This window comes from Schistocerca serialis, chromosome 5 (assembly GCF_023864345.2).
Source record: "Schistocerca serialis cubense isolate TAMUIC-IGC-003099 chromosome 5, iqSchSeri2.2, whole genome shotgun sequence".
NCBI classification, from domain to species: Eukaryota; Metazoa; Arthropoda; class Insecta; order Orthoptera; family Acrididae; genus Schistocerca; species Schistocerca serialis.
The window spans coordinates 237188343-237332521 of record NC_064642.1 but is presented as its reverse complement, the minus strand read 5'-3'; the positions used below and the strand labels follow the sequence as shown (position 1 = coordinate 237332521).

General features: G+C 43.2%; 1 protein-coding gene and 1 pseudogene across 1 annotated transcript; one reads left to right on the top strand and one right to left on the bottom strand.

The window, feature by feature from the left end:
- The first annotated feature begins 23417 nt into the window (after positions 1-23417).
- LOC126481667 (uncharacterized) lies at positions 23418-143897 on the top strand. Its single transcript, XM_050105596.1, has 8 exons — positions 23418-23712; positions 50770-50884; positions 88341-88508; positions 124682-124756; positions 134819-135023; positions 136702-136898; positions 143154-143323; positions 143557-143897. Exons 1-8 carry the CDS (start codon positions 23650-23652, stop codon positions 143824-143826), a joined length of 1263 nt encoding a protein of 420 aa, XP_049961553.1. The 5' UTR covers positions 23418-23649; the 3' UTR covers positions 143827-143897.
- LOC126482956 (5S ribosomal RNA) lies at positions 114809-114925 on the bottom strand (annotated as a pseudogene).
- Positions 143898-144179: the final 282 nt, after the last annotated feature.

Below are 144179 nucleotides of genomic sequence, written 5' to 3'. Positions count from 1 at the left end.
GAACACTGTCACAAAAACGTTGACCAGTGGGTGTTCAGAGACTTGTGATAGTGTCAGAACACAGAGACTGGACCGACGAGGATGAGAGTAGACACAGTCTGAGTACTGACTCTGGACGTGCCCACATATGGCGGGCGGTGGCAACACGTAATGCTCCCAACATCGCCCTTGAGGAGTACATTTATGACAATGTTCGTTCGAACCACAGCATTGGATGACAGTGAATGAACCATGGACGATGAGAAAACTGAAAAAGAGCAGAAGCGAATCGTTTGAGATTTACTGACGTAGACGGATGTTGAAAACTGAATGGACTGATAAGGAATGAGGAGGTCTGTCCAGGTTAAGCTAGGAAAGGAACATACGGGAAACACTGTCAAGAAGAACAGACAGGATGATAGAACGTGAAATAACTTCCCTGGTACTAGAAGAAGACAGAGATTGGGATACATTCAGCAAATATTTGGGCGCAAGTGTTACTCTAAGGTGAAGAGGTTTGCATAGGAGAGAAATTCATAGCGAGCCGCATCAAACCAGTCAGGAGATTGATGATTTTTTTTTTAAACTGAAATTTTATGACTCGCACCATTACGTCACGGATGACGCGTCCTGGATACGTGTGGGACCTGAGCTGCAGAGCCCATGCGCCGACAGCCCTGCGTATTTCGCGACCCTATCCTGACCCCGGGGAGCTGCAAATTTCACTTACGGGGCAGCGAGGGGGGCGGCTGCGCGACTTGTCAACAACATTCTCGCGCTGGGAGGAGGCACAGACTGGCGCAGGTCGTGTCGTGTACTGACCATTATTCTTCATTATCTGGTGCTCTACTTAGTGTTCTGTGTATGCCCTGAGTACTGCGCACGTAAGTTTTGCTGCTTTGGGATGAAAATTTCATCATTATATTGTATTTATTTAGTTTGCGAAGTACACCGTTACGACAGCTATAATTTGATACATCACTTACAAGACTTTTTTGTGTTGTATGGTACATACATTATTATACATACACATGTTGGGAAAGATGTACAATATTTTATTAAATGATAATAATTAAATGCATTCACATAACTCTTCCAAATACTAAAAGAGAAAGGTATACAACTGCAAACACTTGCAATCATCAACAGACACTGACAGGCAGAAAGTCCTAGATTAAATTTGTGAGAGAAATTACAGATCCTTTCGAAATCAACACTGGAGTAAGAGAAGGATATGAGCTGCCTCCATTAATTCTCAACTGTGATCCTGAGAAAGTGAAGCAAGGATGACGCAAACAGAAATCAGTAGTCAACGTAGATCATCCAGTCACTTTGCGCAGTGTCAAGTTACCTACAGATGGCCCTGCATTTGCAGATCATTTAGCAGTCTCAACTCGAAACATTTCATCTGCACAAAATCAGATTGGATTCTTGAGAGAAACTACAGAAAAAGTCGGTCTCCAGATATCTTTTGAAAAGACCGAATATATGACCTGCAACAAACAAGTATCCAAATTCATGGAAGCGAAATGTGGCAAAATTAAGAGAGTTCACAATTTAATTACCTTGGTGAAACCATTCAGGAAAATGGAATTGAAAACAGAGAGACACGTAAAACTAAAGACATTACAATAAAGTAATTAAAGCAGAATGGCTCAATGCATTAGAACGGCTAATATTTAACAGGAAAGCAGATATTGAAAACATCGAGAGTAAGGAACATAAAATCATAAGAAAAATACCAGATCCAAAACTTGTAGAAGAACAATTTACCCACTCATAGATGAATAGGAAATCAAACAATACACAAATATCCATAGTTATAATTAAAAACATCTGGTTAAGATGTTATGCACGTACTAAAAGAATGAACCTAAACAGACGTACAAAACAAATAGTTTACGTCTTTGACAATAGGAGCCGGCCGCTGTGGCCGAGCGGTTCTAGGCGCTTCAGTCCGGAACCGCGCTGCTGCTACGGTTGCAGGTTCGAATCCTGCCTCGGGCATGGATGTGTGTGATCCTTAGGTTTAAATAGTTCTAAGTCTAAGGGGACTGATGACCTCCGATGTCAAGTCCCATAGCGCCTAGAGACATTGAACCATTTTTTGACAATAGCAGTAAAGCCGAAACCGTTACGACGAAATGGATGAGTGCAGAGAAATGGACAACCAAAACCGTCCTGAAACTGTCAGGAATCAAGACGCCCAAAACCACGAAATTTTAATGTTCAAATTCACAAGTAGCAAGCCGACCACAGTAAAAACAAAACAACAAGAGTGGAGTATCATGGTCTGAAGACGGAAAGGAAGTCCTCAGGAAGAGAATAAAAGAAATATGGGCACGAAGGAAGGCAAATTCCCACCTCTAAATACTTTGTAGAACCCTAAAGAGCGTATTCACAAATAAATAAATATACACACAATAAAACCACAATGTTTTGATATCTTGATGCCTGAGGCTTTAAAATAGTTTCTTATGACGCACTAGATACATAGATTGTCTGTATAAGGTGCATTAAAAAATTAAATAAATAAATAAAAAAATGAAAACCGCTGATCGGAGCGTAATGACACTGGCTACCGAAGAAGGCTCTTATAAGAGCGCTGATATCCCATACTCACCACTAACTTCTAACTGTTGTTATTTATAGATCCCCAGACTCCGATTTCACAACATTTTTGCTAAAGCTAGAGGAGGTTCTTGGTTCACTTTATAGGAAATACAAAAAGTTAGTTATATGTGGTGACTTCAATATTAATTGTATAAGTGATTGTGCAAGGAAAAGGTTGCTGGTAGACCTCCTTAATTCATATAATCTTATGCAAACCGTGTTCTTTCCAACGAGAGTGCAAGGGAACGGTAGAACAACCACAGACAACATTTTTGTTCATTCCTTATTATTAGAAGGGCATTCTGTTAGCAAAAAGGTGAATGGCCTTTCAGATCATGATGCACAAATTTTAACTCTAAAAGATTTTTGTGCTGTAACACATGTTAAATATAATTATCAACTTTTTAGGAAAGCTGATCCAGTTGCTGTAAAGACCTTTGTAAACCTTATCAAGGAACAAGAGTGGCAAGATGTTTATAGTGCTGATACAGTAGACGATAAATATAACGCTTTCCTCAAGACTTTTCTCGTGCTCTTTGAAAGTTGCTTTCCGTTAGAACGTTAAAACAGGATACTAGCACAAACAGGCAGCCTGGGTGGCTGACTAGGGAGATAAGAATATCTTGTAGAACAAAGTGGCAATTATATCAAAACGTTAGAAACAGTCACAATCTAAATGCAGCAGCCCATTACAAACAGTATTGTAAGGTGCTTAAAAAAGTTATTAGGAAGGCAAAAAGTATGTGGTATGCAGATAGAATAGCTAAGTCTCAGGATAAAATTAAAACCATATGGTCAGTCGTAAGGGAAGTGGCCGGTCAACAGAGACAGGTCGAGGATATAGAATCAGTGCGTAGTGGGAATGTTCGTGTTACTGATAAGTCGCTTATATGTACAGTATTTAATAATCACTTTCGTAATACAGCAGGTGAACTAATAGAAACCTAGTCCCAATAGGGAATCATATAGCGCTCGTAGAAAAAAGTGTTCCGAGACAGTTACCTGAAATGCTCCTCCATGATACTGACAAGAGGGAGATTGAGTTAATAATTAAATCACTAAAGACCAAGAACTCTTGTGGATATGACGGGGTATCTAGCAGAATACTGAAGTATTGTTCTATGTATGTTAGCCCAGTGCTTAGCCATATCTGTAACTTTTCCTTTAGGAGTGGTCGATTTTCTGACCGATTAAAGTACTCCATAGTGAAGCCACTTCATAAAAAGGGAGACAGGGATAATGTTGACAATTATAGACCTATTTCTATGCCATCGGTGTTTGCTAAAGTTATTGTATATATTGTATATATTGTATATACAAGGTTACTGGAACATTTAAATTCACATAATTTGCTGTCAAATGTACAGTTTGGTTTTAGAAATGGTTTAACAACTGAAAATGCTATATTCTCTTTTCTCTGTGAGGTTTTGGACGGATTAAATAAAAGGTTGCGAACGCTAGGTGTTTTCTTTGATTTAACGAAGGCTTTTGACTGTGTTGACCACAAAATATTACTGCAGAAGTCGGACCATTATCGAGTAAGGGGAGTGGCTTACAATTGGTTCGTCTCTTACTTTAAGAACAGAAAGCAGAAGGTAATTCTCCGCAATATTGAGAGTGGTAGTGATGTTCAGTCCCAATGGGGCACTGTTAAGTGGGGCGTTCCCCAAGGGTCGGTGCTGGGGCCACTGCTGTTTCTTATTTATATAAATGATATGCCTTCTAGTATTACAGGTGATTTAAAAATATTTCTGTTTGCTGATGACACCAGCTTGGTAGTGAAGGATCTTGTGTGTAATATTGAAACAGTATCAAATAATGTAGTTCATGAAATAAGTTCGTGGCTTGTGGAAAATAATTTGATGCTAAATCACAGTAAGACTCGGTTTTTACAGTTTCTAACTCACAATTCAACAAGAACCGATATTTTGATCAGACAGAATGGGCATATTATAAGCGAGACGGAACAGTTCAAGTTCCTAGGTGTTCGGATAGATAGTAAGCTGTTGTGGAAAACCCATGTTCAGGATCTTGTTCAGAAACTAAATGCTGCTTTATTTACCATTAGAACAGAATCTGAAATAAGTGACAGTTCAACACGAAAAGTAGTCTACTTCGCATATTTTGATACGCTTATGTCATATGGTATTATTTTTTGGGGTAGTTCTTCTTATTCAAAAAGGGTATTTTTGGCTCAAAAACGGTCAGTTCGAGCTATGTGTGGTGTAAGTTCGAGAACCTCTTGTCGACCCCTATTCAATAGTCTGGGGATTCTGACATTGCCCTCACAGTATATATTTTCTTTAATGTCGGTTGTTGTTAGCAATATTAGCTTATTCCCAAGAGTTAGCAGCTTTCACTCAGGTAATACTAGGCAGAAATCAAATCTGCATGTGGAATGCACTTCCTTGACTCTTGTGCAGAAAGGAGTGTAGTATTTTGCTGTATCCATTTTCAATAAGCTACCACAAGAACTCAAAAATCTTAGCAGTAGCCCAAACACTTTTAAGTCTAAACTGAAGAGTTTCCTCATGGCTCACTCCTTCTATTCGGTCGAGGAGCTCCTGGAAGAACTGAAAAATTAAGCCAATTCCAGTGTTACATTGTTGATTTTCTTTATTTAAACTTACGAATTGTCGCCTGAATATGTTTCTTATGTTTCATGTTATCTGTTTCTACTATCGTGTTATAATTTCATGTATTGACTCGTTCCAAGATCATGGAGACTTCTGCTTAATTTGGTCCCACGGAACAATAAATAAATAAAGTAGGGATATGGACGCACATTAACGTGACGATGGAGCGAGCACGTGCACGCGTTGACCGTCCATTGCACTCAGTCGTGCTGAAGACAGTGAACTGGAAGATTAAAAAGAAGAGTACATGATTGAGTGCGCTTCCCTACTGCTGAAGGAGTGTAAGCAACGGAAATTCATCAAAGAATGGCACAAATATACGGAGAGCACTGCAATACGTTGCAAGGATGAAGACCGATCACAAGCGATTCTAGGAAGGACGGATTTTGTTGGCCAGAGGTGCACTATCTGGAACGCCACATCACGTTACCGATACAATTGTCCAGCAGGTGGATGTCTTCATTGAAGACCGGCGAATTATGGAGTCCGGAACCACGCTGCTGCTACGGTCGCAGGTTCGAATCCTGCCTTGGGCATGGATGTGTGTGATGTCCTTACGTTAGTTAGGTATAGGTAGTTCTAAGTCTAGTGGACTGATGACCTCTGATCTTGAGTCCCATAGTGCTTAGAGCCATTTGAACCATTTTAATTGCGTAAGCTTTGTCTATGCAAATTTAGACATTGGTACAGCAGTAACTTTGAATTAATTCGAGCCATCGTTTCTAGCTGCTGCAATGTCACAATCGTCAGTGCACAAGCCGGTCATTTCAGCCGGTAAATCCAGCATCGCCGTCAACAAGTGTAAGCACAGCTGGTCATTTCAGTTAGGAAGTCCAGCGTCATCAGCAAGAAGTGTAAGATGTAATGGGAGACACACAGCATAAACACGTGATGAAAGGAAAGGTACTTTCAACCTTTGTTTTCTTCTGGGACATACTAAAGCAGTCTGCCTTTAAGCATAATAAACGTCGTAGTTCAACTCTTGAGAGCACTCTAACGAATATTTTCAATCCACGTCACGTTTTATCCCGTCACGGCGATATTTTTTCCTTGTTGGGGAAAAGATCCGTCTCTGTGCTGTTCAGTTTCGATTTCCGGTGGAGAATAAAAGCAGAGCATCAGGAATTTTAGCTATCGGATTCTCACAGCTGTATACCTGGCTCTTATCTATATGATTCTTCGTCTTTTTTATCGGCGTAATGTCGCGCACACCTGCCACTCGTAACTCCTGAGACGCTACAGAGATAAAGGACAAGTCCAAACCAGATTTGGAAGAAACTGCCGAATTGAGCACCGAGCGACAGTAAAACCTCGCAAATAGTTCTGAATGAAGATGATTAGCATATAATACTTTACCGAAGTAGCGGGGTGAATAATATCTTGGTTTAGTCAGTTCATAAATGTAGACTATATCTTGAGAGACATCTTTAAATAATGATCTGTTTGTGCAGTGTAAAGTGCAGAATGTTAAGTTGAGGGCCAGGGAGACGTTCGAGGGGCAACTGGAGTTCGACTGTCGGTGTTTATGTTACCTGGCTGTCGTATTGCGATGGTTTTCCACGCCCCTCTACGTAGACAGTGATAATGCGATAACATGCGGAAGAAAGCTTAGATGGTGCGCAAACAGTTGGTGAACATAGACACTTCCCCAGTCTCCATCTTAGGGCAAACAACCATGTGGTGACTAGGGTAGTGTAAACACCTCATCATCTTCATCATCATCATCAGACATCTAACATCCACTGCTAGGTTAACGACCCTCTCCAGACGCCTACTGCATTACAGTCCTCAGTTATATGCAGCCTGTAGGTTTTATAACATCACTTGCCCACCTCAAAACAGGTTATATTCTTGGCCTGTTCTTATCTCCTAGAAGCAAGCAAAGTACTTTCTCGTTCAGTCTACCAACCTTCTCTCTGGTGCAAGTCCAACCTGCCTGCATTTTGTTTCCGTTACGGTCATAATTTCATCTTCCATTACACTGTATTCCCTGGCCCATTTGTTTGTTTTCCTGTCTCGTCTAATAATTGCCAACTGGCATCTCGTCTTTATTCACAGAATTTTTAAATAGTTTTCGCTTTCAAAGCCCGTGTCTCACCGCTGTAAGTCAAAACTAATACAGAAAACTGACTGTAAGCTCTTTGTTCACACCCACTGAAAGTTTTATCATCAGCGCTCCAAGTCGTTTTTATTCTTGAAAGCCCACGTCCCACCGCTATAAAGCAAAACTACTAATAAACACTGATTGTAAGTTTTTTTTTTTCAGACCCACTGAGAGTTTCGCTTTCCGACAACGCTTCAAAGCGTTTTTATTCTTCTGTTTATTTCTTTTGCTGTTGATGCAGATGCCGTGTTGAACTGCCTTGAATACAAAAATTCATAACTGGTTCTACTAATGCATTGTTAATCTGTAGTGTTTTATTTTCGACAGGTTTTTACAGTGTCATTTTAATTTATTTTTCAGGTCTACTTCAAATTTGTTCTCAAATTTTTCCACTTTGTTTTGGAGTTTTTCTGCTTTAAAAATAAACAGTACCATCACTGTCACAAGCGAAACGAATATGATTCATGTATATTCGATTAACACGTGTTCATTTCCTGTTTAACAACTGAAACTTCATATATGACCACTGGAAATAGTTTTTGTGATCCGTAAGATAGTTAATAACAAATCCAACCGGACTGGGATATTACCGATGAATGGGGGACCCAGACGACGAGAGTAATATCAGAGGAAAGGAAAAAGAAGAAAAGAGGAAAGGAGAAGCGGGGAAGGACAATAACATGGCTTTTCGACACAAACAAAACTGACTGGTCCTACGACAGGTTTCAGGTATTTGTACGTTTTACGTTCCAGCTTCCGCAGCCCAGGCAGCTAACATAGTCTAGTGATGCGACAGTCTACTAGGTGGCTGTAGGCTCGAACTCAAGTGGCGGGGGAAATCACCATCACCAGAGTGGTTGGAGAGGTAGTGTCGTACAGTTCCTGATCACCAGACCTGCGTCGGGTTCCAAGTCTCTCCGCAGTGTCTCTTGCAGTGAGGGCATCTGACACTGGATAGAGATCCGTCCGTCGTATGAAGATGTTAAGATCTGCAGATCCCTTGGTGCTGTTTGAGACCTAAACTTTGTGTCACTAACCGATTCCACCACCTGGCTTCATTTTATTCCACAATAATTCCTAACAACAGAAACACAACACAGAAGCAGTCAGTCATTCACACGTGACAGACACACAAATGACAGATAAAAACTCAGAGAACACTGACAGCGAACCACTTCCACGAGTACTTTGCAAAGTTGCCACTTTGTCCGTAATTCCCGCTCCCTGAATACGTGACTGACTGAGTAGGAAACGGCTAAATACAGGAGGAGCGTGGAATGACGTCTACCTTTTGTGTCCGACTATTACACAAATTTGCGCTGAACCCCAATAATTTTTAACAGTCAAGACATAAAGAGGAGTGCATTGCATAGTTTAATATCGCACACGATACCGATTTATTAAAGTCACCAGTTTTGTATCCTATGGGCACGAAGTCTGAGTTTGTGGCAGATGTATTTTCCGTTCTGAGCAGCCATGCCACAGTTAACAGCAGATACCTTACGCTGGGGTTTTCGTGTCTAATCAGTTCATCAGCAATGTGGACGACAAATCATAAATTGAAACGGAATCCAAAATTTCCAAGCGCCAGGAAATTACATCCAAATAAAAACCGAGCGATGTGGCGCAGTGGTTAGCACACTGGACTCGCATTCGGGAGGACGACGGTTCAATCCCACGTCCGGCCATCCTGATTTAGGTTTTCCGTGATTTCCCTAAATTGCTCCAGGCAAATGCCGGGATGGTTCCTTTGAAAGGGCACAGCTGACTTCCTTCCCATCCTTCCCTAATCCGATGAGACCGATGACCTCGCTGTTTGGTCACTTCCCCACAAACAACCAAACCAAACCAAATAAAAAACCCAAAAATGCGGTATGTGTTAGCAATGTATCACACTCATACAGATTCTCGTTGGTGACAGATGAAGGTTGCATACACAGCACCACCTGTCGGCGTGTACTTCTTCTTTCCTTTCTTGATCATTTCATCGTGTGCAGAGAGTTCACGCACTTCCATGAGTACTAAACGCTTCCATCAGAGATAGTAACGTTTATGGTTCGCCAGGTGAAAATTAGCTTCGTAATCCACATGACAGGGAGATGAACCGCGGGCTCGCAGGAAATGTTGCCGCCAATACTACAGTCTTGCAAACACGCCACCATGGTCCACTGTTGCTTCTCGTTGCTAGCACTTCTCACTCTGACCCCTATAGTGCCTATCTATATATCAGACGAAATTCACTTTGTAACCTTATAACCTGCCCGGATCCCCCTTGCGTGTTAATGCGCCGCTTCCGAGATTCGGGGAGCAGAGCCAGGCCCGAATCGCATCGGCCGTGCGGATTGAAGACGTCGACTGGTGAGCCGGCCAGCTTGGATGTGGTTCTTAGGTGTTTTCCGCATGCAAGTAAACGAATGTAGGACTGGTACCCACGTCCCGCTTCAGATATGCGCGACGCAAACATTTAGAAGACGTTCTCACGTTTGACCATGAGGCGAACAGATGGTGTACACAGATTCCGTCCCGTAGGGAGTCGTGGCATCACGAAAGGCATTTAGCCACTGTTACTAACATTGCCAAAATCAATATAACAATACCGATTCCATGAGCGAAATGAGAAAAGCCAAAGAAGTAACCCTTCCCAGTTTGATACCTTTGTTAAATCACGAAACCCAACAGCCAATAATAATGCACTCTTCCCACTGATTGCAGCGCAAAGTACGAGGCGCGTTCATTAAGTAATGCAACACTTTTTTTTAAAGCGGATTCCAATACACCATATTATTCACCACTCTTCTGGCTACAAAATTCTATTTTTCAACATAACCTCCGTTCAGTACGACGGCCTTACGCCACTATAATGGGAGGGCCTGTAGCCCGCGCTGTACCACTCTACTGGTCGACGTCGGAGTCAAAGTCTTGCTCCATCAATAACCTCCCCATTATGCACTTACTGTTTCCCGCGGAGTGCATCCTTCATTGGGCTAAATAGATGGAAGTCGGAAGGTGCGAGATTCGGACTGTAGAGTGGCTCCCAGCGAACGCACACCCTTGAGTATCCCAACTGATGGACGAGTGTGTCAACACTACCAACAGAAAGGTCCAGTTGAGCAGCGAGGTGTTTGATTGTGATCCGTCGATCACCTCCAAAGAGTGTGTCAGCACGTTCCACCATTGCAGGAGTCCCAGTTGTGTGCGGCCTGTCGGCGCGCGGTAGATCGGACAGGTTTTGCGCGACCTTGTTGCGATGATGACAAACAGCTCGCATGAACGACTCACCCTGCTTTTGTCCACTGCCAGGTCTCTGTAAACATTTTGAAAGCACCTATGAATATCTGCGATCCTCTGATTTTCCCTCAAAAGAAACTCAATGACAGCTCTCTACTTGGAACGAACCTCCGTTACAGACGTAATTTGATGGCTACACATAGCGCCGCCACCAATCGGAACGTCATGAAATTATATGGGCTGAAGCAGTTTTTCGATCGAAATTGGCACAGAAAAAAAAAAGTATCTCATTGCTTATTGACCGCCCCTCATACATTGATGAGACAAAATATTATGACACAACTCCTTAATAGTATGTTGGTCCAGCCTTGTAACGCTATGCAGCAGCGATTCCCCACGACATGGATTCGACAAATCGGAAAGCTTCCGGAGGTACGTGACACCAGATTTTTACGCTATGGTCACAAAATTCCTGTAAATTACGGTGTGGTGGTTCGTGGACGCAGAGCTGCCTCCCGACAGCATCCCATATATGTTCCATCGGATTCAGATCAGGTGAAGTTGCTGGCAAAGACGTCAACTTGAGTTCACTATCAGGCTCCTCAAACGACTGTAGCACGATTATGGCCTTGTGGCAAGGACTGTTTCATGCTGGAAGATGCCATTGTTGAATAACAAGCATGAAGCGACGCAGCACGTCCTCAGTATTGTTCGCGTTGTCCACAGCTGCATACTTCCAGCCGTACGCCTGGATGACGACGTATTAGGACACGACCATCGACCTGATATAACAAGAAACGTTTAGCGTCCGACTGGATGACACGATGTCATTGATCTACGGTTCAATTTCGATGTTCCCATGCTCATTTCATTCGCAATTGGCGATGTCGTTCAGTCAACTTGGAAATACGTAGGGGTCGTCTACGATGGAAGCTCATGTTCCACAATATGCTCACAGTAGTACGCCCTGACACACTCATGCCAGCACCAGCACTGTACTCCATCGTCAGATCTGCAGCAGATCGCCGCCTATTTCACTCTATTTTGCTTTACGCAGGGGCGAAGGCTCCGACCCCATGTTCTGTGATAAGGCGTGCACGTCCAACATCTTATCGCCTACCCATGGTGTCAGTGTCCTGCAACCGCTTCCCATATACACCGTCCAGTCACGTTCATGTGACCAACGCCTATGTTCGACGTCAACGTGCAATAACCACACGTAGACGTCAGGTGGCAGCACTAGCAGAGGAAGGTATATGAAGCCTATCGGGGAACATAGATAACAGTGCAGTCGTTGTTGTAATGCGGAACGGAGCGATTTATTTGACGACAAAAAGAGCATGAGCATTGGCTTTCAGGCCAAGGGTGGAAGCATTTCCGAAAAGGCCAATTTTGTAAACTCAATCGAGAATCTGTGGGACCTCCTCGTTCGAGTGTACACGTCATGGATCCTCAACCTAGAAACCTAGTGCAGCTGGCCATGGCTCTGGATTTGGTATGACGCCACATCCTTTTCAGTACCTTCCAAAACCTCATTGCCTCTCTTCCTGCATGCCTTGCTGCAGTCGGCGGTGCAAAACGTCGTTATTCAGGCTTCTGAATGGCGGTCACATTACTGTGACTGCACAGTGAATGTTCACGACAGTAACACGCACACAGCCGACGAGTTTCGCCCTTTCCGAGAGGCTCGGTCCTATGCATTAGGCCATAACAACGTGCACTATGTCAAAGTTGCCTAAGCGAATGAATTTCCCCCTTTTCGGACCATATCGTTGCTAGAATGATTCCCTATTCGTCTCTGCTCCACTTATACAGGATACCACAGAAATGTTGTGACAAACTGCGAGGAGTTGTAGATGGTGTCTCAAGGAACAAATCAAGGATAGGGGCCCATCTACATCTACATCTACATCTACATTGATACTCCGCAAGCCACCCAACGGTGTGTGGCGGAGGGCACTTTACGTGCCACTGTCATTACCTCCCTTTCCTGTTCCAGTCGCGTATGGTTCGCGGGAAGAACGACTGTCTGAAAGCCTCCGTGCGCGCTCTAATCTCTCTAATTTTACATTCGTGATCTCCTCGGGAGGTATAAGTAGGGGGAAGCAATATATTCGATACCTCATCCAGAAACGCACCCACTCGAAACCTGGCGAGCAAGCTACACCGCGATGCAGAGCGCCTCTCTTGCAGAGTCTGCCACTTGAGTTTATTAAACATCTCCGTAACGCTATCACGGTTACCAAATAACCCGGTGACGAAACGCGCCGCTCTTCTTTGGATCTTTTCTATCTCCTCCGTCAACCCGACCTGGTACGGATCCCACACTGATGAGCAATACTCAAGTATAGGTCGAACGAGTGTTTTGTAAGCCACCTCCTTTGTTGATGGACTACATTTTCTAAGGACTCTCCCAATGAATCTCAACCTGGTACCCGCCTTACCAACAATTAATTTTATATGATCATTCCACTTCAAATCGTTCCGCACGCATACTCCCAGATATTTTACAGAAGTAACTGCTACCAGTGTTTGTTCCGCTATCATATAACCATACAATAAAGGATCCTTCTTTCCATCTCTGGAAATATCCAGTGACGCTACAGAGCATCTAAGTTATAGATGTCGGCGCCTGCAACTAGGCCACTCCAGCGGCAGCAAAAGTGACTCTGCACGCTGCAGGCCATCGGCAGAACGTCTCGCAATTTCGGTTGCTATTCAATGATCGCGATGGACTGCCATGTGCGCCAGCGGTGTAGATGGAGCAAGCTACTGCTTAGACAAGCATTGTATGCTATGAACGCGATGCTCTATTGCCTTGGAGGATGATGGGTTCGGACAGGCGTTTCCATCTACAGTTTATTTTTATACTGTGTTCCGAAAATCATTGGGTTTTTAGAGGGTTCCAGGAGAAAAATTAACTGTGGATGGAAATCCGTATCCGAAACCGAGACAAACAGAGCATCGCATTCATAGGAGACAAGGCCTTTCTAAGCAGCAGCTGGCGACCGTGGCAGTCAGTTCCGATTACTGAATAACAAATATCATTACGAGACGTTAAGCCTATTGTCAGCCTGCGTAAAAGGTCACATACAGTATGCTGATGAAGTGGTAGCCTACTGGCAGGCACCAGCGCCTGTGACTTTGACTCCCTGCTTTTATTTTCTTTATTGTCATTTCACTCCCCAAAAAGGGGCAGGCTGGCAGTGGCACAATACAGCACTCTTCGGCCAAGAGAGTTACAGTGAAAACATAGGCTAATGAGAAAATAACACATAACGTAGAATGGTATAAAATGGTGAATTAACAAGAACAAACAGAGATGAGTAGAAACGGTAGATTTAAAAACAGCATAGACTAGAGCCATACACACATGCGGAAAATGAACATTGTGAGTCGACACAAAAACAAAGAAACACCACAGTGGGAACACAAATGAATGACGCTGGTGACCTTGCTTGTGCTGGTGGGACGAAGCACTGCACATGGCACTGGAGTAACACTGACACCACAATGAAAACGTTAAAAATCACTGCACTGAGGGGTACCTACCACTGGGTGAAGGGAGGAGGGGGGGGGAGAAAAGGGGGGAGAGACGGTAGGGGGAAACTGGAGAGTGGTAGGACGGGGGCAGTGGAGGGGAGAAGGAAAGGAGCTGGAAGACTGCAGGGTGGAGGGTGAAATGGGAAAAGAAGGTGGTCGGAAGGGGAAAAGGAGGAAGAAGGGAATGGGGAGAGGGAGGGAGAAAGGGAGTCCTGAGAAGAGGGGGAGAGAAGGATTAGATCTGGTAGGAGGGGTAGATGGAAGGCACAAGGACATCATCTGGGAGGGGGAGTTGGCGGAAGCCACCTTGGACGAGGGTATGAAGTGTGTGGAGATCGAGACCAGGCAGGACACTGTGGTACAGGCGCAGCAGCGGACTGGGGTGGGAGAGGATGGGGGAAACCAACAGATGGGTGGGATCCAGATTTTGGAAGACATATAGGATCTTTATTCATTCTAGGAACAGGAGGAGATGGGGGAAATGAATCAGATCATAAAGGATCCACGTGGGTGATGGGAGACGGATGCGATGACCGAGGCAGAGTGCATGGCGCTCAAGGATTTGGAGGTATTTGTAGTAGGTGGGGGGGGGCGGAGATCCAAGTTGGGTGGGCATAACATAGGATGGGGCGAATGAGGGATTTATGGGTATGTAGGATTGTGGAAGGGTCTAATCCCCACGTTCGACCAGAGAGGAATTTGAGAAGACGGAGATGGTTACGTGCCTTGGCTTGGACTGTGAGGAGATGAGGGTCCAGGAAAGGTGGCGGTCGATGGTGATGCCAAGGTACTTGACGGTGGGAGTGAGGGCAATGGGGCGGCCATAGATAGTAAGGTAGAAATCTAGGAGATGGAAGGATGGGGTGGTGCAGCCTACGATGATTGCCTGGGTCTTGGAGGGATTGATCTATTGATCTTAAGGATCCATTGGTTGCACCATGCGGTGAACTGGTCGAGGTGGGACTAGAAGAGACGCTGGGAACGTTGGAAGGAGGGGACAAGAGCAAGGGAGGCGGTGTCATCGGCATATTGCAGGAGATGGACAGGTGATGGGCTGCGGCATGTCCGTCGTGTATAAGAGGTAGAGAAGACTCCCTGTAGTGTTTTGGATGTTTCCGGACACAGTTTCCTATCCTCGATTTGTTCCTCAAGACACTCTCTACAACCCCTCGAAGTTTGTCGTAATATTTCTGGGACACGCTGTGTACAGAGATTAAACTTTCGCTACTTGAATCGGTGTAGAAGGAAACCTATTTACCGAATGAGTACCCTACATTATAGGAATGATGTTCAGGCTGTGCGCTACAGGATTTGTGTTGTTAGCAGTGTTAGTGTCATGACTTGCCGTAAGGTGCCGCTACTGGTACGGAGACGTAGGGCTGAAGCACAAGCATGATGGTGCACTACAGTTGTAGTCAGCGTGGGTCTGTAGAAGGTGAGCAGGGCTTTGCTAGTAAACTTGTTTTATCGTTAACAACAAGTGCTGCTGCTCTTCGTGATATTGACGCATTAAAGGAATCTGAGAGATTCTCGTTCCGCACCGGAGTTTGAGGAACATGCTTCGGAATTTCGAAATAAGTGGCGATTTGAGGATTGTTCCTGGGAGAGGCCGACGGCCAATTGCGCCATAAATTGTTGAAGAAGTTGCTGTTGCCACGGCTGAGAATGCTGGACGCAATGTGCGATCTGCAAGCAGTGCACGAGCTGTGTCACGACAGCTGAATATTCCACGGGCCACCGTTCGAAAAGTGCTGAGAACAGTTATTGTAAAGTGGTATCCGCACGAACTGCAAATTACTCACCAACTTCTGTCACGTGACGCAGACGTTCGAATAGACTTCGCTCTTTCGTTTCTTGCAAGTGCTGAACGAAGTTGATGACATGTGGTCTCTGAACATTTAATCGAGCGATGAAGCACACTCTACGCTCACTTGGGCAATGAACACTCACAATTGTCGCCTTTTGTGATAGTCACCGCCAACGAACGTTCATGAAATCTCACTGCACAGTGAACGCATCACTGTGTGGTGTGCTTTCACGGCACAGCCCATGATTGTTCCATTTTTCTTTGAGGAACTCAGATCCCAACCAAGGACATGCAGCGTGAACGGCAGACGTTAGTGTGATCTGCTTCGCCAACAAGTTATCCCTACTCTACGGGAGAGAAGTGTAACCTCCCAACAGATAAATAATATTTATAATAACCTCCCAACAGTAAAAAATATAATTATTTAACATTCACATTTAGCGTAACCTAACAACAGAAGAAATAGGTATAACATTCACATTTAGTGTAACCTCCCTAACAGAAAAATTCCGTAATCTCCCGATAGTAAAATGTGACTAATCTCTCAATAAAATTGTGGCTCATATATAACCTTTCAATAATTGACTGTGAATTTAAACTGGTAAATTTTGGACGTCAGCAGTGCTGCGTCATGGCCCTGAAAGATCATACTGAATAAATTAAAAATTCTTACCTCAATCAAGTCGCCGGATAACGCATATACATCTGCTCCTATAAGAAATTTTTCTGGCACAGCCCAGTGCAATGCTGGCCGATAGATTTGCCAGGTATAAAAGGAAACAACTTATTTTCCTTTACAATAATCGGGATTATCATGGATTGGAGAAATTAGTCAATTCTTTAAACTGAGATGAATGACTGTCAAAAGTTAATTTTTATATAAAGGATTATTATTAAGAGATTTTTTGAAAAACATTTACATGGGACTTGATATTACAATAGTACATATGCGCGAGGCTGCTTTTACCTTATACTATAACGCTCAGGCACCGCCATCGCTCCACAAGTCCGGCCCAGCCAACTCCATACACCAGACTGCTAGCTACTACTTACTGCCACACAGATCCTACTACATAGAACACTGCTCTCTGGTCTGAGATTCTCTTATAGCTTACATATCGCAGGCAGCGCGTGAGTAATCCATCGAAATTACATCAGCTCGAGTGCGCTAGCGACAAATTCCTTAGTCATGGACCTCTTACAGAGGTGCTTTGGACTCAGCTGTTTTGATGCACGATGAAGTTCCACTTCACATCGTGAGGTCATGCTTTTGGAGAAAATCAAATCACTGGCAGAAGTTCCAAAAGGCGTGTCCGTCAAGATCACCGGGTTTGAACCTGTGAGATATCTGGGTTTAGGGTCACATGAAGTGCGAGGTTTCCCCAAAGGGACCCTAACACACGTTGGAAGTTGACGATAAGCATAGCATGAAGGTAGTCAACATCACACGTGAGCTACTTCGGTAGTAGCAGAGTAATCTCTAGTACGATTCCTAGTTGTCGTAGATGCAGATGGTCGTCACACTGAGCAACATTTCGTAACCTGGAATGTACACATGGTACGCAGTTAACAAATGTCACCTTCACATAATGAAACTAAATGTGTTTCTTTCAATAGTTTATTCGTTATTTCTCTACACCATGTCCTTATAAATGTTTCCACAAAGTTATTGCCCTATGATCACTAGTTATTAATAGGGGCCCTCTCAAGTACCGAAAGTTTAATTATAAGCACTCTGTACCACCCTTACGTGTCACGTGCTGGCAAGTCCACCAGACACTAGTCATGTTTCTGCTCATCACTATATTTCTCAGTCTTTTGTGCTGGATTAAATTTATGTTCCTGGTGCCCAATACGTTTGCACTATCGTACTAAATTTGTACTGTCTCCGTTGGTATGTTTATATTATTCAAATGGTTCAAATGGCTCTGAGCACAATGGGACTTAATTTCTGAGGTCATCAGTCCCCTAGAACTTAGAACTACTTAAACCTAACTAACCTAAGGACATCACACACATCCATGCCCGAGGCAGGATTTGAACCTGCGGTCGTAGCAGTCGCGGGGTTCCAGACTGAAGCGCCTAGAACCGCTCGGTCACACCGGCCGGCGTTTATATTATTACACCATCTGTTCACGGACTTCTCCAATATCAAGAAAGATCATTGTGTGACGTGTCGTCGACCATGAGATCACTGGAGGCGAAAAAACAAGCTCGTATTGGAAAAAGAAATCAGTCGTACCCTGTGAAAGGAATTTGCTTTAGTGATTTTAAGTAAATAAAAAAACCTTAAAGTGGATGGCCAGATGGGAATTTGAACCGCTGGCATCCAGAATCGTACAGTCCGTTCTTAACGTTCACTAATGAATGTAAGATTACAGCGCTCGATTCACGTCTGCAAGTAGGAACGAGTACGATGATTCCGAGGTTACACATAATGGAATCTCTTTCCTCGGACTTCACTGTTCATCTTGTTATAGGAACCAATAAGCAGGGAAGACGTAACATTAAAAGGGTTCTTGTCGTGTTCCACAATGTGTTAATGTCTGGATATGACATGATATCGAGCACGTGTAGTTGATTGCGGATTGTAGCAGATACGATGTTTTTGAGATGAGCGCCAACATACATAAGTCAAGACAACAAAAGAAGTGTAGAAGTAAGGACAAAGTTGGAAATACGCAGAGTAAGAGACGACATCTAAGGCTACATAACAGATGAATAAATCACTAAAATCGTATGCAGCGCCTTTGTATTCTCAAAATATTGAATCTGCATGAGCCATGGACAGCAAATATCTTTCGGAAGCTACGGGAGAGATGAGCAGACCAACATCATCAGTAAGCAGTGCAAGACATAACATTGGAAACAGCCTGAATACATGATGAAAGAAACACAATACATAATTCCAGATCGCCTTCTGTAAACAGTGGAAATTTTAACTTAATGTGCTTTGGTGATTAAACAGGCACGAGCGAGGCTGCAAAAGTCGGGAGTTCTGTCCTATAGTTTTTCGTGTCACTTGTCGCTTCTTTGCCCTATTTCAGTGATTTTTAATTGTGAAGATCATCAATTTTCGCTGCTGTTCCGAATACCAACTAAACCGCGGGTATGTCTACAACTGGCTGAGCCAGACAGGTCAAAAGTCGGAAGAAGGCCAGAGCATGCCACTTCCGATGCCAAATTAATCGCTGTGTTGTTGAAACCAACCTTCGAGTTGATGACAGTTTTAACGAAAATCTAATTCCAGATAAGCTGGTTTGACAGTTCAATTTCGACCACCCCAACTTGTAATACACACCGGTGTCGTATAAAATTGTTATACTTTAAATCTCGATCTGAATTATAATCTATAGATAGTCTGCAGCGCAGGGATGATTTGTGGAACCCTACGACCTGGCATTATATCGCGCGCAGACGTGTCATATTATGTTGTGGTTCAAATGGCTCTGAGCACTATGGGACTTAACTTCTGAGGTCATCAGTCCCCTAGAGCTTAGAACTACTTAAACCTAACTAACCTAAGGACATCACACACATCCAGGACCGAGGCAGGATTCGAACCTGCGACCGTAGCAGTCGCGCCTAGAACCGCTCGACCACCCCGGCCAGCTATGTTGTAGTGATTGTTGGCATCAGGCGCACCTTGGACGACCTACCCACTGAGGATGTGCGAAGCTCTTGAAAGAAGACAAAAAGCGCAGCGCTCTGGCCCCCTGACGTACTGGAAGCACCTGTGTCACAGACCCGTAACCACAGTACACTATTCATCTCTGTAGTAGAAGTTGCTACGCGAGGAACCGTCTAGAGCAGGGCCGCACAAACACGGAAAACCGCACGCGTGCAAAGCGAGGTGAAGCGAGTGCCTGCACAGTGCATCGGTTCAACTCGGCATACTTAGCCTCAAATCGGCTTGCTAGGTGAGGCCGACGCTGTGCGCTGCCGAATGCGCTGCCAGACGCCTTAGTCAACATTGGAATACGTAAGCGCAAGACAATTACCGGAAAAATGGAACCATCTGCTCCAAAAAAAGGGAAAATTGCCGAAAGTCAATTTAAACCGGAATGGGAACTCTCCTACTTTTTTGTGCATTGAGACGATAAAGCCAAATGTCTAATCTGCGGTACACTAATTACTTGTGTCAGAATATCGTCTATTGAAAGGCACTACAGCAAATTGCATTCAGAAAAGTATAGTGATATAACAGGGGATGCCAGAGAGGAAGAATTACGGAAATTGCAAACTCTTGCAGAAGAGAATTCTGTATCTACAAACGAGGTTTGTTGCAAGTACTTTAGCATGTATATTTTGGTTAAAGGTCATGCGAAACGAAATAACATTTGTTTAGTTCCTTAGTTTTCGTTTTCACATAAATTATTTCTAACATATCTTTTTTTCTCTACTTTAGGGTGAAGAAGATGAGGGGTGTTGCGAAAGAACTCTCTGAGCTCGTTACAAAGTTGCTCTACGTTTAGCAAGAGCTGGGAGGCCATTTATGGACGGGCCATTAATAAAAAACATTATGTTGGACGTAGTAGAGACAATGAATCCCACATTAGCTCCCGCTTACAGCAGAATACCACTTTCCAGAACGACAATACATCGGAGAATCAACGACATTGCTGAGAATTTGCATGAACAACTGGCAGCCAAAATTGAAAACTTGCTAGCGTAGTCCATCGCACTTGATGAGTCCACGGATATTAACGACACGGCTCAGTTAGTAATATTTTTGCGTGGCGTGGACGACGACCTACATGTAACGGAAGAGCTCCTGGATATGATTTCGTTGAAGGACACTGTTACAGGGGCGGATATTTTAGCAACTGTTGAAATGGCAGCTGAAGGAATAGGACTCCCTTGGGAAAAGCTGTTTTCCGTAACCACAGACGGGGCACCAGCAATATGCGGTAAAGCAAAACGGTTTATCGGCCAACTGTGGAAAAAACTTAACATGCCGAATTTACCTTCCGTTCTTTGTTTTGCACACCAAGAGGCTCTTTGTGCGAAAGTTATCGGTCTTCAAGATGTGATGAAGGTAGTGGTGCGTATCGTGAACTACATTCGTTCTCATGGACTCACTCATCGTCAATTCAAAGAATTTTTGATTTCCTTTGAAGAGGAGTATCCAGATATTCCCTACCACGCTGAGGTGCGCTGGCTGAGCAAAGGGAAAGTGATTTCCCGAATTTTTCGACTACGCCACACTGTGGATCAGTTTTTGGAGAGCGAAGGACGTCCGGAGCCACTTTTTCATGACCCTGAATGGGTAGCTGATTTAGGATTTTTAGCAGACATTATGGCTCTCCTAAATGATTTAAGTCTGAAACTCCAAAAGGAAAACAATCTCATCAACGATATGATCAGCAAAATAAACGCTTTCCAGTATAAACTGAAGCTCCTCAAAATCAACCTTTCAGAGAAATACGCAACACTTTCCTGAACTAGGTAAGCGAGATATAAATTGTACCTTTATTAAAACAGCCTGATTTTTATAACCGCTCTAATCAAAACGGTACTATGTTTTTGTTTGACAGCATCTGTGCAGGAAGGAGCGCGCTTTGAAAAATACGTCGAGGTGCTACAATCCCTTGAAAATGCGTTTAACGACCCATTCCAGGTAATATACCGGTATATGATATACAGCTAAATAAAGGAGATTGCGTTACATATGCAAGTGTAACATTACATTAAAACCAAAAGTACACATTACATGTTTATTAAAATCTACCGCATTTTAGTACTTCGAAACAACGGCTTACATTATTGCAGCCAATGCTCGATGTTTTTGTGAAACCTTTTTCGATGGATATTGAAAGTGCGTCTTCAGATTTACACTTCGAACTAACTGATTTACAAAGCGATGTTCACCGAAAGCATGTGTTTTACAATAAGCCGGCCGAAGTGGCCGCGCGGTTCTGGCGCTGCAGTCTGGAACCGCGAGACCGCTACGGTCGCAGGTTCGAATCCTGCCTCGGGCATGGATGTGTGTGATGTCTTTAGGTTAGTTAGGTTTAACTAGTTCTAAGTTCTAGGGGACTAATGACCTCAGCAGTTGAGTCCCATAGTGCTCAGAGCCATTTGAACCATTTTTTGTTTTACAATACAAAAGGTTTGCTCCAAATCTACCAGAATTTTCCGAAGGAATAATTTCCCAAGTTATACAGAGAAGCAGCGAAGATTATTTATATGTTTGGTTCCACTTGTGTATGCGAAAGGTTTCTCTCTGTTTTGTTTTGTACAAAAACTAGATTGCGTGAGAGTATTTCTAATTGTAATTTAAAAAATTCTCTCAGAATTGCTGTCAGGCCAATCTCTTGTTCCAGATCTTAGTAGCATAATGGCAAATAAAATAAAGAGCACATAGGAAGATACATTTGTGTTGAAACCAAATTTAAAATTGTTACCATTACAGTTATTATATAAATCTCTTTTGTACCGGTATACCAAACTAAGCTCTCCACCTAGTGTACATTAGTATTTGGCAATGACGAAGACAACAGGGTAAAAGCTTTGAAACAGGTCGAGACAGGCGGCGCGAGCGACACAAGCTAAGGAAGTGAGAGGCAGCGCTGTTGCGCAAAGCCGAGGAGTGGGGCGTCTGCACCGTCGACAACATAGCGCAGCCGTCTTCTGCACTCTGCACTGTGCGATGCACCGGTGCATGCACCTTGTGCGGCCCTGGTCTAGAGGCTCCATTGCAGGGAATTCTCAAAAGGTGTTTCGTGGCCACGGTCGGTTGTGCTAAATTAAAACCAGCAGAAACAGTTAGTATCATCTTAAACCACAAAATAATCGTAACAGGGTGCTGCGGTATTCATATGAAGCTTAATCACATCCTAATTATGTCAAATGTATAATTAACAATCATCACTGACTCTGAGTGGCAACTTCACGGGAAATGCACATGTATGCCCTAAACCTTCTTCTGCTTACTATGACTCCGTTATGTAAATTCTTTAATCTTAAAATCTTTGGTCAAAAATGTAACTTCTTTGCTACACAACCACAAAATTGTACGACTGATGTACAGTGAGACAAATACGCGGTTTCTCGTGTCAGAAGGCAGCACACGTACTGTTCTTCTTGCACTCCAAGTACCCTTTATTCTTTTTTAAAGTATCAGGTACGTTAATATGTAGACGCTGTGGCTAATTCAGTTAATTATTAACAGCACAAACTGCAACCTAGCCTCTCGGCAACACCACATGCTATAGCAAGAAATCACCGATCTTTGCCATTGATAGTGACTGGTGATGACGGTCTGACCTTCGAAACGCTTTGTGAACGACGTAAATTCCTTGTAATGAACGCTGAATTATACATTTTTCATAGCATCGTGCTATACGAAGTTGACAGAATGAGTCCGGAAACAGCCCGCAAGCAACCGAGGAGTGTCCTCTTGTTTCGTGTGTGCCCAGGTGTACACCAGATACGGCGAGACTGAGTTATTAGCGGGTTGTTTATCTGGGAGCGCACAGGAAGCTAGCTGCCTGGTATTGCACAGCTGAGGCCACGCCGCCACACGTAGGCAGAGGCCAGCATACGCGCCCGTCCGGCCACGTGTGCTAACTTATCTGGCGCGCGACACCAGCTGGCCCCGCGATAAGCTTTGCGCTGAATGAGCGCAAGGAAAGGAGAAAAGTAATCGTCTGTACTATCTGGGCGCGCGAGACAGCCGCAGAGTTGCGGCACATTCGCTGCTGGCAAGGTCGCCGCGACAGCGCTACTGCTGCAAGATGGCCGCCGCTAAGCATCTGCCCGGCTTCGGCCAGGAACTGGTCGACCTCCAGTATGAAGACGTGAGTTTTCTTTTCTTCTTTTAAACCCCTGAATATGTGTGTGCATGTGTGTCCATCAAGTGAGACAACTTGAAGACGACTGAGTAATAAGTGACTATTTAGGCATTATGTTCTCCGCAAACCACCGCTGTGTGGTGAAGGCTTTATTATATGCCCCCCTCCCTAGCTGTTCTTTTCACTGATGGTACGCGGGAAGAATGTGCCCCAATCACTATGATTGTAGCGTCCTGATCATTAAGCGATATGTACGCTGAAGGAAATAGCATGCTTCTTAACTCGCTTTGGGAAACACAATGACGCTCTCATGCTGAATAAACAAAGAAGTGACGAATCGTGCAGCTCTTCTTTGAATCTTCTCTATCTCTTCCGTTAATTCACTCTGGCAAACGTCCAATACCTATAACTAATTCTACACAGTCGGAAAAAACGTAACATCCTCAACGATAAGGTCATTTTATTGACAAGTTAGGTCACAGGTAATTCTCCTTGTAGGTGTACACGATAATAAATTGAGACCAAATGAAACACACCTGTCACAGTAAAGGGTGCCAAAATAGTCGCATCAATACACAGCCCCTCCCCCCCCCCCCCCGCCCCCCCTCTGGTGGCAATGCAGGGGTCTGCTCTAGCATGCAAATAATCATAAAGCTGCCGGATTGCATCCTGCAATAGAATGTCCCAAGCATCTTCCACCTTTTGTTCCAATTCGGTAATGGTTCCTGAAGGCCTCGAAGAACAAGTAAGCTCCCACATTATCATGTCGCATGTTTGTTTAATTTGGAGAGATCCAGTGATCGCCCTGGCCAGGGCACATGTTCTGCACCACGAAGAACACACTTCTATGCAGCAGCCGTATGTGGACGTGCATTGTCCTGCTGAAAAAGCACATCATCTTCCAGAAACGGCATTAGCGCTGGGATAACAGGATGCACAATGTACTGGGCACTGGTTGCTTTACCCTGTAGAAACATCAAATGTGACCCGAGTTGTAACCGATGGGTCTCCTCACTATAAAGCCAGAATTTCGCATGTGTGTCGTGGGCGAAAGCAGTGTGGAAAAGGCAGCTCACCAGTCTGCACCATCCACGTGTACATCTATCACTCGCTTACACACAGAACCCATTCTCATCGTTGAAGACAACACAGCGCCTTTCGACTCTCCAGTCAGTTCTTTCACGACACCAGAGCAGCTATACTTGGTAGTGTCGTGGTGCCAGTGGTAGCCTGGCCAGAATGTACGCGTGATCTTATTCCTGGTGCAAGGAGACGGCTGCCATTGGTCCCTGATGACACAGCAGGTGCAACATGTATACGGATTTCATCTCTGGATGATGTTCGATCAGCCGCCGCTGCTCGCACAATGTATCGGTCTCATCGTGCGTCTGCTGTACTACGCAGACATTCAGAAGCTAGACTATGTGGGAATGTGCCACACATACCACTGTTGAAAGCAGCGACATTAACACCTATACATTGTGCCCAACATGTACAGGAGTCCATCGATACATCCATCCAGCTTTTCGAGTGTTCACAATGCGACCCCGTTCAAATGGCTGAAGCCGTTCAACAGGAATATGTAGTCCTCGGTGGGGCATGATTTTACCCAAGAAGGAATACTGTAAACATTTTTCACCTCTTAATTTAGCAAAATACTGTCTCCAGAGTCAAAACAGAGGGTGCACAGACAGGCCTTCTGGGAGCCATCAGAACGCCCATGAGTGTGACAAATCCAACCCGTCAGCAGGAACACATTATCTACCTTGATAATGTTCCATTTTTCCGGTAGTGTATAATCAGATAGGCACCTTAAGGTGTGTGGTGTAGGATACTTTGTTCACCGTTGTCATATCCCCCATTTCCGTTTCCAACCGCGAATGGTCTGTGGGAAGAACGATTAAGCCTCTCTGATTTTATCTTCATGATTTTTTCACGAGATATACGTAGGAGGAAGCAATATACCGGTTGAGTCTCCTGGGAAAGTACGCATTCGGAATTTTAACGGTAAACGACACTGCTATTCACAACGTCTCTCTTTTAGCGCATACCACTGGAGTTGGATGAGAATCTTCGTTACCCTTTTGTCCCAATTAAACGTGCTGCTCTTCTTTGTATCTTCACTTTTCTTTTACCAATCTTATCAGGTAGGGATCCCATACTGACGAGCAATATTCAAGTATTGGTCGAACAAGTGTGTTGTAAGCTACCTCCTTTGTCAGTGGACTGAGAAGGATCCTTTATTGGATGATTATATGATAGCAGAACAAACACTGGTAGTAGTTACTTCTGTAAAATATCTGGGAGCATGCGTACGGAACGATTTGAAGTGGAATGATCATATAAAATGAATTGTGGGTAAGGCGGGTGCCAGGTTGAGATTCATTGGGAGAGTCCTTAGAAAATGTAGTGCATCAACAAAGGAGGTGGCTTACAAAACACTCGTTCGACCTATACTTGAGTATTGCTCATCAGTGTGGGATCCGTACCAGGTCGGGTTGACAGAAGAGATAAAGAAGATCCAAAGAAGAGCGGCGCGTTTCGTCACATGGTTATTTGATAAGCGTGACAGCGTTACGGAGATGTTTAGCAAACTCAAGTGGAAGACTCTGCAAGAGAGGCGCTCAACATCGCGGTGTAGCTTGCTGTCCAGATTTCGAGAGGGTGCGTTTCTGGATGAGGTATCGAATATATTGCTTCCCCCTACTTATACCTCCCGAGGAGATCATGAGTGTAAAATTAGAGGGACTCGAGCGCGCACGGAGGCTTTCCGGCAGTCGTTCTTCCCGCAAACCATACGCGACTGGAACAGGAAAGGTAGATAATGACAGTGGCACGTAAAGTGCCCTCCGCCACACACCGTTGAGTGGCTTGCGGAGTATAAATGTAGATGTAGATGAATTAGAACAATGAGTCTCAGTCTATCATCTGCCTTACCAGCAGTTACTTTACACGGAACTCTTCGCGGGCTGTTATATGCAGAGAAGTCGCAAAGCCAGAAAACTGTAGCAAAATGCAAGAACATCCGAAGAGGATTGAAGCTTGATTCAGGAATTGGCAGTTGACCCTCAACATAAACAATATAACGTATTGCTAAAATGAGTTAGAAGACACCATTCGACTGTAAATGACTCGGTATCCATACTCCGGGGTTGTCGCTGTTTCCAGTGATTGTTCTGTAATCGTGTCATAATATGATAATTAAATGATGAACCCACGTTTCATCGCCTGTGATGATGTTCGACAACAAACTGTCACGCTCAGCCTCGTAACGCGCAAGCAGTTTCGCATAGTTGGTCCTTAGTTGTTCTTTATGGTCTACTGATAAGCAGGAGGCAAGGGACCCAGCATGCACACACGTTCGAGTACCCCAACTGGTGGAAAAGTATGCCAGCACCATCAACCCAGGGGTCCAGTTAAGCAGAAAGGAGTTTGATTGTGATCCGTCGATCATCTCGAATGAGAGTGTCCGCACGTTTCAACATTGCAGGATCACCACTGTGTGCAGCTGGCCAACACACGGGAGATCGGACAGGTTTGCGCGATCTTGTTGCGATGATGACAGACGCCTCGCCCAACGACTCACCGTGGTTTTGTTCACTGTCAGGTCCCCGTAGACATACTGCAAGTGCCTATGAATATCTGTAATGCCCCAGTTTTCTGCCAAAGGAAACTCCATGACAGCTCTCTGCTTAGAACGCAGCAGGTTTAGTGCCACCAACTATCGAAACATTAGGAAACTATAGAGGCTAAGCGGGAATATATCTCGACGTCTCACAACAGATTCTACGTTTTTTCAACCGAAACTGGCCGAGAAAAAAAGGTGTCGTATTGCTTATTGAACGCCCCTTGTACAAAAGAGTTATTCGCTCTCCCAGAAGCAAAATATATGTTCCGTAACTGTACAACAAAATAACGTCAGCGAGATACCCTGATGAGCCAGAACATTGTGACCAGCTGGCTAACAGCGCGTTGGTTCGCCTTTGAAACTCAATACAGAGATGAATTCTTTTGACAAGTCAGTGATAGGGTTCCATATGTATGTGGCACCTGACTTCTATGCACTGTTTACGCATTTCCTGTAAATTGCGAAAGTTATCCTGCTGGAAGACGCCATCACCGTCGGGGAAGAAATCAAGCATGAAGGATGCAGGTAGTCCTACCTAGTCCACGGCCATCATCGTACCTTCCATTATTGCCACAGGTCTCGTGGAAACCCAGGTACATGCCCCCATTCAGCCGGCTCTTGCCTGCGTTCGTAGAGCGGTGAATGTATCGAGCAACCGTTTGCGTGGATGACGGGTTATCTAGACACGACCATCGACCTGGTCCAACAAAAAACGTATCACCCGACCAGGCGACATGTTTCCATCGAACCGCTGTCCAATCTCGATGTCCCGTGTCCACTGCTATCGTAAGTGATGATATCGTTGAGACAGCATGGGAATACGCAGAGTAACGGAAGGTTTCAAATGATTGGAAAAGAGCACAGGAAGTCTCAGTCTTCAAGAAGGGCCGTCGAGCAGATGCGCAAAACTATAGGCCTATATCTCTGACATCGATCTGTTGTAGGATTTTAGAACATGTTTTTTGCTCGCGTATCATGTCGTTTCTGGAAACCCAGAATCTACTCTGTAGGAATCAACATGGATTCCGGAAACAGCGATCGTGTGAGACCCAACTCGCTTTATTTGTTCATGAGACCCAGAAAATATTAGACACAGGCTCCTAGGTAGATGCTATTTTCCTTGACTTCCGGAAGGCGTTCGATATAGTTCCGCACTGTCGCCTGATAAACAAAGTAAGAGCCTACGGAATATCAGACCAGCTGTGTGGCCGGATTGAAGAGTTTTTAGCAAACAGAACACAGCATGTTGTTCTCAATGGAGAGACGTCTACAGACGTTAAAGTAACCTCTGGCGTGCCACAGGGGAGTGTTATGGGACCATTGCTTTTCACAATATATATAAATGACCTAGTAGATAGTGTCGGAAGTTCCATGCGGCTTTTCGCGGATGATGCTGTAGTATACAGAGAAGTTGCAGCATTAGAAAATTGCAGCGAAATGCAGGAAGATCTGCAGCGGATAGGCACTTGGTGCAGGGAGTGGCAACTTACCCTTAACATAGACAAATGTAATGTATTGCGAATACATAGAAAGAAGGATCGTTTATTGGATGATTATATGATATCGGAACAAACACTGGTAGCAGTTACTTCTGTAAAATATCTGGGAGTATCCGTGCGGAACGATTTGAAGTGGAATAATCATATAAAATTAATTGTTGGTAGGGCGAGAGTAATTGGGAGAGTCCTTAGAAAATGTAGTCCATCAACAAAGGAGGTGGCTTACAAAACACTCGTTCGACCTACACTTGAGTATTGCTCATTAGTATGGGATCTGTACCAGGTCGGGTTGACAGAAGAGATAGAGAAGATCCAAAGAAGAGCGGCGCATTTCGTCACAGGATTATTAGGTAAGCGTGATAGCGTTACGGAGATGTTTAGCAAACTCAAGTGGCAGACTCTGCGAGAGAGGCGCTCTGCATCGCGGTGTAGCTTGCTGTCCAGATTTCGAGAGGGTGCGTTTCTGGATGAGGTATCGAATATATTGCTTCCCCCTACTTATATCTTCCGAGAAGATCACGAATGTAAAATTAGAGGGATTCGAGCGCGCACGGAGGCTTTCCGGCAGTCGTTCTTCCCGCGAATCATACGCGACTGGAACAGGAAAGGGAGGTAATGACATTGGCACGTAAAGTGCCCTCCGCCACACCATTGGGTGGCTTGCGGAGTATAAATGTAGATGTAGATGTAGATGTAGGTCATCTACAGCCGAGCCCCATGTTCAACAATGTGCGCAAAACGGCGTGCTCCGAAGCACTTGGGCCTGCACTAGCGTTCTATGTCGTCACATCTGCCACAGATCACCTCCTCTGCTGCTTCGCAGAGCGGGGAAGCCTCCAACCACCACGGTCTGTGATGACACGTGAACGTCAAACACCTTGTCGCCTATTCGCAGTTTCCCCGTTCTTCAATCACTTTTCTTATGAGCTCGCGACACAAGCACGCTAAAAGCCGCCCAGTTACGGCATTTTCGAAAGGTTCGTTCCCAGTGTCCCGGCCATATCAGTCTGTCGTGTGAGTGAAATCTGTAGATGCCAACGCACACTGATCGATACTCCAGCGCCGATAGTTTTCACCCTCTGTTACACAAGAAAGCGGTCCTGAACGCGCAAGTACGAAGAGTAAAGATTATTTTTTACGACTACCATCTACAATTTGAATTGTAGAGTTTGAGACACGTGTTCAGAGAGAATGGTTGTAGCAAAGGAGACATTAAAAACGCTTTCAGGTGCCACAGACGCCTTGTGAATCGGCATACTGTGGGGCTGTGGGGCGATAAGCAGTAGGTTAGGGCGTGTGCTGCATATACATGGACTGAGAGGACTGTTTCGACCGCCCCCAAGATACGAGATTTGCTTTCCGTGTGTCCGGTGTCTATGGTGTCCATTGCGAATACTGCAGCGTCTGTATAGATCATACTATTCGCACAGTTGCAGAACATTTTATCTAGCACAAGTGACATTGTAGACAAGCAGAACCTGACAAATCGCCGATAGCTGAGCACTGCCTGAAAATATTTCGTGTATTTAATTTATTCGAATTGACGAAGATTGAAAACCGAGGAGATTCTGTTCGGACAAATTACCGCTAAAAATCTGAGGACACAATTCTGCTATTCGTCAACGTCGCTTATACCAGTGGATTTCCAAATCCACGGCGCTTATCGTTGCTAGAATGATACACCATTCGCTTCTGCTTCTGTTCCTTAGTGCGTCATGTGTCCGAAACAATACCAGGCGGCATTTAACCTCGCGATACGTAGAATTTATAAACTATGAGCTCTGTTTCGAACATTATGTCCTGATTCGCGGTATCATGCACGTACCATTGGGTCATTACCACTCGTGGCTTGAAACATCTGATGTTGAATCTCCCAGTCTGATATTCATAGCCGGCCGCTGTGGCCGAGCGGTTCTAGGCGCCTCAGTCCGGAACTGCGCTGCTGCTACGGTCGCAGGTTCGAATCCTGCCTCGGGCATGGATGTGTGTGATGTCCTTAGGTTAGTTAGGTTGAAGTAGTTCTAAGTCTAGGCGACTGATGACCTCAGATGTTAAGTCCCATAGTGCTTAGAGCCGTTTTTTGATATTCATATATCTCTTACGCATGTCTTGCAATCGATTTTAGCTAATTTAGCACACAGTTCCAATTTATTAGTGGTGTGTCACATTAGATATATTAAGCTGTTCTCTGTTCTGAAACTAACTAAATCGTTTTGCAATAAATCTGCTACTATCTTGGCATCAGCTGTGTTAGGTAAAGATGTAGTATCTGTTAGTGACACATGAAAATTTGTGCCGTGCCAGAACTCGAACCCCGATTTCCTGCTTATCGCGAGCTGTCATCTGTAATTAAAAAACTGAGTGGAAGGATCAACAAACGAACTTTAACGGATGTCATGTGACGTCCCCGCAACGACCAAACACAACGATCTGCAACAAAGAAAAACGAAAGAAAAAAAAACACTTCGACTTTATGTACTCGCCTTCTGGTCCGATTCAAACTTCCTTATATCACACTATGTACATCCCTATATCATAGTCCCCTACATTCAGGACGGACGGCTGTCTATCATCATTCATGTCTGTTCACCCAGACATGTAAATAAATACACTCCTGGAAATGGAAAAAAGAACACATTGACACCGGTGTGTCAGACCCACCATACTTGCTCCGGACACTGCGAGAGGGCTGTACAAGCAATGATCACACGCACGGCACAGCGGACACACCAGGAACCGCGGTGTTGGCCGTCGAATGGCGCTAGCTGCGCAGCATTTGTGCACCGCCGCCGTCAGTGTCAGCCAGTTTGCCGTGGCATACGGAGCTCCATCGCAGTCTTTAACACTGGTAGCATGCCGCGACAGCGTGGACGTGAACCGTATGTGCAGTTGACGGACTTTGAGCGAGGGTGTATAGTGGGCATGCGGGAGGCCGGGTGGACGTACCGCCGAATTGCTCAACACGTGGGGCGTGAGGTCTCCACAGTACATCGATGTTGTCGCCAGTGGTCGGCGGAAGGTGCACGTGCCCGTCGACCTGGGACCGGACCGCAGCGACGCACGGATGCACGCCAAGACCGTAGGATCCTACGCAGTGCCGTAGGGGACCGCACCGCCACTTCCCAGCAAATTAGGGACACTGTTGCTCCTGGGGTATCGGCGAGGACCATTCGCAACCGTCTCCATGAAGCTGGGCTACGGTCCCGCACACCGTTAGGCCGTCTTCCGCTCACGCCCCAACATCGTGCAGCCCGCCTCCAGTGGTGTCGCGACAGGCGTGAATGGAGGGACGAATGGAGACGTGTCGTCTTCAGCGATGAGAGTCGCTTCTGCCTTGGTGCCAATGATGGTCGTATGCGTGTTTGGCGCCGTGCAGGTGAGCGCCACAATCAGGACTGCATACGACCGAGGCACACAGGGCCAACACCCGGCATCATGGTGTGGGGAGCGATCTCCTACACTGGCCGTACACCACTGGTGATCGTCGAGGGGACACTGAATAGTGCACGGTACATCCAAACCGTCATCGAACCCATCGTTCTACCATTCCTAGACCGGCAAGGGAACTTGCTGTTCCAACAGGACAATGCACGTCCGCATGTATCCCGTGCCACCCAACGTGCTCTAGAAGGTGTAAGTCAACTACCCTGGCCAGCAAGATCTCCGGATCTGTCCCCCATTGAGCATGTTTGGGACTGGATGAAGCGTCGTCTCACGCGGTCTGCACGTCCAGCACGAACGCAGGTCCAACTGAGGCGCCAGGTGGAAATGGCATGGCAAGCCGTTCCACAGGACTACATCCAGCATCTCTACGATCGTCTCCATGGGAGAATAGCAGCCTGCATTGCTGCGAAAGGTGGATATACACTGTACTAGTGCCGACATTGTGCATGCTCTGTTGCCTGTGTCTATGTGCCTGTGGTTCTGTCAGTGTGATCATGTGATGTATCTGACCCCAGGAATGTGTCAATAAAGTTTCCCCTTCCTGGGACAATGAATTCAAGGTGTTCTTATTTCAATTTCCAGGAGTGTAATTATACTGTCCTTTAAATAGCTTTTTATAACCTTTCTGGAGAACCGCTCACGCAGCGACAGCTTCGAATCACGTGAGGCTACAAAGGTAGGCAACGAATTTTTCTTTCAGCATCTCGGCTTTCGTCTATAAACACGATATTGTTACAGGAGGAGGCTAATGAAACAAACTGAGTATTCATGTAAGTGAAGGCCGTTTATAGAAGCGTACCTGATGGCAAACGTTCAGTGACACCTGTATTAGCTTTGATCTGAAATTTTTATGTGCTACACTGTTTCTGCTCTTATATTTGGTGCGGGATTCTCATTAAACGTAATGTGGACATAGTAAACAAATAACCCGTTCAGTAAACCCTTTGATGTGTACACAAGGCAGCTTCCATTAAAATGCATGTTCCCAATCAGCAAGTAATTTCTAAATTGCAAAATTTGCTAATATGTAACTTTTGTCACTCGCTCCGTTATTTTATGGATGGTTTACATTCACATTCTATGCACTTTTAATCACTTAAGTTAACTCTGTGATGCACCATATTAATGGTCACTTCTCTGACGTTTTCAATCAGTCACGATGCAGCAAATGCGAGCAGAGCACAACACCAGTAGAGACTGCCCACTGCAGTGGACTGCGTGCATTTACAACCTCATGACTGATTGAAAACCTCAGAGAAGCGACCATTAACAGCTGTCCGCTGTAGTGGGTGCTACGCGCCACGGGGCTAATTCTATGCGCAAGGTATATTAATTTAAACTTGAACTAATTTTCTTAAGCCCTCGAATAGGAAGCCTCTTCTTTAAATTTTTCACACACACACACACACACACACACACACACACACAAAACGCCGAAATAATTGGCCGACGGAAATCAAACCAAGGCTGAAGTCATGGCACAAAATGCAAAGAGCCACTTTTTCAGTTTTTGGTAAGAACTCAGAACAGGGGGACTATCACTCATATTTTACGCAGACTATGCTAGAATTGTTATGGACCTGTTAGAAGAAGACAGCATTTTTCAGCAAATACAATATGCATCTTTTCTGTATATAAAATAAATCGGAAAAAAACTATACAGGTAGACCAACAGGTCAAAACAGTAAGATGGTTCAAATGGATATTGGTTGCAGCGGCTACTGCAGATGAGGAGTCTTGTACAAAACGGACTAGAGAGAAGAGCTGCGTGAAAGCAGTCTTCAGACTGAAGACTACACCAAAGTCTTCTTAAATAATCGCAATGGCTAAACTCAGCGCTGTCTAGAGCATTGTTTGGCTTCACAAAGCATACGCGCAGTGTCGTCTGCAAGGTGCTATGCACGGAATGAACAAGTTGAATTTGTTATGGTTCTCACCTAGTTTCCTAGTTTAGAGTAGGACTTGGAAAGATGGTTTCAAACTTGCGGCAGTGGCATATTCGCTGAGACAGTGGAAGAAATGAGTCATCTGAAAGCATTGCAAGTTGCCAACTTCGGTGGAACTCTGGCCCTATTTTTTTTTTCTAAATATAATTTTTGAGTAAAACATGAGAAACGTTTTCCCAAATATCTGAATTTCTCTGAGAGTGTTTTGTTTCCTGCCACTATCCGTGGCTGATACTGAATAGTAGCATAAAACACTGGCAAGAATAAAGACAGTCCTACTATGATGCAAAATAAATTATTAGATTTACTAGTGCTCCCTATAATGTTTACTTTAGCTCATCACTTAAATTTTAGTAATACGTCTAGTTATTTCCAGAATATTGATATTTCATTGTTTCTGCACACCTACATCAGTATTCTGAAAACTAGTGCGAAGTATTTCACAAAGCGAAGAGTACATTCCTAATGTGACAGTCTGCATTATTTTAATTACATACAGAGGTTCGAAATAATAATATAATGACCATCATCATCATCATCATCATTTAAGACTGATTATGCCTTTCAGCGTTTAGTCTGGAGCATAGCTCCCCTTATAAAATTCCTCCATAACATTGGTGCCTCTTCTGATGTTAAACCTATTACTTCAAAATCATTCTTAACCGAATCCAGGTACTTTCTCCTTGGTCTGCCCCGACTCCTCCTACCCTCTACTGCTGAACCCATGAGTCTCTTGGGTAACCTTGCTTCTCCCATGCGTGTAACATGACCCCACCATCTAAGCCTGTTCGCCCTGACTGCTACATCTGTAGAGTTCATTCCCAGTTTTTCTTTGATTTCCTCATTGTGGACACCCTCCTGCCATTGTTCCCATCTACTAGTACCTGCAATCATCCTAGCTACTTTCATATCCGTAACCTCAACCTTATTGATAAGGTAACCTGAATCCACCCAGCTTTCGCTCCCATACAACAAAGTTGGTCGAAAGATTGAACGGTGCACAGATAACTTAGTCTTGGTACTGACTTCCTTCTTGCAGAAGAGAGTAGATCGTAGCTGAGCGCTCACTGCATTAGCCTTGCTACACCTCGCTTCCAGTTCTTTCACTATGTTGCCATCCTGTGAGAATATGCATCCTAAGTACTTGAAACCGTCCACCTGTTCTAACTTTGTTCCTCCTATTTGGCACTCAATCCGTTTATATTTCTTTCCCACTGACATTACTTTCGTTTTGGAGATGCTAATCTTCATACCATAGTCCTTACATTTCTGATCTAGCTCTGAAATATTACTCTGCAAACTTTCAATCGAATCTGCCATCACAACTAAGTCATCCGCATATGCAAGACTGCTTATTTTGTGTTCACATATCTTAATCTCACCCAGCCAGTCTATTGTTTTCAACATATGATCCATAAATAATATGAACAACAGTGGAGACAGGTTGCAGCCTTGCCTTACCCCTGAAACTACTCTGAACCATGAACTCAGTTTACCGTCAACTCTAACTGCTGCCTGACTATCCATGTAAAGACCTTTAATTGCTTGCAAAAATTTGCCTCCTATTCCATAATCTCGTAGAACAGACAATAACTTCCTCCTAGGAACCCGGCCATATGCCTTTTCTAGATCTATAAAGCATAGATACAATTCCCTGTTCCACTCATAACACTTCTCCATTATTTGTCGTAAGCTAAAGATCTGGTCCTGACAACCTCTAAGAGGCTTAAACACACACTGATTTTCATCCAATTGCTTCTCAACTAATACTCGCACTTTCCTTTCAACAATACCTGAGAAGATTTTACCCACAACGCTGATTAAAGAGATACCTCTGTAGTTGTTGCAATCTTTTCTGTTTCCATGTTTAAAGATTGGTGTGATTACTGCTTTTGTCCAGTCTGATGGAACCTGTCCAGACTCCCAGGCCATTTCAATTATCATGTGTAGCCATTTAATGGTAAGACAGAAATTTCGAATCCAGATTTTAAAATGCAAAACCTTTTTCAAGAGCACAGGTGGACTCCGAGTGTAATTTATTGATTATGAAGTGCAAATTAAAACTGAAGAAATTTCAGGAAATTAAAAAATTAAGGAGATGAAACATGAATAAATTGAAAGAACCATCGAATGTTAAGGTCTTCAGGGGAAGTATTAAGCAACGGTTGACTGAAACAGGGGATAGGATTACAACAGGAGACAAATAGGCTCCTCTAAGAGATGAAATAGTGTAGGGAGCAGAGGACCGAAGAGGCGAAAAGGATCTGTAAAAATTCATGGATAACACGTGAGATATTTAATTTAATTGACGAAATGAGAAAATGTAAAAGTACACACACAGAGCAGGAGAACGAGGATACATATATCTAAAAATTATGTTAACAGAAAGTAAAAAATGACTAAGCAAGTACGGTTGGAAAACAAATGCGAGGCTGTAGAATCAAGCATTATTAGGAGAAAGATAGATGCCATGCGTAGAAAACTTGGAGAGACATTTGGAGAAAACAGGAGCATCTTCATGAATATAAACAGTTCAGCTTTGCTCCCTCAGCAAAGAAGGGAAAACTGGGAGCTCAAATGAATATGTAAAAAAAACTATATAAAGGAATATGAGCTTGAAAACAACATTAAGAAAGGGAAGAGAAAGTAAATGAAGATGCAATTGGACAAGTGATGTTGCGAGAAGAAATTGATGGAGCATTGAATGACCTAAATCGAAACAAGACCTCTGCAGTAGACGACATTTCCTCACAATTATTCATATTCTTGGGAGAGACACCCGTGGCGAAGCTATTCCACCACCTCGTGTGCAAGATATACTCTAAGATTAAAAAAACGCACCAGGAGGGGACGAAAACTGGAAGATGTGGTGTACATATACAGAAAAAGTAATGATCACATTTTCGGAAAAATTGGATAACTTATTCAAGAGAAAGACCTTCATAAATTGCTCAAGTCTGTAACGTGTTGCTACACCTCTGGCCCTTATGCAAGCAATTATTCGCCTTGGCATTGATTGATGCAGTTGTTGAAATGTCCTCTTGGGGGATATCGTGGCAAATTCCGTCCAGCTGAAGCATTTTCATTTAAATTCTTGTTTTATACACAAGAATTTAAATGCAAAAGATTTGTTACTGACAAATCCGAAAATGGTCTTTCAAAAAAGTTCAAATGTACAATTTAGATAGTAAGCAAAATACGACATTTACCATGAATAATTACGTGACAATAGTAAAATTTCAGTAATGAATTAATCTACTGGCCATTATTTATTGTCCACTCTGTTGTAAATACACGTTCTATAACGAGGTAATCTGTAAGTTGGCTCATATCATCAGAAACAACCATATCATTCAGAGTTGATAACAGTCTTTCAAAAGTCACAGAACTTCGCAACAAAGTCGCTTTTTAAAAAGAAATTCATTTAAGAACAAAAAATTCTAGTGCCATATGGCAAATTGATGTACCGATATATATCTATCAGCAAAAAATAGAAATGCCCGTTAGAACCAAGACCAAATACCAAAAACACCGGTCATTTAGAACTAAAATAGCGGCATCGGTTTTAACCGGTAGGTTTTTTTTTTTATCCCCCACGGCATCTTCGTTGAGTGTATGCTTAGCCCAGCTCGGAATCGAAGTGTATGAAGTTACGGTAACCTGTGTGACCCGCAGTACGCGCGGCTGCCCTCTCTCTACCCTTTCCGGCAGTAGCACAAAATGCCAGAGTGCACGGTAAACTAGAAATGTTTCCGGCTTCCCAGAGGAGTTTTTAAACCCAACGCAGCCAGCGCTTGTAAGTGGCCCGCCTACAGATGTGTAGGTTGCGTAGAATTTACTCTGGGGTTTTGTTAAAAACTCTTTCGAATAGCAGCGCGGAATGTTGGGCATTGTCGGGACAACCAAAAATGGAAATGGAAAATGTTCCAAGTACTAAATCTAACATTTGTCAGGAGAATGAGAGAACAACGAAACTTTGCTTGCACGTAACTGATTCGTATCCAAATCATTGAGAAGATATTCTGATTCCATAGAACTATGCTGATCGCCGCAAAAATAAAAAGACAAATGCATTTAAATAACAAAAACGGACGTACGTATGTTTCACATCTCCTCCTAAACCAGTGGCCCGATGTCAACACACTTTCTTACACATATCATTTACCGACTGCAAAGAATCACTGTGGCGGTACTAACCATCCATCTACAAAGTGTGTGGGGCTGAGGGTGAAAAAGCAATGTTGCCCACGATGCACGAATACCCATACTTCAATTATCCAGTATTTGAGAGTGAGAGCACTTACAGACTTGCAACAACTGTAATCATAATTTTCAACCTTTGTGAAATTTTTTTCTCGCTGACGACCCCTCAAATTGATGAAAGGAAAAAAGTTTCTCGCTTACTACATTTTCGCCGTTCGTGCAGGAAAATTGCCTCATGAAGCGCTACACTTTAATTTATTACTTCTTTACTACTAACTGTGTTCGTGACACTGACACAATTTGTAAGCAGTATTCACATCTACCACTGAATGTCCGAGAAAAATTGCATCATTGAACAGCATTTAGTTCAGGAGATACGACATTATAAACACTGAATGCGTGAAAAACCACCGCATCATGCAAGACGTCGAAATTCATTACTTCGTTGCTACTAACTCTAATTGCTACACTTTTCACAGACAGTATCCATATTTGCCGCTGAATGTACCTACAAAAATATATCACTATACGACGCGGTTCAGAAGATATGACGTCATAAACACTGAAATGCGTCAGAAACTGCCGTTTCAAATTATTACTTCTTTACTACTAACTCTTTTCACAACACATTTCGCAGACGGTAGGCAAATACACTATTGGCCATTAAAATTGCTACACCACGAAGATGACGTGCTACAGACGCGACATTTAACCAACAGGAAGAAGATGCTGTGATAGGCAAATTATTAGCTTTTCAGAGCATTCACACAAGGTTGGCGCCGGTGGCTACACCTACAACGTGCTGACATGAGGAAAGTTTCCAACCGATTTCTCATACACAAACAGCGATTGACCAGCGTTGCCTGGTGAAACGTTCTTGTGATGCCTCGAATAAGGAGGAGAAATGCGTATCATCACGTTTCCGACTTTGATAAAGGTCGGTTATAGCCTATCGCGATTGCGGTTTATTTTATCGCGACATTGCTGCTGGCGTTGGTCGAGATCCGATGACTGTTAGCAGGATATGGAATCGGTGGGTTCAGGTGGGTGATACGGAACGCCGTGCTGGATCCCAACGGCCTCGTATCACTAGCAGTCGAGATGACAGGCATCTTATCCCCATGGCTGTAATGGATCGTGCATCCACGTCTCGATCCCTGAGTCAACGGATGGGGACGTTTGCAAGACAACCACCTGCACGAACAGTTCAACGACGTTTGCAGCGGCATGGACTATCAGCTCGGAGACCATGGCTGCGGTTACCCTTGACGCTACATCACAGACAGGAGCGTCTGCGATGGTGTACTCAACGACGAACCTGGATGCACGAATGGCAAAACGTCACTTTTTCGGATGAATCCAGGTTCTGTTTACAGCATCATAATGGTCGCATCCGTGTTTGGCGACATCGCGGTGAACGCACATTGGAAACGTGTATTCGTCATCGCCATACTGGCGTATCACCTGGCGTGATGGTATGGGTTGCCATTGGTTACACGTCTCGTTCACCTCTTGTTCGCATTGACGGCACTTTGAACAGTGGACGTTACATTTCAGATGCGTTACGACCCGTGGCTCTACCCTTCATTCGATCCCTCCGAAACCCTACATTTCAGCAGAATAATGCACGACCACATGTTGCAGGTCCTGTACGTGCCTTTCTGGATACAGAAAATGTTCGACCGCCGCCCTAGCCATCACGTTCTCCAGATCTCTCACCAACTGAAAACGTTTGGTCAATGGTGGCCGAGTAACTGGCTCGTCACAATACGCCAGTCACTACTCTTGATGAACTGTGGTATCGTGTTGAAGCTGCATGGGCAGCTGTACCTGTACACGCCATCCAAGCTCTGTTTGACTCAATGCCCAGGCGTATCAAGGCCGTTATTAAGGCCAGAGGTGGTTGTTCTTGGTACTGATTTCTCAGGATCTATGCACCCAAATGGCGTGAAAATGTAATCACATGTCAGTTCTAGTATAATATATTTGTCCAATGAATACCCGTTTAACATCTGCATTTCTTCTTGGTGTAGCAATTTTAATGGCCAGTAGTGTATATCACTGGATGTACGTGCAACCTTGCATCAATGTATAGCACAAAGTTTACGACGTACATTGAGGTGCGTGAAAATGGAACTGCAGGACGAAATCAGATGACCGATGACTACAGGTCTCCCATAGTCAGTTTACCGGGAGAGGCTGACATGAGCCCGTGGAGACGCACCAGCAGAGGTAGCAACGCACCTGTATTTTACTCTGTAGACTAGCGGTTATCCAGTTTCTGTTAGTTTTTATTTTCGCGTAAATCTGGGTGCATATCCTTGTTCACGAGGCTTCGTAGTGTAATATTCCCGCCGTCAGATCGCCACGTCACGCCACTTAATTTTAAACCTCGTGCTGGTACAGAGCATATAGTTTAGCCCAGTGCATTCTATTTAGCACATTGATCTTGTGCAGTATCTGTCGGGTAAGCAGAGTTTCTAGTAACAAGTAACAGTAGCTACAGCCGCTTTACTAGAGAAATTTATTTTTGATTAATCCGGGTATGTGCTGCCGTCTCAGGGCCTTGTGAGAAATCTGCAGAGCAGTTTTTAGTGTTTCTTTATTCTCCTAGTTACGTTTAGCGTACATTCGAAACTCAGTAGAGCCATTTGAGATCTTATATCTATTTTTTTCACACTACGATATGGCTAGGGGCTGTGCTTGTTGTGAGAGGACACAAGGAGAACTGGCTGCTGTCCGTAAACAGCTGGAAGCTGCGTTGGCTACCGTCGAAGTTGCGGCGACATCGGGGCGCTGTGAACGAGATCTGCGACATCTTTGGTGCCTTTGGAATCCCCCTGGTGAACCATATGTCGCTGCATCTTCTGTTTCGCAACGTCTGATCGATCCGTCCTCACTCGAGAGTGGGTGGTAGACGGCGGTGGGTTCACGTGTCGCAAGGCGGAAGGCGAAAGAGGGAGCAGGTCGCGCGGCTGGCTCCCTACACCTTAGCAACAGGTACGAGGTGCTACCCAGTGTTGATAACTCTGCCTCTCCTGTTAGGCCAGCGGCCAAATTTCCTGCCCAGTCCGGACAAGTACAGAGGGTGGGTATGCTTGTCGTTGGGAGCTCCAATGTTAGGCGGGTGATGGAGCCCCTCAGGGAAATAGTAGGCAAGACGGGAAAGAATGCCAGATTGTCAGTGTACACTCGGTATGTTTGCCCGGGGGGTGGGGCTCTATTCCGTCATGTCGAGGAGGCCCTACCGGCTACTATCGGGCGACCTGGGTGCAACCGGCTGGATATAGTGCCACATGTCGGCACGAATGACGCCTGCCGCTTGGGTTCTGAGGGCATCCTCAGCGCTTTCGGCGGATGGCTGATATGGTGAAGGAAAATGGCATCGCACGCGCTGTCCAGGCTAAGCTGCTTATTTCTAGCATCGTTCCCAGGGTTGATCGCGATGCTCTGGTTTGGAGCAGAGTGGAAGGTCTAAACCAGAGACTCATACATCTCTGCGACGGTATCGGATGCGAATTTCTCGACCTCTGCTATCGGTTACAGAATTGTAGGGTTCCCCTTAATAGGTCAGGTGTGCACTGCACGCAGGGTTCAGCTACTACGGTAGCGGAGTACGTGTGGTGTGCACATGGGGCTTTTTTAGGTTAGAGAAAACCTCCCTTGGCATTAAAGACGATTTGCCTGATAAATTAGCCACAATGTCATCAAAGAACGTTCGTCGTCGCAGATCAGAGACAGAAAAGGTGGATGTTGTTGTGGTCTTCAGTCCTGAGACTGGTTTGATGCAGCTCTCCATGCTACTCTATCCTGTGCAAGCTTCTTCATCTTCCAGTACCTACTGCAACCTACATCCTTCTGAATCTGCTTAGTGTATTCAACTCTTGGTCTCCCTCTACGATTTTTACCCTCCACACAGCCCTCAAGTACCAAATTGGTGATCCCTTGATGCCTCAGAACATGTCCTACCAACCGATGCCTTCTTCTAGTCAAGTTGTGCCACAAATTTCTCTTCTCCCCAATTCTACTCAATACCTCCTCATTAGTTATGTGAGCTACCCATCTAATCTTCAGCATTCTTCTGCAGCACTACATTTCGAAAGCTTCTATTCTCTCCTTGTCCAAACTATTTATCGTCCATCTTTCACTTCCATACATGGCTACACTCCAAACAAATACTTTCAGAAACGACTTCCTGACACTTAAATCTATACTCGATGTTAACGAATTTCTCTTCTTCAGAAACGCTTTCCTTGCCATTGCCAGTCTACATTTTATATCCTCTCTACTTCGAACATCATCAGTTATTTTGATCCCCAAATAGCAAAACTCCTTTACTATTTTAAGTGTTTCATTTCCTAATCTAATTCCCTCAGCATCACCCGACTTAATTCGACTACATTCCATTATCCTCGTTTTGCTTTTCTTGATGTTCATCTTATATCCTCCTTTCAAGACACTGTCCATTCCGTTCAACTGCTCTCCCAAGGGCTTTGCTGTCTCTGACAGAATTACAATGTCATCGGCGAACCTCAAAGTTTTTATTTATTTCAGATTGAATAACATCGGGGAGAGGCTACAACCCTGTCTCACTCGCTTCCAAACCACTGCTTCCCTTTCATGTACCTCGACTCTTATAACTGCCATCTGGTTTCTGTATAAATTGTAAATAGCCTTTCGCTCCCTGTATTTTACCCCTGCCACCTTCAGAATTTGAAAGAGAGTATTCCAGTCAACATTGTCAAATTTCTCTAAGTCTACAAATGCTAGAAACGTAGGTTTGCCTTTCCTGAATCTATCTTCTAAGATAAGTCTTAGGGTCAGTAATGCCTCACGTGTTCCAAAATTTCTACGGAATCCAAACTGATCTTCGACGAGATCGGCCTCTACCAATTTTCCATTCGTCTGTAAAGAATTCGCGTTAATATTTTGCAGCCGTGACTTACTAAACTGATAGTTCGGTAATTTTCACATCTGTAAACACCTGATTTCCTTGGGATTGAAATTATTATATTCTTCTTGAAGCCTGAGAGTATTTCGCCTGTCTCATACAGATGGTAGAGTTTTGTCAGGACTTGCTCTCCCAAGGCTGTCAGTAGTTCTGATGGAATGTTGTCTACTCCCGGGGCTTTGTTTCGACTTAGGTCTTTCAGTGCTCTGTCAAACTCTTCACGCAGTACCATATCTCCCATTTCATCTTCACCTACATCCTCTTCCATTTCCATAATATTGTCCTTAAGTACATCACCCTTGTATAGATCCTCTATATATTCCTTCCACCTTTCTGCTTTCCCTTCTTTGCTTAGAACCGGATTTCCATCTGAGCTCTTGATCTTCATACAAGTGGTTCTCTTTTTTCCAAAGATCTCTTTAATTTTCCCGTAAGCAGTGAAATAAGCCTCTACATCCTTACATTTGTCCTCTATCCATCCCTGCTTAGCCATTTTGAACTTTCTGTCTATCTCATTTTTGAGGCGTTTGTATTCCTTTTTGCCTGCTTCATTTACTGCATTTTTATATTTTCTCCTTTAATCAATTAAATTCAATATTTCTTCTGTTACCCAAGGATTTCTACTAGCCCTCGTCCTTTTACCTACTTGATCCTCTGCTGCCTTCACTACTTCATCCCTCAAAGCTACCCATTCTTCTTCTACTGTATTTCTTTCCCCCATTCCTGTTAATTGTTCCCTTATGCTCACCCTGAAACTCTGTACAACCTCTGGTTTAGTCAGTTTCTCCAGGTCCCATCTCCTTAAATTCCCACATTCTTGCAGGCTCTTCAGTTTTAATCTACAGTTCATAACCAATAGAGTGGTTAATATGAGTTTAGTAAACAGCAGGAGCATCCAAGTAAAGGTCCCAGAGTTAGTATCGCTTACTGTAGGTTGTAGTGCACAGATAGTATTAGGTACAGAAAGTTGGTTGAAACCAGACATTAATAACATCGAGATCCTAAGTTCATATTGGAATATTTATCGTGAGGATAGGTTAGTCGTCCATGGTGGCGCTGCGTTTATTGCAGCAAAGCATTCGATAAACTTTAGCGAGATTAACATGGATTCCGATTTTGAATTAATCTGGTATCAAAGATCGGTCAAAAATGGTAAGAAGATGCTTTTATAGACCGCATGTGTCAGGAACCCTTTTGAGAGAATGCTTCAGATGGAACTTGCTGTATATCGTTAGTAATCTTCTGTTGCAATAAGGGATGACTTCAACTTGCCATGAATAAATTGAGAGTGTCACGCTATCAAAACTGGTGCCAGAGACAAGGATTCGCGTGACATTGGTCTGGATGTCTTGTCCGAAAATTACTTTGAGCAGGTAGGTAGAGAACCAACTCGTGAGGGTAACGTCTTAGACCTCCTGGCAACAAACACACGTGAATTTATCGAATCGGTTAAAGCAGGGGAAGGTATCAGTGATCATAAGGCTGTGATAGCTTCTATGGCAACGGTTCTGGCAAAGAATGTTAAGAAAGGTAGGGAGATATTTTTGCTTAGCAAGAGTGACAAGATACAAATTTCAGAGTATATGAGCTGTCAGCATCAAACATTCAGTGATGAGGACGAAGATGTGGAAAACGAATGGAAAGAAGTCAAAGGAATCGTGCAATATGCCCTAGACAAGTATGTTCGAAGTGAGGTCTTAAGGGATGGGAATGGCCCATCATGGTTTAATAGCAGTGTTAGAAAATCAGTACGTAAACAAAGAGATCTTTATCTCAAATTCAAGGGAAATAAAAACCTAGCTGACAAACAAAAGCTGAACGAGGCGAAAATGAGCGTAATGAGAGCAATGAGAGAAGCGTTCAGTGACTTTGAAAGTAAAATTTTGTCAACCGATCTGAGCAAAAACCCTAAGATGTTTTCCTATTATGTAGAAGCACTATGTGGGTCAAAATCATCTATACATTCGCTCAGTGACCATACTGGCACTGATACGGAAGATAAGAGAAAGAAGGCAGAAATCTGAATTCGGCCTTCCGAAATTGTTACACAGCGGAAGATTGTAACACGGTCCTTCCTTTCCATCGTCTTACGACCGTCGAAGTGGCACATGTTGAGATAACCAATCGCGGAACAGAAAAATGACTACAATCGCTTTGTAGCAGAAAGATGTCAGACCCATATGACATACCTACAAAAATCTACAAACATTAATTTATCGTAGATCGCCTGAGCAACGAAAGGTACCTAGCGAATGGAAGAGGGCGCTGGCTATTCCCGTTTTTAAGAAGGGCCGTAGGACAGATGCGCACAATTACAGAGCTGTATTGTTGACGTCAACCTGTTGTAGAATTACGGTACATGTTTTATACTTAAGAATTACAACGTTATTGGAGAAGGAAAATCTCCTCTATAAAAATCAATATGGATTCCGCAAACCAGAGAGCCCGCGAAACTCAGCTCGCTTTATTCCTCCATGAGATCCAAAGGGTCGTAGACAACAGTGCTCAGGTTGATTCCATGTTCCTTGGCTTCAAGAAGGCATTCGACACCGGCCCATACCGCCGTTTAGTGTAAAAAAAAATAAGAGCTTATCGAATATCCGAGCAGTTTGCGACTGGATTCGAGACCTCTTTGCACACAGAACTAAACATGTCGCTCCTAACGAAACAAAATTGACAGATGTAAAGGTAATTTCCGGAGTGACTCAAGGAAGTGTGATAGGACCGTTACTGTTTACAATACACATAAATGATCTAGTAGAAAGCGTCGGATGCTCTCTATGGCTGGTCTCATATGGTGCGGTTGTCTATAACAAAGTAGCAAGGCCAGAAGATACACTACTGGCCATTAAAATTGCTACACCAAGAAGAAATGCAGATGATAAACGGGTATTCGTTGGACAAATATACGTTTTCACGCCATTTGGGTGCATAGATCCTGAGAAATCAGTACCCAGAACAACCAACTCTGGCCGTAATAACGGCCTTGATACGCCTGGGCATTGAGTCAAACAGAGCTTGGATGGCGTGTACAGGTACAGCTGCCCATGCAGCTTCAACACAGTACCACAGTTCATCAAGAGTAGTGACTGGCGTATTGTGACGAGCCAGCTACTCGGCCACCATTGACCAGACGTTTTCAGTTGGTGAGAGATCTGGAGAATGTGCTGGCCAGGGTAGCAGTCGAACATTTTCTGTATCCAGAAAGGTACGTACAGGACCTGCGACATGCGGTCGTGCATTATCCTGCTGAAATGTAGGGTTTCGTAGGGATCGAATGAAGGGTAGAGCCACGGGTCGTAACAGCTCTGAAATGTAACGTCCACTGTTCAAAGTGCCGTCAATGCGAACAAGAGGTGACCGAGACGTGTAACCAATGGCAACCCATACCATCACACCAGGTGATATGCCAGTATGACCATGACGAATACACGCTTCCAACGTGCGTTCACCGCGATGTCGCAAAACACGGATGCGACCATCATGATGCTGTAAACAGAACCTGGATTCATCCGAAAAAGTGACGTTTTGCCATTCGTGCACCCAGGTTCGTCGTTGAGTGCACCATCGCAGGCGCTCCTGTCTGTGATGCAGCGTCAAGGGTAACCGCAGCCAAAGATCTCCGAGCTGATAGTTCATGCTGCTGCAAACGTCGTCGAACTGTTCGTGCAGATGGTTGTTGTCTTGCAAATGTCCCCACCTGTTGACTCAGGGATCGAGACGTGGCTGCACGATCCGTTACAGCCATGCGGATAAGATGCCTGTCATCTCGACTGCTAGTGATACGAGGCCGCTGGGATCCAGCACGGCCTTCCGTATTACCCTCCTAAACCCACCGATTCCATATCCTACTAACAGTCATTGGATCTCGACCAACGCGAACAGCAATGTCGCGATACGATAAACCGCAATCGCGACAGGCTACAATTCGACCTTTATCAAAGTCGGAAACGTGATGGTACGCATTTTTCCTCCTTACACGAGGCATCACAACAACGTTTCACCTGGCAACGCGGGTCAACTGTGTGTGAATGCTCTGAAAAGCTAATCATTTGCATATCACAGCATCTTCTTCCTGTCGGTTAAATTTCGCGTATGTAGCACGTCATCTTCGTGGTGTAGAAATTTTAATGGCCAGTAGTGTAGTAAAGATTTGAAGGATGACCTCCAGAGAACTGATGAATGGCGCAGAATCTTCCAGTTGACCCAGAACCACATATAATATGTTGCGCACATATAGGAAAAGAATTCCACTGCTGTACAGCTACTCTGTTGATGACAAACCGCTGGAAACAGTATCTGCCGTAAAATATCTACGAATAACTATCCAGAGCGACCTTAAGTGGAATGACCACATAAAACAAATAGTGGAAAAATCAGATGCCCGACTCAGATTCACAGGAAGAATTTTAAGGAAATGTAACTCATCCACGAAGGAAGTGGCTTATAAGGCGCTGGTTCGACCGATTCTTGAGTATTGTTCATCTACCTATGATCCCTAGCAGATAGGAGTGATAGAAGAGATAGGGAAGATCCAACGAAGAGCGGCACGTTTCGTCACAGGATCATTTAGTCGGCACAAGAGCATTACGGAGATGCTCAACAAATTTCATTGGCAGACGTTACAAGAGAGGCGTTGTTCATCACGGAGAGATTTACTATTAAAGTTTCGAGAAAGCACTTTCCGGGAGAAGCTGGACAATATATTACTTCCCATCACAAACGTCTCGCGTAATGACCTCGAGGAGAAAATTTGAGAAATTAGACCCAATTCAGAGGCTTACCGACAATCATTCTTCCCACGCGCTATTCGCGAGTGGAACAGGGTCTGAGGGCTCAGTTAATGATAGAAAAAGTACCCTCCGCCACACACCGTTAGGTGGCTTGCGGAATATGATGTAGATGTAGATACAGAAATTCGGTAGACATACTGGTGAAATTTGTCTACAAATATGTGTGAAATACAGTAAATATAAGTCAAATATATTTGACAAGTTGCGAATGCGAGCAAAGCCATGTGTAAAAGGCTCATCGTTAAATCCCTGTAAATATTTCAATCAAATTTGGAACACATATTAGTTACAATCTGGGACGAAATACTGTAGCCTCCTATTGAGATGAGTATGATACCGTGGAGAGAGAAGGGAGGACGAGGAGATGGACAGATAGCGAGGGGGGAAAAGGAAGAGATAGGTACAGATAGCAGGAGGAAGAGATGGCGAGAGATAGGGGAGGAGATGGACAGAGAAAGAAAAGCGGAGGAGATGGACAGAATCTGGGGGAGGAAGGTACAAGCAGAGAGGCTAAAAAAGTCAAAACAAGCTTCAGTGGCGTTGAAAGTAAGGATGGAAAAGGAATTTCTCTGTTGTATGTAGCGAAGAGTACACTGAAGGCCTCTATGAGAGAGAGAAACTATCTGCTGACCTGACAGAAAAAGAAATGGGTTTCGATTGTACAAGAAACCCAATACTAGAGATAGAATCTGACGGAGCTTTGGAAGACTTGCGATCAAACGAAGTGGAAGGAATAGATAACAATCCTGAATCTGTAAAATTATTGGAGAAGTGACAACCAAATGATTTTTCGAGATGGAAATGCCACGAGGCTAGGGCCTCCCGTCGGGTAGACCGTTCGTCAAGTGCAAGTCTTTCGAGTTGACGCCACTTCGGCGACTTGCGTGTCAATGGGGATGAAATGATGATGATAAGAACAACACAACACCCAGTCACTGAGCAGAGAAAATCTCCGACCCAGCCGGGAATCGAACCCGGGCCGTTAGGTATGACATTCCGTCGCGCTGACCACTCAGCTACCAGGTGCGGACTATTGTTCGAGATAATGTGTAAAATTTGTGAGACAGGAGACATACCAACAGATTTTCTGAAAAATATCATTCACTCACGCCCGAAGGTAGCAAACCATATAATTGAGAGACCTTCCGCACAATCAGGTTAATAGCTCATGTATCAAAGTTGCTGGCAAGTACAACACAGTGAGAAACTGAAATGGAAACTGAGGGTTTGTTAGATGACAATCACTTTGACTACAGGAAAGCTAACGGCAGCCGAGAGGCAGTTCTAACGTTGGACTCCGTAATGAAAGCAAGACTTACGAAAAACAAAACATGGTTATAGTATTAATCGGGCTAGAAAAAGCGTTTGAAAATATAAACTGGTGCAGGATGTTCCAAATTCTCCGGAAAATAGATGTAAATTATATGGAAAAACGGCTAATACGTAACATCTACGAGAACCAGTAAGGAACAATAAGAATCGAGAACTAAGTTCTCGCATTAAAAAGGGCGTAAGGCAGGGATGTAGTCTTTCTCCCCCACTTTTAAATTTGTACTTCACAGAAGCAATGGTGGAAATAAAATCATAAGATGCGTTGATGACATTGCTATCCTCAGCGAAAGTGAGAAAGAATTTCAGGACCTTTTGAATGGAATGAACAATCTAATGATAACACATTATGGACTGAGAGTGAACGAAAGACAGACGAAAGTAAGAAGGAGTAGCAGAAATGGGATTAGCGATAACTTAACGTTAAGATTGGGAGTCACGAAGTAGACAAAGAGAAAGAAGTCTGCTACCTTGAAAGAAAAATTACACATGCCGGACGAAGCAAGTAGAACCCTGAAATATATAAGCACGGTCAAAGGGGAAGTTCTTGGTGAGAATAGGCCACTAGTGTCATATACTGACCTTAATCTGAGGCATAAATGTATGAAGATACACTCTGGAGCGCAGCATTGTATGTTAGCGAAACATGGACTGTGGGAAAACCGGAAAAGATGGTTAAAATGGCTCTAAGCACTATGGGACTTAACATCTGAAGGCATCAGTCACCTAGACTTAGAACTACTTAAACCTAACTAACCTAAGGGCATCACACACATCCATGCGCGAGGCAGGATTAGAACCTGCGACCGTAGCAGAAGCGCGGTTCCGGACTGAAGCGCCTAGAACCGCTCGGCCACAACGGCCGGCACCGTAAAAGAAATAAGTCAAAGGTTTTAAGAAGGGGTGCTACACTAGGATGTTGAAAATTAGGTGGACCGATATGATAAGGAATGTCGAGTTTCTCCACAGAATCGGCGGGCGAAGGAACACGTAGAAAACATTGACGAGAAGAAGGTCAGGACAATAGGACCCTCGTTAAGATGTCGGGGAATAATTTCCTCGGTACGTGAGGGCAAAACATGTAGGGGATGACAAAGATTGGAATATATCCAACAAATAATTGAGGACATGGGATGCAAGGGCTTTTCTGAGATGAAGAGGCTGGCACCGAATAGGAACTCGTAGTGGACCAACATGAGACAAGTTATCAGACTGAGGAGGATGAAAAGAAAGATTTAGAAGCTTTAAGTTTTGTCTTGGTGTTTTCCAGTTCTGGGACTGGTTCGTGAAGGTGAATGACCCCGTGGCGATGTGGAGGGCGCAGCCGACGTACGTGCTCTCTCAGCTGTCTTACATCCTCGGTGGACTCATCACCTTGGTGCACGGTAAGTTTCATGAATATTGGCAAGTAGATATAAATAGTACACTCCTTAAGTCACTCTACAGAGAGCGATAGAGACGTCTTGGTGGCAGCGTTAGCGATTATACACTGAGATGACAATAGTGATAGGATACCTCCTAATATTGTGTCGGACCTCCTTTTGCCGGCGTAGTGCAGCAACTCTACGTGATACGGTCTCAACAAATCATTGGAGGTACCCTGCACAAACGTTAAGCCATGCTGGCTCTCTTGCCGTTCATAAGTGTGAAATTGTTGCCGGTGGGGCAGTATTTTTTGCGTGAACTGACCTCTTGATTATGTCCCATAAAGTTTCTATGGGATTCGTGTCAAACGATCTGGGTGCCCAAATCATTCGCTCGAACTGTCCAGAATGTTCTTCGAACAAAACGCAAACAATTATGGTCCCGTGAGGTGACACATTATTGGTTCAAATGGCTCTGACCACTATGGGACTTAACTGCTGAGGTCATCAGTCCCCTAGAACTTAGAACTACTTAAACCTAACTAACCTAAGGACATCACACAACACCCAGTCATCACGAGGCAGAGAAAATCCCTGACCCCGCCGGGAATCGAACCCGGGAACCCGGGCGTGGGAAGCGAGAACGCTACCGCACGACCACGAGCTGCGGACTGACCCATTATCATCCATAAAAATTCCATTATTGTTTGGGAACATGAAGTCCATGAATGAGTGCAAATTGTCTCCAAGTAGCCGAACATAAACATTTGCAGTCAATGATCCGTTCAGTTGGACCAGAGGACTCAGTCCATTCCATGTAAGCACAGCCCACACCATTATGAAACAAAAAAAATGGTTCAAATGGCTCTGAGCACTATGGGACTTAACATCTATGGTCATCAGTCGCCTAGAACTTAGAACTACTTAAACCTAACTAACCTAAGGACATCACTCAACACCCAGTCATCACAAGGCAGAGAAAATCCCTGACCCCGCCGGGAATCGAACCCGGGAACCCGGGCGTGGGAAGCGAGAACGCTACCGCATTATGAAGCCACCACCAACATGCGCAGTGCCTTATTGGCAACTTGGGCCCATGGTTTTGTGGGGTCTGCGCCACACTCTAACCCTACAATCAACTCTTACCAACTGAAGTCGGGACACATCTGACCAGGCCATGGCTTTCCAGTCGCCTATGGTCCAACCGACATGTTCACGAGCCCAGGAGCGGCGCTGCAGGTGATATCGTGCTATTAACAAAGGCACTCGCGTCGCTCGTCTGCTGCCATAGCCCATTAACGTCAAATTTCACCACACTGTCCTAACAGGTACGTTCATCGTACGTCCCACACTGATTTCTGCGCTTAAATCACGCGGTTTTGCTTGTCTGTTAGCGTTGAAAAGTCTATGTGAAGCGCGACCACTACGGTCGCAGATTCGAATCCTGCCAAGGGCATGGATGTGTGTGATGTCCTTAGGTTAGTTAGGTTTAAGTAGTTCTAAGTTCTAGGGGACCGATGACCTCAGATGTTAAGTCCCATAGTGCTCAGAGCCATTTGAACCATTCTACGTGAACGCGGTTGCTCTCGGGGGTTAAGTGAAGGCTATCGGCCACTGCGTTGTCCAAGGTGAGAGATAATGCCTGATATTTGGTATTCTCGGCACACCCTTGACCCTGTTGATCTCGTAAAATTGAAATCGCTAACGATTTCCGAAATGGAATGCCTCATTCGTCTAGCTCCAACTATAGTTCGCGTTAAAAGTATGTTAATTCCTGTCGAACGGCCACAATCACGTCGGAAACCCTTTCACATGGATCACGTGAGTACAAATGACAGCTTCGCCAACGCACTGCCCTTTTATATCTTGTGTATGCGATACACCATCTGTATATGTGCATATTGCTATCCGATGACTTTGGTCTCTCAGTTTGTGTCCCCTTCCAATGAAGTAGGGAAAATGCTTGTCTGTATGCCTCTGCACGCGGACTACTTTCCCTCGTCTCAATCTCACTACCCTTACGCTAGACATGTCGCTCAGTCATCTCTGAATACTGTGATTCTTCAATTTCTCCAAGCATATTTTATGACAAAATAAATCTCGGGTGAACAGCCTGGTATTAGTGTGCATAGGACACAATATTTCGGCAATCGAACAGGTTGCGCTGCCTTCGGGGGAGGAGGAAAGAATAACGAGAGCTGTGCCGGCAGGCCCTCCTGAACGAGAAGACCTAGGACGCAGCGCCCAGACGGCGGGAGAACGGATGCTGTACCTAGACCGCGCGCGGGGCGCGGACCGCACCGACTCATAGGAAGCGCCTGAGGGAGGAGCGGGAGGGGCATTGTCCTATATATACATGGCGCCGGCCCACCACCGGTCAGTACATCAGCGCAAATGATGATGGCAACCTGGTCGACTGCCAAAATATTGTGTCCTATGCACACTCATACCAGGCTGTTCACCCGAGATTTATTTCGTCATCTTTGAATAGTGCTTCTCTAAATTTACCAGACAGTGGTTCGTGAGAACAACATCGCCTTTCTTCCAAAGATGCACATTCAAGTTCTTCGGACGTCTCTGTTAAACTTGTGCATGAGTTTTATCGACCTGTTTTGATTCTAACTTTGGGAAGATCTTATATTTTAGAGCCTCCAAAGTACAAGGGGCGGACAAAAATATGGAAACACCAAAAACACAAAACATTACCTTGTCTCATGCGGTGTAGGAAAACCGTTGGCATTCAAAACAGATTCTATTGATCTCGGAATGGATAAATAAAGATGGATAAATAAAGACCTTGTATGCTTTCCAAGGGATGTTACATCATTTTCCCTACAAAAAAGTAGCAAGTTCAAATAAAGACGTTGGAGGTGGATAGTAATCACACGCCCTTCTCTTCAACATAGACTAAAAAGGCTCAATAGTATTGAGATCTGGTGACTGTGTTGGCCAGGAGATATGCAACAATTCATATTCGCGCTCACAAACCCAGTCCTGGACGATACGAACTGTGTCAACAGGAGCCCTGTCATCTTGGTACACACATCACCACAGGGGAACAAAATGATTTACCACGGGATGGACCTGATGAGCCAAAATGGTCCCATTAATCCTCAGCAGTAATTGGCTACCGAAATCATCACCGAACATTCGCCATGTTTTACTCTGCACTACACTTAAACTCAGCCAGAAGTTGGCAACTATGTGAAAGTGGACTCAGCCTACCCAATGACTTATTTCCATTGCCCCCTAGTCCAGATTTTGTCTTCGGCACCACGCTTTCCTGTTGTGGGCACTTGCATCACTGATGAGTGGTCTGGGAATTCAAGCTCGCCTTGAAAATCCCCGCTTATGGAGCTTCCTTATGGAGCTTTCTTCGTATTAGTTTGGTACTGACAGAGTTCGCGAATGTCACATTCAGTTCTGCAGTGAGTTTTGCATCTTTCGCCCTGTTATTTTTCGTCACAATCTTCTTCAATGACCGTCTGTCACGAACGCTCCATACAAGCTTTCGTCCGTGTTGAGACTTAGCGGATGATGTTTATCTGCCTTCCCTGCATGCCGTATAAATCTTCGATACGGTACCTTTTGAGACACCAAACACTTCAGTTGTATTGGTTACGGAAGCTGCCACTACATGACAGCCAGAAATTTGCTCACGCTCGCATTCACATGTCTCCAACATAATATAGTCACAACTACACACAACACTGTTCTGAACACGACTGAAGCTTACAACTTATTGAGTGCATTACACAGGTGCCGTTCGTGGTCAAATACAACAGCGCCACCTACAGACTTAGCTAGCACTTTCATTTGTACTCAAGCACGCATTTCCCGCTGTATTTCCATATTTTTGTCCAGTGACTGCGCAAACAATGAGTTATTTATTTCACATTTGACTTACGGGAAGCAAAGGTTCACGTTAGATACCAGTTGCTATTTTCTTGGTAAAACTTCTTCTGAGTGGAGACAAATTACTATGGTCTTCCACAGGGTCCGATATAGGAGGTACTCCATTTCCTGCTAGTATAAATGACTCTTCATTAAGTTCCCTATTAAGTAGGATATACCAATAAAAACACAGCACGGGAGAAATGTAATATGTCAAACTGGTTTTCATACTTCCTAGCTGCGTATATTGATCAGTACATGAACTGTCAATCACATATTCCTAATATACATTTTCTCAAAAGCCTGATTTAAAAACATTTGTTCTACATGTACACACATCAAAAAAAGTTTTGCATCACATCGGTTCCGAGAGTTCCAGAACCTGTATAGAAAATTGGAATAGAGATCAACATAAACATAATTTCCGCTCTTTTTATTGCTCATGAAAACCACACGTTGCATGTTGTACCACCATACAGCGAGACCTTCGGAGGTGGTGGTCCAGACTGCTGTAACACTGGTACCTCTAATACCCAGTAGCACGTCCTCTTGCATTCATGCATGCCTGTATTCCTCGTGGCACACTATCCACAAGTTCATCAAGGTGCTGTTAATCCAGATTGTCCCACTCCTCAACGGCGATTCGGCGTAGATTCGTCAGAGTGGTTGTTGGTCACGTCGTCCATAAACAGCGCTTTTCAATCTATCCCAGGCATGTTCCATAGGGTTCATGTCAGGAGAACATGCTGGCCACTCTACTCGAACGATGTCGTTATCCTGAAGGAAGTCATTCACAAGATGTGCACAATGGAGGCGCAAATTGTCGTCCATGAAGATGAATGCCTCACCAATATGCTACCGATATGGTTGCACTATCTGTTGGAAGATGGCATTCACGTATCGTACAGCGATTACGGCGCCTTCCATGACCACCAGCGGCGTTCATCAGCCCCACATAAAGCCACCCCAAAAGAGCAGAGAACCTCCACCTTCCTGCATTCGCTGGTCAGTGTGTCTAAGGTGTTCAGCCCGAACGGGTTGCCTCCAAACATGTCTCCGACGATTGTCTGGTTGAAGTCATGTGCGACACTCATCGATGAAGAGAACAAGATGCCATTCATGAGCGGTCCATTTGGCATGTTGTTGGGCCCATCTGAACCGCGCTACATAGTGTCGTGGTTGCAAAGATGGACGTCGCCATGGACGTCGGGAGTGACGTTGCGCAGCATGCACCCTGTTGCACACAGTTTGAGTCGTATCACGACGGCCTATAGCTGCACGAAAAGCATTATTCAACATGGTGGCGTTGCTGTCAGGGTTCCTCCGAGCCATAATCCGTAGGCAGCGGTCATCCACTGTAGTAGTAGCCCTTGGGCGGCCTGAGCGAGGCATGTCATCGACAGTTCTTGTCTCTCTGTATTTCCTTCAACTCCGAGAAACGTCGCTTTGGTTCACTCCGAGACGCCTGGACACTTCCCTTGTTGAGAGCCCTTCCTGGCACAAAATAACAATGCGGACGCGATCGAACCGCTGCACTGACCGTCTAGGCATGGATGAACTACAGACAAGACGAGCCGTGTACCTCCTTCCTGGTGGAATGACTGGAACTAATCGGCTGTCGGACCTCCTCCGTCTAACAGGCGCTGCTCATGCATGTTTGTTTACATCTTTGGGCGGGTTTCAAAAATGGCTCTGAGCACTATGGGACTCAACATCTTAGGTCATAAGTCCCCTAGAACTTAGAACTACTTAAACCTAACTAACCTAAGGACATCACACACACCCATGCCCGAGGCAGGATTCGCACCTGCGACCGTAGCAGTCGCGCGGTTCCGGACTGCAGCGCCAGAACCGCTAGACCACCGCGGCCGGCTCTCTTGGGCGGGTTTAGTGACTTCTCTGAACAGTCAAAGGGACTGTGTCTGTGATACAATATCCACAGTCAACGTCTGTCTTCAGGAGTTCTGGGAACAGGGGTGATGGAAAACTTTTTTTCATGTGTGTAATTGAAGCGTCGCAGCGTAAATGATGTAAGACATAAAATGCAGATTTTATAGCAGAAGGGAAAAAACGGTTGTGAGCTATGTATTTTTATTTGTATAAACTGATAGAGGAATATACAAAACACCTGTGAAACAATGGAACACAAGTAATATTAGTTAAATGATAGCATGATGGCGACAGTAAAATGTTAAATGAAAAAAAAATGGGGCGAGCAAAATACGCTTGCTACGTTGAAGCGCAAAGTTTTCTGTAAAATGCGTGATTTTTCATCCAAAAAGTACAAAACGAGTATTAAATCTTTTTTTCTTAGGCTCATTAATCAATATTCTTGAGAAGTTAAAAAAGTCCGATATTAATGATGTGGCGCGAAGGATTTTCTCTCCTCTTGAGCTTTATCTCCTCCCTTGTTTCCAGCCCGCCGAATGTAATGAACTACCTTTCCTCTTCATCTTCATCAAACTTTCGATCGGTTGGCAGCTCTCTATCTAGATTTATGAGAGGCATCATTAGAGGATCCTAAAATATGTATAGCATTATGAAGGAAACCCGATTTCTTGCTAAAGTACAGCTGACTGACATCTGTATTGTAGAAAGCTGAGATTGATTTCATGAGCGCGTGGCCGTCTGCTCTTCGTTGCCACGTCGTGTATTAGCCCAAAAAAAGTTACCGTGATTTTACAGTGTTTTTCTCAAAAACTGACTATACAAATCCCGTTTATCGAATTCTTTTACGTCTCGACTCTTGTACTGACACTTGTATGTATCCTTGCAAAAGACGAGAAACCACCATTTCTTGAGGAGCATAGCCGCAAAGAGACCGTTACTTTACATGATAATAAGAAGTGTCTACGTTATCAAATTACCAAAACACAGCCGAGAGCCAACAAGTGAAAAACGTAGACTTCACACTGCCAGAATTTTGTTCTGTGACATTAACTTAATTGCCTCCTCTGTGCCAATGACCTCACACTTACCCAAATGCAAATCATGGACAGCTGCAGATATACATTATTCTATCTAGCAGCTGATTGGCCAACGGCCTAGCCGCAGTGGCAACACCAGTTTCCGTTAGATCACAGAAGTTAAGCTCTGTCGGGCTGGACTAGTACTTGGATGGGTGACCATCCGGTCTGCCGAGCGCTGTTGGCAAACTGAGGAGCTACTTGATTGAGAAGTAGCGGCTCCGGTCTCAGAAACTGAAATACGGCCGGGAGTGCGGTGTGCTGACCACATGGCCCTCCGTATGTGCATCCAGTGACGCCTATGGGCTGAGGATGACACGGCAGTCGGTCGGTCCCGTTGGGCCTTCATGGCCTGTTCGGGAGGAGTTTAGTTTAGTTTAGCAGCTGACTGGCTTCAAGATGTTTCTGACCTGGATCCTTGATATCTTATGAGCAAAAAAATTGACTTTCAATTTTTTGAGTTACATGCTTTTCAATGTCAACGTCTCGATTCCTGATTGTATTGAGGAAATCAGCATAAATATGGATTAATTTGCATAATTCCATTCATTAATGTCATTTGCTGTAATGATAATTGCATCGTGTACAACGTCGAACCTCAAGTCGGCAACTTCAAAAAATTTGGGGTACTACAATCCCGTTAACTTCTTGTCCAGCACGTGGAATGTGATAGTATAGGTTCTGCAACTGCAGTAGTTACATGGAATCAAACACATTGATGGAAAAAAAATCGCAACACCAAAAAATTGTTCATGTAGAATATTTCGGAAATACATTTCTCTAGGTAATCTATTTAAGTGAATAATATTGCAAGGTCACAAGTTAATGTAAGCGCGAGATAACCCATTGCGAATGTGAGATGCTGGTACATTAATAAGCCGTGTAACTGCCTGAATGTTGAATGCAAGCATGCAGACGTTCGTGCATTGTGTTGCACTGGTGCCGGATGTCAGTTTGTGGGACAGAGTTTCATACCTGCTGCACTTGGTCGGTCAATACAGGGACGGTTAATACGGGTTGTGGATGAGGTTGGAATTGTCGTCTCATGATGTCCCATATGTGCTCCACTGGAGACAGATCTGGAGATCGAGCAGGCCAAGGCAAGATGTCGACACTCTATAGATCGTGTAGAGTTACAACGATGGTATGTAGGAGAGCGTTATCCTGTTGGAAAACACCCAGTAGAATGCTGTTCATGAATGGCAGTACAATAGGTCGAATCACCAGACTGGTGCACAATTTTGAAATCAGAGTGCGTGGGATAACCGCGAGAGCGCTCCTTCTGTCATACAAAATCACACCCTGACACAAGGTGTAGGTACAGCGTGTCTAGCACGCCACAGGTTAGGTGCAGATATTCAATTGGCCTCCTTCTAACCAACACACGGCCATCAGTGGCACCGAGGCAGAACCAGATGCAACCAAAAACCACAATAGACCTCGACCCTGCCCTCCAATGGGCTCTTGTTTGACATCACTGACGTTGCAAATGGCGGTAGTTTGGAGATCAGAGGAATGACGTCTCACTCGGAGCTGCCGACTACCACTCAGATTGCTGCTGCAGATGCCGTACAATGTGCAATAGCCATACGCTGAACACGGCGCTCTTCCCCGTCGGTTGCGCCCTCAGACCACTCAGAGTCCGGTCTTCTTGCGACCGTACATTCTCGTGACCACTTTGGTGCAGTCATGTTGAATGGCTAAATTCCTTCCAAGTCTTTCTGCAGTATCACAGAAGGAACATCCACCTTCTTGCAGCCCTATTACACGACCTCGTTCAAACTCAGTGAGTTGTTGACGATGTCGTCTTTGGCGCCTTTAAAGGTATTCTTGACTAACATTAACTCACCGCGTCCGCTGTCAAAGGTAACAAACGCTCACGAACGTTACAGCGTGTATTTAAAGCAAACTGATTTGCATCCGTATAGGGCCGCTACCTGCGCCACTCTTATGCGCCAACAACTTTCGTTTACGACACAAAATTCCTTTTTGGTATTGCGACTTTTTTCCGTCAGTGTAATAGAACCAGATGCACGTCTGCTTTCGATCACCACAACCGTTCGCGGAAAATGACATTTTGCAGTGGTCATGAGTCTATCGTCTGGGAGTATACAGACACAGTATGTGGGCAAATGTATTCACCACATCCGCAACTCAGAAGATTTCCTGCAACGCCTCAAGCAACTGCACATCACAGATTCGGACATCATGGTCAGTTTTGATGTGGTGTCGCTGTTCACCAGGGTCCCACTGAAGGACTCACTAGAACTGATTGCAGAGAAATTTTACGGTGCTCTGTTGGACCTGTTCAGTCATACACTGACATCCACGTATTTCCTGTACAGAAACCAATATTACGAGCAAACTGAAGGTGTAGCTATGGGCAGCCCACTGTCCCCTGTGGTTGCCAACATGTTTATGGAGAGTTTTGAGGAGATGTCATTGGAGACAGCCACATTTAAACCCACATGCTTCTTTAGGTATGTGGATGACACCTTCGTGACCTGGCCACATGGGATGGACAGGCTCAATGAGTTTCTTGAACATCTTAACTCATGCCACCCTAATATCAAGTTCACCATGCAACTGGAGAAGAATGGCCAGCTGCCATTTCTGGATGTACTAGTCCAGAGGAAAGCAGATGGATCAATTGGCCACAGTGTGTACCGAAAACCAACACACACTGATTTATATCTGCAGGCCAGCAGCTGTCACCACCCTGCACAGAAGAATGGGGTTCTGAAGACTTTGGTCCACAGAGCACATGCCCTGTCAGACCAAGAGAATCTACCTATAGAGATAGAACGTCTCAAAACAGTTTTCTCCAAGAATGGATACACGGACAGACAAATTGAGAGGGCACTCCAACCAGCCACCATACCACAGGTTCCTGAAGAAGACCAAGATGAAACAAAGAAGGTGGCATATCTGCCCTATGCTGGCTCTATTTCTGCCAGAATCGGTAGGATCCTCCGTAAACACAATATCAAGTGTGTTTTCTGTCCAGCCAACAAGATTGGGGGACTGCTGGGGAGTGACTGCTGGGGTTACGAAAACCAGGGATTTACATATATACCTTGTCAATGTGGCAGGTCCTACATTGGCCAGACGACAAGAACTGTGGAGATCAGGTGCAAAGAACATCAGAGGCACACTAGATTAAGACAGGTGACTAAGTCAGCCATTGCTGAACACTGTCTAGAACTACACTCCTGGAAATTGAAATAAGAACACCGTGAATTCATTGTCCCAGGAAGGGGAAACTTTATTGACACATTCCTGGGGTCAGATACATCACATGATCACACTGACAGAACCACAGGCACATAGACACAGGCAACAGAGCATGCACAATGTCGGCACTAGTACAGTGTATATCCACGTTTCGCAGCAATGCAGGCTGCTATTCTCCCATGGAGACGATCGTAGAGATGCTGGATGTAGTCCTGTGGAACGGCTTGCCATGCCATTTCCACCTGGCGCCTCAGTTGGACCACCGTTCGTGCTGGACGTGCAGACCGTGTGAGACGACGCTTCATCCAGTCCCAAACATGCTCAATGGGGGACAGATCCGGAGATCTTGCTGCCCAGGGTAGTTGACTTACACCTTCTAGAGCACGTTGGGTGGCACGGGATACATGCGGACGTGCATTGTCCTGTTGGAACAGCAAGTTCCCTTCCCGGTCTAGGAATGGTAGAACGATGGGTTCGATGACGGTTTGGATGTACCGTGCACTATTCAGTGTCCCCTCGACGATCACCAGTGGTGTACGGCCAGTGTAGGAGATCGCTCCCCACACCATGATGCCGGGTGTTGGCCCTGTGTGCCTCGGTCGTATGCAGTCCTGATTGTGGCGCTCACCTGCACGGCGCCAAACACGCATACGACCATCATTGGCACCAAGGCAGAAGCGACTCTCATCGCTGAAGACGACACGTCTCCATTCGTCCCTCCATTCACGCCTGTCGCGACACCACTGGAGGCGGGCTGCACGATGTTGGGGCGTGAGCGGAAGACGGCCTAACGGTCTGCGGGACCGTAGCCCAGCTTCATGGAGACGGTTGCGAATGGTCCTCGCCGATACCCCAGGAGCAACAGTGTCCCTAATTTGCTGGGAAGTGGCGGTGCGGTCCCCTACGGCACTGCGTAGGATCCTACGGTCTTGGCGTGCATCCGTGCGTCGCTGCGGTCCGGTCCCAGGTCGACGGGCACGTGCACCTTCCGCCGACCACTGGCGACAACATCGATGTACTGTGGAGACCTCACGCCCCACGTGTTGAGCAATTCGGCGGTACGTCCACCCGGCCTCCCGCATGCCCACTATACGCCCTCGCTCAAAGTCCGTCAACTGCGCATACGGTTCACGTCCACGCTGTCGCGGCATGCTACCAGTGTTAAAGACTGCGATGGAGCTCCGTATGCCACGGCAAACTGGCTGACACTGACGGCTGCGGTGCACAAATTCTGCGCAGCTAGCGCCATTCGACGGCCAATACCGCGGTTCCTGGTGTGTCCGCTGTGCCGTGCGTGTGATCATTGCTTGTACAGCCCTCTCGCAGTGTCCGGAGCAAGTATGGTGGGTCTGACACACCGGTGTCAATGTGTTCTTTTTTCCGTTTCCAGGAGTGTAGATCATACCATGAAGTATGAGGATACCAGGATTCTAGCACAAACACCCAGATTTTGGGACAGTGTTATAAGAGAATCGATAGAAAATAAAATGGCTGACGATCTTATGAACCGTGACACAGGGTACCAGCTAAGCAGAGCCTGGGATCCGGCTCTGGAATTGTTGAAGGAGCAACGGGGCCAGCTGCAACACTGCACAAACAGAAGAACCAGAGACATGGAGATGGAAAACGACCCCCTGACGGACTGCCAGGAGCACCAGACCGAAGATGGAACACCCAGAAGTGGGACTGGTGGGCGCGGACCGCAGAGGGAACGTCCAGAGCCGCAGTGGACGAAAAACGGAGCGGCACCGCTCCAACAGGTCGTGGTGAGCGGGCGCGGACCGCAGGGGGAACGCTTCGTACCCCAGACCGTAGATGAAACCCCCAGGAGCGGGGTTGGTGGGCGCGGACCGCAGAGGGAACACCTAGAACCGCAGCGGACGGAAAACGGAGCAGTAACGCTCCAGCAGGTCGCAGGGAATGGGCGCGGACCACAGAGGAAGCGCCTGCAGCCGTTGGTGGAGGGGGAAGGCCATAGGCATAAATACTGGACCAGGTCCACTCGAGGAGCAGTCTCAGGTCGCACCTGATGAAGGTTACGAGCTACGTGACCGAAATATCGTGCAAGTACGACGCTGATATCCGGCAGAACACCCGACAACCCAAGATGTCAGAGATTTTGTACTTCGGTTGTGAGTGGACCAATGGAGAAATGTGCAAACATTAAGTTTTGTTTTAAATTGGATAAAAGTGCTATGAACACTTTTGAAATGACAAAGTCTTTTTGTGGTAGGGAGGCATGAGTCGTAAAAACGTTTTTAAGTGATATCCAACGTTTCGTACTGTTCAAGAGAGCATTGAAGATGATCCACGTCGAGGAGCATCATCGACAGTTCGAGTAGAAGAAAATCTTCAAAAAGTGGTTGAAATTCTTCGTGTCCATCTACAAAGGTTAACTGAGGAGCACAACGCTATTCCTAAAACAATTGTGCGTCGCATTCTTACTGAAATTTGTGCCCCAGTCACTAAATGGCGATCAAAAAAATTGCAAAGCGGAACACTGCAAAAACATGAAATGATCAGACGGTAGGGACCTAACTATATATCATGCTTCGTAACAAGTGATGAAACATGGCATCTTCAGTACGAGCCACTTACAAAGGACCAAAACTCGAAATGGAAAGCCGTGTCAAGACAATACTCATTTTTTTCTTTGATTCAAAAGGAATTATCCATAAATGATTCGCCTCAGAAGGTCAAATGATGAGTGCGGATTATTACCTGGTTGTTTTAAATTGTTTATGAGACAGGACTGTTCGTGTTCTACTTGAATAAAGGAATAAAGGAGAGTGGTGTTAATTGTACGACATTGCAATGGCGCACAAAAGCAATATAGTACGCGATTTCTTAGCTCAAAAATATACCGTGGTACTTGAAGACCCTCCGCATTCTCCTGATTGTCTCCAGGCGGCTTCTGGAGATTTCCAAAATTGATAAATGGAGTGAAAAGGAAGCGTTTCGGTACGGTTTCAGATCTCCAGAAGGCTGTGACTATGGTACTGCAGGTAGTTTCAAAGCTTGAGTATCACAACAGTTAGAACATTTTTCCAGCGCTTAGAGTTGTGTACTGACCAACAAGGACCCTAATTTGAATAAAAAATTTCAATTAAACTAAAAATTAACAACGACAGAAGAAATATTGAATTTAATTGATGAAAGGAGAAAATATAAAAATGCAGTAAATGAAGCAGGCAAAAAGGAATACAAACGTCTCAAAAATGAGATAGACAGCAAGTGCAAAATGGCTAAGCGGGGATGGCTAGAGGACAAATGTAAGGATGTAGAGGCTTATCTCACTAGGGGTAAGATAGATACTGCCTACAGGAAAATTAAAGAGACCTTTGGAGAGAAGAGAACCACTTGTATGAATATCAAGAGCTCAGATGGCAACCCAGTTCTAAGCAAAGAAGGGAAATCAGAAAGGTGGAAGGAGTATATAGAGGGTCTATACAAGGGCGATGCACTTGAGGACAATATTATAGAAATGGAAGAGGATGTAGATGAAGATGAAATGGGAGATACGATACTGCGTGAAGAGTTTGATAGAGCACTGAAAGACCTGAGTCGAAACAAGGTCCCCGGAGTAGACAACATTCCATTAGAACTACTGACGGCCTTGGGAGAGCCAGTCCTGACAAAACTCTACCATCTGGTGAGCAAGATGTATGAAACAGGCGAAATACACTCAGACTTCAAGAAGAATATAATAATTCCAGTCCCAAAGAAAGCAGGTGTTGACAGATGTGACAATTACCGAACTATCAGTTTAATAAGCCACAGCTGCAAAATACTAACACGAATTCTTTACAGACGAATGGAAAAACTAGTAGAAGCCGATCTCGGGGAAAATCAGTTTGGATTCCGTAGAAATGTTGGAACGCGTGAGGCAATACTGACCCTACGACTTATCTTAGAAGAAAGATTAAGAAAAGGCAAACCTACGTTTCTAGCATTTGTAGACTTAGAGAAAGCTTTTGACAATGTTAACTGGAATACTCTCTTTCAAATTCTAAAGGTAGCAGGGGTAAAATACAGGGAGCGAAAAGCTATTTACAATTTGTACAGAAAGCAGATGGCAGTTATAAGAGTCGAGGGGCATGAAAGGGAAGCAGTGGTTGGGATGGGAGTGAGACAGGGTTGTGACCTCTCCCCGATGTTATTCAATCTGTATATTGAGCAAGAAGTAAAGGAAACAAAAGAAAAATTCGGAGTAGGTATTAAAATCCAGGGAGAAGAAATAAAAACTTTGAAGTTCGCCGATGACATTGTAATTCTGTCAGAGACAGCAAAGGACTTGGAAGAGCGGTTGAATGGAATGGATAGTGTCTTGAAAGGAGGATATAAGATGAACATCAACAAAAGCAAAACAAGGATAATGGAATGCAGTTGAATTAAGTCGGGTGATGCTGAGGGAATTAGATTAGGAAATGAGACACTTAAAGTAGTAAAGGAGTTTTGCTATTTGGGGAGCAAAATAACTGATGATGGTTGAAGTGGAGAGGATATAAAATGTAGACTGGCAATGGCAAGGAAATCGTTTCTGAAGAAGAGAAATTTGTTAACATCGAGTATAGTTTTAAGTGTCAGGAAGTTGTTTCTGAAGTGAAACATGGACAATAAATAGTTTGGACAAGAAGAGAATAGAAACTTTCGAAATGTGGTGCTACAGAAGAATGCTGAAGATTAGATGGGTAGATCACGTAACTAATGAGGAAGTATTGAATAGGATTGGGGAGAAGAGAAGTTTGTGGCACAATTTGACCAGAAGAAGGGATCGGTTGGTAGGACATGTTCTGAGGCATCAAGGGATCACCAATTTAGTACTGGAGGGCAGCGTGGAGGGTAAAAATCGTCGAGGGAGACCAAGAGATGAATACACTAAGCAGATTCAGAAGGGTGTAGGTTGCAGTAGGTACTGGGAGATGAAGAATCTTGCACAGTATAGAGTAGCATGGAGAGCTGCATCAAACCAGTCTCAGGACTGAAGACCACAACAACAACAACATATTTTATTTCACGTCAGTCGCCTTTCCTGTGGGACGGAGTGTGTTTGTAATAACACGAGAATGTTTTATAAAGTATTACCATAAAACAATTATTTTTGGTAAACATTTTTGGAATACAGTGATCAATAGATTATTATATTTTGACTGATCGTCAGTTGACTTCGTAGCAGCTGAGGAGAGCTCCGCCTACCAACCTAAGGGAGCCATGGGTCTGATGATGGTTATGTAAAAATAACCGAAACCGGTTACCTATGTCATTGAAACATAAATGGTGTGATCAAGACTGAACTTTAGTCAAAATATAATAAAACAATTACTTCAGTTGAAGTCAACTTCTGAATAACACCATCACCTACTTCGTTATTTTAATTAATACGCACCAAAACTTATCAGGAACACGAATAGGATATTAAGAAGTTACACTTTACATTAACTGTTTTCTTTTTTATTTTGAAAGTCTACAGTGCGGTAGTAAAATAAAATTACTTTCGTTCACTCTTGTTTACTAAAATGTCCAGCTTCACTGAAATAACTAAGGTACCCTGCCGCACATTTCATTCTGAGGCAAAAGGAACAACCAAGTATTGTTCGAAATTCTCTGTATTCTTAGTATGTCCCCAATCAGAAAGAATGTTTCTGAAGAAGAAAATGATCTCTTCACAGCACAGGCATGAAATACGAGAGCTATTCGGAAAGTAAGGTCCGATCGGTCGCGAAATGGAAACCACTGTAAAAATAAAAATGTTTTATTTGCAACAGTTTGCTACAACTTCCAGCTACTTATCTACATAGACGTCGTTCTGACTAAGACATCTGTCGTAGCGTTGTACCAACTTTCCAATACCATCCTCATAAAAGGCAGTCGCCTGTGCTTTCCGCCAATTCTCTACGCAGGTCTATAGCTCGTTGTTTGTGCCAAAAGGTTGTCTTCATTGCCAGCGGTTCATGTGAGCAGAGATTAACCTCAGGGAAATCCAATTATGGGCTGTGGGTGATCAAACACTTACCATCAAAAACTCTGCAGTAGCATCTTCATTGCCCCTGCAGAATGCGGGCAAGAATTGTCGTGTAGAACGAAACGCATGACAATTATTTTATGTGGGTTGATTAGCTTCAGGAGAAATCTTTCTCCATGCCTTCATGATTGGCAGGAGACACAGCATTCTAGCCATCTTTACGTTCTCACTGAAATCTCAGAACTGATAAGAGCAAAGTGATGCGATCGATGGGCATACTAGAGACACTGCCCAACGCATATGTGCAAAGCTTCATAGAATTTCCACTGTGGTTTCCATTTCGCGCCCTATCGGACCCTACTTTCCGAATAGCCCTCGTATCCCTGGAGAGATGTTTGCTGAAGCGTCCTCTTCTCTATCTTTGGGAATATTGCAGATGGTAACAAAAGTTGAGCAGCCTGGATTTTTTGCCAAAACAATGTCAAATGTATTCAGTACCCTCTACCCAATATTACCTCTCAACCCAGTCAACTTAGATTTAGCATTCTCAAAATTTTCTCACTAATCTGGCGGAAAGAAAAATTAGAATACCTTGAAAGACGCATCGATTCCGATCCGATGATGGCATATGCCAGCTGGGGAATAGAGGATGTACTGATACTGGTTTCAACATCGTCCACCAACGGGCAGCGTAATGGCATAGCTGCTACAGCGCCAACTGCGTCTACCCTCTAAGTGATGGCCGTTTGCACAAGACGTGCAGCAACTTCCCTGGTCAGCACAGTCTCTGGACTTGTCTCCAATTGAGCACGTGTGGGATATGATGGGGCGAGAAGTGAGTCTTGCGCCTCTTCAACCACCAATTCTTACACAACTGCATGAAAGGTCTAGCAGCGTGGAATAACGTATCCCAGGACAGAATTTTCCATCTGTGCAATCGTCTGCATTGACACCTGTTGAGGCTACACCACGTACTAATATGGGTATTCAGCATGGGTCGATGCCTGGTACCTCAGAACAGCTTGTGCTATTGATCTGTAAATGTAATCATTTCATCAACTCCATATGCACTGTAGCAACAAAAAATCTATTTGAATTGGAAACAGCTAAAAGGGTGTACTAATTTTTTTTCCCAGCAGTGTTTTTATGCAGAGGCAACCTGATAAATTCATCAAAATTTATGCCACTCATACTGAAACTGAAGATCCTCTCGTAAAAGAATCAATCGTAGGTTTCATGGCTTGACAATGTTCATTATAAAAACCGACACCTTCAGTCCATGTACCTACTTTGTTAGAACTGGCTCAGGCAGCAATGCTACACTACTGGCCATTAAAATTGCTACCCCAAGAAGATGACGTGCTACAGACGCGATATTTAACCGACAGGAAGAAGATGCTGTGGTATGCAAATGATTAGCTTTTCAGAGCATTCACACAAGGTTGGCGCCGGTGGCGACACCTACAACGTGCTGACATGAGGAAAGTTTCCAACCGATTTCTCATACACAAGCAGCAGTTGACCGGCGTTGCCTGGTGAAACGTTGTTGTGATGCCTCGTGTAAGGAGGAGAAATGCGTATCATCACGTTTCCGACTTTGATAAAGGTCGGATTGTAGCCTATCGCGATTGCGGTTTATCATATCGCGACATTGCTGCTCGCGTTGGTCGAGATCCAATGACTGTTAGCAGAATATGGAATCGGTGGGTTTGGGAGGGTAATACGGAACGCCGTACTGGATCCCAACGGCCTCGAATCACTAGCAGTCGAGATGACGGGCATCTTATCCGCGCAGCTGCAACGGATTGTGCAGCCACGTCTCGATCCCTGAGTCAACAGATGGAGACTTTTGCAAGACAACAACCATCTGCACGAACAGTTCGACGACGTTTTTCAGCAGCATGGACTATCAGCTCGGAGACCATGGCTGCGCGTGCGATGGTTACTCAACAACGAACCTGGGACAGGCCTTCTGTTTGCACTCTTGTACTGAAGTACCACTGGGCTGTGCCCGTCTGACTTCTAGGAATGCGCTAGGGGGTTCATGAAGATGGTGGTTTGGTTTGTGTGCGTGTTTTTGAGTAAATGTTTGTTTTGTGTGTGTGTTCGTGTGTTTTAAATGCCCCTAAAGTGGCGCGTAAGGGTTAGTTTAGGTCTCTAATGTTGAAGGTCTGGATGATCGCAGCCTAAGTTTCGAATGAGGTGATGGGGCGATGTTTGTGTCCTCTCATAAAGTTTGGCAGATTTTTCCTTTATGAGGGAATAGATGGTGGGGTGTTCTAGGAAATCTCTGATTTGTGTGTTGCGGACGTATCTGTCAGCACCTGTGATTACCCGGAAGGTTTTATTTTGTAGCCGTTGTAGTCTTGAAAGTGAGGTGTCTGACGCCATTGACCACACTTCCGAACCATACAGGATGACCGGAAGCATGAGTTGGCGGAAGAGAAGCATTTTGCATTTCAAGGTGAGTCCTTCACCCTTCAGAAGAGGGTATAGTTGGGACAGGAGCGCGCACCCCTTGTTTGCCGCTTTCTTTATGTGTTGTGTCCATGTGAGGCGGTTGTCGATCTCCATCCCGAGGTAGGTGATACAATTTCGCCAGGCTAGGTCCCGACCACCAATTGTTAGTTGTTGGTCTGGGAGTTTTAGCCTGGTTGTGAAGTATATGGCCTGGGTTTTACTCGGATTGATTTTAATTTTCCATAAATTGCACCACTGCGTTATGCAGTCGAGGTGGGCTTGCAGCTTTCGTCGTATGAAGTCAAGGTTGCGGCTACTCCTGTAGATAGCAGTGTCATCGGCGTAGAGAGCGATCTCTCCGCCGACCTGCTTAGGTATGTCGTTCGTGTAAATGGAGTATAGGACGGGACCTAAAACCGAACCTTGCGGAACTCCGGCCGCAATCGGTCGCATCTGGCTCGATCCTGTCCCATTTCTTCCGAAGAAGTGACGCTCCGCAAGAAATGAGTCAATGATCTTTATGATATGTTCTGGGCACCCTATGTGATCTAGTTTGAATATTAGGCCATCGTGCCAGACTCGGTCGAATGCTTTCTCTATGTCCAGGAATACTGCTCCTGTGGATTCTCTCTTTGCCCTGGCTAGACAAGCGTGCTCTACCAAGCGCAGGCATTGTTGGACTGTGGAGTGCTCAGCGCGGAATCCAAACTGTTCAGGCAACAGGATGTTGTTGTCAGTAAGGAATTGCTGGAGGGTTGTGAGTATTAGCAGCTCAAGGATTTTACTCATGCCAGTGAGTAAGGAAATTGGTCTCTAACTTTCGGGTAGGAGAAGGTTTTTGTTAGGCTTGGGGAGGGTGATTACCTTAGCAGTTTTCCACGCTGAGGGGAAGTAGGTGAGTTTTAGGCAAGCGTTGAAGACGCTTGCCAGAAATGTTATGGCGGGAGGTGGAAGGTGCTTTAGGAGTGGGGTGCGGATGCGGTCAGGGCCAGGAGCCTTGTGGTTTCCCTGTCGCTTGATGAGTGCACTTATTGTCGGCTCGTTAACGGGTACGAATTCTGTATTTGGGCGCGAATTTCTTATCTGAGTCACTCGTCCGATGACTATTCTTTCCTGCCTCTCACTGTCGTCATCATCGATGACGTTAGTTCGGAATTGTGACTCTAGTGATTTTGCCATTATTTCCGCCTTTCTTGGTCTTCATAAGCTAGAACGTTTTCGCCGTGGAGTGGCCTGTGCCCTCTGGTGGGGGCTTTCCGCTGCCGAGCTATTTGCAAGATCTTGCGTTTGCTGTTCTCTGTTTCGGCGGTTTGTAACATCTCCTCCCAGCAGCGGCTCCTGTGTTCCTGCAGTCGGAGTTTCACCTGGTCCTCAAGCCTCCTCAGCAGGCGGCGGACAGCGGGGTCGCGGTGAGGCTGCCACTGCTTACGCAGCCTGCGTTTGGTGACTATGAGGTCCCAGATGTCAGGGGGCAGGTCCCTGGCGCCTGGCTCTGTGGTGAGCCTGACGCTTGTAGCGCGAGCACAGGCGTGGAGGACGTCTGTGAAATTCGCTATCGCGTCGTCTATTTCTTCTGTTGTCTCCATCTGCGGGATTTCCTTCACGTGCTCACCCACCAGGTATTTATATCGGTCCCAATTTGTAATTACTTCTGTTCTTGCCATCCTCCCGGCATCGTCTATGTCCAGAACGACCGGATTATGATCGGAGTTCAGCTCCTGGTGCACAGTGCCCGTCGCATCGAGAGCGAAGTTTTTTACGACAAAAATATCCAGGATGTCAGGATTGCTTGTCGTGTCTGCGGGGATGTGCGTAGGCTCGTCGGGTGCGATGACGCTGAGGGCGGCACGCCCCTCAACGAGTCTATGCAACCTCACGCCACTACTGTTCTCGGCGCGGCAGCCAAAGGCCCTATGCATCGAGTTGATTACACGAACCTGGGTGCACGAATGGCAAAACGTCATTTTTTCGGACGAATCCAGGTTCTGTTTACAGCATCATGATGGTCGCATCCGTGTTTGGCGACATCGCGGTGAACATACATTGGAAGCGTGTATTCGTCATCGCCATACTGGCGTATCACCCGGCGTGATGGTATGGGGTGCCATTGGTTACACGTCTCGGTCACCTCTTGTTCGCATTGAGGGCACTTTGAACAGTGGACGTTACATTTCAGATGTGTTACGACCCGTGGCTCTACCCTTCATTCGATCCCTGCGAAACACTACATTCCAGCAGGATAATGCACGACCGCATGTTGCAGGTCCTGTACGAGCCTTTCTGGATACATAAAATGTTCTACTGCTGCCCTGGCCAGCACATTCTCCAGATCTCTCACCAATTGAAAACGTCTGGTCAATGGTGGCCGAGCAACTGGCTCGTCACAACACGCCAGTCACTACTCTTGATGAACTGCGGTATCGTGTTGAAGCTGCATGGGCGGCTGTACCTGTACACGTCATCCAAGCTCTGTTTGACTCAATGCCCAGGCGTATCAAGGCCGTTATTACGGCCAGAGGTGGTTGTTCCGGGTACTGATTTCTCAGGATCTATGCACCCAAACTGCGTGAAAATGTAATCACATGTCAGTTCTAATATACTATATTTGTCCAACGAATACCCGTTTATCATCTGCATTTCTTCTTGGTGTAGCAATTTTAATGGCCGGTAGTGTAGTTTCAGCAGCAGCTCTCTATAGAGCGACATACGATGTGGGCCTATAAGAAACAATTTCTTGGTCCATGAAATTGCTTATTTACTTATAGACAGCGCCCTCTCACTTTTTCCACGTTGAAGAGCTTGGTCCACACAGGTGAAGTGGATTAAACAAGCATAGAACACCCACAGGGCAGTTGCCTGGCGCCTTCAGCATGCAGGCTACCGCATTCAAACACATGACAATAACTTTTTCGTCTTGAAATCCCTCAGTTGACTTTTAACAGCATCATTAACAAAATGAGTAACTGTTCAATGATTTGTGTGTTTCAACAGCTTGCAGAAAATCAATAAGTGTTTTGAGCTTCTACTCTGTCAAGCTTGCCAACAATGAGATCGCCAGTCATAAGTCCACACACATCTGATGTTTCGTCGACAGTTTTCGATACACTAACTGATCAAAGTGTGGTATCATGTATCGATACCACCCCACAGGTGTCAAAGCTGGCAACAGAATTGCAAGTTTCCATCAGACGCCAATAGTTGTCACGCCGGATCCGGGGGACCCAACAGAGCACGCCTGCTGTGTCAAACCTCCAGCGTCTTTATACTACGAGTGCCCTCTACAACCACAATATATGATGGCTGGCTGTAGCTACACAGCCCGCCGGAGTGGCCGAGCGGTTCTAGGCGCTTCAATCTGGAACCGCGCGACCGCTACGGTCGCAGGTTCGAATCCTGCCTCGGGCGTGGGTGTGTGTGATGTACCTAGGTTAGTTAGGTTTAAGTAGTTCTAAGTTCTAGGGGACTGATGACCTCAGATGTTAAGTCCCATAGTGCTCAGAGCCATTTGAACCATTTTTTGTAGCTACACAGCCACTCGCACTCGAAGCCGCTTCGCCATGGGGCACTACGCAGAAGCCACCGAGCCGCGGCTCCCGACACCATCATTCGTGCTTCAGTTCAGTGAGCCTCAGCCTCGCTCTTATTGTACAAACTGGACTCTGTTTCTTGCTGCATTAGTTGTATTGAATTTTCATATGCTTGGAGAAATACAAGTTACGTAAATCTTCTGTTTTCCATGTTGACTTGTTCGCTAATAATTTCTACTCCTGCCCGACTTTTCTATGACTACAGTTGCCGCACTGCTCTGTAGCACAGTTCTCCTTACCCTTGCGTACGAAGTCGTACACGGCGTTAAGTGTCTGAACACTTATTATTAGATATCAAGATGAAGTGCGTCCACACTTCGCCTTTACCACAGCTTGAACTCTGTTTGGGACACTTTCAGTGAGGTATCTGATTGTCTGTGGAGGAACGACAGCCATTCTTTCTCAAGATACAAAACCAGAGAAGGATGTGGTGTTGAATGCTAGGGCCTGGACCCAAGTCGACGTTCTAAACCATTGCGAGGGTTTTCCACTGGATTGAGGCGTGGACTCTGGGCAGGACATGCCATTTCAGAAATGTTATTATCCACAAACCATTGCCACACAAATGCCCTTTGTGACACGGTGTTTTGTGGTGCTAATATTAGGTTAGTGAGTAAGTTCGTAGCGTTTCTCCATAAATTCAATAAACATAATAGATACCCATAACTGAGACTTTAGTCACCAGTACTATACTTCCCTTCACTGTTTACAAAAGTTTATCAATGCTGAGGTAACTTTTTTGATTTAGCGACTGTAGAAATCACGTGATTTTGTGGCAAAGAACTCGTCGAGCCATGTTCAGAGCGCGTTTTCATCCGGAAAGGAAGTTCCTTGAATACCGTTCGACAGAGAGAGGAAGCTGCGAAGGCGCAAGATAAGGTGAATAATGTGCGAGCGGAATGACTTCCCAACCCAACTCCTGTAGTGTTACCAGACTAGCAGAATGCGGGCAGGCCTTATCGTGGAGTAGCATTACTTCACGCAGTCTTCCTGGTCGTTATTCTCGAGTTGCATCTGCAAGACATCGCAGTTGTTGACGATAAATGTCATCAGTGATGGTTACACCTCGGGGAAGCAATTCGTGATTCTCCACACCGTCGCTGTTGCACCAGATACATAGCAGATTTGCAGATGCACGCAGGTCTTTGTACGGTGAGTTACTGCTTTGTTTGGGCTCAACCATTCCTTTTTTCCGTACGTTAGCGTAAAGACACCATATTTCGTCACTAGTAAAGGTACAAGATAGGAATCGTCGGTGTTGTTCACTAGACAACTGATGACGAACAAGCAGAGATGCACATATGGCCACTCACCAACTTTTGTGAATTTTGGCTTAGATTTTTTAACCTTCCCGCATTGTACGCAAATGTCACACGATAGTGGAATGATCACAGTTCATCACGTCTGCCAGTTCTCGGGTACACCGACGTGGATCGTTGGGGATTAACGAGTTTAAACGACCTTCATCAAACCCCAGAGGTCTTCCTGAACGTGGAGAGCCACTAATGTCAAAAAGATCATCTTTAAAACGACAAATCCATTCTCTTGCCGTGCTCTGTCCGATGGTATTATCCCCAAACAAGACGCAAATGTTTCTGGGCGCCTCCACAGCTCCACTCAGTATCTCCAAATGACAAAATGACGATCTGTAAACTCAGACAGCAAAAATGAACTAGCCGGCCGTTGTGACCAAGCGGTTCTAGGCGCTTCAGTCCGGAACCGCGCTGCGGCTACGGTCGCAGGTTCGAACCCTGCCTCGGGCATGGATGTGTGTGATGTCCTTAGGTTAGTTAGGTTTAAGTAGTTCTAAGTCTAAGGGACTGATGACCTCAGATGTCCCATGGTGCTTAGAGCCATTTGAACCATTTTGAACAATGAACTACAAATAAAAAAATGACACTCGACAAATGAAAGCATAGCAACCAGGTGCCTCCACAACCCCACTCGCTATCTCCAAGTGTCAAAATGACAAGCTGTAAACTCAGATAGCAAAAATGAACTACAAATAAAAAACTGACACTCGCTAAAAGGAAGCATAGCAACCCGAATATCAGAACGAAAAACAAAAACGCTACGAACTTGTGCACCAACGTAATACAAGCAATTTCCGACCTGTTCCTCTACTCTACGTATTATACACTGTTGTAAAATGTGTTGATATGCTTCCGCATTTAGTGTGCTCTTAAGCGCAATAAGGAGTCCACATCCTGACTATTAGAAACACCTCCTTACCGTAACATCATTTCCTCCGTACTTCGCCGTCGATACTACACATGGTGGCAGGAACCATTCCCTAACCACTTGCTAAATTCAAACCCTTCCGTAAGATTGGCACAGCCTATAGCGTCATTCATCACTGTAAATCTCACTTTCCCAATCATCCACTGCCCAGTGGCAGTGCTCTTTATACCACTGTAAATGTCGGTTAGCACTGACTGCAGAAATCTGTGGCTTATGAGCAACTGCTCGACCGTTGTAAAACGTTCTTTTTAACTTTATACGTACAGTCATTGTGCTACCCTGATTGCTGACAGCACTTTGGAACCAATGAGTGATTTCTTCCGCTGATTTCATCCGACTTTTACAACCATCCTTTGCAATGCTCGACGGTCCCTGTCCATCGGTTCATGAGATCCACTTGATCTTGAATAGCTGTAGTGTGTGTCTTCGCGTTTCCACTTCACAATCACATCACGCAAAGTCCACTTTGGCAGCTTTAGAAGGACTGAAACGTCCCTGATGTGTTTGTTACTCAGTACACACCACACAATTGCAAGTCCACTTTCGAAGTCGATGAGCTCTCCTGGCCGGCATATTACGCTGTTGCAGAGTCTCTAATGTCAATACAATACTGCCCGCCCGCTCGTATACCGACAGGCCCACCTGTCGTGATATCTAGTGATCTACACTCCTGGAAATGGAAAAAAGAACACATTGACACCGGTGTGTCAGACCCACCATACTTGCTCCGGACACTGCGAGAGGGCTGTACAAGCAATGATCACACGCACGGCACAGCGGACACACCAGGAACCGCGGTGTTGGCCGTCGAATGGCGCTAGCTGCGCAGCATTTGTGCACCGCCGCCGTCAGTGTCAGCCAGTTTGCCGTGGCATACGGAGCTCCATCGCAGTCTTTAACACTGGTAGCATGCCGCGACAGCGTGGACGTGAACCGTATGTGCAGTTGACGGACTTTGAGCGAGGGCGTATAGTGGGCATGCGGGAGGCCGGGTGGACGTACCGCCGAATTGCTCAACACGTGGGGCGTGAGGTCTCCACAGTACATCGATGTTGTCGCCAGTGGTCGGCGGAAGGTGCACGTGCCCGTCGACCTGGGACCGGACCGCAGCGACGCACGGATGCACGCCAAGACCGCAGGATCCTACGCAGTGCCGTAGGGGACCGCACCGCCACTTCCCAGCAAATTAGGGACACTGTTGCTCCTGGGGTATCGGCGAGGACCATTCGCAACCGTCTCCATGAAGCTGGGCTACGGTCCCGCACACCGTTAGGCCGTCTTCCGCTCATGCCCCAACATCGTGTAGCCCGCCTCCAGTGGTGTCGCGACAGGCGTGAATGGAGGGACGAATGGAGACGTGTCGTCTTCAGCGATGAGAGTCGCTTCTGCCTTGGTGCCAATGATGGTCGTATGCGTGTTTGGCGCCGTGCAGGTGAGCGCCACAATCAGGACTGCATATGACCGAGGCACACAGGGCCAACACCCGGCATCATGGTGTGGGGAGCGATCTCCTACACTGGCCGTACACCACTGGTGATCGTCGAGGGGACACTGAATAGTGCACGGTACATCCAAACCGTCATCGAACCCATCGTTCTACCATTCCTAGACCGGCAAGGGAACTTGCTGTTCCAACAGGACAATGCACGTTCGCATGTATCCCGTGCCACCCAACGTGCTCTAGAAGGTGTAAGTCAACTACCCTGGCCAGCAAGATCTCCGGATCTGTCCCCCATTGAGCATGTTTGGGACTGGATGAAGCGTCGTCTCACGCGGTCTGCACGTCCAGCACGAACGCTGGTCCAACTGAGGCGCCAGGTGGAAATGGCATGGCAAGCCGTTCCACAGGACTACATCCAGCATCTCTACGATCGTCTCCATGGGAGAATAGCAGCCTGCATTGCTGCGAAAGGTGGATATACACTGTACTAGTGCCGACATTGTGCATGCTCTGTTGCCTGTGTCTATGTGCCTGTGGTTCTGTCAGTGTGATCATGTGATGTATCTGACCCCAGGAAGTGTCAATAAAGTTTCCCCTTCCTGGGACAATGAATTCACGGTGTTCTTATTTCAATTTCCAGGAGTGTATTTCGAATTACTTAATGGTGTCCGAAAACTTTTGATCAGATAGTGTATGTAGTGGTTACTTACGCTGCAGTGTCCGCCTGCTTAGCCAAGTGGTAACGTGTATGCCTACCATGCAGCGGGCCCTGGTTTATTCCCAGTCGGGTTGGAGATTTTCTCTGCTCGTGGACTGGGTGCTGTGTTGTCCTAATCAGCATCACCGAAACGTAAGTAGTCCTCATTTTGGCGTCACCTAAACTAAGACTTGCAACTCTGGGGCCGAACTTCCGCGGTTAGAGCCTCCCGGCCATCAATGCCACACGATCATTTCATTTTGTGTACGCCTCCGGTAGCTGAATGGTCAGCGTGACGGATGGTCAATCCTATGTGCCCGGGTTCGATTCCCAGCTGGGTCGGGCAATTTTCTCCGCCCAAGGCCTGGGTGTTGTGTTGTCCTCATCACATCCTATCATCCTCATCGACTGCAGGTCCCCGAAGTGGCGTCAAATTGAAAGACCGGTACCTGACGAACTGTCTGCCCGACTGGGGGCCCTAGCCATACGATTAAATTTTTTTAAAAATTAATTTTGCTACTTACGCTGCACACTTTCCAGAGCCACATAGTAACAAAAAACTAAATAGTTTTTCCTTGATGTAGATTCTTCGGGAACCTTTTGGCTGCGGTTTTTTTTGTACAAACGCGCGATATTCAGGAGTTAGAAGTTTGTACCGTGGAATATTATCAATAACAATAGCGCAACATATATCATCGTAATACTGATTTTTGGAGTCTGGAGTCTTTCGCATCTGTGTCAATAACATTTGCTTTTCAGGCGATTGCACAACTTTTCTTGGAGTGCCCATCACTGCATTGCTGAAGTTGAGACTTCAAAGAGCAACCGACCTGTTTGTAACACACTCAACATAGAACAACCTGTCTGTCAGTTGAGAAAGGGTCATCCGTCATAACACAGGATCTTAATTTGGATGATAACTGTGATACATGAAGAGGCCTTATGAACACAATCATAATCTTTAAAGAAGTACTATTTGGGTTACTTTTCTGGGCACATGCACTCCTTAATTTTGAATCGGTGGTAATCACTAGTAGTGGGGAAACTTTGGTCTACTAGTCTTCTGTTTATGCCGCCCCTAATCTCGACAGCACATGAAGCCCTTTAGTACACAGAGCAATGGCCACACACCCTATTGTTATTACGCACTGGAGTGACAAAAGTCATGACATACCTCCTAACGTCGCGTCGGACCTCCTTTTGCCCGGCGTAGCGCACAAACTCAACGTGGCATGGACTCAACAAGTCCTGGGAAGTCCCGTGCAGAGGTACTGAGCCATGCTGCCTCTACAGCCGTACATACTGCGAAGTGTTGCCGGCGAAGGATTTTGTGCACGAACTGACCTCTCGATTATCTCCCATAAATGTTCAATGGGATTCAAGTCAGATGATCTGGGTGGCTAAATCATTCACTCGAACTGTCTAGAATTTTCTTCAGACCAATCGCGACCAATTGTGGCTCGGTGATAAGGTGCATTGTCATCCATAAGAATTCCGTCGTTATCAAATGAAGTGCATGAATGGCTGTAAATGGTTTCCAAGTAGCCGAACATAACTATTTCCAGTCAATGATCGGTTCACTTGGACCAGATAATCCAATCCACACAATTATACAGCCACCACCAGCTTGCATAGTGTCCCGTTGACCACCTGGGTCCATGACTTCGGAGGTCTGCGGCACATTCGAACGTCGTCATCAGCTCTTACTAACTGAAATCGGGACTCATCAGACCGAGCTACGGTTTTGCAACCCGTCTACCGCCATCAGTATATGTGTACATTGCTACCCCGTGACATTCGTCACCTCAGTGTATCTGCTTTGCTTCTGAGAAATTAAATTCCAAATTTTAGAAAATGAAGCAAAGCGCGCCCTTTATAATCTAACTCATAGTGCAATGAACCACTTTTTATTGCCCCATAACGTAATTTTTAAACATAATTTACTTCCTGTCTTCAACCATTATGGTACGTCGGATTCTGATATTTTTCTAAGGGAAGGTACGGGGAAACAGAAGGATAGTAAAAAAGCGTAAGTAATATGCAGTACTATGTACCATAAAGTTAAAATATGTAGAACATGTAATTATAGTGAAATATGTAAAAATGCGAAACTTGAGTTTCTCCCAGTGTATAAAATATTCACATAGCATACACGAATGTAGCCCAGTGACGTCTTACAGAATCGCCAATACTTCGACAGTTGCACACCGTGTCATTTTCAAGCCACGAATGCTGCAAGGAAGCGCTGTGCAAGGGAATTTAAAACCGTGATTCACAGATCATATCCAGAAAGATAACACAAACACGAGCACACGCACACGCACACACACACACACACACACACACACACACACACGCACACACACACACATACACACACACACACACACACACACACACACACAACATACACACGCTACCACACAACGAAAGGTGAGCGATGTCAGAAATTATCGATAGCGAATGTTAAGAAGCCCCAGGTGACGTAGCTTTAACTCCATCCCTCTGTTTTTTGACAAGAGAGAGAGCAGGATTCCACAAAGAATTTAAGAGTGGAAACCTGCTTTCTCCCTTGCCAGATAACGGAAGGACAGAGTCAATGCTACCCCACACTGTGCTTTTTAATATTCACTTCCGGTAATTTATGAGATTTCACACTTTTGTTTCTGAGGTGGTGCTAGTGTTTACAGTGTGTGTGAGCGCGCGCGCGCGCGCGCGCGCGTGTGTGTGTGTGTGTGTGTGTGTGTGTGTGTGTGTGTGTGTGTGTGTGTGTGTCGGTGTGTGTAGATGCGACCGTGCGTGCGTTCCTGTGTGCCCGTGTGTGTTATCTTACTGGATATACTCTACGAATCGAGGTTTTAAATTCCCTTGCACAGCTCTTCCTTGCTGCACTCCTGACTTCAAAATGACAGGGTGTGCAACTGTCGAAGTATCGTCGATTGTCGACGACGTCACTCAGCTACATTCCCGTACATTATTTGAATTTGTAAAAATGCCTAACGAAAAAATTGAATGTATCACTGTTGTCAACATAATTTTGGAAAAATGGCTCTGAGCACTATGGGACTTAACATCTGAGGTCATCAGTCCCCTAGAACTAAGAACTACTTAAACCTAACTAACCTAAGGACATCACACACTTCCATGCCCGAGGCAGGATTCGAACCTGCGACCGTATCGGTCGCGCGGTTCCAGACTGAAGCGCCTAGAACCGCTCGGCCACACTGGCCGGCATAATTTTTGAACATTCACACTGTCTATGTGCGTAAAAACGAAGGAAAAGAATATGTTATTACATAAATTTTGTGCTTTTCTCATAACTAATGCAAAGTTGGTGACGATCAAAAATGAAAGAGCAATAGGTGCTGTTTTTGATTCCGTACAGCAGACCTACTCTTACGAACCCTTTTTGCGAAATAACAATTTTTAAAAAATTGTAAAATTCATAAACATCGCATTAGGAACAAAGTGTCCTTTATCCTTAACTTTAATTTACTCTTCCAAAGAAATGAGAAATGTAAGGAGCCATAAAATTATTTTTTTTTTTTTAAGTAAAGAACTGACCCGGTGTTTGCGTGTCACCTTTAACCGAGCGCCAGTCGATATTGTAACAGACGTCAACTGTACTGCACAAAACAATTAAAAGATCACTTTTTCGAAACCCCGCAATTGTCTCCCATTGCGATGCAGAAGCTTGAAATTTGGCTCAAAGTTGGACGCAAACTTCCTCTGTAATGGTGCAAAAGCGTGGCGCCCTGCGATGTCACCCTCATGCTCGACGTCGCTTCAAACAGCAGGGTGTCGACACGTGCGAAAACAATTCACTAGAGATGTAAATGAATGACATCACATTGGCACCAAATTTCATCACAATTCTGCCTAACGCCACCGTGAACGTGTCAGACGATGTGAAGGTCGTCATAACTCCGTCTAATGACGCCTATGTAAACAATCGTGACGCCCATCGTTGCAATTACACGCTTTTCTGATAGGTGACGGAGGAAAATATTTCAGACACAGCGCCACTCGAAATCGACACGAAAAGGCCAGGAGTATGTGTGGGGAGGGGGGGGGGGGGGAGGCATAGAGGTTATCAATGAAACAACTCCTTCCCTCGGGATATTGATTCCAATAGATTTCCTGGTCGAAAACAACAGTTCACAGTGCGATGAGCAAGAGGACGATGTTCTTGACAACCTATGACACTGCTGACATGTTCTTGACTATCTACAACAGTGCTGGCACCTTCTACACGTTTCTACCTTTCTCTAATGACATTGTGAGGCTGCATTCCCACTGAATGTACTCGCACCACTTTGGAGCGCAGTGCGACCGCAATTTTTGCTCTCATTTGCAGGTTGAAACCACTACAGATCGCTAAAAACCATTAGACAAAATTTGAATATGATCAGAAGCAGCAAAGAAAGTTTATACATTTCCAGTCTTCCTGTTTTGCACCCTTCTGAGGCGTGATCACAAGGGGGTGTGACACTGACACACATGTGAAAAACTACACAGGGTCCATCTAAGACGATGCCCCAGTATGACAACACCCACGCTGGCACCCACCACGTTTCTTGAGAGTTTTAAAATTGTAATTGTGCTCAGACAACCTCTGAAATAGTCCTAGGCGCCTACAAGCAGGCATCTGGGATTGGAGGTGTATTGAAGGATTGCCTACGAGCAGGTGGCTCGGAATACTTCACAGGGTGCCTCGGTATAGGTAAACTTAGTAAAATTCTCAATAAAGTTGGGTGGGTGCCACCAAGGGTGTTGTCGAACAGGGTGGTGGGGTGCTCTTACAGGAATCCTTTGCCACTTTTTATTCACGCATACCTCAATGTCACAATCTCTCGTGATCACGCCACAGGTGGGTGTGAAACAGGAGGGCTGAAAATACATAATCACCCTATGCAGCTTCGGAACACGTTCAGATTTGGTCGAATAGTTCGCCTACGAATCTTCTGGCCTTCGTGATTTATGTAGTAACCTTCTTAGTGTCCATAAAACCTTTCTTTAAGCAGACTGACTTCTTCTGCAGTTCTTTAGTTTCACAATACTCCCTGTTCGAATTCTTGGCGCTTTGTATATCCGCTCCATACCACTACTCGCAGCGGCCCCTAAGTTATCTCTACGTTCGCATTGTCCGCCAGCCTCTTCGCAAAGTGTCCTTTCTTAAGCAAGGCTAGGCCATCCGCCAGGCTATCCTCTTCGTGTCTGCAGAATGCATCTCTGGCGCTCTCTCTATGAGGTCCGAATTTCTCCTCTTGATGGGCCTCTGGCGCTGAGAGTCGGTCAAAATGGCCACTGCTGGATGTATCGTAATGCAGATCTTAACTCTGAACAAGTGGACTGAGTAAATTAATCTCTACTTGAAAAGTGCACCGTGATTGTCAACAGAAAAGGTGAGATTCTGCAACACGATAATGCAAGGCCTCTCTGTGCAAGACGAACTCTGGAAAACTGGGGTGGCAGGTATCGCCTCACCCCCCATATTTTTCAGATATTGCACCATCGGATTTACATTTATTCCGATCGCTACAACATTTTCTAAGTGGAAAAAATATGAAAATTTTCATGATGTCCAAAATGCCATCTCTAAGATTTTTTCTCAAAAACCAGTTGATTTTTATCAACCTATCAGTGATAATTTGCACACTGTAGTACGAGGTTGTTCATAATCAGGCTGATTACATCACTGACTAAAAATCAAAACTTGTTAACAGTTTACCTGCTTAAATTTAATCTATAAAAGCGACGTTACTTTCCAACCCCCTGATACAATAAGAAAAAATTTAGTAAATTACTTGCAAATAAACAAATAATAAATTTCATATAGCTCACAGCTTGATGCAAATATTTTTAACTAGTATGGTATGAGTGACGGATATTTCAGTTCAAATTGGTGCTGCCATCAGTAAGTGAACACAAATCACTCCGTAATTTCTCTTTCGTATCACTCACAAAATATTTTCCTTTTCCGTTGCATACATAAAAATTTTGACTGTCTTTGTTAATTTTCAACTAGAATCAAGTCAAATATTCTAAAATTTTAGTACTTGCTGGTGAGTTCTCTACACCTATAGTGTACAACTTAGGCAGCTTAACAGTGTCTTATGATTAACAAGTCAGTATAGCATTAGAAAATATTTTTTTTGTATTTCTGTTTCACTTTCTCCGACAGAAAATGAAATAATTTGTACACTATCATCTTAAAACGTAGCTAATCACAGATATTTTACACGTACTTTCATGCTTTCCTCTGATTTTAATAGATAACACGTTTATATTGAAACTAGAGTAATGCAATAGATCTAGTTGTTCTGCTTACCCTAAAATCTTTAAAGATCTCAGGAATTACCTTAAATGGAAATAAATAGTTTCTTCTTTTAATGTTGAACATTGGAACAAGATTCAGAAATTTATTTCTGTTTCTGAGGAATATCTGTGTAGTTCTTCTTCTGAAGGAAAAACAACCCATTTCTTTTTCACTATATTTAGATCTATTTTTAACGGTTTTACCAGGGTGCCAAATGACATGTCACTTGCATAGAAAAATGTTCTCAAACCGGCGGTAAGACGGGAAATTTTGTTCCGTTCATAGGTAAAACTCTCCAATTTATACTTTTTGACATGAAGTGTAATAATTTATAATATATGTGGTCTTACAAATGTGTAAAAACCTACAAAATGGTAACCATACACTCCCAACTTAGTAGAAAGAAGAGCGAGAACACACAGCTCACTTGGTCAGTTGCGGTGAATTCACAACCTAAGTAAGTAATGCTCCAAAAACTTTACACACTTCAAAAAAAGATTTGCATCACCCCAATTCCCAGAACGTTCACTGAGGATATTGTATCGCAAACACAGTCCCTTTGACTGTTCAGAGATGTCACTAAGCCCGCCCAAAGATGTAAACAACCATACATGAGCAGCGCCTATTAGACGGAGGGGTCCCACAGCCGATCAGTTCCAGCCATTCCGCCAGGAAGGAGGTACACGGCTCGTGTTGTCTGTAGTTCAACCACGCCTAGACGATCAATACCGAGGTTCGATCGCTTCCGCATTGTTATTTTGTGCCAGGAAGGGCTCTCAACAAGGGAAATGTCAAGGCGTCTCGGAGTGAACCAAAGCGATGGTGTTCGGACATGGAGGAGATACAGAGAGACAGGAATTGTCAATAACATGCTTCGCTCAGGCCGCCAAAGGGCTACTACTGCAGTGGATAACCGCTACCAACGGATTATGGCTCGGAGGAACCCTGACAGCAACGCCACCATGTTGAATAATGCTTTTCGTGCAGTCACAGGACGTCGTGTTACAAATCAAACTGTGCCCAATAGGCTGCATGATGCGCAACTCACTCTAGAGGTCCATGGCGAGGTCGATCTTTGCAACCACAACACGATGCAGCGAGGTACAGATGGGCCCAACAACATGCCGAATGTACCGCTCAGGATTGGCATCATGTTCTCTTCACCGATGAGTGTCGCATATGCCTTCAACCAGACAATGGTCGGAGACATGTTGGGAGGCAACACGGTCAGGGTGAACGCCTTAGGCACACTGTACAGCGAGTGCAGCAAGGTGGAGGTTCCCTGCTGTTTTGGGGTGGCATTATGTGGGGACGACATACGCCGCTGATGGCCATTGAAGGCGCTGTAACGACTGTACGATACGTGAATGCCATCCTCCAACCGATAGAGCAACCATATCGGCAGCATATTGGCGAGGCATTCGTCTTCATGGACGGCAATTCGCTCCCCCATCGTGCACATCTTGTGAATTACTTCCTTCAGATAACGACATCGCTCGACTAGAGTGGTCAGCATGTTCTCCAGACATGGACGACGTGACCCACCAAGCACTCTGAGGGATCTACGCCACATCGCCATTGAGGAGTGGGGCAATCTGGACCAACAGTGCCTTAATGAACTTGTGGATAATATGTCACGACGAATACAGGCATGCATCAATGCAAGAGGACGTGATACTAGGTATTAGAGGTACCGGTGTGTACAGCAATCTGGACCACCACCTCTGAAGGTCTCTCTGTATGGTGGTACAACATGCAATGTGTGATTTTCATGAGCAATAAAAAGGGCGGAAATGATGTTTATGTTGATCTCTATTCCAATTTTCCGTACAGGTTCTGGAACTCTCGGAACTGAGGTGATGCAAAACGTTTTTTGATGTGTGTATTTCAGTTTTCTGAATGTTTGGTCTTACTGTTCGTAAATAGTTATTCTCCTCGTTATTTGAATGAAGCTAGTAGAGTCAACAGTGAGGGGTACTGTTAGAGTCATGAGTACTGTTTATAATATAGACGAGTTAATAGTTCAAAGATATAAGCTTGTAGCTTTTGTTAGTGCTTCTGTTAGAGCAATGAAATTTTATTAAACTGTATGTTCGTATATTACATAGATCGTGGATTAACACGTTTAAAAATATGAGTACACATTTCTGAATAATCGCCCAACACTCTATCAGTGCTACAGTTCCGGCTTGGTCTTAAACCGGTCCTGTGCTTCATGCGGGTGCGTTTCTCTGGAGCCGAGCTGATTCTTTGAGAGTATTATGTAAACTGAGCGTATAGAAGGGGAGGGGAGGGCGGAGAAAGGAAAGGAAAGGGAAGGAACTATTGATGTAATCTGAATCGAGACTTAATCTGGAATTGTTAGCGACGAGTGAAAATGAGTACTGGACCGGGTCTCAAACCCTTGATCTCCTGCTGAGTAGGCTGTCTCATTAACCAATGTGCCACACACACCAGTGTTTATCGCAATTGTGCAAACTATCTCGGCACGCATTCTGGACATCACACGTTCCCACATAGCGCCACTTATCCGCAATCCCCGTCAATGTGCTTCATGCTCGCTGCTGTGAGATTCCTGCAGGAGGTGAAACGTAATCATGCATCTGCACTGAATGTGGTGTTTACTACCCATCATGGCGAATCAGTTATATGAGTGCGTGGTGTCTGTTCATCCAAACATGGCCCTTCAAGGCGAATCAATTGTATAAATGTGTGGTGTCTGCTGTCTCAGACATGTCCAAAAGAGCAGAAACCACACATTCATATAGTTGATTCGCCTCGACGATCAATGAATCCACCACCTTCAGTGCCGATGCACCGTTACGTGCAACCTCCTACAGGAGTCTCAAAGTAGCGAATATGGAGGACACGGACAAGGACTGTGGATAGGTGGGATTGGGTGGAAATGCGGATGGGCCGGGAGGTGCGCTGAGATAGTCCGCACAATTGCGGTAAACAGTGTGTCTGAATGGTGCAATGGTTAAGGCAATTGTCTTGTAAGCCGGAAATTCTGAGTTCGAATCTTGTCTGGCAAACATTTTCGCTCGTCGCCGCCGATTCCTCATGAAATCCCGGTGTAGCTGACATCAATGGTTCATTCCTTTTCGTTTCCTTTCTCCCCTGTCCACCCTCAATTTACACTACTGGTCATTAAAATTGCTACACCACGAAGATGACGTGCTACAGACGCGAAATTTAACCGACAGGAAGAAGATGCTGCGATATGCAAATGATTCGCTTTTCAGTGCATTCACACAAGGTTGGCGCCGGTGGCGACACCTACAACTTGCTGACATGAGGAAAGTTTCCAACCGATTTCTCATACACAAACAGCAGTTGACCGGCATTTCCTGGTGAAACGTTGTTGTGATGCCTCGTGTAAGGAGGAGAAATGCGTACCATAACGTTTCCGACTTTCATATAGGTCGGATTGTAGCCTATCGCGATTTCGGTTTATCGTATCGCGACATTGCTGCTCGCGTTGGTCGAGATCCAATGACTGTTAGCAGAATATGGAATCGGTGGGTTCAGGAGGGTAATACGGAACACCGTGCTGGATCCCAACGGCCTCGTATCACTAGCAGTCGAGATGACAGACATCTTATCCCCATGGCTGTAACGGATCGTGCAGCCACGTCTCGATCCCTGAGTCAACAGATGGGGACGTTTGCAAGACAACAAACATCTGCACGAACAGTTCGACGACGTTTGCAGCAGCATGGACTATCATCTCGGAGACCATGGCTGCGGCTACCCTTGGCGCTGCATCACAGACAGGAGCGCCTGCGACGGTGTACTTGACGACGAACCTGGTTGCACGAATGACAAAACGTCATTTTTTTCGGATGAATCCAGGTTCTGTTTACAGCATCATGATGGTCGCACCCGTGTTTGGCGACATCGCGGTGAACGCACATTGGAAGCGTCTATTCGTCATCGCCATACTGTCGTATCACCCAGCGTGATGGTATGGGGTGCCATTGGTTACACGTCTCGGTCACCTCTTGTTCACATTGACGGCACTTTGAACAGTGGACGTTACATTTCAGATGTGTTACGACCCGTGGCTCTACCCTTCATTCGATCCCTGCGAAACCCTACATTTCAGCAGGATAATGCACGGTCGCTTGTTTTAGATCCTGTACGCGCCTTTCTGGATACAGAAAATGTTCGACTGCTGCCCTGGCCAGCACGTTCTCCAGATCTCTCACCAACTGAGAACGTCTGGTCAACGGTGGCCGAGCAACTGGCTCGTCACAATACGCCAGTCACCACTCTTGATGAACTGTGGTATCTTGTTGAAGCTGGATGGGCAACTGTACCTGTACACGCCATCCAAGCTCTGTTTGACTCAATGCCCAGGCGAATCAAGGCCGTTATTACGGCCAGAGGTGGTTGTTCTGGGTACTGATTTCTCAGGATCTATGCACCCAAATTGCGTGAAAATGTAATCGCATGTCAGTTCTAGTATAATATATTTGTCCAATGAATACCCGTTTATCATCTGCATTTCTTCTTGGTGTAGCAATTTTAATGGTCAGTAGTGTACATAGCATGTATCACAGCCGCGAGTTCCGCATGGTGTGTTGTTTCGGACGTGTCCGAAAGAACCGGCACCAGGCAGCCATACCTTTGAGAGTAGTTCGTAGTGAGTAAGCGGGCGTCTGTGATTGCAGCTCTGAGGAACGGCGGCCGGCTGCCCTACGTGTGGCTGGCGGCTGCCCTGCACGGCCTGGTGGTGGAGGCGATGTCGTACAGCCTGGAGGACGTGGACAACTTCTGGCACGCGCAGGCGCTCGTCATCTTCCTCGGCCGCCGCCTGCCCCTCCACATCATCCTGCTCTGTAAGTAGCCAAGCCCACTGCCCGTGCTCTGCACCGCTGATTACCTGGTACTGTCTAAACCGCCCTTCACAAGCACAGTCCTGAATCAGTAGCCCGCGAACATAGAGTATTTTCTGATCATGGCCAAATTAAATGTATTTGTTTATAACTATTCTACCTAGTAAAATGAAAAAGGCCAGTGCAGATAATATGGACAAAAGAGCGGTTTCTAAACCGTGTAACGCTGTCGCGCGTTAATCTTTTGAAGGGTCTAAAACTGAAAAAGAATATTTCTTTAACTACCTAGAGCAAATAAACATTCTTTGTGTGGTTGCAGTATGTTACACCTCATACAAGGAGAAATGACGGTGCAGTGTTTTCTCTGAGGCCTGAGAAAAGGGACTAGTTAAGCCAGTACCTAAAAAGTAACATTGCCACAGCATCCGCTGATTGCCGACCTATTTACAGTCTTCCTACACTCTCCAAGTGTGAGGTGGAGTGGTTGTGGTCGTAGTAGTGCATACCCCTCAGATGCAAAATTACAGCACTGAGATACGAAGTTAAAGTCCCTTTGATTAGAAAACGGAGTGTAGCTCCCTATGCAATCATGCAAATTTACTTTTCAGAAGGTAATGAAATAGTCCACCTGAATTTAACGGGGTTAGGCCCACCTTCACAGATTAATAACCATACGTGAAATACACAGGTCAACCACCACGCAGCACCACATACTTATTAAGAGAGACACCTAACTCTTGAATGAAAATGTGCGCTATTGAAAAATGCTATTTAACTTCCTTAATGTGCGTTCAGATGGTAAAACCTTCAACAAGATGACCATGAGTGAAAAGTTGAAGAAACTTTTATGTTTAACTTAAATCTTGAATCCAATTCTGGGATCACGTAATAAATATTGTCAATGTCCAAGCCAAAAGCATATCAGAAAGTGCTGATAAAAAGTGAAATCAGAAGAGCAAACATCGTACAAAGATGCAAAATGCATCCTGCAAATCAAACAACTAACTCCCGTCATCAATTACCACAACGACTAACTCCGCGAAGTTAACAAATACTACACCCCGACTCATACATTGAAGCGCCAAACAAACTGGTATAGGCATGCGTATTCAAATATAGGAATATGTAAACAGGCAGCATACAGCGCTCCAGTCGACTATGCCTATATAAGACAAGTGTCTGGCGCAGTTGTTAGATCGGTTACTGCTGCTGCAATGATAGTTTATCAAGATTTAAGTGAGCTGAACATGGTGTTATAGTTCACACACGAGCGATGGAACACAGCCACTCCGAGGTACCGATGAAGTAGGGACTTTCCCGCACGACAATTTCACGAGTGTACCGTGAATATCAGGAATCCGGTAAAACATCACATCTCCGACATCGCTGTGGCCGGAAACAGATCCTGCAAGAACGGGATCTACGGCAACTGAAGAGAATCGTTCAACATGACAGAAATGCAACCCTTCCGCAAATTGTTGCGGCTTTCAATTCTGGGCCTCAACAAGTGTCAGCGTGCGAACCATTCAAGGAAAAAATCATTGATATGGCTTTTCGGAGCCCAAGGCCCACTCGTGTACCCTTGATGACTGTACGACACAAAGCTTTACGCCTCGCCTGGGCCCGTCAGCACCGACATTGGACTGTTGATGACTGGAAACATGTTGCCTGGTCGGACGAGTCTCATTTCAGATTGTATCGAGCGGATGGACGGGTACGGGTACGGAGAGAACCTCATGAATCCATGGACCCTGCATGTCAGCAGGGGACTGTTCAAGCTGGTGGAGGCTCTGTAATGGTGTGGGGCCTGTGCAGTTGGAGACCCCTGATACATCTAAATACGACTCTGACAGGTGACACGTACGTAAGCATCCGGTCTGATCACCTGCATCCATTCATGTCCATTGTGCATTCCGACGAACTTTCGAAATTCCAGCAGGACAATGCGACACCCCACACATCCAGAATTGCTACAGAGTGGCTCGACGAACACTCTTCTGAGTTTAAAGAGTCCCGCTGGCCACCAAACTTCCCAGACATCAACATAATTAAGAATATCTGGGTTGCCTTGCAACGTGCTGCTCAGAACAGATCTCCACCCCCTCGTACTCTTACGGATTTATAGACAGCCCTGCAGGATTCATGGTGTCAGTTCCCTCCAGCACTAATTCAGACATTAGTCGAGTCCATGCCATGTCGTGTTGTGGCAGTTCTGCGTGCTCGCGGGGGCCCTACACGATATTAGTTATACGTATTACCAAAAGAACATCTCAGTTACCCATTCGTAATGTTAAGAGACCTGGAGAGTACTGTGGGAGCATAGAAATATGAATAAAATTATGTAGGGTGGTGCTACATGAATAATTAAGCCGCCTTACAGAAGGACTTGGAATATATAGTCCACGTCCAGGTAACCAACTGCAGACAACCTACTAGACGAACACCAATCATGTTATCATAAACATCGCAGCTCAACACCTACCTTATTAAAGGTAAAAGATGACCTGAAGTTTGTCATGGATGGACAGTAGGCGACTGTCATAATTTCTTAGATTTCAGAAAAGCCTTCAAACACTGTAGACTTCGACATTTTATTTGCCTAACTCAGTAGCTCAAATTTCTCATCACGTGCAACAAAATGGCTCCACTCGTATCTGACGTCTCAACAGCAATGCATCACATCTGGTGTCTGGTACCATAAAGTCACAAAGGAGACAGTATCAGGCGTTCCCCACTGTTCAGCATTACGTCCTATACTCTTTTCTTTGTGTATCAATGATGTGTCATAAATTTTGTCCTGTTGCAATCACCAAATGTATGTTGATGACCTCCAGTCGCATGTAAGTGCAAAACCAATAAACTTCAGGACGCCTTCTGAGAATTGCAGCATTGACCTGTGTATACTATCAAAACGGGCACAGAATATAGGGTTAAAGCTCGACCCATCCGAAACTCAAGACCTACTGGTTGGTCATTGTAGGCTCATTAGCCCTAAATATCGGGAATCCCTGCAATCTTTAATCCTAAATGGGATAGATATCAACTTCTCTCGCTCAGCAAAGAGTCTAAGAGTAATAATAGATGAGAAACTAAATTGGACTGAGCTCATAACTGCAATGTGCAAGAAGGCATATGCGTCTCTCCATGCTCTACAAAAATATAGAAAGCTCTTCTCTTTTGAGCTGAAAAAGAAATTTGTACAATCGCTTATACTTTCAGTTATTTATTACAGCGATGTTACCCTGCTAGATCTGTCCATGGAAGCTCACGGCTCCAATAAAAGGTTGTAAAGTCGTGTGTTCGATATACCTGCAACATTAGACTGTTTTGATCACATTTTACCATCATACATACAATTATCCCGGTTGTAAGCACACAAAAGCAGAGATTTCCATACACTCTGTCTCCTCTACTATCTTATCATCGTACACACACCATCATCTCTCTCTTCGGCCTTAACACTCTTGTCTGAACAATATGGAAGAAACACCCGTTCCCCACAGAGCAAATTCCATCAAGCAGCCAATTTCTCAAAGTCATTTTCTGCAACAAGGATCCGACTCTAGAAAAATCTCCCTCATTGTTTTAAAAAAACTATGTTACATCCCCAGTTTCAAAAGACAGTTAATGCCACATCTACCTAAGCCACAGTAATGTCTACCTTTGTATCTGCACACACTCGTTATCCAGCTACATCCCTTTTTCCAACCAGATCTTCCCAATTATCTAGTGCTCTTAGCTGGTGCAGTCTACATAAATTTCCCTTCGCCGAAACTCGTTATATCAGAAAATAACAATTTTGTGCGCCTATCGATACTTTTTATATCTGCCACTATCGTTATTATTATCATTGTCATTATTATTCTTTCTTTCTTTTCTCAGACGCTATGTCTGGTCAAAAATGGAAAGTGACGCGGACCTTGATCAAGCGTGACTTTCTTTTAACTGTACGGTATATGTTATATTGCATTTAGTAACTTTCGGGTAATTGAACATGTATCAATAATTACGGATTATTCTTCTTCTTCTTATTATTATTATTATTATTATTATTATTATTATTATTATTATTAGTGGCAGCAGCAGTAGTTGTTGTAATTCCAGTATTAAGTTTAAGAGTTCTTAGTCAGTACTGTTTATAGAGATTGTCTCTAATACACTCAAATCATTTATTACTATCCGTCGTATTAAAATTACATTTATTTCTTAGATAACTATGTGGTAAAAATGTTGTATGTGTGAAACGCTTGTCCGATGTAATAGTGGGCCTGAAGTCCCTAACCCATTAAGATTAAATATATAAATAATAAGAAAATCGATAAGTGCTTATGAAAGACTTATGGTGACGTTGAGGTACTTGGAAAATGAAAATGATCTCAAATTTTCTTATGTGATGTCACCTGCATTGTTGAGCCGCATCATCCCATAAACATTTCGTGCCACATCCATAGTACTAAAGCAATTCATTTGGTTTGCACATCTGGTCCACGTCAGTTCAAGCGCCGCCAGATTCCGTTCAGACCGAACGCAGACAGTAACTCAGAGAAATTTTTCAGTCGGCTATTCTTTCACGCGCAACTGTTCGTCTGTACAAACACTCTCTGTACAGACAAGTCGGTGCAAATACCAGAAAGTGTAGGTGTGCAGTTCACAGTCTTCTCCTACAGCGTTCTGATATTATTGTATCAGAGATCTTGTTCGTAATAGGTTTTCATCCAGTCTTACTAAAGGAATGCAGAGTATCAGATCATGACACCAAGAGAACTTGAACGGTATTGAATCTACTGCCGTTCTTGTTATAAACAGTGTTAAAAAAAAAGTATTACATATTTTGAGAGTTGGTAATACGGACCAAAACAAGACAAAAATGTCCAGTGCACATGAACTGCAAAATGCATACTTAAGGAGATATAAGTTCTTGTTCATCTTCGCTGCTGTGAAACACATCTCTTCTTCTGCAAACTCTTTGCTATTACGAACGACTTACAGAATGCGGTAAACAAATAAAGACACATTCCTTTGTTATTATCCATGTATTCAGCATGCGGTAACGCCTGTTAGTGTTGTTACTAGCTATAAACCGTATTCACAGTACTGAGTAAGTGCAGCGCATCATTAGTTCTAACGGAACCAGTTTGTGCTTTGTTAAATTTGTTAAATGTTTTTACGCTGTAGTTTTATCTTTGCACTTACTAGCAAAATGGTAGCCTATTTTTCCACACGGATAATGACAGACATGACTTTCTATTACGGTCTAGCAAAGGGCAGCTGAAAAATATCCAGTACGCATGTTACCATCAGCACAGCTGCTCAGTCGTGTTTTCCAGCTATCAGCAGACTCTGGTTCCATAGCTCCAAGAACGGCGGATCATTGCAGACCACCATTCGTACTCCAGTTATGGAGGAGAGGGTATTGCAACGAGAGGAAGAGGATCCTTGAACTAGTGTACGTCGAATTTCAGTATCTATCGGAGGTAGACATCCTCTAACCAGGGCGATCCTGCCATGTACAGTTGCTACACCCGTATCACGTACAGCGTGTTCAGGCCTTGCAGCCACAAGATCAACCGTGCAGAATGCAGTTCTGCCAATGACTTTTGCAAAGTTGTGGTGAAAATACACTTTTCACAGCAAAGATCTGTTCACAGATAAGGCTGGTTTCAAACAAGATGAGACTGCCAATTTCCACGTCCAACATGAGTGGGTTGCTGTAAATCCGCATGCAATTGAAGAAGCAAGGCATCAGCGCCGATTTTCAAGTAATGTATGGGTAGCAGTTATTGGCGATAAACTAATGGGGCCTTACATACTACCAACCACGTTGACTGATGCACAATATCGTCAGTTCACGTCAAACGGACCTGCCTGTCCAACTACAGGACGTACATTGGCTGGCGATGTGGTTCATGCATGATGGCGCATCAACCCATTTTCTCCGAAATGTCCGAGAACGTCTCGCACAGACATTTTATCTGTGTTGGATTGGTCGGGGAGGCCGGCCGCGGTGGCCGTGCGGTTCTAGCGCTGCAGTCCGGAACCGCGGGGCTGCTACGGTCGCAGGTTCGAATCCTGGCTCGGGCATGGATGTGTGTGATGTCCTTAGGTTAGTTAGGTTTAAGTAGTTCTAAGTTCTAGGGGACTGATGACCTAAGATGTTAAGTCTCATAGTGCCCAGAGCAATTTTTTTTTTTGGTCGGGGAGGTCCAGTACGTCGGCCAGCTCGCTCTCCCGATCTCAGTCCCTTGGATTTTTTGTTGTGGAGATACTTGAAATCTTTGGCGTATCCAAGCAACAATAATAATGTGCAAACACTAGACGAACCACTCATCAGTGTTTCCCAGTGCATCCATGACCAACCTGGAGTTTTTCACAGAGTGCATGATTCCCTACGACGTCGGACAGAAACATACCGTGCTATGAATTTTCTTCCTTAAAACATGTTGCGATACTTATGTGTCATCTCCTGTGGGTCTCGTTTTCTTTACGAAAAAGAAAAATACAAAACTTTTGCGATCATTCAGATTTCCTCGTTGTGGTTGATTGATTACTGATTTACCTCTGAGAGTTCAATCGACTTTGTATTTCCATTTTCGCACAATGTTTAGACGAGCAACCCACTCGTCTTCTTCAAGTGTTGTGAGTTTTGGTGGTTGGAGCACTGGCAGTAAGAACACAAACAACTTAACTCCGAACACTTGAAGACGGCCGGCCGCTGTAGCCGAGCGGTTCTAGGCGCTTCAGTCCGGAACCGCGCTGCTGCTATGGTCGCAGGTTTGAATCCTGCCACGAACATGGACGTGTGTGATGCCCCTAGGTTAGTTAGGTTTAAGTAGTTCTAAGTCTAGGGGACTGATGACCTCAGATGTTAAGTCCCATAGTGCTTAGAGCCATTTGAACCATTTGAAGAAGACGGTCGGGTCGTCTTCGAAATAATTTAGAAAAATTGAAATAAAACTCGGCTGATCTCCTGGAAGTATATCATTAACCAACAGTTTCAGTTGTTTCCTATTTTAGACCTATCACATATCTGTGAATAAATCAACGTGTCTTGGTCGTCAAGAAAAGAAGGAAGGTTAGCGTTTAAGTTTCTGTCGATACTGACCATCTCCTATAGCGGTGGGTCGGAAGTGCAGATCGTATGTAATAGCAAGTATATTACGTTAGGAGCTCTGCTGTTTCACGATAGCAGAATGATGTGCTGTCATTTGTTTACTGCATTCCGTAGATTGTTCGTAATAGCGAAGAGCTTGCGGTAGAAAAGATGTGACAGTAGCGAAGATGAACAGGTGCTCATAGCATTTTAGAGCCCATGTTTGTTCGACATTTTTTTCCTGTTTTAGTCGACATTACCACCTCTCAAAATGTGGAGTACATTTTTAACACCCTGAATAAAAGATCGGCCAATAAATATCCCAAAGGCTACAGTAGGTATTTTTCATGACTACGCAAGGATTGTCATCAAGCAAAATGGAGCAATTAGTACATTTGAATTGTGAAAAAATTATTAACTGCTTCTTTTGCAGGAACTGTCGCTGAACGTAGATAAAATTAATAACATGCAATTCTGTACACAAGACCTGATCCTAAAATTGGATACAATGTATGAGCGCAAATCAGTAAATGGAAAAGAATATTCTAAATTCTTGGATGGTTGATTAGAACCCAAAATACGTGTCACATGCTTCTTCTTAAGCTTCTAAGTTCTTGAACTTATGCTTTACAGATAACAGCATAATTTGGAAGTGAAAAATAAAAGCTTGATTAACTTATATTTTCACTCAACTAATGTTGTATTCTGTTGGAACCTTTCGTTGAAGAAGGAACTATTCGTTTCACTGCGACGTTTAGCAATAATAATATTAGGTGTCCACTCTAGAACTTCTTGTTCTTGTAGACAGTTCCTCAAACAGTTGGGCATACACCAGCGTCATGGAACATTTACTCCGTTACAGAATTTGTTGTCAGCAATCAACAGCATTTCGGAAACAGCAGTAATATATCTCAATCTAATCAAAAGTATCCGGGCACCAATAGTGAACTTCAATATATGGCCTGTCCACTCTTGGCCTTTACAGTGCTTTGAACTTTGCCCGGGACACTTTTAATAAGGTATCTGAATGTCTGTGGAGGAGTGACAGCCCATTCCCCCTCAATAGCCGAAATCAGAGAAGACAACGATACTGCACACACGGGTCTGGAGAGGAGGGCAGCTTAGTCCATTTAAAGAACGTTTATTGTCCACAAATCATTGCCTTGCAGATGCTGCTTTATGACAGGGTCATGTCACGCTGGAGCAATCATCGTCTCCGAACTGTTCCTCTACCATGTGCAGTTCACAATGCTGAAATGACTTCATATCCTTCCGCATTTAGAGTTTTCTTAAGCACAGGAAGGGGACCAGACCCTGACATTTAGAAACACCACCTCCTCTGTACTTCAGTGTTGCCACTACATAAGACGGCAGGCGACTTCCTTCAAGTTTTCACTTCACAGTCGCATCACCAACAGTCAACTTGGGCAACTTTAAAAGCGTTGAAATATCCGTGCCAGATTTGTTACTCAGGTGACATCCAATGACTGGATTCAGTGAACTCTCCTGACCGACCCATTTCGCTGTTATTGTTTCCAACTGACAGCACAATAATCCCCGCATCCTTTTATGCTAGCGGGCCGCGTCTCGTGACTTCTGGTGGTCAATTCCGCGTTACGTAGACGTGGCCGGATAAGTTTGATCAGGTAGCGTATAATACTAGAAGAAGAAATGAAAATCCATCACTTGATTTCAGAGTGGCACATATAGGAGCCACACATTCAGCCAACAAAAGCCGTAATCACTTACTCAGTAATGTGAATACGGTAACAACTAATAAAATTTAACTTTAGAAACAAATTTTAATCGTCTGCTTGACAACTCCTTGTCCTCCCTCGGGCATGTGTGTATGTGCTTTTCTTAGCATAAGTTAGTTTAAGCTAGTTTAAGTAGTGTGTAAGTCTAGGGACCGATGACCTCAGCATTTTGGTCCCTTAGAAATTCACACAGATTTGAACACTTTGACTACTCCTTCCATCCAATAGAAGAATTTTTGAATGCGTGCAAGAACTGCCTTTCAAGTTTTTACAAAAGCAACGAAACAAAAACTTTTTGTATTAATTGTTTTCCGTTCGAAGCAACCTCAAAAAGATTTTTTTTTCCCCTATGATGTAGGTACCTCAAAACAGCCTTTTTAGGTGACCAAAACAGCTGTCCACATTTTCTGTTTTGTTTGGAATAAGGGAACAAAAAGCAGGCCTTATATGATGAACTAGGTAATAGCAGGCAAAGCGACATTAGTTCCACGTTTATCCTCGTCAAATAATCTACTGCATTACGGTACGTGAAGCAACTGGCATTTTCATGGTGAAGAATGATGCCACGTTTTCGGATCTTTTTACAGATTACTTCGGTGACTTGTAACACACAATTCAAAGTTATCTGTTCTGCGATCCTCTAAAACACTGATCGCTATATGGCAATGTAACCAAAGACATAAACGATCATTTTCTTGAAAATGCTTCATGAAAGGCCTTCTTTTGTTGGAATCTGTCGTCTTGGAACACCCCGTCTGTTGTTTGCCGCTTACCTTCCGATCCGTATGAATAGGCTACACCCATGTTTTGTCCTGTTACTGTGTTATACAGTATGTCTCACATTTTCCTACAGGAGACAGTATTGGTCAAAATTAGAAGAAAATTTCCCAAAATTATATGTGTAGAAAGCAATACCTACTGATATACGGGACAATCTGTCCTCTGATTCTCATCTGTCTTACCTAGCAGCAGACTCTATTGGTAGTACCGCTCCATGTGATTATCACACATTCTAACACTTCTTTTAGCTCTTCTTAGCAGTGATTCACGCACGCTTTCAGATACACCTGGTTCGGTTCGGATTGCGTCACACGTGTCGGTCACGTGTCCCTGTAGCTTCTGCACATTGTCAATAGATTGCGCGTTCACCAATGCCTTTACACATGGGAAAGCGATATGCACACATACAGACTGAGGTAGTGTCGCATACATACGATACTATACACAAGGTATAAAATGCCAGTCCATTGGCGCAGCTGTCATTTGTGCTCCGGTGATTCATGTGAAAACGTTTCTGACATGATAAGGCCGCACAACGCGGAATGGTGGTTGGAGCTAGACGCATGCGACATTCCATTTCGGAAATCATTAGCGAATTCAATATTCTGAGAGCCAAAGTGTCAAGAGCGTGAAGAGAAAACCAAATTTAAGGCATTACCACTCAGCACGGATAATGTCGTGGCCGACGGCCTCCACTTAACGATCGATAGCAGCGACGTTTGCGTAGAGTTGTCAGTCCTAACAGACAAGCAACATCGCGTGAAATAAACGCAAAGACAGCTGGCGAAATTTGTCATTAACGGGCTATGGCAGCAGACGACCGACACGAGTGTCTTTGCTAAGAGCACGACGTCGCCCACAGTGCCTCTTATGGGCTCGTGACCATATCAGTTGGATCGTAGACGACTGAAGAACCGCGGCCTCATCAGATGAGTTCGATTACAGTTGATAAGAGCTGATGATAGGGTTCGAACGTGGCGCAGAGTCCACGAAGTCATGGACCCAGGTTGTCAACAACGTACTGTGCAAGTTGGTATGGCTCCATACGGGTGTGGGCTGTGTTTACATGGAATGGACTGCGTCCTCTGATCCAAATGAGCCAACTGGATCATGTACTTCATGTTCCCAAACAAAGATGGAATTTTTATGGATGTCCGTGTGTCATGTCACTGGGCCAAAATTGTTCGTGATTGCTTTGAAGAACTATCTGGGCAACATGAGCAAATGATTTGACCACCCAGATCGCCCGACATGAATCTTATCAAATATTTATGGGACATAATCGAGTGGTCAGTTCGTGCACGAACTGCGCCGGTAACACTTTTGTAATCATGCCCGGCTGTACAGGCAGCATGGCTCGATATTTCTGTAGGGGGCATCCAACGCCTTGATGAGGCCAAGCCACGTATAGTTGCTGGACTACGTCAGGCAAAGGATGTCCGAGACGATATTAGGAGGTATCCCATGACTTTCACCTCAGTTCAAATATCCCCATAACCAAGAATCCAACGGATTCAGGTCTGTTGGACGGGGAAGTCACGCTACAGGATCGCCTCGACCAAACCATAACCCATGAAATATTGCGGTGATGTACTGTCGCACATTCAGTAGAAAGTGGAGTGATACCCCGCCTTGTCTTTCTGCAAGGCTGACGTTCTGCAGTAGCGCTGGTAATTCATCGCGCAATAATCGGTGATATACTGAACTTGTTAATCTGTTTGGTCAGTATATGGCCCTATGAGTCTGTCACTGACAACTCCTGCATCACTGATGCGTTACTGCTTATGATTTTCCGTAAAATTGTGTGGAATCCATCAGGAACAGATGTTTATCATAGCTAAGTGTTAATGCAGAATGTACTGCAGCCTTCGAAATGTCTAAGGATGCCTCTGTCTCACACAAAGCCACATGCCGACACTTCGTTATCATGTAGCCACAGCGTCGACGTTCGACGTTTATGGAACAACAATCGACTTTGGTCAACCTACACGAAATTCGTCGCGATGGAAACATGTCCATGATGAAATTCTGTAAGACGATTGTAAACATGCAGAATGTACTGCAGCCTTCGAAATGTCTAAGGATGCCTCTGTCTCACACAAAGCCACATGCCGACACTTCGTTATCATGTAGCCACAGCGTCGACGTTCGACGTTTATGGAACAACAATCGACTTTGGTCAACCTACACGAAATTCGTCGCGATGGAAACATGTCCATGATGAAATTCTGTAAGACGATTGTAAACAATCTTTTCTGGATGTCATTGGTTACCGAAAATTGAACGAAGTGATTCGATGCTTTGTTATGGAGTTAGGCCTTTACGAAGATCGTAAAAAGTCATTCAACGAAAACTTTCACATGAATTTTCAATATGTTCCGCAAAACTGCTTCTTTAAAAGTTCAGTCTAAGCAGATTACTAATCGCACACTAAGTGCGACTTTAGGTCGCTAAGGAATGTTTACACCTGTTGCCAACCTGAGCTACATTACTATACTGTGCGCCGTAGCAATAAAGTAGCCCTTGTGAAAATAGTGTTGATTCGTGTGGGCTTTTGTGCGCTTTGATTGTTATTATCGTTCAGATAAAGAAGCGAAGAGGGTGCACCTGTCCTTTTAGCGGCTCCCCATCGTTCTTTCATAAGCTATAAACTGGCTTCCTTGCGAGAAGAAGACGTGGCTTGCACAGATCAGAAATGAGCTCCTTAAATTCGCTTTAAACTAGCAAGCGAGTCTGTGACATCATCTCCAAACTCGCCGTCCCCGTGTGCCCGTAGATTCGACTCATCGGTTTCCGCCGCAGCCCACTCGTCACCTGAGTCTGCTGTCGGGTAGAGCCCATGCAGAATACGATGGCCGATAGATGGACAGTCAGCAGGCCATGCGTGGGGAGAGCGACAGTAGTGTGGGTTACCGGCAGGCGGTGTAGGGGACATGGCGAACGCTGGAGAGGAAACGCCGTTTTAAACTGAAACCTGAGCTCACATTTCTTTCTAAATTTAAAGTGGAGCCCCTCCACGCCCACACTTGCATGGTGACCATTCAAAAAGATCCGTCACCTCTTCTTTGGTTAATATCAACAAAGAATTCCGCTCAAACTGCAGCAATTTATTTTCGCCCAGCCATTATAACATTTGTAACTTTCAGAGAAGCGTCATGAGTGGCGAATTTCGAGTAAAACTTACACGTTTCTCTTGTTGCCACATTAAAATTTGCTTCTTTTGCCATAACACAGCGGAATTTACACAGTCTCACCGCACTAACATGTGCAGTTGAGAGAGAATTCTGAAACAGTGGTTTATTAAGTGAGGAACAGAGGAAAAGTAAGGTCAGTAGCATACAAAAAGCTCGCCCTCGGTACAAATCAAAGGTGTAAGTTTTCACTTACGTTGGTACAAAGCCCGTAGCATTCCTCGTTTCACCAGATATCAACAGACTTTAAAAATTACAAAAAATGGCTCTGAGCAATACGGGACTTGACTTCTGAGGTCATCAGTCCCCTAGAACTTAGAACTACTTAAACCTAACTAACCTAAGGAAATCACACACATCCACGCCCGAGGCAGGATTTGAACCTGCGACCGTAGTGATCGCGCGGTTCCAGACTGTAGCGCCTAGAACCGGTCGGCCACTCCGGCCGGCTTCAAGAACGGTGATTTTAACGTCGTAGAACGGCATAGTGGTGGAAGAGAGAATTTTTTCGAAGATGCAGAATTAGAGACGTTGCCGAGTGAAGAATCGCGTCAAACTCAAGAATTGGCACGATTAGTGAGAGTGACACAGCAAGCCATTTCAAAACGTCTCAAGGCTATGGGCGTGATTCAAGAAAGCAGAAACTTGGGTCCCGTGTGAGCTGAAACCAAGAGACGTTTAACGGCGTTTGTGAACAGTTGTTTCAGAGGCAAAAACGGAAGGGATTTCTGCATCGTATTTTGACCGGGGACGAAAAATGGGTTCATTACGATAACCCTGAACGCAAAAAAATCATGGGCATATCCCGGCCATGCTTCCACGCCGACGGCCAAACCGAATATTCACGGCTCCAAGATCATGCTCTGCATTTGGTGGGACCAGCTCGGCGTCATGCACTATGACGTGTTAAAACCAAGTGAAACAATCACAGGTGCTCGTTATCGAACGCAATTAATGCGTTTGAGCAGAGTATTAAAAGACAAACAGCCGCAATACAGTGAGAGGCACGATAAAGTGATTTTGCAGCACGACAATGCTCGACCCCACGTTGCAAAAGAGGTCAAAACGTACTTGGCAACGTTAAAATGGGAAGTCCTAACCCACCCGTCGTATTCTGCAGACAGCTCTCTCTGACTATCATCTGTTTAGACCAATGGCGCATGGCCTGGCTGACCAACACTTCCGATCTTATGAAGAAGTCACAAATTGGATCGATTCGTGGATCGCTTCAAAAGATGAACAATTTTTTCGACGCGGGATTCGTACACTGCCCGAAATACGGGAGAAAGTAGTGGCCAGCGATGGAAAATACTTTGAATGATACATGTGTAACCAATTTGTTTCATTAAAGCCTCAAATGTTGGGGAGAAAAAGGGCGGAAGCAAAGTTGTAAGTTTTGCATAATAACCATATGGAAAAATACTCTCCTGTTTGCGTGCTGTCATTTGCTAAAATCTCATTTCGATATCTGCCACCGTTTATGAAATATTAGGAATGTTGTGAATATTTCACTCTGGCTTCATTGCTGGCGCGGCGTGATGGCAAATGAGTGTGCTACATCAGGTCAATTTTCTCGACAGATAGAGACTTCCACCCAACTCGAAGAAAAATTCAGTATGTTAGCTAAATTTCAACACATTGTGTAACATACACCAAACGCAAAATTATCCACCACTATTTTTTATTTCAAACATTTCTTTCGAATTTCGAGCAGTGTCTTACTTCCACGTGAATATCACAATAACTATAACCATTAACGAAATGATAACACCTCACATTGAACCTGACACATAAAGCTATAAGTAACGCAAAAACGATATTTTTACCGAATAGTTTCTGTAAAATCATTTGAGAAAGACTGCAGGGCCTGTTCTCGATTTTGTCATCGCCGACCGGCCGAAAGTTGGCACACACTGAAGGCCTCCCGTTCCGAACAAACGAATGAACTCGCCCTGCTCTTTGGACGAAAATTGGTCACGCGCATCGGCCACCGTACTCTGTGCTGACTGTACAAGTGTGCTCCATCTGTTCCGAATGCAGAGCGAGTACACGAGGTCGCAAGCATAACCGCAGACTCACAGTGTTCCTGCACATATGCAACCGTTTCGAAAAAAATTGCTGCCATTATTTCACACAAGCATGATTTCGGCTTCATAGCCATTTTCAAATGCGAACTGAAATATCATAACATGCCCGATCTGGCTAAATGACATACGCAACCAATCGGCATGGCGATTATTATATACCGATATAACGACTGATGGGTCAACAGTGAATATTATTCTAATTTATACATGCACTTACATAGATAAAAAATCTTTGAAGACTGCTGAAAATTTATGGCAATACTTAATATCTATACAGACAACGACCAAAAGTTACGTTGACACATACACTTTCGAGACCTTACCATGTCTGTAACAACAGTACCAGACATGGAGATGAGGTGCAATCTCTAAATCGTCATCAATTATTAAAATAAATTACAGAAATGAATGATAAACCACACAACTCGCTGTTAGCCCGTAAACACAAGTTGCCATAACCAAATGAACACCGAAAGAGCGCTCCTTTCTGTCTCGGGGATATGACAGTGAAGTCGCTCTGGCCCAGTTTTCGCAGCGCGTATGTTTTCTCGTGGTGAAGGCATAATAAACAAGAATAAAATAATTTTGTTTGTACTGGACGAAATTTATATGTTTTTTCGTCTGAATCATAGACTATAGCATGAAACTTATTCAAATAATCATTCCTAATGTAATGCAACACGTTTGCAGTTGTGTACATAGCATCAGTTAATTTTCGTCTTACATCCTCCACAGTCTCACGAAACACAGATTCGTTAAAGGCCATCTGATCCCAGTAATCGATCATTTCGCCATGTCAGTGCTACTTTACAGCAGCAAGATCGGTTAGTCATCTTCCATACTAACAATAAGTCACGAGTAGCCTTACATCTCCTGCATGTTTTGTAAGAAAGAACGAGTCGACGAGCATGATGCGACCGCAGTACCACATTTAACACTCCTCATATTCGTGCAACTACAGTGGGAACGCAGGAAGTCCATTAGCAGTGGTGTAACAACAGCGCTTTAATGTGCGAAGTACGCAACATACAACAATCGACACATACTTGCTCCGTTTCTGATCTCTAGGGGGTCTGTCCCAGCCAAGGCCGTAGCCAATGGGTGGGGGTGGGTGGGTGGGGGGGGGGGGGGGGGGGGGGAAGATGGGTCCAGGGGCTCCAGATATTCCCTATTACTACAACCTAGTCGCTGTGTAGTGAAAGTGGATGCTACTACGGTTTTCAGTCACGTGGCGAAAAAGGGATGCGCACTATCGATAGTCAGCAAGGCCATCGATAGATTTAAACTAGCTCAGTTGTCAGTTGTTTTGTTAACCAGTTCAGTTCTTACTTGCAGTTGAATTTAATGTAAGTGCCGCCTTTCACTTTTTGTTCTGTGTGCTGTTGTGGTAGTTTCTAATTATGAGTAAGTTTGTAACAAGAAATACGAGGAAAATCGATTTTGATTCATCCGCTAGCGTTATGTTAAATTAAAAATATGTATGCACTGCTATAATAGCGCAATTATCCATCTGTAGCAGTTAAATTTTAGCACTTGATACGTTATTTCGAGGCTGGTAGAACATTGGGGTTGCAATATTTCAGTATATTCACAAGGCAGCGGAGCAGTAAATACAATTACAAAAAACTTTAAATTAAAATCAGTGCATGAAAATCCTCTTGGATTGGTTTGAGTCGCCCAAAAATAGCGCTGATCAACAAAAATATCGCCCAGTCTGGTCACCTGGGCGGTATTGAATTACGATAACCAGTTCCGATACGGAACGACTGGGATGAGATTGCGGAGAGCGGAAGGGGTGAGGGATGACAGCACATCCAACAGTTCGTTCGCTTCTAAAAGATTTTTTCGGCGGGCTGCTTGAATTCGTCCGAGCCGTTTGCGCTCTGCATCCCTCCCTACCCATTTCGTCGAAAATCCGTTTACTTCCTCTTAATACTGTAATAAATGAAGCCAGTAGTTCTACGCACAACGATATTTTAAAATTTGCATGCAGTATCAAATGACTGAACACGCACAATTAAAGGAGAAACATGCAATGTCAGAATTCAATCTTTTGTTGTGATGCACTTTTTTATTTTAAAGCGATGTACAACAACCAGATTTTCCCAATTCTCTACCGACTTTAGGTAGGTCTGCGTGCTGGGTCGCTGAGCTAGCAGTCCCTGAATTCTGGAAACGCGTTGGTTTGAATCCATCCGCCAGCAACCTTGAAAATGGTTTTCTGTTCTTTCCCATTACTTGTTTAGGCAAATGCCAGGGTTGCTCCTTTACTATAGGCCACAGCCAATTCCTGAAAGTTTCCAATTTCCTTAAAGATGCAGCGCCTCTGCTTAAATGAAAAGAGCTCCATCGAAGGCGAGTCGAACATCTCTTTGGAGACTCCCAGCACTAAAAGCCATATGATAAATAAATAATAATCTAAATTCTTCTTTAATGAAGAAAATTATAATTCTTATATTGCAAGAAGAGGGAGATGCATACTTAAATAACGCAAATTGGGAAAATGTAAGGTTGAATAATTCTGGATCCTTCCCATTTTCGCTACCAACAATTGTTCTAGCTTATCTGTCGAACGAAGATCTCTCTATTCCAAAAGCCCTATCGATAATACGGTGTTTCAAAAAATTTGCGCTCGTCCGTTTCTGATCACTTCTTCAGTTTAAATCCAGACTGAAAGAAGATGAGTGTGAAATGACCTTAAAGATTGAAGGGAGGTTGAAGCGTGACTGCTTCTTAGTGGTTTCCCAACATACAGCACTCCTAAGTAAAGGGATTATATCTACGCTTTGTGAAAACTCGGACATCATTGTCGGGTAGAATGGTTTATCGTTATTTACAGAAATTTTCAGAATATATGATAAACATATGTCTTTTTAAGGTCCTCTTTAATAAATCGGACCACCCCCCCCCCCCCCCCGCCCCCATTTTCATAAAATCGTGCCTAGGTCCTTGTCCCAGCAGCCAGCGTGCAACTATCCGATCGCGAGCTTTTGCTCCCAGCATTCTCCGCAAAAGGACTGTCTTATAGCGTGCGATTAGTACTCGGGCAATTTCTGGACTGCCATTGTTTCGGCGAATACAAATGACACATTTTAAAACAGAAGCCGCCTCATATTTCACTATTGTCATATAGTGGCCGGTAGGAAAAAACTTAGACGGTGACCCTTGCAGTGTTGCAGTATAAAAGTCTGTGTGTGTGTGTGTGTGTGTGTGTGTGTGTGTGTGTTTCACTACATGTGAAAAATGGCTCGAACAGTGGCTAAAAGAACTGAGTTCATCTGTGAGCGGTAATTGTATTATTGGGGCACCGGTCACCATTTCATGCTGTACCGGCCTTGCCTGCACGACGGGTGAACATCAGTGATTAATGGACCTGTAACGGCATCCGTAGTAACTGTAAACAAGCGGTGTACAGAAACCCGCTGTCGCCGCGTGCCCCGCTTGCACGTTGTTTGTTCGTGTTATGTGATTAACGACTGGACGCCGGGTTGGTTTACCTCAAACATTCCAAAACAATTATTGATCCATTAATGGTGTACCTTTAGGCTTTGTTGCACATTCCTGCTGCGTTAATGGCGACCATTCCGGTAGTCGTGGTCAGTTAAGTCCACTCGTGCGACTCCTTTCGTTGTGGTGCGTCTTCCAGTCCTGGCGGAGGGAGAAAATTTCATGACCAGTACCTGACCTGAAAGGGAAGGAGGCTCGGTAGCGTAACATTCCTAATCAAAAGACTGTCCATCAATGGCATCGGTTAAATCTCAAACATATAGCTCTAGCGCTGCCACAAAGCGAGATTTCGAAGGCTAGGCCTTCTGCCACTTCAGTCTGTCTACAACTTCCTCTAGTTGAGCACCGAGTGACGGAAGTTCAAACAGCCAGCCTCCACGGTCTCACGGTAGCTTCGTTTCCTCGAATCTCATAGGCCTACATAGAGTAAGCCATCCCTTTCACATCAGACACTTTCTGATACGTTAAAGGTGCTGGTAATCATTTTCGCTTTGACAAATAGTCACTATGTGGCCATAAAAGAAGCATGTTTTTATAACCTTACAAACTACCGAGGTGCAGCTCTTAACTTCGCTTTTTTTCTTTTCCTTCAGATAAAACTGTGGTTTTTTGAATGCAGAATGGTAGATCTCGCTCAAGTCGCCGCAGCTCGTGGACTAGTGGCTAGCGTTGCTACCTCCGGATCACGGGGTTCCGGGTTCGATTCCCGGCCGGGTTGGGAATTTTCTCTGCCCACGGACTGGGAGTTTGTGTTGTCCTCATCATTCCATCATCACTCGCGAAAGTGGCTAGATTGGACTATGTACAGATTGAGAATTTGTACGGACGCTGATGGCCGCACAGTTGAGCGCCCCACAAACCAAACATCATCATCATCCATGAGTTCTGCCACTCCGTGCGTTTAGTGACGTTCTCCATACGTTAGTGCTGCATCAGCATATTTTTCGTAAGTAAAAATTATTGTAGATCTCAAAATCATTCAGAAATAAATAACGATTCGACACGGTAGATGTTGTACGATCAGCATGAATTATATGAACTTCGGCATAAATTCCACTGATCTACGCACACTTTCATTCAAATCCTCAGAAGGGCAATCCACAGTTATCTGAGAATGTCATACCTCGGCAAAGCACTTTGTTGTTGACAAAAGGCGCATTATTTTAGGTGGTGCGTTATTCAACCCACCAAAGCAACATCAGATAATCCCAAAGCATTTTTGGAATAACAATTGACAAATATCTATGAGTTTTAATACAACTTACCTGCTTCTCTGCACCAAATGAAAGAACTCTGGAATACACTGTGTCAATGTCCGTCCCCTTTCTTTCGTCAAATGATCGCCCATTCCTTTTGCCAAGTAATGCACGTTTCTATGGCAACGTCTCAGGGTTAGCGCAGCTCCGGGCAAACATGACATGCAATCAGGCCTGTTCCACATACGTTGCTGTTTTCGTCGTACAAAATGGTTCATATGGCTCTGAGCACTATGGGACTTAACTTCTGAGGTCATCAGTCCCCTAGAACATAGAACTACTTAAACCTAAGGACATCACACACATCCATGCCCGAGGCAGGATTCGAAACTGCGACCGTAGCGGTCGCGCAGTTCCAGACTGTAGCTCCTAGAACCGCTCGGCCACCCCGGCCGGCCTTTCGCCGTACAGCAAACAGCTTTGTGCCGTGAAAGCCACTGACATTTCACAGGTTCCAGCTCTGTGCCGGATACTCTAGCCTGACGATTTCATTGCTCTAAATATATTTTTGTACTAGCGAAACTGGCAATGCTTAGCAATTGCTAAATATGTATGGGAAATGGATATATCATATATATGTCCTGATCTCCTCCCCCCCCCCCATTCTCTCTCTGTCCACCACCACCTCTCCCACTCTCTCTCCATCTCCTCCTCCCCCTCTCTCTGTCCATCTCCTCATACCCCTCTCTCTGACCTTGAGCTTTGTTTATTGGAATTGCAAATTCAGATTCCATAACAGTATTCTAATCGTAACATGATAAGCTACACACATCAAAAAAAATTTTGCATCATCCCAGTTCCCAGAACTGAAGGTAGACGTTGACTGTGGATATTGTATCACAGGCACAGTCCTTTTCACTGTTCAGAGATGTCACTAAACCCACCCAAAGGTGTAAACAACCATGCATCAGCAGCGCCTATTAGACTCAGCTCCAGTCACTCCACCAGAAAGGAGGTACACGCCTCTCAACCATGCCTAGACGGTCAATACCGCGGTTCGATCGCGTCCGCATTGTTACTTTGTGCCAGGAAGGGCTCTCAACAAGGGAAGTGTCCAGGCGTCTCAGAGTTAACCGAAGCGATGTTGTTCGGACATGGAGGAGATACAGAGAGACAGGAACTGTCGATGACATGCCTCGCTCAGGCCGCCCAAGGGCTGCTACTGCAGTGAAGGACCGCTACCTATGGATTATTTGCTAGGAGGAACCCTGACAGCAATGCCACCATATTGTATAATGCTTTCCGTGCTGCCATAGGACGTCGTGTTACGACACAAACCGTGTGCGATAGGCTGCATGATGCGCAACTTCACTCCTTACCTCCATGGCGAAGTTCCTCCTTGCAACCATGACACCATGCAGCGCGATTCAGATGGACCTCTCAGGATTTGCATCGCGTTCTCTTCACCGATGAGTGTCACATATACCTTGAACCAGACAATCGTCGGAGACATGTTTGAAGGCAACCCCGTCAGGCTGAACGCCTTAAACACACTGTCCAGCGAGTGCAGCAAGGTGGAGGTTCCCTGCTGTTTTTGGGTGGCATTATGTGGGGCCGACGTACGCCGCTGGTGGTCATGGAAGGCGCCGTAACGGATGTACGATACGTGAATGCCATCCTCCGACCGATGGTCAACCATATCGGTAGCATATTGGCGAGGCATTCGTCTTCATGGACGACCGTTCGCGCCGCCATCGTGTACATCTTGTGAATGACTTCCTTCATTGTAACGACATCGTTCGACTAGAGTGGCCAGCATGTTCTCCAGACATGAACCCTATCGAACATGTCTGGGACAGATTGAAAAGGGGATCCACGACGAATCGTCGTTGAGGAGTGGGACAATCTGGACCAACATTGCCTTGATGAACTTGTGGATAGTATGCGACGACGAATACAGGCATGCATCAATGCAAGAGGACAAGCTACTGGGTATTGCAGTTACTGGTGTGTAAAGCAATCTGGACCACCACCTCTGCACGTCTTTCTGTATGGCGGTACAACATGAAATGTAAGGTTTTCATGAGCAATAAGAAGGGCTGAAATGATTGTTTATGTTGATCTCTATTCCAGTTTTCTGTATAGGTTCCGGAACTCTCGGAGTCTAGGTGACGAAAAACTTTTTTTGGTGTGTGTATCAATACAGCTTTTTTGTTTTCTGTGAAAACCGACTGCGAGAAAGTAAACAAAACTGCACATTGTCGCGTATACAACTTTCGTATATAAAGATCACACGAAAAGCAAAATAACCGATACCACGGAAAAAGAACACTGAACACCCATGGTGGGACTCAGAATGTAAAAATGCACTAGAAAGATGCAAAGAAGCCTTCCAGGAATACAACAGTAAAAAATCTCCAGTAAATCTGTTCGTCTTAACGAGTCCAGAAAACCGACGAAACTCTTTTCGCAGACCAAGAGAAAATAAGATGCTACAGAGGAAAATTTTCACAACCACAACAGGATTTTGCCGGACTTTGGCAAGGAATGTCAACGGGTACACACCTCAAAACTTATGCATCAGAAAATCGGATGGAAAAGTAGTACTAAATAATCAAGAGAACTGTCAAGAACTGCTACGTTGTTTCTCTGATTTCCTTAAATACCCTGAATCTGAAACAAGATTCCCAACGTAAGATTGCACCTCCACTTACCCATATCACTCCCCTAAACATGTAAATGGATCCACAAACACATACTTAAATTAAAAACAACAAGACATCCAATGAAGACGGCATCCTTGCAGAACTACTAAAGAATCTCGGACCAAAGTCTTTACATGAACTTACACAAATAATCACACCCATCAGGCAAACAGAAAAAACCTGACGACTGGAAACGTGCGCTTATCCACCCGCCGCACAAGGAAGGAGACAGGGAGAATATGAGAAACTACATAGGAATCTCCCTGCTACATGTCGCCTACAAAATTTTGCCAGCGTGCTTACTCCAGAGAACACAAGAACAGTTAGAATACAAAACTGGTGAATACCAGGCAGACTTTCACCTCGGTCATTCATGTACAGAACAAATCTTCAATCTGAAAACATTTCTAAAATAAAAGGCCAAAAGGAATACTCCAATCATTTGCACTTTCATAGAATTCAAGAAAGCATATGATTCTGTTGACCGAAAATCCCTATTCATCATCTTAGAAGACCAGGGAATCGATCCAAAACCACTATGACTAATCAGACAGGCAACGCCGGCACAACACCAAAAGTTAAATTCATAGGTAAAATCTCCGACACCCTCATGATCAAAGCTGCAGTGCGCCAAGGCGACGGATTATCCCCACTATTGTTCAACCTAGTCATGGACAAAGTAATAAGAGAATGGGAAAAATAGCTGAAAATCCAAGGACACTCGAAACCAAAACGACTAGGACGATCCCAGGACAAGATAGATATCAAGACTAGCATTCGAAGACGACCTGGCTATGCTCTCAGATAACAAAGGAACAGTGACCAAACAAATAGTAATACTAAATGAATGTGCAGGAAAAGTTGGCCTGCAAATCTCTTTCCGGAAGTCTGAATTCTCCTGCTCAAAATGAAACATACAAAAATTGGATATAAATTCTAGCAAGATAAACAGAGTTACACATTTCCAATATCTAGGTGAAATCCTCGAATCTACATAAGGAGAAAAGATCTCATAGAAGACTCGTCCACAAAAAATTAAGAGAGATTACAGGAGAACACAAGACAAATACAAGAAATGCAGGCGCACTCAAACAAATACCACACACTACAATACAGTAATCAAGCCTCAAATATTGTATGCAAGTGAAACACTAACATTCAATACGAAAAGAGACATGGAAAGCATAATGAAGGAAGAACGCAAAATTATGAGAAAAATTCTCGGTTCAAAGCTGGCAGAAAAGGTGTACACATTACACTCTAGGAAAACGACAGAGAAGATGTCAAAACTAGCAGCAGATGTGAGAAAAGGAAGCCACCAGAATTCTGACATAGGGGTCTGGTCAACAATACCACGAATCACTCAAGTCAAACTGGACTTAGAAAAAGCAGAAATCGATCCAATAAAGTTCAACACAGAAAAATATCAGACAAGACATAGAAGTGGAATGTTACGTAAGAGAAATAAGTCACAAAGAAACCAGGGACAACGTGGGCTGAGGATAGAAAGAGACCGCACAGAGAAAAAAATGACAGAACGTGGAAGATCAGAAAGAATGCTCAAATGAGACAAAATTCTTTGCATGATCCTATAGGGTCTCAACGCAAATAAAAATAACAATAATATGATGATGATGATGATGATGATGAGAAAGAATATGTATGGGAGAAAATTATTTTCTAAACTTTCTTTCTTTCTTTCACTGACACCATAGTCCCACTGCGATCGCAGGGTCAGCGTGGTTACAACGGATTTGGCAGTGTTAGTGTTAGGGATGGCCGGAAGCCCTTCCTGCCACCACCTCATACCCCCCAGAACGGAATCAGTGTACCCCAACTGTCTGCATCTAGTGTAAATCGTGAAATAGTGCGGATGAGTTTCAAATGTCTGCGACGCGTGTAACTGAGGCGGAACGTGGGGACCAGCCCGATATTCACCTAGCGGGATGTGAAAAACCGCCTAAAAACCACATCCAGGCTGGCCGGCACACCAGCCCTCGTCGTTAATCCGCCGAGCGGATTCGACCCGGGGCCGGCGCGCTTATCCGAGTCCAGGAAGCAGCGCGTTAGCGCGCTCGGTTACCCTGGCAGGTAAAATTATTTTCTAAACTGTCGTAGTTAAAATTGATTGCGAAAATTAAAACAAAACCGCACTTACTCAGAGCAGAGCACGGCATTTTCCATCTCACAATCTGTTTTAACTGAAAACGTATACATTGTTGTTTAAAGAAATCTATGTCCTATGTCCACATGAATGCTTACTAATGTGTCCCGTAAAAATTTTAAGTAAATTGGTCAAATACTTTTAGAGATTTTTGGTAACAACCTTTACGCTTTATATACTAAACATTTATTTATACACTGTCCAGTCACATAAACGTGACTACCCGTCAGAAGCCTGAATAACCATGTTATGGAACGCGGAGCACTGCGAGACGTGCAGGAAGACAGTCGATGAGGTTCTGGAAAGTATCGATGGGTTCGTGGTGCCGCGTCGACTCCAGTAGCGTGGCAAACCGTGCTAGGTTGAGGACCCAGGGCGCACATGGCCGGATCGAAGAGGACCCACAGATTCTCGATAGGGCTTTAATCCGGGGAGTTTGGTGGCCAGGGGCGCATATTTATACAACTTCAATTTCTTTTGCCTCCTTGGTTTCCTTTACTGCTTGCTCCGTGCAGATTGAATAATATCGGGGATAGTCTAACAATGGCTCACACTCTTCTCAATTACTGCTTCCCTTTCCATGTCCTTCAATTCTTATAACTGCTGTCTGGTTTCTGTACACATTGTAATTAACTTACCCTCCCTGCATTTATCCCTAATACCTTCATAATTTCAGAGAGTGTAATCCACTCAACATTCTCTATATCTACAAATACTATAGATTTAGGTTTGCCTTTTTTAAAACTATCTTCTTGGGACAGTGTTGTGCCGTATGTTCTAATAGTTCTCTGGAGCCAAAATTAATCGTTCCCCAAGTCGGGTTCTACTAGCCATTCCATCTTTCGCAGATAATTCATGTTAGTATTTTGCAACCATCAGTTATTAAACAGATAACTCAGTAATATTCACAACTGTCAGAACTTGCCTGTTTTTGGAATCTGGGTAATTACATCACATGCTACGATATGATGTATATTTTATTTTGCTATTTTATTTTGTTTATAGCATTTCATGATGTTCGGAATGTGTATAAATAAATCATATAACTTGAGTTTATATATCAGTGCGAAACTGTTTGTGGTTTAATTATCACATCTGCAGATGGTGGTAAATTGCCGAAAGAGGCAAATACACGACCATAACGTAATAAGGACGATTCTGAAATGATGTTACAACTATTCAGGGATGATGGAGACAAGTAAATGTATCAATTTGAGGTAAGGGACGATGGATGGTCCGGAAACGGCCGAGTCGAATGTTATGTGCGAAAATCGTTCTGATATCTCTGGCAGTGGACCTCTTCTAGTGCAAGCTCTTTGATTTCCATCTTTTGTTCAAATGGTTCAAATGGCTCTGAACACTATGGGACTTAACATCTGAGGTCATCAGTCCCCTAGAACTTAGAATTAACCTAAGGACATCACACACACCCATGCCCGAGGCAGGATTCGAACCTGCGACCGTAGCGGTCGCGCAGTTCCGGACTGAAGCGCCTAGAGCCGCTCGACCACACTGACCAGCCCATATTTTGTGAGGATGTAGTATGGCTATGGACAGAAACAAGAAAAAAACTGTCCAGTAGACGTGAGCTCTAAAGCCCATATATTAAGAACTAAACTCCATCCGAACAGCCCTTGGAAGGCCCAATGGTACCGACCGGCCGCCGTGTCATCCGCAGACCACAGGCGTCACTGTATGCGGGTTAGCAGGGCCATGTGGTCAGCACACCGCTCTCTCGACCGTATGTCAGTTTACGAGACCGGAGCTGCTACGTCTCAATCAAGTAGCTCCTCAGATTACCTGACAATGCCCGAGTGCACCCCACTTGCCAACGGCGCTCGGCAGACCGGACTGTCACCATCCAAGTGCTAGCCCAGCCCGACAGCGCTTAACTTCGGTGATCTGACGGGAACCGGTGTTACCACTGCTGCAAGGCCGTTGGCCCATATATTAAGAGCAAGTGCTCATAGCTCTTGATGTATGTATTTTAGAGTCCATGTTCACTGTAGAATTTCTTCTTGTTTTGGTCCATACTACCTCCTCCAAAAACATGGAAAGCGAAGAGCTTGCAGTAGAAGAGTTCCTCAGTCGCAGGTATCAGAACGAGTTTCGCTTACAACTTTCGACTCGGTCGTTTCCGGGCCAGGATCGTTTACCTCAAATTGATACATTTACCATTCTCCATCATCCCTGAAAGTCTGTATCATCATCATGGAATCATGCTGTATACACATTTATAAGGTCGCATGCTTCCGTTTCACTTAATACAAGTTTCAAAAAATCACTCCTTTGCTTAGTACTGGCTAGCATCCGATCTCTTCATACTCCTATATCTCCTTCTCTTTTCTCGAAGGGTCTCTTTAACCTTCCTATACGCAGCAGCTATATTTCCCACAGTCATGCACATATGGAGTGTACACAGATCAGATGACGCCAAAGAAATTCGATTTGGAAATGAGGATCTGAGAGCAGTGGACGAGTTTTGCAATTTGGGGAACAAAATAACTGAGATAAGGTAAAAACTATATAAAATGTAGAGTTGCATTAGCATAAAAATTTCTGATAAGAAAATATACGAGACGAGGTTGTAAAATAACTGGATTGATGCTGTCCTAGAGTAGGTACTCCTGCGCTAAAGACGAACGAACAGTAGCTGTGAAGCCTTCTTAGTTGAATGCGGCATCTATGCTGTCTGTAGACAAATCAGTGTGCCCGTGCCCTATGTTTACCTTAAGATTTGTTATTTGTTATAAGTGTAACAATAGAGCAACGAATTATTATGAAATTTCACATGGAACTTGGAAAAAAATTCTACTGAAAGCAATCTTTTACTAGAAGTGTGTGGTGAAGACTGTTTATCACATAAATGAGTTTTTGAGAGGTTCAAGAGTTTCCATGATGACCGAGAAGACGTCGAAAATGACTCATTCCCAGTACGCCCTTCAACATCAAAAATGGATGAAAATATCGAAAAAGTTGGTAATCTGATTCAGTCTGATTGTCGGTTGAACATTCGATCAATTGCTGGAACTATATGAATTGACCAAGAATGCTTAAGGCAAATTTTACGTAATCAATTTAACATGAGAAAAGTGTGCTTGAAACTGGTGCCGGGAACCTCACGATAGAACAAACAGATGCTCGTGAAAATGTTTGTACCTACATTTTGAATACCACTGAAAATGATCCTAATTTCTTGGAAAGGGTGACAACATGTGACGAATCTTGGTATTACCATTATGATCCAGAAACTAAGCGCCAGTCCATGTATTGCAAGGGCCCAACTTCAACGAGAGTGAGAAAAGCTTGAATGAGCGGATCAAAATGCAAAGGAGTGATGATTTTTTTTTTTTTCGTTATTCCTGGAATTGTGTATCTTCACTGGGTTGCTGGAGGTGAAACTATTAATCAAAACTACTACCTTGAGGTTCTTACTCAACTCTGTGAGGAAAAAACGACACCAGTTGTGGAAAAACAAGTCATGGGTTCCGCATCAAGACAACACACCAGCTCATACTGCTTGTCAGTTAAAAGGTTTCAAGCGAAGTATGGCGTCCCAGTGTTAGACAACCCACCTTATTCGCCTGACTTCGCACCATATGACTTTTATCGATTCCCCTGCATCAAATCTGCATGAAAAGGGGCAAGATTTCAGTCCGTTGATGTAGTGAAAGAAAAAAAACGGTACGTGTGGTATAGGAACTAGGCCTAAGCACATTGAGAAACTCAGACAGGAGAGTACTGCAAATGTTAGAATAAGGAAAGGTTCTCATAAAAGTATAATTAAAAATAATGTAAGTATATTTCATCAAAATATTGGGAGTTTAAAGAATAAAGTAGATGAGCTTCTGGTTTGTTTAGAAGATTTAGAGAAACATATAGAAGCATGTGCCTGTGAGCTTAAATTAAATAAAGGCACATTTATAATTGTAACTGTATATAGGTCCCCATCAGGAAATTTTCATCTATTTCTGAAAAATTTGGACTCCTTGTTGTGCTATCTGTCAGACAGGGGGAAGCAAATTATTATTTGTGGGGACTTCAATGTAGATTCTCTGAAAGAGGGTAATAGGAAAAATGACCTTGAAGTATTACTCGGTTCTTTCAATTTGACACCCGTTATTGATTTTCCTACTCGGGTGGTAAAGGATAGCAGCTCACTGATAGATAACTTCTTTATAGACCAAGATAAGTTTAACCAGATAAATGCTCAGCCTGTTGAGAATGGTCTTTCTGATCATGGTGCTCAGCTAGTTACAATATATGACATAGCTCCATTCAGCAATACTAAACAGTCCTCCAAAGTAGTACGTTCAGTCAACGATTTAACAATTGCAAATTTTAGGGAAAGCCTACAGCAGTTAGACTGGGATGAGGTGTACCGTGAACCTGATGCCAATTTAAAATATAATTTATTTCATGACATTTTTGAAAATGCATTTGAAAACTGCTTCCCCAAGAAAATAGTTAAATATACTCGTAAGAAACCTTGTAACAAACCATGGCTTACTAAGGGTATAAAAATATCTTGTAACCGGAAAAGGGAAATGTATCTGACAGCAAGAAAGAGTAGTGACCCAGAAACTATCAAAAAATTATAAAAACTACTGTTTTATATTAAGAAAAGTTATTAAAAAATCAAGGAGTATGTGTATCATGTCTGAAACCAGCAACTCTGATAATAAAATTAAAACAATTTGGAATATTATTAAAAGAAAAACAGGTCAACCAAGAGCAGAGGAAGACAGTATTACCATCAAATTGAATGAAAACTTTACGAACAAAAAGTCAGAAGTTGAAAATATTTTTAATAATCATTTTCTAAATGTTGTGGATATAGTAGGATCCAGGTGTTCATTAGAAGATGCTAGGCTGTTAATGGAAGAGGCCATACCTATGCAATTTGATACAATTGAAATCTCACCCACTTCTCCCTCTGAAATTAGGAAAATAATAAACTTGCTTAAAAGCAAAAACTCACATGGAATTGATGGCATTTCCAGCAAAATACTAAAAGCTTGTTCTCAACAGATAAGTAAGATTCTCAGCCACCTGTGTAATAGCTCTCTGGAACAGGGCATTTTCCCTGATAGACTGAAATATGCTATTGTTATACCTTTGCATAAAAAGGGGGATAGATCTGATGTCAACAATTACCGTCCAATCTCCCTTCTAACAGCTTTATCCAAAATTTTTGAGAAAGTAATGTATTCAAGAGTAGCTTCACATATCTGTAAAAATGAAGTACTAACAAAATGTCAGTTTGGTTTCCAGAAAGGTTTTTCAACAGAAAATGCCATATATGCTTTCACCAGTCAAATTTTGAATGATCTGAATAACCGAACACCACCCATTGGGATTTTTTGTGATCTCTCAAAGGCTTTTGATTGTGTAAATCATGAAATTCTGCTAGACAAGCTCAAGTATTGTGGCATGAGTGGGACAGTGCACAAATGGTTTAATTCGTACCTAACTGGAAGAGTGCAGAAAGTTGAAATAAGTAGTTCTCGTAACATGTAAAGATCAGCACATTCCTCAAACTGGGGAACTATCAAGAATGGGGTTCCACAAGGGTCAGTCTTGGGTCCTGTGTTGTTCTTATTATATATTAATGACTTGCCATTCTATATTCATGAAGAGGCAAAGTTAGTTCTCTTTGCTGATGATACAAGTATAGCAATCACACCTCACAAACAAGAATTAACTGATGAAATTGTCAATACTGTCTTTCAGAAAACTACTAAGTGGTTCCTTGTAAACGGACTCTCACTGAATTTTGATAAGACACAGTACATACAGTTCCATACAGGGAATGGTATGACACCATTAATAAATATAGACCTTAATCAGAAGCATATAGCTAAGGTAGAATATTCCAAATTTTTAGGTGTGTCCATTGATGAGAGATTAAATTGGAAGAAACACATCGATGATCTGCTGAAACGTTTGAGTTCAGCTACTTATGCAATAAGGGTCATTGCAAATTTTGGTGATAAACATCTTAGTAAATTAGCTTACTACGCCTATTTTCACTCATTGCTTTCATATGGCATCATATTTTGGGGTAATTCATCACTGAGGAATAAAGTATTTATTGCACAAAACCGTGTAATCAGAATAATAGCTGGAGTCCACCCAAGATCATCCTGCAGACATTTATTTAAGGATCTAGGGATATTCACAGTAGCTTCTCAGTATATATACTCTCTTATGAAATTTGTTATTAACAACCAAACCCAATTCAAAAGTAATAGCAGTGTGCGTAACTACAATACTAGGAGAAAGGACGATCTTCACTATTCAAGATTAAATCTAACTTTAGCACAGATAGGGGTGAATTATACTGGCACTAAAGTCTTTGGTCACTTACCAAATAGTATCAAAAGTCTGACAGATAACCAACAAGTATTTAAGAAGAAATTAAAAGAATTTCTGAATGACAACTCCTTCTACTCCATAGAGGAATTTTTAGATATAAATTAAGAAAAAAAATTAAAAAATAAAAATAAAAAATAAAGAAAAACAAAAAACACAAAAAATAAAGTTGTTATATTAACTTAAGTATGTTGTTAAATTAACCTAATTATGTCATGTATTGGAACATTTGACTCGTTCCACATCATTACGAAATATCGTATTCATGATCCATGGAACTAGTATTAATCTAATCTAATCTAATCTAATCGAAAGGAGCTCACAGAGGAAGCCTTCCAGCACTGTTTCCGTCAATGGAAAATCCATAGGGATAGAGAAAGGGCGTATATCGAGAATGACAATAACTAAATTGTAAGTTTTTAAATAAAAAGTTTTACAGCAATAGTCCCGTTATTTTATAGCCACATCTCATACTAATAACAAATATACATTTTAGGAATTCTTTTCTAAAAGTATTTGTATGAAATGTAGTATCATACGAAAGTGAAACATGGACATTACATGGTATAGACAAAAAGAGAATAGAAGCTTTTGTAACACAAAGGTAAAGAAGAATTGCGAATATTACAGCCGGTGATCAGATGACTAAGAGAGAAATACTAAGTCGATTCAGGGAGAAATGATCTTCACGGCGCTACTCATCTAAAAGAAAGGATTGGCTGATGGAAGAACGTTCTTTCCCTCTGTCCTCAGAGCCTCCGTTGTGTCAAAGTCGATAGGCGCGGGAAGAGTCCACACATACGAGACAAATTTCGTGATGCACTGCTACTCACATTGGCGGTTCCGGATTAACTCTCTGCACCGTCACACTACCCAGTCACTTTAAACAAGGTTTACCGGCCTCGTTTTGACCTGTGAGACAGGGGGATGATTCTCACTACTTAGGAGCCCAGTAACTCTAAGGCAGATTCCGAGATCTGACCACTGAACTGGAATGTAAACACAGCTATCACCTCATATACCGCATCTTACTTCCGCCCATAATCTCCACAACAAAACAGAAATACAGTTAAATACAAGTACGCTAAGAATCACACAAAAACACCACACATAAAATTCCTCGTAAAAAAATTATCATGAAAATCTTGCCTAATCCGTCTCGTACGCTAACACCCCAGTCCAGCTAGCTACTTGGGGCCTCAACTTAATTTGAGGTCTCGCAACATCCCCTAGAAAATTGGAATGGCCCACGCACAGAAACACACTCGGTTGATCGCAAAGGATCGCATTCTCCCGACTTCTGAAATGCATTACGAAAACATCACCACTGCCGCAGATGACACACGACTTCTACACTTCATGAGGGAAGCTGGCCAATTCCTCAGTTTCATTGGCTCCAAACCGCTCCAATAAATTATTTAACATTTATCCCTTTCAGCTAATCAGGAGCAGAATGTAGGCATTTTCGTTGGCCATTTCCTGTTCCCATTGAGGACGATTAGGGAAAGACTGGCCCATTTGCTGTGGGCTGGAGAAAACTTTCATCTCTTAGATAACAGTAACTGGATCAGCATACAAAGTCTGTAAAAAAGTATCAGGAAATTGTTTTTCCTGACATAACTGTATGTCGCCGCGTGCTCCCATTTCACATGCTGGATGGTGCGGGTGTGACCAACAACACGACCCAGTGCAAGTCGCCAGCGAGCATTCGTTCAGGAAAGATCAAGTTTTTGGTGGAATGCTATTGAATGAATAGATGCAAGTGCAAAAGGCAGTGAACGATTCAACAGTGGTACACCATCGAACTTTATTTTTGACTGGAAAACTCAGTTATGGAGACATTAGTCTCTAAAGTAGTAAAGGAGTTTTGCTATTTAGGGAGTAAAGTAACTGATGATGGTCGAAGTAGAGAGGATATAAAATGTAGACTGGCAATGGCAAGGAAATCGTTTCTGAAGAAGAGAAATTTGTTAACATCGAGTATAGATTTAAGTGTCAGGAAGTCGTTTCTGAAAGTATTTGTATGGAGTGTAGCCATGTATGGAAGTGAAACATGGACGATAACCAGTTTGGACAAGAAGAGAATAGAAGCTTTCAAAATGTGGTGCTACAGAAGAATGCTGAAGATAAGGTGGGTAGATCACATAACTAATGAGGAGGTATTGAATAGGATTGGGGAGAAGAGAAGTTTGTGGCACAACTTGACTAGAAGAAGGGGTCGGTTGGTAGGACATGTTTTGAGGCATCAAGGGATCACAAATTTATCATTGGAGGGCAGCGTGGAGGGTAAAAATCGTAGAGGGAGACCAAGAAATCAATACACTAAGCAGATTCAGAAGGATGTAGGTTGCAGTACGTACTGGAAGATGAAGAAGCTTGCACAGGATAGAGTAGCATGGAGAGCTGTATCAAACCAGTCTCAGGACTGAAGACCACAACAACAGTCTCTATTCACCAAGTTTCCAAGGATGAAGGCATGTCATGAACTGCAGTTTTACAGCAGCATATGCTCTACAGAAATGGGTGAGAGAGTGTGGACAACGAGCCCCCATTGGACAGTCATTGACGTCAATAACGGACGACAATGTACAATGTACGCAAGAAGTGCTGAATTCAGACCATCGATAATGTCTGTGCATGGTCACAGATGCAACTGGCCTTGACAAGATGACAGTGCACACCATTGTCACTGAAGATATGGTGAGGCGAAAGATATGCACTAATCTCGGTGTGAAAGCCTTGGGAGATGGCCAAAAGCAGAGGCGAGTGTCTGCTTGCGAAAATCTTCTGCCATGCATCGAAAAAGACCTCAGCTTTTTGGACAATGTAATCATGGGAGACGAAATTTCGACATCTGAATAAGACGGAGAAACAAAGCAGCAAAGTTCCAAATTGCACAGTTCAGCATCACCTCACTCACAAAAGGCTCAAATAAGCAAATCTGGAATGAAACCAATGCTCATCATTTTCTTCAGTGCCAAGGGGGTGTGTTACTATGAATTTGTGCCTCAGGGACAGACAGTGAATGTTGTATTTTGCCTAGAAGTGTTAAGAAGCCTGAACAGAAGGGTCAGCCACGTGAGCGCAGCAACCACCAGAAATTGGAAATTGCATCATAACAATGGCACCCAGCCATACCTGCTCCAAGCCACTAACAACCTGTGAGCAAGGTGCATAAAATCCTGTGAAACATCCTGCATTTGCTATCCACATAAAATCACACTTGTTCAGGGGTTGCTTTTTTGCTGTCCCACCAGGAAGACAAATGTGTGCTCTGGAATTTCTTGCTTGCATGGAAGTGGACAGTGAATGGCCATTGGCTGGCCAGAGTGGCCGAGCTGTTCTAGGCACTACAATCTGGAACCACACGACTGGTGCGGTCGCAGGTTCGAATCCTGCCTCGGGCATGGATGTGTGCGATGACCTTAGGTTAGTTAGGTTTAAGTAGTTCTAAGTTCTAGGGGACTGATGTCCTCAGAAGTTAAGTCCCATAGTGCTCACAGCCATTTGAATCATTTGAATGGCCATCGAAAATGGAACAGTTGAATCCCATTTCCAACTCCAAGGACATGACAATGCACAGAATTGCAGAATATGGGCAACGGAAAATCAGCACACACATCAACCAGTACCACTTCATTCTGTGAAGGTGACTGTGGCGTATGGGTTGGTGGCATCATTTATCGTAAGGTTGTATCTTTTTTGAGGAGATGAGTTCTGTGGGTCCTGTTACCTGTACCATCACCGGTAAATGCTATTAGAATCTTTTGTGTGCCAACATCATTCCAACCCATCAATAGTGTGGATAATATACAAATATTGCACACACAAGAAATTTTGAGAAGCTTCCAGAAATGATAAATACTAACAGCAAATATTTCCCAGTGGTCTGATTGGACCTGGTGACCCACAGCATGCTAGCCAGCAGTGCTAACTGCTTCCCCACATTAAATATGCCACAGCTCATGGCAGTGTATACAATTTTCAGTTTCAGTGAAACAAAAAGGAATTACAAAAACAGCAGTATTTCTGGAAAATATAAAGTAATTGTGTTAAAAAGTGAACTGTGATGTTACCACAGTAGCACTGGGAAAACTATCACATGCAAACCCATTAGTTCAAAGTCTGCATGTGTCACCTTACATCTGATTTCTGCCTAATGACATTTATCTTTCAGTTACCAATAAAAAAACATCATATGCAAAGCTCATGACCCACTGCATTAAATTGCTTAATGTTGCTGTTAGTTAAACATCAGATGTTCTAGTTACCAGCTGCTATGCAGATTTTTGTCTGTCTAAATAATATTAAGAACTCCACTCACTACTATTGGGTAGGTTACACATTCAACAGGACTGTCTGCTGATCTGCTACTGTTTGACACGCTCATTAGGAAATGTTTTCCTCTTTTTGGCAGGCCCACTGGTAGTGAAGTGAGAGTGAAAAAAAAAAACATGTCATCATAATCACAGAAGAGTTCTTATTTAAAAACAGACTAAAAGTCTTCTTCATTCATGTGTTAAATCTAGTTCATTTGTTTGAATACATGATACTGAAACAGATCTTTCAAGCAATGGACTCAAGTACTGGTACACATTTGCATGAAATTCTTGTCACAACACAGGTTGGGTCTTCCAAGATGTTGCAGAGTTAACCACAGTCACTCATCAAATGTAACAAGCCTTAAATAAAAAGATATTATCAGTTGTCCAAAGCATTAAAGTGTGTAAATCATACTACCTTGATAAAATTTAAATTTTATGAAATTACTTATACTTAAACATTTGATTTGAGTCATTCATAACAAAAAGTGGTGTTGAATACATCAAACAATGGAGGAAGAAGAGGAAATTTTAATGACTGGAAAGAATTCACTATTGAAGTTCAACAGCATTCAGTTTTGGGTCCACTCTTATTCCTTATATAGAGTGAACCGTGTAACTTGGATATCCAGGACATTTCATAAATAGTTCTTGCTACTGAAGTTATGTTCCTGGCAAATGATATTACACAATGGGGCAAGTAATTTGCTATGTTAGTACAGTAACACTTGTAAAATTCTAAAATATCCCTTAACACAATAAATATGCATTTTTAAATGGAATGTTGTGATATATTTAATTGCATTCATTACCTCTTTGACAGAATTAACTGTAAAAACGTGAGACAACTATTAATTTATCCCCCACATCTTATATACACTCTTTCACAATATGTTTGGTGTCAAATTGTTATCTACATTAAATATCTGTTTAATCTGTAAATGTATATTTTAGGTTTTGTTATCTTTGCCTCATGTACTATATTTCATTCTCTTTTTCCAGACCCAGTATTTATCTACAATGCGATAGTAGCTGTCTCTCATATGAATTTACACCGCTGGGCTGAGCCATTTGCAGGTAATGTGTATTATGTGTCAACATCAATGGTACATAAATGCCATGGTTACATCACTGAAATGCTGCTAGTTACAGTTTATTGTGCCTGTCCTTTACTGTTTTCTGCAATATTCTAGGAATTACAATCATATGCTTTCTTGCAACTTCTTTGGATATTATTGAAAACAAATGGTGCAAATAATACAACATAGCAAAGATGGAATTACAAAGTAACCCACCAAATTTTTATTTATGAAAACGTCACCTTGTGGGTATTAAAATAATCTCTCCACATCAATGACTTGTGTCTGTGACAGAATCCTAAAAACAATATCTCAGACTGAATACTTCTAAGTAATCATACGTTTACATGCATATCTTATTAAATTTCACTTTTGGGAAGTTAAGTAGAATAAACTGTACTTACAAAATGTACGTTTTGTTTAATATGTCCAATTTTTCCCATTTCATGAAGCTTATAAAACTTTCACTTTGTTTAGAAAACTATTAATGCACATTGATGAAAAGAGGGAGATAAGTGATGGACAGATGGGGGAGAGAGGAGCATGGCTAGTCATAAACAACAAGCAGGCACAGCTCTTCTGTATAGGGAAACAGGCAGCTACCTATGGCAATGAAAATGCTGTGTGAGTAAAATTACTTCATTTGGAGACTGAAATGCTCCATCTCAGGTAATGTTTCTTGTGGGAGAGACACTTGACAAGGAGAGATTCACATTGGCAAAGGAGAGATTCACATTGACAGACTGTGTTACAGACATGAACTTAACCTCAGAATGTGGAAATGTAACATGTGGCAGCACTGGGTCTGTATTTGTTCTTAATCTACATAAATGATCTTCCTATGGCTTTAATGGGTGGACAGAAAACTAATGGGTGTTGATGGCACAAATGTACTAATCAAAGGTCCAATCTCAGTCTTCCCAGATACAGCTCTGATGATTACAGAACATGTCTACTGTCTTAATATCACAAAGACACATATTATGCAGTTTCAAACAAACAAGAAACATGTACTAGTGCCAGAAGTAGACATTAACAGTCATACACTGAATGAAACTGTGTGTAAAATCCATGCAATCCACACAGTCAGCAAACACAGGGTGTCCCTCAAAGGGGTTTACACTGTTTGTACTTTAATAACTAAAATAAAACTTTGAAGTTTTAAGTCACACATGTGGTCACAACATTACTGATAACGTTTTCCTGTTGAAGATGTTCAAAATTTTCTCCATTGACAGCAGTATAGCATCTGCAATGCTGTGGAACAGATCAATACACAAGTGTTGTGGTTGCCACTGGAATGGATACACAGGCACTCACAATCACCTCTCTCAAGTCATACTGCAAATGTGGCTTTGTGTATGCCACGTGGAGTATCTGAGCAGTTTGAGGCACCATGTCATAGATTTTGCAGCCCCTCCTCCCTCAACCATGGGTGTGTGTGTTGTTCTTAGTATAAGTTAGTTTAAATAATGTGTAAGTCTAGGGACCAATGACCTCAGCAGTTTGGCCCCTTAGGAATTTACACACATTTGTGGCTTTGTGGTGTAGATAGTGTCCTTCGGAGTTCTGCACAGAATTAAGTCTAGCAGCAGTAGCTCAGGAGATCTGCGTGCAAACTCAATACTTCCTCATAGGATTATCCACTTCCCAACAGATGTTTCATTGAGGAGTTGCCACACGTCATGATGTTAACATGATGGTGCACCACCTTGATGAAAAAAAAGTACAATTCATTCCTGCAACATGATAAGGTACTTCACATCTATCACTTGAAAATTAACAGCTCATTCTCCTGTAATATGTGGGTTATTTTTTGCCCAGTACATACAGCTATGGTGATTGATGGTTCCATTCAGTTTAAATGCCACCTCATCAGACTGAACAATGTTCACTATTGCAAATTCAATCACAAAATTTGAGGCACCTATTCAGATCACTCTCATTTATCATGTGAAGCAACCTGGGAATATAAGGTTTCCACACTGCTTGCTTAAAAATGCAGTGAGGACTTAATTTGCTTACACCTGATTCACGTGCAGCTTTCTGTGTGGACTTCTTATGGTATTTGTGAAACTTTGTACCACTGCATCCACTCCTCCTTCATCCACTATTGATTTCTTTCTGCCACACTGTCCCTTCCTCTCAAATTTGTTGCACAGTTTCATTATTGTTACATGTGATGGTGGTGTAGTATCAGACTCTGTCTGCCATTGTCTCTGCACTTCTTCCATGTTTTCACATTTCCAACAACACTTTAAAATCAACTTTCTTTGCTCCAAGGACACATTTACAGCCATTTTGATATTTACACGACTACACACACTAGCCATGAGAGCACCATATAATCACAATTAGATCAGGTTATCATTAATACCTCCTCAGTCATTAAAGTTATAAACTCCTTTGTGTGACACCCTGTATATAAACTAATCAAGAAGTTTCGTTCAGTATGTTTTAGTCTTCAAAGTATTTTTCATTGTTTTATTCTAAAAACAAGACTATTGGCTTGTTTCACATCCTATCGCTCCCTGCTGCCTTATGGGATTATTTTCTGAGGCAGTGCAGTTAAAGTAAATAAAGTACTCATATGGAGAAAGATATAAGCATATTGGAATTTTTATGCTTGCTTCCCAGTACATTTCCATCTACTATGTAATGCTTCTTGTTACTCAAAATGAAAATCAGTTTGAGCTGAACTGTGATTTGCACAGTCACATTACAAGACACAAAAATGATTTTCATATATATTCTGCTTCCATGTTTAGGGTTCATAGCGGAGTTCTGTACTCCAGCACAAAGATATTCAACAATTTCCTTCTTATGCACAAAATGAGGATACCATACCAGTTCAGACAAAAAAAGATTACAAATATTCCTCATTAGGGAATCACACAAATTATCTGATTATCTACAATCAACACTGAATATTTCTATTATCTAAATGGCAAGTCGAAGTGTTCATCACATATGTGCATGGCAAATATTGGTATGTTATACAATACACAGACTTATGTATTTATAGATGTTGAGAACTATTTTCTAAAAAGAATCAGATAAAAAATAAACCACCAATGTAGTCAAGTAAATATTAAGCTAGCAGAAGGAAATAAGCAGTGGTCATCCGATACAAATGAAGAAGAAGCAGCAGCTTTTCTCAGACTAGCATCTACCTTCCTAATTTACTGAGTTAAATTATGCTGGCATAAGCAGCATACTGGTTGTTTATTGATAATGCAGTGTACAGATTAAGTTCCTATTGTTTGTTTGTGTTTTGACAAATACCTTGGTGCTGAGTCAAGTGGAAAGATTGAACCAGGGACTTTGAAGGTTTTGTGACAAGCTACGCTGCAACTTCCTGGACTTGTACCATAGAGTTGAGAACTGTAGGGCCCCTTAAGTGGGTCAGATGCACACTATACATCAGAGGCTGTTACCCATGTAGTTGACAGTGTGGGGTACACACAATGATTTTTTTTTATTATCAGCTCTCCATCCACTCCACATAATGATAGTTGTAGGAAACCCAGATTAGTGTAAAATTGAAAGAAATGCCTGCTGCAGGTGAGAATGTTAAAATCCTAGAGGTTAACTGCCAGAGCATTCACAGCAAAGGGAAAGAATTTGAAGTGCTCCTGAAACACCGTGAAGCTCATATAATACTAGGTACACAAAGCTGGTTGAAACCTGAAATTAATAGCAGTGAGATTTTTGGGGAAAATTTAATTGTATATTGAAAGGATAGGCTAATGGAAAATGGAGGTAGTGTGTTTGGCACAGTAGACACGAAACATAAATCAACCAAAATAGAAATTGAAATTGCACTTGAGAAAGTTTGGGCAAGACTCAATATCAGGGATGGGCATAAAATGGTAATTGGATCCTTCTATTATTCACCAGACTCATCTTCTGATGTAACCAAAAGCTTTAGAGAAGGCCTCAGTTTACTTATACATAAGTTTCCCAGTCATACCATAATCATCATTGGAGACTTTAATCATCCAACCAGCAATTGGAAAAATTATAGTTTTGTTAGTTGTGGGCTTGGTAAGAGATTCTATAAAACACTACTAAATGCCTTCTCTGAAAGCTATTCAGAACAGATAGTTCAGTACCCCACTCATTTTGGGAATAAATTGGATCTAATGGCAACAAATAGACCTGATCTCTTTTAGGACATCCATATCAAAACTAGTATCAGTGACCATGACATTTTTGTGGCAACAATGCTTACCATAGTGCCTAGACAACTAAAACAAGCAGAAAGACTTATATATTCAATAAATTAGATAAAAAAGTCAGTAGTGACTTCTCTGAATGAGGAAGTTGGTACTTTCAGCTCAGGGAAAGAGCTTCTAGAGGAACCATAGTTGACCATGCACTGGACAGATATGTACCCCATAGAACAATTCCTAATAGGAGGGAACCTCCATGGTATACAGTCACTTAAAAAAAAACTTCTAAAGAAACAGAGTACTGCATATAAGTGTAAAACAAAGCATAGTGATGTAGATAGAGAGATGCCATATAAAATGAATTTGGCAGTCAAGAGAGCAATGTGTGAAGCCTTCAATGACTACTGTAGCAGAATATTGTCAAATGATCTTCCACAAAAGGCAAAGAATTTCTGGTCATATGTAAAGGCTGTTAGTGGCTCTAAAGTTGGTGTCCGAGCATCAGATAAGACAAGAACTTAAACTGAGGGTATCAAAGCAAAAGCTGAGATGCTTAGCTCTCTTTTCAAATGTTTCTTTACAAAGGAAAATCCAAGAGAATTGCTCCAATTTAATCCTCGTAGCAATGGAAAAATGAGCGAAATCAGTATTGATGTCAGTAGCATTTAGCAACAGCTGAAATGATTAAAAGGACAAAGCTGCAGGGTGTGATGGCATCCCTGTCAGATTCTATATGTATTTGCAGTTGACTTAGTCCCTATTCTATCTATAATCTAATGTAGATCTCTTGAACAAAAACCAATGCCCATTAGTTGCAGAATCTTAGAACATATTCTAAGCCCATACATAATAAGGTATGTTGAACATAATGACCTCCTCCATGTCAACCAGCATGGGTTCCAGAAACATCAATCATGTGAAACCCAACTCACACTTTTCAAGGCTGTCAAGTAGATGAGGTGTTTCTTGAGTTCCAAAAATCATTTGACTCAGTACCACACCTACACTTACTATCAAAAATTTTATCATATGGGATATCAAGTGAAATATGTGACTTGACTGAAGACTTTTTGATATGGAGGATCAAGATGTTATCTTAGATGGAGACTCACCACCAGATATACAAATAACTTTGGGTGTGTCCCAGAGAAGGGCCTGGAACTCTTGTTGATCTTGCAGACAATATTAATAATAACCTCAGACTTTTTACATATAATGCAGTTATCTGTAATAAAATACTGTCTGAAGGAAGCTGCATAAACATTGAGTCAGTCCTTGATAAGATTTCATAGTGGTGCAAACATTGGCAACTTGCTTCAAATGATCAGAGATGTAAAATTGTGCACTTCACAAAACAAAAACATGTAACATCCTATGACTATAATATCAGTGAGCCACAGCTGGAATCAGCCAATTCATACAAATACCTGGATGCAACACTTTGTGAAGATTTGAAATGGAATGATCACATAGGTTCAGTGATGGGTAATACAGGTGTTAGGCTTCTGTTTATTGGTAGAATACTGGGAAAGTGCAGTCTACAAAGGAGATTGCTTGAAAATCACCAATGTGACCCATTCTAGAATATTGCTCAAGTGTGTGGAACCTACACCAAATAGGATTAACAGGCAATATTGAGAGTATACAGAGAAGGGCAGCATGAATGGTAACAGGTTTGTTTGACTCATGGGAAAGTGTTACAGAGACGCTGAAAAAAAAAGCTAACAGGCTCTTAAAGATCAATGTAAACAATCCCAAGGAAGTCTACTAACAAAGTTTCAAGAACTGGCTTTAAATCATGATTCTGTTAATATCCTACAACCCCCAATGTATTGCTCACATATGGATCATAAGGATAATATTAGAATAATTACAGCATGCATAGAGGCATCCAGACAATCATCCTTCCCATGCTCCATACATGAACAGAACAGGAAGAAGCCCTAATACGTGATACAGTGAGACATCCCCTCTGCCATATACTTCACAGTGGTTTTCAGATTATACACTATGTCATCAAAAGTATCCAGACACCCCCAAAACATACGTTTTTCATATTAGGCGCATTTTGCTGCCACCTACTGCCAGGTACTCCTTAGCAGCAACCTCAGTAGTCATTAGACATCGTGAGAGAGCAGAATGGGGTGCTCTGCGGAACTCACAGACTTTGAACATGATCAGGTGATTGTGTGTCACTTGTGTCATACATCTGTAGGTGAGATTTCCACACTCTTAAACATCCCTAGGTCCACTGTTTCCAACATGATGGTGAAGTGGAAAAGTGAAGGGACACATACGGCACAAAAGTGTACAGGCCGACATCGTCTGTTGACTGACAGAGACCACCGACAGATGAAGAGGGTCATATTGTGTAATAGGTAGATATCTATCCAGACCATCACATAGGAATTCCAAACTGCATCAGGATCCACTGCAAGTACTATGACAGTTAGACGGGAGGTGAGAAAACTTGGATTTCATGGTCGAGCGGCTGGTCATAAGCAACGCACCACACTGGTAAATGCCAAACGACACCTCACTTGGTGTAAGGATTGTAAACATTGGGTGATTTAACAGTGGAAAAATGTTGTGTGGAGTGACAAAATATGGCAATCCAGTGGCAGGGTGCGTGTATGGCGAATGCCCTGTGAACGTCATCTGCCAGTGTGTGTGGGGCCAACAGTAAAATTCAGAGGTTGTGGTGTCATGGTTTGGTCGTGTTTTTCATGGAGGGGGCTTGCACCCCTTTTTGTTTTGCATGGCACTATCACAGCACAGGCCTACATTGATGTTTTAAGCACCTTCTTGCTTCCCACTGCTGAAGAGCAATTTGAGGATGGTGATTGCATCTTTCAAGACGATCGAGTACCTGTTCATAAGGCATGGCCTGTGGCGGAGTGGTTACATGACAATAACATCCCCATAATGGACTGAGCTGCACAGAATCCTGACATGAATTCTATAGAACACCTCTGGGATGTTTTGGAATGTCGACTTCATGCCAGGCCTCACTGAGCGACATCGATACCTCAGCTCAGTGCAGCACTCCGTGAAAAATGGGCTGCCATTCCCCAAGAAACCCTCCAGCCCTGTCTGAACATATGACTACAAGAGTGGAAGCTGTCATCAATGCTAAGGGTGGGCCAATACTATGCTGAATTCCAGCATTACCAATGGAGGGCGCCACAAACTTGTAAGTCATTTTCAGCCAGGTGTCCGGATACTTTTGATCACATAGTGTAGTGTAGATGTAGATGTAGATGCAGATGTAGATCTTCTTCTTGGTGGTATTCATTGAGCAAGATGAGTAATGGACAAATGAAAAAGCTGTCTATCTATGTAAATAGGCATCCCAAAACATCTGGATCCTCTCCCATACTAGCAACCTCTCTGAATATATGTGTAGAATCTGTGCTTTCTGCATACCCTCCTTTGTCATGATCCCCTTGGTCTAAACCTCTGCTCATTCCCTTTTATCTCCCTTGCCCTTTCCCTCATTTCTCCATCCTGTCATTTTCCACTTGACTGCTTTCCTGTTTCTTAAGTCGTCCTCTTGCTACTACCACTGAGAGGCAGCAGTTTCCGTCACTATATTGACTTTTTTCCCTCCCCTTGTCTGTTCCTCAGCCACATGCTTTTTCCCTCTTTCCATTGTTGTCAGCAGGAGTAACCTCTCATAATGAGTCAGCTTCACCAGGGCCACAAGTCAGTGTGTGTTTGGATGTCTGTGTGGATATGTTCTGTGAGACTGTCTACTTAAACTAAAAAAAAAAGTTTTAGCTCAAAAACTAGTAATACCTTTCTCCTGTTACATGTTCCTCCCATGCATCAGCATTTGTTCTTTCTATCCATGTACTTCCATAGCTGCTAGACTATAATTTAATCTATATAGACTTATAAAAACAATACACTTATGTCTCATTGACTTGGTGAGCAACTGTCAGACTACATATCCAAAAGTATGGGATTTGATCCCCAGTCTGTCCTAGAATTTCTTCTGCCACTTATCACTTCTTTCATCTCTGCAAGTGATTTTTTAATGTGAAAAATGCAGAGTTGCACCAGAGTTCAGAATCCACATCAAACTTTAGCCACCCCTATAACTGACTCGGCCAGTCAGTTCTTAGGTTTGAGGAAGGGACCATACCAGGGTGACCCCACACAAGCCAAAACTGCATGCTGCCTCCCAGTGTGAAATTTTTTCCTACCAGGTAAATGAAAGATTTAATATATCCCTACACATACCTCACGGTAGTCATTAAAGGTACAAAGTAATATGAGAAGTGTCAAGCCAACTGTTGTTGCAACTACTGTAATTTGTCCTAGGTTTTCCAACACTATTTGATAAAGTATGTGTGTAGATTTTAATATTTTGGATTTTTATAGTATTAATGACTTTTGCAGTCATATATAGGTTTACATCTGTCTTATGCAAATCACTGTGAAGTGCAAGGTATATGTAATACTACTGCATCACCACATAAATCAGCTTTTCCTGTCCCATCGTGTTTAATACAGACAGAGTGATGCTATTACTTGCTGGTTCATGTAATTAATCTAACCTCTCTCCACTGCCCTGCCACAACATATGTGCAAGTCATTCCAGAATATTTTAACTTGTGAGTATTTGTAAATATTTCCTTACCTCCATCACTTTTACAGGTGCAATTGTGAATTTACATTGTACAAGTATCCTTTAACATTCTTACCTGAAATGAAGAATGTGTTTATCACATGCATTACAACTCTATGGCGCTGTACTATGTCCCATTGGAATGAATGGAAGATATTTCATATGCTACTCGCAATTTTCGTTATTTTTCATGCAAGTCATCTTGGTGGAAATGTTTTTTTTTTCCCTCATTATCCTACAAATGTGCCAGAACTTGTTGTTCATCAAAATTTATAACTTAGCTATATAGTAATAACATTTAATATCTCCATACATAACTACTTCTGTATCTGACAGGGTGTTCAAGCCTGACAACCTCCACATACATGTCTGTATGATGTGAATAGTTCCAGTTATAACCTCCTGATCTTCCAGCCATGACCATTCTTTTTTGTTTCCTTGTTTGTCATTAATTAACTACAAGTGTTTCTAATTTTGACATTTTAAGCCAGAAATCAGCTCCCACTACAGACTTTAAAGTAACAAAAGATGAGTTTGCAGATGCTGTTTTTTGTGATAGTTGACTTTTATAAATTGTCATTGCAAATGGTATTAAGCTATTGAATCATAAAGTAGTGTATGAACAACAATGGCTGGGTTTGCTAATTGGTAATTCTGAGCCTATTTATGACTTTGTTCAGGGTCAGGGTCAATATGCTATTATTGTCTCATGATCTGCTTAGAAACACAAGAGAAATTTTCTTTAATGTATTTTGATAAAATACTGATTATAATCTTTTCCTAAATCAGGGATGCACAATCTGAGTTATTGTGATACATCCTTTTTGCAATATTAGATGTCACAAACAATTGTGATTTATGAGGTCAGTACTTTCAAAATGTAATTTAACAACAGAAAAAAGGAACTATCTGTTCAATCAGGCCACGTCACTCCAAGTAAAATATGCAATAGTAGATGGACATGAATAACACAATACTCGATATGAATGGCACTCTTCAGTCTGTCTCCTCATGTACTCACCTGGCCAGTAATCCAGTAAAGGTTTGGGGCTTTTTTCTTTTTATTTGTTTATTTGTAAAAGCAGTTTAGTTATATATTGTTATAGTAATTAAGAATAGTAATTAAAACCATTTGATTTATAGGACTTTAGTATTTAGTGCAACAATATAATAAAATAGCAAGAACAACAACAATTAACTACAGTTTGAATGATATAAATATGCAGGTAACTTAAAATCATGTTGTTTGCAGCTGGACTCCTGGTTGTATTAATTGACATACCGTATGATATAGTGTCAGTCAAATTTATCCACTGGTCATGGCATGACACAGACCCAAACATTGCTGATCGCCATTATTGGGTCCCTTGGAATTCATATTATTTTCATGCAACATTTGCTGCCAGCTTTTGTTTCTGGATCACTGCCCGGCGTGATGCGAGGTGGAAACCTGGCAGGTATGTGTTTCTTATCAATTCTGCTGCATGTGAAGGTACACTGCACTTCTGGACAAATTTTTATTTTTAAGTGTAGATAGTAAACCCACTACTATAATTTAGAAAATCTGCTGCCAGTTTCAGTAAAAAATACTTTTCAGCCTCCAAGGAATATTTACTTTTTATTTACATTTAGTCCTGTGATATCTTATACAGACCTAGGACAAGCCAAAGCCAGTTTAAAATTTGACATTAATATCAGATATGTTCTGCCATGAGTCTATACACTAATTTATGTTTTAATAATGATTATATAAAATGGAAGGATTTGACATTATTCAGCAGAATAGATTGTGTACTCTAATTTGCATGTACGAGGGCTATCCACAAAGTACATTACGTTTTGGAATTAAAAATAAATAAAGTATTGGAAATTTTTTTTACTATATACAGATGAAAGCCACACTTAAATATTACTTTTCTACATAGTTGCCATTTAAATTAAGGCACTTATCGTAGCGATGGACGTGCTTGGAAATTCCTTAGTCATAAAATTCGGCCGCCTGCGCCTTCAACCACGTGGTTACCTCTTTTGGGACAGAAAAGGTGTGATTTTTGTGGATTTCCTGGAAAGAGGCACTACAATAAACTCTCAAAGGTATTGCCAAACCCTGCACAACCTCAGAAGAGCAATACAAAACAAGTGCAGGGGAAAGTTGGGCTCAAACATCTTGCTGATTCACGACAACGCCCGGGCCCACATGACAAATGCCACTCGTGAAGTTCTCGAATCTTTTAAGTGGGAGTTGTTTCCTCATCTGCCGTACAGTCCCGACCTGGCACTGAGCGACTTCCACTTATTCCCAGCAATGAAGAAGTGGTTGGCTATGCAGCATTTTGATGACGCCGCACAGCTTCAAGAAGAGGTAACCACGTGGTTGAAGGCGCAGGCGGCCGAATTTACGATGAAGGAATTTCTAAGCTCGTCCATCGCTATGATAAGTGCCTTAATTTAAATGGCAACTATGTAGAAAAGTAGTATTTAAGTGTGGCTTTCATCTGTATATAATAAAAAAAATTCCAATACTTTATTTATTTTTAATTCCAAAACGTAATGTACTTTGTGGATAGCCCTCGTATATAATTATGCAGCATTACATAAAATACAACGATTTTACATCACGAGTTTACAAGGAAAACATTTAATGAACAAAAACTATAATTCATCAGAAAAAAATTTAATTTGTTCTAAAAGAGGTCTACATACTTCCCAGTTTGATTCGGTCTGTTGGTTGTTGTGCAGTTTTCCAGGGTATATGTTCTCTTTTGGGGGATATGCATGTTAACACAGCTTCTGGTTCTATGATTATGCACAGAACTGTTTTGTCAACAAGCAGCAGAGGTTTTTACAGGTTCACCTACCAAAACTATTGTTTCATGTGCATACAGTCTTGGGAGGTTCAAATACTACCTGATACTGCCAGTATAAAAATCACTGTTGTCTTGTTCTCCTTTTCAGTGTGTGTGTGTGTGTGTGTGTGTGTGTGTGTGTGTGTGTGTGTGTGTGTGAGAGAGAGAGAGAGAGAGAGAGAGAGAGAGAGAGAGAGAAAGGGGGGGGGGGGGGAGGAAAGAGATTTATTTTAAGATAGCTAATTAGAAAGAAATTAAACATACCCAAAGATCTGCTTTCTCCTTCTAGTTTCCTTCAAGAGATTAAAAACTGCGCTCTGGCAGCTTTGTTGGGTACTCCAGGTGGAGTCCTGCTGTTCCTTCCTCTGTATCACCCTTTGCATGATATTGCAAAAATTCACAGTGAAGTCACATTCTTTATCATCTTCACTGTCTTCTTGGCAATTACATGGACATCTGAGAGGAGTCCAAAGCCACAAATGCAAGGTAAGCTCTTATAAAATCTACTTTTTGTGTATATTTTTTTCACAAAATTGTTGTGTGTCATTTGTTTATCATTTTGACCAGACCACTTGCTTTGCCTCAGGCTGATATTTATCCTGAAAGATTCTCTCAAACTGTTCAATGCAGTGCCATGTCCATAGCCCATAGTAGAACTTTTCCCTGTGTGTATCCAACAACAAATCCAATTTTCTCGGATTCGGTCTAGGTACGAGGTAAAACATTTCAAAATGCTCTGATAAAGGCCAGGGGTTTGTTCTCTTCAGTGGTAAATACCAGAAATTGTTGATACCTAAGTAATCCTTCATCTGCAAGTAATGTTGACAAATGCCGCACTGTCAGTGACAGGCCTGTTTATGTTCGCTTGTAGCGTAGTGCATGGCAACTGCCTTGCTCGACAGTTACAGCCGCCAGCAAGTGTTGATGCATTCTGCAAACTTCACTATTTTCCTTCAGCAGGCTAGCCATGTGTTGTGGGTAACCAGTGAAAGTATCTAACTCCTCTAAAAACATGGGTTTGCTTTCTGTCAAATGTTGTTATGGAATGTCAGTAGTTTTAGCAATATCACCTTGTAACCTTTCCTCTGCTTCCTTTAAACCTGAATCTATTTTAGCTAGAAATTGACTTTCCTTCTCTTTTAGAGCTTCTTCTACTGCATCTATAGAAATTTTTCAGCCTGACACTATATTTTCAGCAAGGGTGCTGCCCTTATCCAGCATCCCAGCTTCAGCTTTTTCAGTTATTTCCTTTATAGCTACACATATCTTATCTCTTTGTTTTATGGCAAATTTTGGCTCTAAACTTAACTGGTCCACTCTTAGACTTAATTTTGGTACTTCAGTAGGTAAGTTTTTATCCACAGCTTGCAGTTTGCTGACTGCGTTCGTCACATTTTTTACCGACATGTCCACTTGGGGCTGCGTCTCCTGAATTTGGAAATATGCTTCACTAAGGCTTTGTAACTCACCTGTAAGTTGTTCCTGTTTATCGTCTATGGATGATATTCTTTCCGCTAACATACTTATTTTGCAGGATATGTCGGTAATTATTTCTTGTTTTAGTTGTTCATCTAGTTCTGTCAACTTCCCGGATAGTTTGTCAGATAATTCAGTGCATATAGTTTTCTCATCTCACTGAACTGTTGACTAATATTATTCTTGAAATTGTTAGATGCCTGATTTTGCTGAGTAAACTGTTGCCTTATATTTTCCTGATGTTTTGTAAACTGCTGTGTCATACCCTCAAGTTGTGTTATTTGTTGCATGAGTTTTGTCAAACTGTGCATCTCACTAGTATTTACATTATTTCTATGAACTGTTTCCTGTTCTTGCATTCATGATGTCGCCAGCAAGTAATCAAAGGAATTTTTGCTGTTACGCGTTTCAGTTTCACTATTTGAAAAAATATTTCCCTATGAGAACTGAGAAAGTGTCTCATCGAGCATCATAAAAGTGACATCATGATTAGTTACATTACCAGTGTCATCATTTATTGATATTGGGATGCCAACCTCACTGTATTGGTTGCCGTTGGCCAGCTCACAAGTTGACGTGTTACCTTCAACTGTTGCCAAGTTCGGATTTCCAACATCTTGGCATATTGCATTTTGTAATAAATGTCCAATAATGGCAATTTCATTTGAATCCATTGTAAATAGCTTTTAACAAAATTATGAATAAAATTCTTTCAAATACGAAATTTTGTCTGTATTGGTACTTTCCAATTAAAGTAGATTTAGCTGTGTATTCACTAATGAACCTGACTATTATCTGACACAGTCTTATAGAATTTAAATGACTTATCTTGCACTTTAATGACGACTTCATACAAGTTTTTGTCCTTTCTGTAGAAATGGTCTTCCTATAAAGGACATTAATTGGAAGGAAAAGAGACTATCTACTGCCAAAGTGAAGGTGCCAAGCGTGGCCATATAAGCATAGAGCATAGCAGCTTCCTACCTTTACCGCTGAAGCCAGCATTCCTGGCTCTTCTTGTTTGTTGACTTAATTTAATTTTAATTTGCATTTCAGTGTTTTTATCATTCCCAATCTCACAGACACGTAACAAATACAATGAAAGTTTCATCAGCTCCTTATAACAATAATATGAATCATTAACCTCAAAAATTTTTATCTCAACAATTGAAAGGTATGTTCATATTTCACTCAGCTCTAGCCTTTAAACGGTTGCTATTGAATAGGTATGTGGCAATGGAAATTGATTAATAATTGCCTGAATAATTGAAAATATTGATTGTAAAGAATAGTTGAAAAGAAATTTGATGGTAATTCATGAATCTGTCAACAATCTTGGGTGAACTTTAACTGATATCAATATCAACAGACCTTTAATATCATTACATTCAAGGTCAATAAACGTAATTTGCATTACTTATTGCTGCTTCCAGTAGTACACGGTACCAAATAATCACCGAAACCATTGAACTTGTCGATCTTCATGTTAATTCCATTGTGTTTAGTCCTGATTGTAACAATGTCAATGCAGGAACGCTCCTCTGGATAAAGCATAAATTATTCTTGTCTGTACTGAACCTCTTGATGCAGGATCTCGGCGGTGAGTGAAATGATGAACAGATAAGAGTTGACCTCATAACCATGTGAATAAATATTTCTTTTCTAATAACTTTTTATAACACTTTTAAAGAACGGTGAAAATACACATTTTTAACAATGCTGGTACAACAGACTCAAGCATACATCCGTATGCTACCACTTCCCAAATCATAAGGGTAAAGATACATGAATTAATAAACTGAAGAACATATTTCTTACTTTGTTTTACACATGCATTTAACAATGTATCAAAACATTGTCCTTGCCACAAAACAACTCATTAATTTCCCTTTGGCGGTGTCTATAACTCATTCAGTTTACATATAGCTTATACATAAGAAAAGAAAAGAACGAAAAAATAATCTACAGGCTAATGAAGCATTAGTTGTATAACATTTTGCATCACTTCTTATAATTTTATTACACATCTGAAGATGGTAATTTAGTTTTACCAAAACTGATACCTACAATCATGTTTTTAAAGCAATCTCAGCTAAGAAGTTCTTCTTCTTCAAAGTATTCTCAGTCTTTTTTATGTACCTATTGATGATAACATCTTAACTACTGGGTGCTTATAATTAAAGTGCAACTACTCACAGACATCCATTGTGAGCTGTAATTATTGTATGGCAACAAAATTTGGTAGATATTCTAATGCAGAACCCATTTACACAGGAAATAAATTAGTTCCAAGTTTGACCATCTGATCTGAATTTGCCACTGTGAATGCAAGAACGACATACAGATTTCTATCCATATTTAATGGATTAGGAATGAGACACGAGCAAGAAGAGTCAAACATGTAGAAAAGGCAAAAAGTTGATTTTATTATTAAACAGAACTTACACAATTTGTTCAGAAAGAGCACAAGGGACATTGATGAGATGTTACAGCCCACACAGGACCACAGTGAGTAGTTGCACTTTAATTATAACCACCCAGTAAATGGTGAGTTGTTACTCCTACTCCTTCCATTATTTACATTCCAACAAGGATTTTCCATCATCATATCCAATAAACTTAATAGTTTTATGTCCTTTATTTCTGCATGCAAGACATTGAAAATTATTTCTGGCTGAAATAAAATACTTTTTGTGACTGTGGACCAGGGCACTCATACCCAGGGTCAAGGAGGGCAGCCCCCCCCCCCCCCAAATCTCCATCCCCTCGCTATTGTGGCTATCAGGGACAGGAAAAATATAGTGTAGTCAGGTGTTTTTCTTTCAAGAAAATAATTTAAAAGATAGTGTTATGCAGGTTCTTAATAGGGTCAGAACTGGACTTACAAGTCACCATTTGTTTCCCCCCCCCCCCCTTCCGCCCCAACAAACTACTATCATATGGGTGGCCTTGACACAGGTATCTAATGAGCAGATGACTAGATGCTGGCCCTGGAGGACCCAAGTATATTCCCAGATAGGGTTGTAGATTTTTCCTCATTCCATTCCCTTCACGATGCACCCACATCCATTCAGCCTGCTGTCAAATGAGTATTGGGGGCCTATCCTGGGAGTAAAAATCAGCTGGGATGATGGACCAGGTACCCCCCCCCCCCCCCTCCTAGTTTTGCTGTGATGAAAGCCTGTACTCTATATGTGATAAGACCAATAGTCCAGTCACAGACTTTACCTTTTTTTGTAACATACACTTTTCAGATGCAAGGTCCTGTTATGAAAATCATTCATACTTATATTTCCATAATTGTGAAGTTTATTGTTTAATGCAGTAAACTACCAGAGTGATTTCAGGTAATACACATACATTCTTACATGTATAGTCCTAGAAGGGTTATAATTTTAAATTCTTAATACTGTTCCTGCACTATCCTTATTGGTAAACTCTCTCATTATATTCATTGCTATTTTTTAATTTTAATGATCAATTTGATAAACTTGCATTTTCCCAGAACTTCACACAATTCTGTAACTGGCTGTGCACATTTCTGTAATAAGCGCACAGCACTATTTCAATGTTGCAGTAGCTTCTCAGCATTCTGAAAACTTTTCTCAGTAGCCAGACATTCTATGCCCATCCTAAATAATCATTCACTAATGCTCATAAAAACTACGTTATTTCCAGCTTTTTTCTATCTTTAAAGTTTATCCATACTGTTTTATTTTCATTTCTATCATGCAGTTGTCTCTATAACTTCTTTCTTTTTCTTTGGTCACTGATACTTTCTGCTGTAAATCAGCTTCAAAAGACTAGTATCATCTACACTGGTGCAGCCAAGTGGTGTGGTAAATCATTTCTGAGATACAAGTGTAACAGATGGGTAACATAGTGTCTTGAGGTATTCTATAACTAATTTTACTACATCCTGAAAAGTAATTTCTGTTTTCATGATGTATTTCTAAAGATATGACTTAAACCAATACGAAGGTACTCTATGGATACCTTGTTTGTAAAACTCCTTGAGCAGTAGATCATGAATAACCAGATCCAAGTCTTTAGAAACAGCCCACAGTGGTCACAGTAAATCTAGGGCAAAGTGAAAATGTCTCACACTTACAGAAAATGTTTATGTTCGTACAAAAACTCTCTTTCTTGTACATAAACCTCTTTTAGGTCAGTTTTTTTTCAGTACTCCCTCTTTCCCTAAATCCCCCAATGAGAAGATTCTACCTCCAAAGTGTTGTTCTGAATTATCTGCCAAACATTCATCTTTCGGTGCCATAACCTATCCCTATAAATAGAAATGTATAGTCACCTTTTGACTACCAACTAGTCTGTATCTCATCCATTGTATTCAAAGCCCTGGAATGTAGTGTTCATAATCAAATTACTGAATGTTATACCACAGCTGCGGCTAACGAATTTCTCCATAGCACACTTTCTTCTAGGAGCCTAAGCTATGCACAGGACCAGTTCACAAACATTTTTCCATCCCCTGACTTATCACTGGTGCTCCCCCCACTTTCTGCCTCATACACTTTCACCCACATCAGTTATCACAATTAATTGTCATAAGATCTGTACACAGATCTTGCACTTGCACTAGCACCCTTCTCATCTTCAAGCTGCAAGTGGCCACAACTAATTGTGACATGTCCTGTATAAAAATTGTACAGTTGTAATGTATGTAGGAGAATTTCTCAGAAGTTTAGAAGATAGAATAATGGTACTGGTGAGGGTGAATCTGTGAAGGTAGGTTATGACTCATGCTTCTACAATTCAGTTGGTAAAGGACTTACCTGCCAGAAGCAAAAGCCCCAGTTTTTAGTCCCAGTCCAGGACACGGTTTTAATCTGTCAGGAAGTTTCAAACACTGTAATTTTTACACTTACAGAAACACATTTGAAGCAATTTAAGTGCCATTTTAATTGCTTGCAACTCCCAAAACTGGATAACCTGCCTATCCATTACAACAGTTCGTGTAATCTCACATCCCCGAAGGCTCTCCTTCAAGATGAGATTTATAGAACATGATATGTATGAGTAAATAAAAGACAAATTTATAATGACATAGTTTCCAATATATATCTTTTCTTATTTCTCATCCCTTAGTGTTCTGTTCTGTGGTATGTTGTATGACATACAGTGCATTGATAAGTGAATGAATAATATGAATTGGTGTAAATTGCAAAATTTCCTGATATCCAAATGTATAATAAACTGAAATCATCAACCTGTTAATGTTGACTGTCAATTAAAAAAAACTTTCAGGAACTGATTGCAGATGGAACAAATTAATTCTTGCACACCTAGTGGCCCATTACTCTCTCTTTTTGGGAATGGTCCTTTTTGGCCACCCAGAAAATGAGATTTCAACAGGATTCCATGAACGCGTTGGACCTTGTGATGAAACAGTTCCAGTACAGACAGCTTTTGGACTAGTAAGCGAGAAAATTATCAAATTGTCTTTATTTGTGGATATTATTCCAAAAAGAAAATGTCAAAAAAATTGTACATTAGTTAAAATTAAAGTGAATTGTTATATTTATTAGAAATGTATAGCAGTTTTAAAATCTAAGATCTCCAAATCACCAAGAGATTATGATAATTAAAAACTAGAATCAAATATTTCATGTGAAATGATTAAGAAAATAATTGGATCTTGCATTGACAGGTCTTGCAGAAAAAGCGGTATCTCTGTGCCAGCAATTATGATGAAGCATATTTTGACTTCCACTGCTTACCTGGAGGAAAGTTACCAGCCAATGGTGTCTCTTGGTACACAATTTGTGGCAATCATTTCACTAACAGAACTGAATATGTAGCCATAATAATGACAATCTGCTTCTTGGCTGCTACAGTATTTTGGAATATATACATCAGATCTACCAGTTTTAAAAGGAGTGGTAACCTCAATCTGAAATCAAAACAAAAGAGCCACTAGAAAGATGGCAAAGTTGTTCATTTTGTAACAATGTAAAATTTTTTAAAAAACATTAAAGCTGCTTCAGTAACAAAAAATTGTGTTTCTCTTCTCAGTTATGCAACTACAACCAGGGACATCAAAAAGGAAAGATAAGTACAAACAACCTGTGAAGCTAATTTGTTTCTGGACTCATGTGCTTGTTAATAAAATGAATAGAGACGAGGGAAGGTATAAAATAGAAGTGAAAGTGTAGAACCGAGCCAGGACATGCCTGAGGTGAGTGAAATCGTAGTCAGTAAATAAAGAGTAAAAACTGATATTTTGCAGTTAATTTTGGCAAAACTAGAGGAAATAAAGACAGATAGCAATAG

Bases quoted from the DNA above. Each gene is read 5' to 3' on its own strand.
- LOC126481667 (XM_050105596.1), top strand. From the start codon at position 23,650: ATGGCCGCCGCTAAGCATCTGCCCGGCTTCGGCCAGGAACTGGTCGAC. The intron at 124,757-134,818 runs GTAATGTGTATT...TGTTGTTTGCAG, and splicing joins CTGGGCTGAGCCATTTGCAG to CTGGACTCCTGGTTGTATTA. The intron at 136,899-143,153 runs GTAAGCTCTTAT...AAAAACTTTCAG, and splicing joins TCCAAAGCCACAAATGCAAG to GAACTGATTGCAGATGGAAC.